This window comes from Myodes glareolus, chromosome 24, assembly GCF_982192425.1.
Source record: "Myodes glareolus chromosome 24, mMyoGla1.1, whole genome shotgun sequence".
NCBI lineage: Eukaryota > Metazoa > Chordata > Mammalia > Rodentia > Cricetidae > Myodes > Myodes glareolus.
In genome coordinates this window covers 9,364,083-9,508,261 of record NC_142049.1, presented here as the reverse complement: position 1 = coordinate 9,508,261, position 144,179 = coordinate 9,364,083, and the positions used below count along the sequence as shown (strand labels likewise).

The 144,179-nt window shown below is 41.5% G+C and overlaps 3 protein-coding genes across 6 annotated transcripts; 2 read left to right on the top strand and 1 right to left on the bottom strand.

Moving 5' to 3' along the window:
* Positions 1-45,805: 45,805 nt before the first annotated feature.
* On the top strand, positions 45,806-71,041 carry Pcf11 (PCF11 cleavage and polyadenylation factor subunit). 2 transcript variants are annotated; one of them, XM_087901397.1, is made up of 16 exons: positions 45,806-46,167; positions 49,730-49,855; positions 51,492-51,680; positions 51,985-52,179; positions 53,353-54,467; positions 55,258-55,438; positions 55,543-55,633; positions 56,521-58,079; positions 61,363-61,462; positions 65,066-65,185; positions 65,624-65,729; positions 66,845-67,028; positions 68,083-68,238; positions 68,708-68,800; positions 69,273-69,308; positions 70,517-71,041. In XM_087901397.1, exons 1-16 carry the CDS (start codon positions 45,976-45,978, stop codon positions 70,730-70,732), a joined length of 4,659 nt encoding a protein of 1,552 aa, XP_087757523.1. In that variant the 5' UTR covers positions 45,806-45,975; the 3' UTR covers positions 70,733-71,041. The 2 variants fall into 2 exon arrangements, with proteins under 2 accessions (XP_087757523.1, XP_087757522.1); XM_087901396.1 differs by having other exon boundaries at positions 55,543-56,026.
* A 6,011-nt stretch (positions 71,042-77,052) lies between these two features.
* Positions 77,053-122,628, top strand: Ankrd42 (ankyrin repeat domain 42). The gene is made up of 14 exons (XM_087901605.1): positions 77,053-77,109; positions 77,205-77,401; positions 77,536-78,464; positions 84,031-84,194; positions 88,644-88,751; positions 91,864-91,983; positions 93,404-93,539; positions 98,166-98,366; positions 103,244-103,369; positions 105,155-105,260; positions 110,265-110,440; positions 115,259-115,385; positions 118,426-118,570; positions 122,286-122,628. The coding sequence occupies exons 1-14, from the start codon at positions 77,053-77,055 to the stop codon at positions 122,358-122,360; spliced, it is 2,667 nt and encodes an 888-aa protein (XP_087757731.1). The 3' UTR covers positions 122,361-122,628.
* A 2,205-nt stretch (positions 122,629-124,833) lies between these two features.
* On the bottom strand, positions 124,834-139,266 carry Ccdc90b (coiled-coil domain containing 90B). Of its 3 annotated transcripts, XM_048435207.3 has the most exons (10): positions 139,192-139,266; positions 138,849-139,061; positions 134,415-134,534; positions 133,541-133,644; positions 131,949-132,050; positions 131,307-131,348; positions 131,155-131,226; positions 130,435-130,488; positions 128,471-128,585; positions 124,834-125,376 (listed from the first exon to the last, which is right to left on the bottom strand). In XM_048435207.3, exons 2-10 carry the CDS (start codon positions 138,946-138,948, stop codon positions 125,321-125,323), a joined length of 765 nt encoding a protein of 254 aa, XP_048291164.3. In that variant the 5' UTR covers positions 138,949-139,061; positions 139,192-139,266; the 3' UTR covers positions 124,834-125,320. The 3 variants fall into 3 exon arrangements, with proteins under 3 accessions (XP_048291164.3, XP_048291165.3, XP_085539156.2); XM_048435208.3 differs by lacking the exon at positions 134,415-134,534 and having other exon boundaries at positions 138,849-139,239; XM_085683030.2 differs by lacking the exons at positions 124,834-125,376; positions 128,471-128,585 and adding an exon at positions 130,090-130,350 and having other exon boundaries at positions 138,849-139,241.
* Positions 139,267-144,179: the final 4,913 nt, after the last annotated feature.

Here is a 144,179-nt window from a genome sequence, read left to right as displayed (position 1 = left end):
CTCTATGCGTGTATGTGTGTGTGTGTGTGTGTGTGTGTGTGTGTGAGAGAGAGAGAGAGAGAGAGAGAGAGAGAGAGAGAGAGAGAGAGAACACGTGCATGTATGTATAGTGCACATGGAGGCAGAAAGCAACCTCAGGTCCACCTTTTGGAGACAAAGTTCTCACTGTCCAACTAGTAACCAGTGAGCCCCACAGTTCTGCCTGTCTTCCTAGTGCTGGGATTATAAGCACATATCACCATGGCTGGCTTTCTTTATATGTGGGTTCTGGGGATCAGACTCAGCTCCTTAGAGTTACAAGGCAAGTACTTTACCAAATCAGCTATCTGTTCCACACCATCCACCCAATAGACATTTATTATGCAACCAGTATGTGCCAGGACTGTGCTAGATCCTAAGGGTTTGGAAGCAAGAAAGACACAATAAACCTTCCCTCATGAAGCTTACATTTTATGATAGTAGACAGATAAATACACATAGCAAACACAAAGTTCTTGAGAAATGGCAGAAATAAAGAAGAAAATATATAAAAGCGTAATTAGGCTGGGTATGGTGGCACACCTGTATAATTCTAGTGCTCAGGAGGCTGAGGAGCAGGAAAATAAGTTCAAAACCTGCCTGGGCTACAGATGATATCCTATATCAAAAGAAAGAAAGAAAGAAAGAAAGAAAGAAAGAAAGAAAGAAAGAAAGAAAGAAAGAAAGAAAGAGCCCTAAAGCCGAAAGGGTAAATAACTAAAGCGAGCCAGAGAGGTGAATATATAAGCAGCAAGGTCAGAGTAGATCTTTCCGCGGAAACATTTAGATTGAACCCCAAGGATAAGAATGAGTCATTAATAATAATAATAAGTTATATATTTATAATATAATATTTATTATTTTTTTGTTTTGTTTTTCAAGACAGGGTTTCTCTGTAGCTTTGGGGCTTGTCCTGGAACTAACTCTTGTAGACTAGGCTGGCCTTGAACTCTGTGGTAGTGGTTTTTCAGACAAGGCTTCTTCATGTAGTCTTGGCTGTAGATCAGACTCACCTCAAACTCAGAGATCCTCTGCCTCCTGAGTGCTGAGATTAAAGTTGTGCACCATCAGGCCTGGCCAAGAATGAGTCGTTTATAGAAAGAGTCCTTAAAAAACTTAGTAGAGAAAAAAGCAACTACAAATCCCTAAGCCAGAGCCTCTACACTGAAGCCCTTGCCAAAGCTTCTAAGCCTGTGAGTTGGAGAAGAGTTTGCTATGACCAGAGAATTAAAAGGAGTATGAGATGAGAACAGAGAGGCTAAAAGAAGACAACCTAAGCATGGACTGTTGATTTTACTCTATAAGTCATTAGTCACACAGCAAACGTGGATTGAAGGCTTCATGTGTGCAGGTGCCATTCTAACCACGTGCCATATGGCGATGACATACAAATACCTTCCTTCTGAAAGTTATATTCTAGGGATGGGTGTGGTGGTGAACATCTTTGATCCCAGTACTTGGGAGGCAGATGCAAGCAGATCTCTGTATTTTCTAGATTAGCTTGGTCTACATAGCACATTTCAAGCCAGCCAGAGCTATGTAGGGAAACCCTGTTATAAAATAAATAAAATGTTATATTTTAGAGAGAGTAATGGGCAACAAACCAAAATGTAAATAGAGACTATTTTAAATTAATGTTTGTATTAGGGTTCTCTAGAGAAACAGAACTGAAAGGATACACACACACACACATGTACACACGCATGCGTGCACACACATACACACACATATACACACAGATGGTTTATTAGAGTGGTATCTAGCTCTGTGGTCTAGCTAGTCCAATGATGGCTGTCAATCAACAACAAGACCAATATCCAGTAGTTGTTCAGTCCTCAAGGCTGGATGTCTCAACTGGTCAGCTTGTCTTTCTGAAGAAGCAGGCTCTAATAACAGTGAAGGAATTAATTTGTCATCAGAAGCAAGCAGGCAAAAAGCAAAAACTTCCTTCTTCCGTGTCCTTTATAAGCTAACACCAGAAGGTATGGTCCAGATTCAAGGTGGATCTTCTTACTCAAAAGATCTGAATTTAGTATGGTCTCTCCACTTCCAATGACTCAATGAAGAAAAATTCCTCACAGGTATGTCCAGCTGCTTGGTTTTTAGTTAATTCCAGATGTAGTCAAGTTGATGACCAAGAATAACCATCACAATGTTAAAGACAATGAAAACTAATTAAGAAGCTTAGGGTAGTGGTCAGGGGCTAAACAGATGGCTCAGCAGTTAAGAGTACAAGCTGTTCTTACAGAGACCCACGTATAGTTCCCAGCACCCATGCCATGTGGCTCACAGGTGCTTTTAACTCCAGCTCTAGTAGATATGATGTTTCTGGCCTTCAGTCATCCATAGAAAACATGAACATATCACACACACACACACACACACACACACACTCATTCACACAATTTATTTAAAATTTAGGGGGAAAAGGGTAGTCAGATAAAGCCTTACTGAAAAAAATACTTCTTTTTTTTTTTTCTGAGACAGGGTTTCTCTGTGTAGCCCTGGCTGTCCTAAATGGAACTCACTCTGTAGAGCAGGATGGACTTGAACTCACAGAGATCTGCTTGCCTCTGCCTCCCAAGTGCTGGAATTAAAAGAGTGTGCCACCACTGCCCAACTGAAAAAAAAAATACACTTATGTAAAATTTTGAGTTGCTCAGGAACAGAGCCTCAAGCCACCACTCCAACGTGGAGGAGTCAAGAAAAACCAGAGAAAAGAATTTTTCTGGTTAGTGGACAGTTCACATGCCCTGAGGCAGTGACGGAAATCAAACTCACAACCTTGTGCCTGTTGGGTAAGCTCTCCCTCCACTACTGAGCTACGAAATTCCCAGCCCCTAAGCACATGACCTGCATGATGAAAAAAGGGCCAGGGAAGAGAGGTGAGCAGAGCACGCTGTCACTAACTGAGGGCTGGGGTTTGAATCACTCATGTGATGTCACTGGAGACCCACAGTGTGCACAGCAGTGTCAACAGATTAGCTCGAAGGAACAGGATTTTAAAGGGGAAGTAGCTTCAGGACAAGTCAGCTCAACAGTTCATTCTGGAGGCAGAGGCAGACAGACTTCCATAAATTCAAGGCCAGCTGGGTCTACGTGGCAAGTTCTAGGGTGGCCAGCTCTACATAGTAAGACCTTGTCTATAATTTGTTAATTGAAAAAATAAACAAATGTTCAGACTTACAGGAAGGTTGACAAGTGAGGCAGTGCCAACACGCACTGCATTTGCATCAGTGTTGACCCTGACCTCCTTTGTCTTCTCTAGATAGGAGATACTCTTCTCAGTATCCTTCTTTTCCTTCCTCCTTTCCTTACTCCCTTCTGTCTTTTCTTTTCTATTCCTCTTTTCCTCCCTCCCTTCCTCCCTCCCCTTCTCTCTCCCTTCTTTCTTTTCTCCCCTCTTCCCGTCCTTCCTTTCTTTCTTCCATACTTTCACAGTGTCTCCCTGTAGCCCAGGTTAGCCATTAACTCTATGTAACTCTGAGTTGCCTCAAACTTATATTCTCCTGCCTCAGTCATCTTGTGCCTTCCATGCCCTACTTTAACCTTTCATCAGATTGAAAAGTAGAATACATGCACAGAAAAGTCCCAAACCCAGGAATATATAATCCACTGCATGATCGCCCAGTAAAAGTGCTCATTACTACCACCTCATCACCCTGCCGCCTTCGCCTCTCAGGGTGGGAGAGTGACTCATGGCTAGCTTATAGAACTCCCTGGGTTCTACCCCAGAACCACATGGAAAACAAAAATGGTGGGCTGGGGAAGTGCTTGAGAGGTATAAGAGTGTTCTTGAGTACTGTTCTTCCAGGACCCAAGCTTAGTTCCCAGCACCCACACTAGGCAGCTCACAACTGCCAGTAACTCCAGCTCCAGGGAATCCGATTTTTCCTTCCAGCCTCCAAAAGCTCTTCCACTCACATTTGCATAGCCACACAGACATTCACATCAACACACAACTTCAAAAATAAGTCTTTTACAAATGGTAGCTACCATACCGAATTTTATAATGGCTTCTTGTTTTTCTTCATTGTTTTACAATATGAAAGTGATCAAGTGCTTGGGAGACAGAAGCAGGTAGATCACTGTGAATTTGAGGACAGCCTGGTCTATGTAGAGAATTCAAGGCCAGCCAGGACTACACACACACACACACATACACACACACACACACACACACACACACACACACACACACACACACTAGTTTTTGCTTATCTGTATACTGTAACAGTGAAGTAATACATACATTACTTTGAATCTGATGTTGTTAGCATATACTGCTTATTTCTTCATTGTATAGAATTCTGTTATAAAATATGCTACAAGTTATTTCATTGTAGATGTTGGCAACAACAGGATATTCAAAAAGGAGTTTTGATGAGGACCCAGTGATGATGGTGTACCAGAAACCAGAGGCCTTGAAACCAGACCAATGACTCATTGCAATGAACATTTTGTGGACAGGGCTGATTGGACAAAAGGAGTATACTGCATGACATATCGCAGCACCCGATGCCACTAGGATGAATGACAAGGTATTGGAAAAATGGAGGATGGAGGTGGCTTTTTGTGTTTGTTTGTTTGCTTACTTGCTTTATTTTGTTTTTAATTTGAGGAGGGCATACTGCAGGGGTGAGGGGCAGATGTGGAGGGACTGGGAGGTGAGTGGGACTGGGGTGCATGATGTGAAATTTCCAAAGAATCAATAAAGAATTTTTTTTAAGTCATGTATTGCCACACAGGGTAGGACCTTCAGCTGTTGTTGGTATATAGAAGTACAAATGATTTTTATATTCATTCTTTTACCTACTAACCTCATTTATTAGAGAATTTGTGCTCCTACGGACTTAACCTAGGACCCTCACACATGCTAGGCAAGTCCTCTACCCCAGAGATACCTAACCTTAGCGCTCCCTCCTCCTCAAGAGGGAGAGGTTGCCAGACCTGGAACTAGGGACTTAACCTAGGACCCTCACACATGCTAGGCATTCTACCTCAGAGATACTTAACCTTAGTGCCCCTCCTCCTCAAGGGGGAGAGACTGCCTGCACTGGAACTGACCTTGAACTCACAGAGAACCACCTGCCTCCGCCTTCCAAACGTTAGGACCCCAAGGTGTGAGCCACCATGCCCAGTCCACTATCAAAATGTCTTAAGCTTACTTTTAAGTCCACTAACTGTGGATTCTTTTGTATTTTCTGTCTTAAAGTATATCATCTACAAATAACAACCTATTTCTTCCTCTTTTTCATTCTGAATGATAAAACTCCTACCTCTTTTGTTGATTTCTGAAGTGCTGGAGATCAAACCCAAAGTTTGCTAGGCAAGTGCTCTGCCCCTGAAACAGATGTCCAGCCCCTGTTTTTCTAGACAAGGTCTCACTACATGACTCACTTTGGTCTCCAACTGATGATCTGGTCCTCAATCTAGGATTCCAGACCTTCATTCTATATCTGGCCTGATTCTTTTTGCTAACATTAAAAAAACAAACAAACAAACAAAATGAAAAGATCTTTTACTTATCTGGAATTTATTTTTGGTGCAGTATAAGGATGTCTTCAAACCAAACTTTTCTTCAGATAAATCTGATTTAGATGGAACTGTTACTTTTTTTATATGATTTTTTTTATTTCATGTATGTCTGTGTGTGTGCATATAAGTATATGAATGCATAAGCACTTTGTTCATGTAGGTACTTTCAAAGTCTAGAAGATGAACTCTGAACTGGAACTGGACTTTGAGACAGTTGTAAGTCACCTAACATGAGTGCTGGGAACTAAAGCCGGGTCTTACACAAGAGCAACTAGTGATCTTAACCTTCGAGCCATCTTTCCAGCACTGGATACTACAGTTACTGAACATTGTTAATAACAGTTATTTCTATCCTCACTTTTGCTTACTGAATTTCAGACTCAGTTTATCTAATTCTAAACTAAGATTCAGTTAGAATTGTTATCAGTAGAGATCTAACCTATAGATTCTATTTCTTGGGTCTCTTTGCTGAGACCTCCTACCCACGAGCAGGGTCCATCTTCCCAACTGCTTCCATGGATTTGTTTTTGTTCATCGAGACAGGCTTTCTTCATGTATCCTTGGCTGTCCTGGAACTCACTCTGTAGACCAGGCTGGCCTCAAACTCAGGGATCTACCTGTCTTTGCCTCTCAAGTGCACCACTGCTCGGCTGTTTCAATCTTTTTTTTTTTAAAGAATTTATTTATTTTTAATACTTATTTATTATGTATACAATATTCTGTTGTGTGTATGACCACAGGCCAGAAGAGGGCACCAGACCCCATTACAGATGGTTGTGAGTCACCATGTGGTTGCTGGGAATTGAACTCGGGACCTTTGGAAGAGCAGGTAATGCTCTTAACCTCTGAGCCATCTCCCCAGTCCTGTTTCAATCTTTTGTATCCCTTGATATTTTCAAATAATTCTTGTGCATTTTGGAATAATGTATTCTCACACAATTATCCATTTCTTGCTATTTTTAACATTTCTGTTTCTCCATTTCTATATTCATCATCACTACTTCTTTGCTAGAGGGTTGAACATTAACTTTTCTGTGAGTTGATTTTGGATCACACCTACCAAATCAATTCTCTTTTTGTCTGTAATATATTTTGCATTATTTCTTGGATTGTTCCCCAGAAAGGCAATGATATCATTTGTAAACAAAATATAACTTGTATCTTCTTTTCTGTGTGTGTGTGTGTGTGTGTGTGTGTGTAAATGTGTATAGATGTGGGTGCTTGTGAATGTTGCAGGTTATCAGTGGTTTTGTTGTTGTTGTGTTTTTTGAAACAGGGTTTCTTTGTGTAACAGCCCTGGCTGTCCTGAAACTCACTCTGTAGACCAGGCTGGCCTTGAGCTCACAGAGATCTGCCTGCCTCTGCCTTCCAGTGCTGTGATTAAAGGTATGTGCCACCACAACCTGGCATCAGTGGGGTTCATGATAACTCTTCACCTTATATTTTTAAGTATATTTTCTCTTGAACCCAGAGCTCACCAATTTGGTCTAGCTAAACAACTTGCCCTTTGGGTCCCCTATTTCTGTGCTGGAGTGCTAGGATTCTAGGCAGGGTGCCACTCCTGCCTAAGATTTGTATATATGCTGGGGATCTGAACTCCAGGGCTCACAATTGCCCAGTAAGTGCTTTATCCATTGAGTCAGTTCCCTAGCCCTCCTTTCCTGTCTTTTTGTTCCTGTTATTTCTTTCCACTAAGATGTTTTAAGCAGGAGGGATAACTGAGCTAATTACACTATTAAACCGCTACATTGACTGCAAAGTAGAATGAAGACACCTTTTAGAAGATCAGTCATAATCCAGTTCACTTCAAGATGGTGGCTTGGGCTAGGAAATAGCAGCAGATGGTAGGAAAAGGGCAGACTGGAGCTATATTTTGGGGGGATGTGGTAAGACATGATTAGATATTATGCTGAAGATTCACAGATGTCTCAGGTGGGTCTCCTCCAACTGTGTCTGATCTCGGATTTGCTCCAACCCCAACCACTTCCAGTAGCAGAGAATGCCTGCCTCCCATAGAGCCTATTTGATTTATCCAGCCTATTGCCAAAACCTTGCTCTTTGTTCATAGCTGTGAGAGACCTTAAGAAAGAAATGTGGCTGATCAAGATGCACTCCCTTCTCTGGAGAAGCTGAGAGAAAGGGACAGCAATAGAGTCTCTTCCTGGAGACGCTGTCCTATAGTCTTTGAGTTCTCTTAGAGAGCACGGCTGTTCTCTCCTCAGGTATTTGCTGATGTGAGCAGAGTCTTGGGTGCATCCCCTCTTCTGCTTTGCTCTTTGGATCTAGCAGTGAATTCTTTCTCTCACTTAGCTAATCTGGCATAAAATTCTCTCTCTTTGTCTCCCTTCCTCTCTCCTGTTCTCACCCCACCTCTCTTTTTAAACTCAAGGGCTCCTCATAGTTCAAGCTCCCCTCAAACTCATGTTCCTCCTGGATCCACCTCCAGAATGCCAGCACCACTACACTGGGCTCAGTTTCCTTCTTTATTAGGGTCCATATTTGACAAACGTGAAGTGTGTATGTGTTTTTTGACAGTGCCTCCTTGTAGCCCAGGCTGGCTTCAGACTTGTTGTGTAGCAAAGACTGGCTTTCAATTCCTAATCCATATATTCCATTTATGGCTGTGAGCTACTACACCCAGTTTATTTTTCCAAAGATTTATTATGTCATTTCCACACTTTTACTTTGAAAGCCAACACCTGGGGAATAAGTGCTTGTTTATTTATAGTTAGCTATTCTTGCTAATATTTACATTTGGCACTAGTGATTTTTTTAAACTGTCTTCTTTAGGGATTTTGGTATATCAAGTGTCTAATTAGCTTTGGGAACAAAATACTAAGCAGCGATGCAACCAATTACCTTGTGGGATCAGCAAACACTAACTGGTTACAACGCAGGTATTTATTTAGCCACAGAAAATGCTAAGGATAAAACATAACAACACATATGGAAAGAAACTGTCTAGTTGATGACTGTTAAGAGTAAAATATAAACAAACAGTATTTCCTCGAGACAGATAACGAGACAGAGTCACACATACAACTGTAACATCAGTCACGAATAATCAGGCTGTTTTCTTTTAACAGTCCAGGACTCTGTCAGAGTTATTTAATTATGTGTCCACAGTCCCCATTCTATTTAACAGTCAATATATTTAAGGAAGATACTAGATTCTCAGAGAGGCATTTTGGAGTAGCATTTGAATATGTCTACTTTTACAGTGTTCAAAGTCTTAATGCAATTTGACATATTTTTCCCCCAATGAGCTGCAGGAAACAACAGGAAAAAGAGAAGAGCTTTTTGGGGTTGCTTTGTGTTCGTAAAGAGAGTGACTCCAGCCAGTCCCGAATGGGGACAGCTGTGAGTTATACTGGGTCCTCCTGAGAGTGATCAGACTCACACTAAACTGACAACACGGGGAGGGGTCCCTGGTGCCCTGCAAGTGCTGTGGGCCATTTGCTTCCCTGTGTGATGCAAGACAGTTTTTTTTCCCTCCTAAAACGTCTTAAGCTCAGATAGCTTAAACCAGGGCAAAGAACATTCATTTTGCTCTTGCATAAGTCAAACTTTGAATTCTGATATAAACGAGTCTGAGAAATCCAATACTTTTCTTATTTTGTCATCTTCTTAATAGGTTTTTCGATATTAAAATTGATTATAATAGTTTTCTAGTAAGACTGCTGTGAAATTAAGTACATTGAGCATATATTTATATATGTTCATTAGTTCAATGTTCATATGTATATAAATGTAAATGTATATATAACTAACATAAAACCCTTCCTAGTAGATGCTTAGTAATGTCAGAGACCAAATTCCCTGCCTGCATAAGATGTCTTTCTCTTCTTCAATCTGACATTTATTAGGTTATTATCAAGTTAGTTCAGACTAGTCTTGAACCGGCCTCACATGTACTATTTTTCAAAGTAACAGAACAATGATTAGGCAGAATCTAGCAGATAGATCTCCTTGATGGCATCTCAGTCTGGCATCTGAAAACAGTCCTACAGGATGGCAGACTCCTGCAGGACAGCAAACTCTCTTACAGAAGCAGAATGATGATGGATGAAATCAAGTATCTGGCCAAGATTTTTGTATCACTTCTTTAGAAGCCACAGGGACATGAGCCCAGGCAACTTGCCTTGAAAGTAACTTGGTAGTAAAGACGAGATGTGGCTTGGCAATAGAGCACTTGTCCAGCCTGTATGCTGTGAAACATACTTTGTGATAAATGTATAATTGTGTTGGTAACGTCTTTTTCTGTGATTCTTAGACAGGATTGGTGGCACATGCCTTTAATCCCCAGCACTCAGGAGGTGAAGGCAGGCAGACCTCTGTGAGTTTGAGGCCAGTCTGGTCTAATAAGTGAGTTCCAGGGCACCCAGGGCTACACAGAGAAACCCTGTCTTGAAAAAACAAAGCGAAACAGAAAGACAGGATCTCACTACTATCCCTGGATAGAACTTACTATCTAGACCAGGATAGCCTGGAAGTCATAGAAGTCTACCAGCCTCTGCCTCCTGAGGATTAAAGGGTACACCACCATGCCCAGCTTTCTTGCTTACTTAAATCTCTCTTTAAATCTTTTTTATTTTATTTTACATATGTGTTTTGCTTTCACATATGTATGTGTACCATATTGTTCCTGGTGAGTGGTGAAATCAGAAGAAGGCACAGGTTTCCCTGGTTGTGAGTCACTGTGTAGGTGCTAGGAACTAAACCTGAGACCTCTGCAAGAGCTGCAAGTGTCCTTAATTGCTCATCCATCTCTCCAGCCTCTTGGAACACTTCTGTAGAACACTTCTTGAAGGTGGCCACTCTTCACTCTTCTGTCAGCCCCAATGACCGGCACATGGTAAAGTCATGGCGAAAGTTTATTTTCCCAAAAGAAAAGAACGTAGTACGTAGTATGTTTTATAGCTGTTGAGTCATCTAAGTGTCCACATTAGCAAACTTTCCCTGGTTTTCATGAGATGGCTTCACTGGTAAAGGGCCTTGCTGCCAAGTCTAAGTCTCTGAGTTTGATCCCCAGTAGATGGTGAAAGGAGAGAGCTGAGTCCAACAAGTTGTCTTTTGACCTCCACTCGTAGGCCATGGCACACCTGTGCTGTCTCCTTCCCCAGATATGTAAATCAGCTTAATTAATTAAAAAACTACTCGGCATGATGAAGTCCGATGGTCTTTCCTTCTTCCTTTCGTACAGAAGGGAGAATTTGGATATGAAGACAGGTGACAGAGCACTAAGGTTGTAGGAAAACTGGTTAAGGAACTCACCCTTTATTTAGGCTAGCCAGGAAGAGAAGTTTGTTGAGTATCCCGCAAAAGGGCAAGAGACTGGGTAGGAACAAGAAGACTACCTGGAACTTACCTTATTTTCTTTAAGAAATCATATATTTGAAATGTAAATGCTACAACTGCCATCTTTTCTAAGACATAGACCATCTGATTTCATGAAGCCAAGTAATTTTTTAAATTTAATTTTTAATTAGCATAAAATAACAGGTTTCTTATGGCATTTTCATACATTCTCAGTTCTGTTGATTCTCCCACAACCTGTTCCTCTCCTGTTTCCCTGTACACCCACCCCCATTCCATGTCTCTCCTTATACCCCTCTGCCCTAGCATTCTCTCTTATCCTATGCATTCCATTGCTCTCCCTACCTCTCTACCCTTAAGGCATCTTTCCCTCCTCTCCAGGTCCTCTTTCCACCTCCCTGACCTCTGCTCATGGTTCACTCCCCGATAAAGAGTACTAAAGAGTACGTGAAAGTTGGGAGCTAGGATCTGCATATGAGAGAGAACATGCCAAGCAACCTAAGAAACAAAAATCAGGGCAGTGGTAATTTCCACAGAATTTAGTTCAATTTCTAGTGTCGTCTGGTTTTACAGTTACAAGAGAACAATTCTAAGCATTTTACAAACACCTGCCCCTGATACAGCTAGCACGGGTGAGTGTGGGACTGCCATACAGCCCACCCTGTGAAACTCTTCCTTCTTATTCTATTCAGATTGCTCAGAGTGGGAAGTGCTCAGCCTCCAACCTCTCAGCTGTGTTGCTTCTGGAAGACTCCCACAATGCTTCAGAAAAGTGCCTGTTCCCAGTTTCCCGTGAGAGGTGCAAACACTGCACTCACAAAGTCTCCAGCATTTGGGAAAACTGGAATTTAGCCCTCTCTAGAACAACCAGCATCTCCTAAGAGGCATGTGTTTGGTTAGTTTTTGTTTTTTCTTGAGAAAGAAGGCCCCTTATGTAATTGAGGATGACTTTGAATTCCTGGTTTTCTTGCCTCCATGTCCCGCCACATTTAGCCTTAAAAGCCATTTTAAAATTATGTATTATTAGGTAATTTCATATATGAATACAATGTATTTAGAGCATATTCTCCCTGACTCTACCCTCCTCTACCTCCTGGACCACATCCATCTTTCTCCCCACTTCGTGTCGTTTTACTTGTTTTTTTTTTTTTTTTTTAAAAATCTCACTGAGTGCAATTAATATTGCCTATATGTTCACTGGTGTTGGCCATCCACCAATGAGCCACTCCTATGGGCCATATGCTGATCAAAATGGACTCTCTTTCCCTCGGCAGTCACTTGTAATATCTCCTTGGTTAGATGTGCGGTCTCACGTGGCCCTCTCCCACAGGAGTTGGAAGTGTTGGCTGGCTTGACTGTTGGCAGGTGCTGGGAAGACAGCTTCAGCGGCTTTGAGTTCATGAGTGCACCGCCGGTGCTGTGTCCAGATAACTCTTCTTTTGACGTGGTCCTCTTTGACTTTGACTCTTACAATCCCCTGAGCCCTGGCGGGGTGTGTTGATGTAGGTATCACCTATTCTCAGAACTTTAAAAGGTATTTTTTGAAGGTAATAAGAGGTTTTAAAAGAAAGCCCTTAAAACAATATTTAAGCCTCAATCTTTTATACAGGTTGGCCTGGAATTCACTATAAGGTCCATGCTAGTCTCAAACTCAGGATTCTCCTGCTTCTGCCTCTAAGTGTTAGGATTAGAACTGTGCACCATGACAGGTGCCTATGTTCTTGAATCTATAAAAAAGAAAATATCCACTGCTAGGCACACCTTCAATTCTAGCATTTGGGAGGCAGCCACAAGTAGATCCCTTTGAGGCTAGCCTGGACTACATAGCAAGTTCCAGGAAGCTAGGGTTACTCAAGGAGACCTCATCTCCAGAAGAAAAGGAAAGATACCCAAGGGTTGAAACAGCTCACTTGGTAAAGTTCTTGCCTAACCTGCCTGGCGTGGCATTACAAATCAGGCACAGCGGGACAAGCTGTGATCGTCACAGAATTCTGGAGGTGGAGGCAAGAGGATCAGAAGTTCAAGGTCATTCTCAGTTCATAGTGGGTGTGCTGATAGCCTATTATACAAGAAACAGTGTCTCTAAAAGAAAAGTGGGAGAAAGGGAAGGAGGGAAGGAAGAAGGGAGAGAGGAATCTATGAGAGTTTCCATAATTTCTCCAAACACAAGAACAAGGGGAATGTGACGTCTGACAACTAGAATGTAAACCCTGGACTCAGCTGCTAACTTAGCATCATCCCTTCCTCAGCACCACTGAGCAGAGTAGAAAGATGCTACCTGGAAGCCACAGATGGGAAAGCAGACAAACTGGAGCTTGAAACCAGGCTGTGCCAACAATACTGGTCACATGACCTGGAGGAAATTACTCAACTTCTTTAAGGCTCTGTGTCCTCATTTTGCAACGCTGTGGTGAAAATCTGATAAGCAGCAACTGTGGCAGCTGCTCTGGGAAGCCAGCAGGCGCAAACGAATGCCGTCCACGCTGACTGTTCCACAGAGGGAGTTAACGGATATTCACTCCTTACTTCCCCCCACCCTCCTCACTTTCAGATCTAGCCAAAGGTTGCCTCCCTTTCTCTCCCTCAGTGTTGTTCCCAAAGGTGACTAAGGTCTATTTTTAGCCATAAAAATAAAAACAAAAACGAGTGAAAAGCCAAGAGGGAATATGCAGTGAAAATGGATTGAAATTTCAATTTCCTTCAAGGGCAAGTTTAATTGTTCTGTTAGATCAAATGTCCCATGTTGCTCAGTGAACAAAATTTCACGCTTTAACGTTGGAAAGGGTTTACTTAAGAGTATTGTGAAATGGTTTTTAAGACAAAATAGTAAAGGCCCAGAGAAATGGTGCAGTGGGTAAGGTTGCTTTTCACCAACCCTGACAGCCTGAGTTTGATCCTGTGAATTCATATGGTGGAAGAGAATCAATTTCTACAGGTTATCTTTTTATCTTCATGTGTGTGTGGAGAATGAATACATACAAATTTCCTTCTTTTGGTTTTTTTTGTTGTTGTTGTTGCTGGGTTTTGTTTCTTTCTTTCTTTCTTTCTTTTTTTTTTTTTTTTTTTTTTTTTTGGTTCAATGTAGTCCTGGCTGTCCTGGAACTCACTCTATAGAACAGGCTGGCATCAGATTCAGAAATCCTTCTGCCTCATCCTCTCAAGTGCTGGGATTAAAGGCTTGCTCCACCAAGCCTGGCTACATAAATGTTTTTAAAATTTTAAAAAAAAGCAACTATTATCAAACTGCTTCTCTAAATATTTTATATATATTCTTTATGAAGACACTACAGATCAATAGTTGAGCACACAGATATAACCCAGACCAACTAAGGTTAAAGTCCAAACTGTCACTTCTTTTCCCTGTGGGCATGGGCAATTTGCTAATCAGTCTAAGCTGTAGCGTACTCATCCGTATCACATTTTATAATCTCATGAGGCTGCTATTATTGCTATCATTTCACAGACAAGGGAAGAAGTCATACATGACAAAGGTAAGACTATTTAACACATTGCCAGGCACATATTAAAAGATGAAAATACTGAGCTTAAAGAAATTAGTAGCCCCCTGTTTGCAGAGCAAGAGTACTGACTGTCACACCTTGCAGGCATTGTGTGTGGAAAGATGAAGTCAGAATGACTTATTGTTTGTCTACTTCTGTGTGTCTGAAGAGCACAGCCAGAGTGCCCACACAACAGAATCGTCCCTGTAGGTGCCCAGTAGATATTTGTCAATCAAATGAGTAGAGGCTACGAAGAATACACAGGAATCCTGTCCTAGATCTTCCCAGTCAGATGCAGAGGTAGTTCCCATGTCTTCCCAGTCTCTAAATTCCTTGGTACTTCCTTCTTCATCTGAGAGCTTCAGGAAAGTCATTGCAGGGCCCGCCTTACTGAGGGGTGAGAAAAAAACAAAAACCTCTCTGCACCCCTTGAGCTGTTATCCCTGCAAATTTCAAAGTTCAAAAAACCAGGCCACTCACATATAGTTGAGAAATGGTGGTAGACTGTTCATGAAAAGTGTCAGTCACCAACACTGCTTGGGATGAGCAGTCTCACCACAACGTTAGAAGAGAACATGAAGTCAGAATGTATTAATAACTAAACTTAGGAAAATACCGTATTTTTAACAGTCATGTTTTGATTTTAAGCAGAAATAGAAACTTGGGTTTAAAAGTTAATTTTCAAGGTCTGGAGAGATGGCTCAACAGTTAAGAGGCTGTTCTTTCAGAGGACTTGGGTTTGATTCTCAGCACCCACATGGTGGCTTGCAACCATCTGTAACTCTAGTTCCGGGGCTCTAACACCCTCTTCTGGCCTCTGAGAGCACCAGACATAAAAAATGGTACACAATCATACATACAAGCAAAACATTCATACATAGAATAATAAAACATAGTACATTGTAGCATGAGAGGGCCTGCTGGTTGGGGTTTCTGTCCTGCCCAATACCCCACAGCTGGCAACTTCCAAGGAAAATCACACACAAGCCTCCATAAGATTATAAACTGATTGGCCCATTAGGTCAGGCTTCTTATTAGTCCTTGTAATTTATATTAATCCATTATCATTATCTATGTTAGCCATAATGGCTCAGTACCTTTTCCAGCTGGGCAGCTTACATGTTTCCTCTCCGGTGGTCTGGGCAGAACTGCGGAGGGAGCTTCCTGCTTGCCAGAATACTCCCAGTCTCTTTGCTCCACCTCTACTTCCTGTCTGGCTTTCCTGCCTATACTGCCTGCCTGGCCAATCAGCGTTTTATTAAAATATGACAGAATACAGACAATTCTCCCGCACCATTTCCCTCTTTATTTTTTTAAACAAAGGAAAATACCCATAGTCCATTTGTTGGGAATGTGGGCGTAGTATTCCAGACTACTTCCTGCTGGTTGGGGGCGCTGATGATCTTATGGGGACCTAAAGAAAATTTAGAGTTATAATCAAGCTCTGATTGGAGTATCCTGTGAGTCTTGATCATCTCAGGCAGCAGTCTTGAATCTGTTCTGGATGTAGAACTCTGTCATCTGGGCCATCTGTTCCTATCGGAGATTTCTCAGGTGGTCTTCCTTTTTCGAACCTGATTTTTCTTAACTCAGAATGAATCCACAGCCTCACATTTTCTATGGAAACAAAAGCAAAATCTCTTCTCCAAAGTAACATACCTTTTGACTTCAGTTTTGAAGCCAAGGTATTTTCAAAATACCTATCTTGGGTTAGTTCAGCAGCATTTATAAACAAAAGTCTTTTGGCAGCTGTTGCTTTTTCCTCAGCAATCAAACAATTCAAAGAGAGCATAATAACATACAGTGTCAAGATTCTCTGTGTATTTTCCATCTTTACGTGGCTTTATTTCAACATCTATTTCTTTTATTTTTACTTTTACTTTTTGAGACAGGTTCTCTGTATATCTTTGTCCTGGACTAACTCTGTGTACCAGGCTGTCCTTGAACTCACAGAGATCTACTGTCTCTGCCTCCCCAGTGCTGGGATTAAAGGCGTGTATTACCACACCTTGAAGTCACAGAGGTCAATTTACCTCTGCCTCCCAACTGTTGGGATTAAAGGTGTATACCACCACACCCAACTATTCTCTTTCTTTTACTTTAAGAACTTTAACTTTTATCCTGCATATATTTTTAACACACTGTAAACCATTTAGAGGTTTTCTTCATCTTTGAATCTATCTTTACTGTATATCTCTCTTTCTTTTTTTGACCACACGAGTCTTTAATGGGTAGGACTAAAGCCATAGCTTTGACAGTTAGATCCAGCTTATTCCTTAGCTTTCCAGTCTCATGGCTGAGATACCAGCCAGAGCTGTGTTCACTGCCACAACTCTATTGTATTTCAAGGTCCTTGCCAGCAAGCGGCAGCATTCTGCTCACAGACCCCACTCAGTCGGACTGCCTGCCTGAAAGAGTCAGAGTTTGCCCTGGCAGGATAGCCCAGAAAGCCAGCACTTTAAAACAGCATAGCTTTTTTCCTGCTACGACTGACAACCGAAAAGCATGCGTTCAGCTTTTCCTAAACACAGTTTAAGTGTTTAGTGGCAGGACCTCTTAAAAGAGCTGCAAAGTTTTGCAGCTAAAGCTGAGTCAGGAAGCCTCTCTTAGATGGGAGTGCTTGCTTGCCTCTAGCAAGCAGAGCAGACCCGAGAAATTGCTGCTACCAAGAAACCATGCTTTACTCTATTCTTTCCCAAGCTTTCTCAAGCTTTCTGTGGATTCAGTTATCCACGTGGGCGCCATATGTAACATGAAGGCCGGCTTGTCCCAGAGAAAATCTCACAGTGCCATTTGTAGCATGAGGGGGCCTGCTGGTTGGGGTTTCTGTCCTGCCCAATACCCCACAGCTGGCAACTTCCAAGGAAAATCACACACAAGCCTCCATAAGATTATAAACTGATTGGCCCATTAGGTCAGGCTTCTTATTAGTCCTTGTAACTTATATTAATCCATTATCATTATCTATATTAGCCATAATGGCTCAGTACCTTTTCCAGCTGGGCAGCTTACATGTTTCCTCTCCGGTGGTCTGGGCAGAACTGCGGAGGGAGCTTCCTGCTTGCCAGAATACTCCCAGTCTCTTTGCTCCACCTCTACTTCCTGTCTGGCTTTCCTGCCTATACTGCCTGCCTGGCCAATCAGCGTTTTATTAAAATATGATTGACAGAATACAGACAATTCTTCCACACCAGTACATCTTTTTTTGTAATGGTTAATTTAGATTGTTCATGGTCAAAAAGTAAAACCAATCCCAAATGTCAGAATTGTTTAGAGAGTTATAATGATGCTGCACCCATTTAAAACATTGCAAATAATCAATGAGAGAAAGGAGGAAAAAACAGCAAAAACAAATTTTACTTGAAATATGCTATGATGGGCCAGGTGGTGATGGCACACCCTTTTAGTGCCAACACTCAGGAAGCAGAGGCAGGTAGATCTCTGAGTTTAAGGCCAGCCTGATCTACAGAGTGAGTTCCAGGACTGCCAGGCTACACAGAGAAACCTTATATCAATAGAACAAACAAGAAGCTGGACAGTGGTGATGCATGCTTTTAATCCCAGCACTTGGAAGGCAGAGCAGGAGATTCTCTGTGAGTATGAGGCTAGCCTGGTCTACAAGAGCTAGTTCTAGGACAGGTTCCAAAGCCAGAGAGACACCCTGTCTCGAAAAACCAAAAGAAAAGAAAAGAAAACAAAAAAAGAAAGAGGAACAAAGGAAAGAAGGGGGAAGGGAGAGAGGGGAAAGGAAGGAAGGAAGGAAGGAAGGAAGGAAGGAAGGAAGGAAAGCTACAGGGTAACTTAACACTTGTATGCCAGTAATGAATATATTTTTTAGGTGAAAGTATATTTTGCATTCACTATGACTCTTGCAACAAGAGCAAATCATCTGAAGATTTAGGATTTGGTTTAGAGACAGACAGTTCAAGGCTAGAATTCTAACATTCTTTTAAGAATTATGTATAGTTTATGTGTATGTGTGTTTTACCTGCATATCTGTCTGTTCACCATGTCCATGCTTGGTGTGTGCATGCAGGGGGCTATGTGGGTGCTGGGAATCCAACCTAGGTCTTCTACAAGAACAGCCAGTGTTCTTAAGCAATGAGCTAACTCTTCAACCTTGAGAATGGTAACACTCTAATCTATTCCATTACTGGTATATGAGACTGAGCAGGTGACACACACACATTCCTATGGTTCTAGGGCTGATTAGATGGTTGCTATAAATTACTCGTCACAATGATGCATGTGTTCAGTAAATAATTTTTTTTTATTTTTTCATCTTTTTTTTTTTTTTTTTTTGCTGGAGAGACAGCCATGGGTGCTAGGAACCGAACTCTTATATTTTTGGTTGTGAGACCAGCCTTTAATGACTGAGGAGTAAATAATTTTTATGACCAGAAAAAGGTGGCAGAACTTAGAGGCCACACCTCTTGACAATAGTTTCTGGAATCCAAGAGTTCCCAGATGATCTGATAAAAGCAGAATGTTATTGGTGTGTTTTATTGTATGTTTAAAACAAATTGTTTAAAAGGCATAGTATTGAATTGGAGAACGAATAATTTAGGGTTAGGAAAACATAATTCCCAAGTCCTGCTCTGAACACTTTTAGGTATGTGAACTTGAACTAATAGTGATTTATTGTTTTTGAGACTTGGGCTTCCTGTCTGAAAATAATTCCTGAGATTTTTTTTTAAACAGTGCTCATAAATTATTGGCAAGCTCTTAAAAACAATAGTGGGTACTTTAGTCTCCAGCCTTGTAGCAATCCTGCACTGGTAAAAGAGCTCTAAGCTGAGGGGCCCAGCTTCCCGTCAGGTAGGCTGCAGAGGTCCCAACACCTCACCAGCACACATGCCGGATGCCCGCTGCTGTGCTCTGGGAGGTTCTTTCCAGGGTCCACCAGCAAGAACCTTCTACTGTCTTCCATCCTGATCCCCCATCTCGCTTGTGCTCTCTTGACTGACAGATGTCCCTCGAATATGGAATTTAGGAACTTGAAGAAGAGTGGGCGGAAGGAAACACAGTCCTGCCCAACACTTTGTTGTTGGAAGATACAGCACTTCCATCTCACCTCAAGCAGGTAATCGACTTGTTTCATGACAGCCACTCACAGCATCTCTGAGGTATCCAGGGAGAACTTTGGAGTTATTCGAGGATTTGGCCCAACCCCCTGGCATATAATTAATGTGTTGTAACATGAGGGCCGGCTTGTTGGGGTATCTGTTCCGCCTGGCACCCCACAGCCCACAAACCCCAAAGAAAATTACACACAGGACTCCATAAGATTATAAACTGATTGGCCCATTAGGTCAGGCTTCTTATTAGTCCTTGTAACTTATATTAATCCATTATCATTAGCTATGTTAGCCACACGGCTCAGTACCTTTCTCAGTGTGACAGCTCACATGTTGCCTCTTCAGTAGTCTGGGCAGGAATGGCAGAGGGAGCTTCCTGTTTCCCAGAATATTCCTGTTCTCATCGCCCCGCCTCTACTTCCTGTCTGGTTGACCCACCTATACTTCCTGCCTGGTCAATCAGCGTTTTATTAAAATACATGATTGACAGAATACAGATAATTCTCCCGCACCAATGTGTGGTCTTCCATTGGTTGCTACTTCCCTTGAACTATAGATGCTTCTTGAAGTTGACCAAAGTCATTAATACAGAAACGCTGTTTCTTTTACTTCTTTCCTTTCTTTTCCTCCCCCAAGCCTGAGTCCTCAATTTATTTCATTTTGTAATCTCAAGAGAAAGATGAATTAATATTGTGAGGGTGGGGGGAAAAGGTGTTTGGTGAAAAGTGAAGTTGTGAAAACCTATAAAGATGGAAATGTAAGCCCACAAGGAATGAGCAGTTCATATACCAATTCACAAAGCAACATGGGCTGCACTCAAGTTGGCTTCCACCCTTGTTGGACAGGCTGTATTTGACATCACGTATGCTATTGGTAGAAGCTCCATAATTACCCATAAGACGTCATGTAAAAAGGCCATTTTACTTCTCCCATAGAAAGCTCTATATGGAAGAGAAATGACCTTCAATATACTTTCAAGAATCTGCCAAGACCAATCAGTAATGCTGCAATGCCCTGAGGTGCCCCACAGTGCTAATCTGTCTGTGGTATTTGAGAGCCCTGGGTACCCTGTGATGATTTGCCTTTCTTTGAAACTCAGGGATGCAAACACCCATGGGTTAGCTGAGGCTGGGTCTCTATCCAGCCATTGTGCTCCGAACTTGGAGTGATGACATCATTCTACAGGGTTTCCTTATTCTTCTTATAGTTGTGATTTTTCTCTTGTACTTGAGGTTCCCATGGTCCAGTAAGTGGCCAAATTGCTGTAAGGAGATGTACAGGGTGGCCGTGGTATTGCTAATGCTGGGAGGGCCAGCTTATGGTGACAGCAGTGGTAGTTACCTCTCCACACCCAGTAGGAATGCTCTGTCAGGGCCTTTGTGGGCTGAATGACATTCTGAATGTTCCAGAGGTTTACCTTGGACTTATCTCTGTAGCTGAGTGATGCCTGAAATACTGCTGGCTGGCTTTGAAGTCAAGGTTGCACACACTGCCTGTGGGAAGTCTCTCTGGGCTGTGTCTGGCAGACTGTGCTGTGCTGGACCACACTATAAACATGGTACAGCAAACAGCTGCAGGGGCTGCGTTGTGCTGGTTCAGTTTTCAGGAGACTCTGGCTACTGGGCTCTAATTCCTCGGGTACACGCCACACTTCCACATACCCTAGGTCTAAATAGTCTATTGAAGTAATATTTGCCAATACAACATTGGCCAATCCTAACCAAGAAATGAATGGTATTGTGTCTGCACTTTTCAGTGTCAGAGAGCCTGGAATTCCAGCCCATGGTTCACCTGTGCATCATCTTCCCTGCTGTGAAAGGTGGCCTGCCTCATCATGTGGCTTTTCCTGGAGAGATTGAAAAGAGACCACAGACTGTTTCACCCAAGTCTCGCTTGGTGAACCCGTGAGTTTATGGGCTTCTTTACAGGGCCATGGCTGACTCACAGACAGCTACATCCCTGAAAAGCATCTTCCGGGGATGGGTGATGAACGCTCCAGCCTTGGAGCCTCCTCCCTAATTGGCAGACAGTTCAGCTGACCTGAGAGTCTGCACTGCCCAGTGATTGTTTACCACTAATATATAGCCTCAGGGGAGGGGCCTTGTGAGACCTGTAACTCTCTGAGCTTCCTGAGTCTTCGAAGTTTTGGGAGTCCTGTGGGCCTCCTTTGTCCCTCCAGGAAGAAATCTTTCAATTTGAAGGAAATCACTGCAGAGTAGCACTAACGTGTGTTCATGTGAGAGGTGACGCCTCCACTCGGAGCCTCTTTTCAGTGCCTGCTTACCTCCCCAGCTGTGGACAACATCTGCAGATGCTCTTTCTGAGCTTCAGAGCCACACTTGCAGCTCTTGATTGGGTTCCATGGCCTGAGTCAAGTCGCCCCTCCCCCCCCATCTCCAGAGGTCATCTAGTCCTCCTCTTTTGTGATTTCCAACACCGCCTTCTTCATGGGGCATCTAGTGCCAAGGCCTGAGTCCAGCACACAGTGGCTCCCACAGCACATTTAATAGCTGGCTTAGAGGAATTACGTTCAGACTCATTATAAGTTCCCAGCAGGACATCCCCAAAGTATCTAGTTGGGGCCAAGTGTTGTAACATTCACCATTGATTCTACTACCTGCAGAGCTGTGAACCTGAGGCCAGCCTGGTCTACATATTGAGTCCCAGGTCAACCAGGGCTACATAGTGAGACCCTGTCTGGAAAAACAAAACAAACAACCAAGTTGATTAATCTATTTATACCATGTTTCTCATCTCTTCTTCCTTTATTGGTAACTTGTCTTCTTTGGGAAGTTGACATTTCCTGCTGTTTTTTCCCTTCCCAACTATTGGCAATCCTGTACAGGAACAATATTACTTTTATGAAAAGCTGTTTTTAATAATAATTTAAAGTATCAACAGAGGCCTAATCATCCCTCTGACGCTTTTCCCAGTTGTAAACTTATAATTTTCTAGGAATCTCAGAAGAAATCCCATTTACAGAAAAAAAAGATTCACCCCCTTGCGAAGCCTTTATGGCACCATTTTTATCTCATCTGACTGAAATCCTTTCAGAGGCACTGCCACAGCCATCCCATAATCCATTGCTCAACAGACATTCCATAATCCATTGCTCCACAGTCATCCCATAATCCATTGCCTTTGAAGATGAGGAAAAAGCCTGGCAGTGGTGGTGCATGCCTTTAATGCCATCACTCGGGAGGCAGAGGTGGGCAGATCTCTTTGAGTTCAAGGCCAGCCTGGTCTACAAGAGCTAGTTCCAGGACTGGCTCCAAAGCAACACAGAGAAACCCTGTCTCAAACAAATAAATAAGTAAATAAATAAAGATGAGGAAAAGAGTCAGGTGATGGTGGTGCACACCTTTAGTCCCAGCACTCAGGAGACAGAGGCAGGAGGATCTCTGTGAGTTCAAGGTCAGCCTGGTCTACAAACAAAGTTCCATTACACCATCCTGCATCAAAAACAAAACAAAACAAAAAAGATGGGGGAAAGAGGAGAAATGTTTTTTATCTCTTTCATATATAATTCGAAAGCCACTAAAATTTTATACATGGATAATGCTAAGATACTCAAACATGGCTGTCTTTGAGAAGCCCACATCCTCTCTCTTTCTAATAATCTCCATGCTTAAATAGGCATTTAAAAATCTCTTCTCAGTAAACTTTAACTGTACTACACAGTGACTTACCCTGAAATCCTTCTCATGGCAGAGAAGATGCCTGGTTCTGGGGCTTGAGAGATGGCTCAGTAAGAGCTGGTACTGCCCTGGCAGGGCACCCAAGTTTGACACTCAGCACCTACATTGGGCAGCTCATGCTTGCTCCAGGGATCTGATGCTTCTGATCTCCTTGGGCACACAGACACAGGGACAGGCACATGTGCACATGCTTGTGTGCACGCGCGCACACACACATGCACACACAGAACAACTACTACTACTATTACTACTAATAATAATAGTAATAAATCTGAGAGAGAGGAGAGAGAGAGAGAGAGAGAGAGAGAGAGAGAGAGAGAGAGAGAGCATATGAGCACAAGTCCTGGTTTTCAGTAACTAGAGGTCACTGAATAGCATTCCTTAGGCCACTACCAGCGGTTGCCCAGGGCAGCAGTTCCGCTCACTGCTGCTGACCGCACCAAAGCTTTTTCATTGTTTATATGAAATTCAAATGCAGCTGAGCATCTGTGTTTGTTTTGGCAACTCCAGTCACAGGGTCTCACCCTAAGTACTAACTTGGACGTGGAGTTTGGAGGTTGTCATTTACCAGAATTATGCCTTTTAAGGCTCTGTGTTCATTAATTAATTCATCCCCAAGCATTCCTAAGGAGAAAGAAAGAAGCCTTTTCTCCCATCTGACACAAGCTTTGGCTCGGAGTCCTGTACTAGGGAAGAAGCACCACGGCCCCCGGGGTTGCAGCTTGATGTTCAGTGTCCTTCATCTGTCCAGCTCCAGGGTGTCGCTCTCTCCTCTTAACTCAGGGACAGATTGCGTACATCCCCTTGAAACCAGAGCATTGGACGCTATCCTTAGGTTTCCTCATTTCTGTCATGTCCTTCTTAATATCAGTCTGTCCTTAGAAGGCCTCTCCAGCCGCCACGGAAACAGAAGCCTTACATACTCTGCAAACAGCCTCTTTCTTTAGTCTGCCTCTTAGTGCAGAAGGCTGTAAAACCTGGATTTGTTCTTGCAGCAGGTCTTCTGTATTTTCCTTATAGGAACATCTCTTGGACCTGTCTCCTCCCATCCATTTCTCCAGCCAGCTGTGCCAATTAAATCTGTCATCATCTGGGGCCTGGATTGCAGCATCCTGGTCCTTTCAGGTTCTTGCATTTGTGCAATGCCAAGCAAACCTATCGTTATGCAGCATTCTTTCCCCAACTGGGATTTTTCTGTGAACCAGTTGCAATGAAGCTGTATTTCCTGTTGGACAAACCAATGCCAGCTCTGCGACCCCACTCTCAAGGCCCCAGAGCCCATCTTCTTTCTCCTGCCTGACTGCTTATCATAAACCCATGTTCTCAAATTTCCATGAAAGTCTCCGAACCTTCTTGCTGCTTCTATCTGCATAGGACTGTCATCACATCTGCCTTGAATACCCCAACCCCTTCCCTCTTCTGGGAACCCTCAGCCTTTCACTTCAAAATCCAGTCAGTAGATGAGATAATCGCCAATCTTGGGATGGAGCAGCTTTGTCCAAGGGAAAATCTCAAAAGAAAAGCAAAGGAAAATTCCAGGAGGTTGGCTTACGTAAGAGTGAAAAGTTTCGTATCAAGCTACAACATAAACAAAACAAATGGATGTAGAAAAGCACAGCATGGAATAGTTAATATTCTTTTTAAAATGTATTACACTTGCTTTATGTGTATGTGAGTATGTATGTATGTGTGAGAGAAAAAGACGAAGAGAGAGACACTGCGTGCATGCGTGTGTGTGTGTAGGTCAGAAGACAGCTCTCAGGGTGGCTGTCTCCTTTCACTGTGTACATTCCAGGGATTGAACTCAAGTCCCCAAGAGTGGTCACAAGCTTCCTTACCTGCTGAGCCATCTCTCTGGCACCAAACTCAAAATTCTTATTAATATAATTTGTAAATTAATAAAAAATATATCTCAAAAGAAAATGGTGATCAGAGGTACTTCTTAGAGAAGACTGTACCCATGCTCTGGGCTGTGTCTTTCTTTATCTTATTCCGTACATGTGAAGTGTATGTTAAAGTATCTTGAATGGTGGCTAGAGAAGGGCATCCGGGGTTGCTGCCTGGCACTCACACCAGACAGCTCGGAGCCTCTGGTAACTCCAGTTCTTAGGGTATCCGACACCCTCTGGCCTCTGTAGGCACCTGTACAAACATGACATGCATAAACTCATGCAGGAAAGCACATAGACATAAAAATAATAAGAAAAATAAAGTAAGAATAAAATAAATAAGAAGCCTTTTGAAAAGTCTTAAGCATGTATCTTTAATAAAACTCCAGTTCTGTCTCATACTGACTAGTCCTGAAATTATCTGAAAGAAGGAGGGAGGGAGGTTGGTAGACATCACCCTGTCACTATACACACTAGGCCTTAGCTGCCTGAGTACTGGAACTGTATGTGCCACTGGGCCCGGCTGCAAAGTGAATTTTATTATTCCGGTAGATCAGGCTTAGGGATCTCTAGCCGCCCCTAACTAAGCCGTGATTAACTTCTCAAGCGTGGAATCCTCCCCTCAGGAAGTTAAGACTAAAAAGGGAAAAAACTATACAGTGTGCTGCTACAGTACTCGACACGTTGTAAACACTCAAAAGATTGCTTCTTGTTATTCTGCTTTAGTCTCGGATGACATATGGTTTTGTTTTTCTGCCATAGTAGGTAAAATGTCTGATAGATAGTTTGACTTTTATAAAATCTATACATCAAATGTTCTTCACTCTTTCCTCCCCTTCCCACCTGTTTCCAATTTGTTTGACCTACCTGTTTGCTCCTGAGTTTACCCTGTTTCTTATGGACCAGCCATTTCTACATACTCCAGATTGATTTTTCCAAAAACCATCTTAGCAGCCTCCCTAAGGGTCACCAGCAGACGGTGCCTCCCACCTTCTCATGCCTGCATCCTGCTGACTCAGTATCAGGAAATGGCTGTCCTTGGGTCTAGCCTGCGCTCCACTGCTCAGCTGACCTGCTCTCTCCTCCAGGCAGAGGCGCATTCTGTTTCTCAGATCACTTCCTGCAGGCCTGTGCTCATCAGCGTTAGACAAAGTTTATGGTTTATCTTCTCTTCACTTCCTTCCCCCCCATTCCCTCCTTTTTTACCTCCCTTTATCTCCCCCTGAAAAAGAATTATTTTTCTTTTTCTCTGATATAATTTGTGTTTGCTTGGAAAAAGTAGACTCAGCGGCTCTTGTATACATGATCCAAAGGCACAATACTGAATATACGTCCTTTATTATCATAGAAACATACACTGAACACGTTATGATAGCTAAGAGGATAATAGAACAACAGCATGATGTAACTGTGAAACTAGAAGCCCTTCCCTCCCTGATCCCTGTGATTGCTAAGATACAATTATGGGGTTAGGGCAGGTTTGAATTCTGTCTCTAACACTATACGGCTTAAGTAATGTCCTTATCTGGGTCTTAGCACCAACGTCTGGGGTAAGATGATCACATCTGGATCACATGGTGGCAATAAAATGCCTGTAGTCTATAAGATGTAGAATGGGTAAATGGACATTATTTTCCATAGCAGAAAGCATCATTTTCCCCTTTTCCTTTTCCAAGGTACATATGTTTCTACTGTGCAACCCCCCACTATACTTATAAAACAGTAAAGAATTAAAAATTTATCAAATGTGTAGCACTTATATGGCATGTTCTGTGCTAATAGAACTTATTAGAGATCATCTTATTTAACTTTTATGAGACACCATTGTGACCTCAACAATGTAGACTCTCATGGTTATCTAGACCCCAGAGCATCTAGCACCAGCCTCTACACTCACACCTCTGTATTTCGCTGTTCTCGTTCATGCCTTTCATATAGTGGGAACTCAACTTCCAGTCACACCTTAGACTACTGAGTAACACTGCCCATTCCTGCCAAACTCCCTGTTCTGCTCTTCTGTAGGAGGGGGCCACGTGTGGGTTCCAGGCTGCTCAGCCCCAAAATGATCACACAGAAACTGTATTAATTAAATCACTGCTTGACCCATTTAGCTCTAGTTTCCTTTTTTTTTGTGTTTTTTTTGTTTGTTTGTTTGTTTGTTTTTCGAGACAGGGTTTCTCTGTAGCTTTCGAGCCTGTCCTGGAACTAGCTCTTGTAGATGAGGCTGGCCTTGAACTCACAGAGACTAATAATATTTATGAATATTATTCAAAAACCTAATTTATGATAGAGCTACTGGGACTCCTGAGTGCTCGATTTCCCAAGATTACACCGGAAGTGACTTAGGATTTGAGCTTTGGGTTGTTCAGCGTTGAGCGTTTCTATTGTACTAGCCTAGCCATGGCAGTTTCTGTGAGGCTGTGCTAGAAGCCTTCGCTTCACTGCTGAGTACAAGCTCCTCACCTGAACTCATGGCTGCTGTGAGGACCAGGTGTGCTGTAAGGGATTCTGAACTATCTTTAGAAGCATGCAGGAGCTCCGTGTTCCTAATAATGAGGAACAGCAAGTCGGGCAACCAGTTTCTCCTAGCACACTTAGAGGATGTCTTCAGAACACCAGGCGAGGAGCTCAGACTCAAAGTCAAGCAAGCTAAGAGGCAGAGAACAGTTGGTTCTAGCCGGTCTTTGGCTCTAGCCATCAAAATTCATGATGTCCAAGATATTTCAAAACTTGTCATGCCCAGGGCTTTAGTAACTTTTAGTTCCAGTTATTAAGATAAAGGGAGCATAGACCAGAGAGCGGAGGCAGGCGGGAAAGAAAGTCAGGATATTTATTCTCTTGCCTCCTCCCACAGGGCTGCATCCTAATGGTGTATGCAGTTCCTCAAAGTCATAGTCAAAGTCATAGTCTCACAGCCTTGATTCTCAACCCATTAAGCCCCGTGTTCCTCTAGACCTTAGCTTTTTGGCAACATCATGGCCACTAGCCTTAGATTATTGCCCTGCGCCTGTGGAATTCCAACTACAAAAGACAAGCTCATTTGAGCCAGGTGGTGGTGGCCCACGCCTTTACTCCCAGCTAGCATTTGAGGGGCAGAGGCAGGTGGATCTCTGAGTTTACAGAGCGAATTCCAGGACAGCCAGAACTACCCGGAGAAACCCCATCTTGACCACCCTCCCCCTCAAAGCTCCTATGTAGACCCTTTCCTTTGTTTCTCATTGGACTTTCGCCATTACAATTTCTACTAATCACTCTCCTTCTTTGAGAACAGTATGCTAATTATTTTCTGGGCTCTTTGCTGCCCACTTTGAAAAGAAACCAAACAATCCTCTCCACACCTGACAAAAGCCTTATTTCCACATGGCCTGATATGGAGGCACGGCCCAGATAACTAAAGATAGTAGTTGCTTTTTCTCCTGTCTGTTTAGTTTCATTTCATTTAATTTTATGGAGACCAGGTTTCTCAGAGCAGGCAAATTGGCTTTAAACCTGGGGTCCTCCTGCTTCGGTTTCTAAGTGTTGAGACTGCCAGCATGTTGCCATCACACCTGTGTCACCTTCTACAGGGCGTCCATCTCCGTCCAGTTATGTAGATGACGTTGTATCTCCTGGAGCTTAGCAAGTCCCTAGGAGAGGGAGGACGAAGGCCTCCGCCCAACAAGGGGGCTGGGGGGAAAGTTAGAAGGGGCTTGGCTGTAAACTTGCCACAGTTGCCTCTTCAAGACTTCTCTTTTGTTTTGTTTTGTTTTTATTTTTTGAGATAGGGTTTCTCTGTGTAACAGCCCTGGCTGTCCTAGAACTCTCTTTGGAGACCAGGCTGGCCCCAAACTCAGAGATCCACCTGCCTCCGCCTCCTGAGTTCTGGGATTAAAGTCGTGTGCAGCCAAGTCCGTCTAAGACTTCTTTTACATGGGAAATCAACTCTGTGCTATGTATTTCTCTGTTACAGTAGATTTTTCTCTTACTGACCCCAAATAAAGTATTTTCAGAATCGATTTTTTTTAATGTGGCACTAGATATCAACTTACACAGTTCTTATCACACTCTAATGTTTATGGCCTATTTCCGTCTGCTAGGCTCTTTCAGGGTAGGGATTTGCTAGTTTTATTGTATCTCCATCCCCTAGAGCAGAGGTCACCCCATATAATACAGCTCACTAATTCCTTGATAAATGAAGGGTTTCTGATCTACAAACTGTGGAAATGGACTTTTGTTACTGAAGGAGCTACACCAGGAAGTATAATTCTCACATTCATCGCTTGTGTGCACTGATCACACTGAAGCCGTCTTGAGTGTTCCACTTCACGCCTCCGCATGAGCTCTCCATTCAGCAGAAAGCAGTTTTTCTTAGGCTAGGGAGAAGGTTCGGTTGTTACAGTGTTTGCTGGGGAAGCAGAGGACCTGAGCTCAGACTTCCTGAACCCACATTTCAGAAGTTGGGCGGCAGTGAGATTTGTAAGCCTAGTGATGATGAGATGGTAGGGAGTGCCAGGGGGTCCCTAGAACCTGCTGGCCATGTAGCCTATGTGAGATGGCCTTTCCAAAATTGGGGAAGCTTTTAAAGTTTATAATCACTTGTCTGGACTCAGTCTGTCCTGTGATGCCGCTTCTAATAGGGACCTGCATGTTTCATTTAAAGTTGATAATATGACAAGATTTTTTCTTTTTTTTTTAAGATTTATTTATTTATTATGTGTACAGTATTCTCAATATTCTGTCTGCATGAATGCCTACAGGCCAGAAGAGGGCACCAGATCTCATTATAGATGGTTGTGAGCCACCATGTGGTTGCTGGGAATTGAACTCAGGACCTTTGGAAGAGCAGGCGGTGCTCTTAACTACTGAGCCATCTCTCCAGCCCCGACAAGGTTTTTTCTTATGCCCTGAAAAGTTAACAGTAAATTGCAGTCCAAGTCTGAGGTTTTCCTAGACTAGGAACCTGGGCTAAATGGTAACAGCATATAAAAATCTTGTCTTAGTTGGGCTGTGGTGGCGCACACCTTTAATCCCAGCACTCGGGAGGCAGAGGCAGGTAGATCTCTGTAAGTTCGAAGCCAGCCTGGTCTACAAGAGCTAGTTTTAGCCTTTCAAACTTGAGCCTTTAGTGTACAGGAAAGTGTGACAATTAGTCACTTGGTTTTTCTCTGCTTCTTTGCATCTTGTGCTAATTTACTCCAGCAAACTAGAGAATGCAGCACCTCAGCTGATGAAGAGAGCCACAGTTTTGTGAGAAAGTTGGAGAAAGGAGTTGGGGGAGACGGCAATGACTGGACACTCAGCAGCCTGAGTGTACTCTTGGGTCTTGCCTATACCTATACTTAGGATCACACCCAGTGGCATGTCAAGTCAGCCCTAGAATGCACTCAAGCAGGCCTACTGAGGCGGCGTTCAGTCTGGTTCTTCAGGGATGACTACACACAGTCCACACTGGTGTTGGGTAATGATGACAAATTTCCCATGGTTGTCCTGTGTTCCTTGTACTACTCCAGGTTTATAATGGCTGTGACTGCCTTTCTTTAATTCCCTAGGTGCCTATAAGCTCCAGGTAGGGTCCTGGATGGCAAAGGCTTCCTTTCCAGCTCAAAGGTGCTCATATCAACACAGGGTTGAACAGCTAGTTCATTCAGATACTTCCTCCACACCTACTGCCTTCAGTCTTACTTCCTCATCTTTGCCTCTTCTACTGCAGTCACCCAGAAATTCTTCTCTCTTGTTAACCTTGAATCAGATCTCAAAAGCCATCCCAATTTAGTTCAACTTCCCAAACAACTATGGGTATATAGTAGGGATTATGTTAGTTTTGGGGACAGATGGGTTCATGATATGCAAACATGGTTCCTCATTTTCTGGAGCTCACGATTTGGAGGGAAGGAAGGGAAGAGAATGAAATAGAATGCGATCAGACACACCACAGAGCATTGTGGGAAATCCTTACTGGGAACTTAAAGATGGTTTATACACTTCCTCTGATGATGCCTTGAATGATGCAGACTGACACTATGTATGCTTCCTAGAAATTCTTATTACATATGGAGTTGCAACATAGCTTTTTCATTTTTGTGGAACAAAATGTAAGTCTTTAAAAAAATTGTTTTTATGTGCATTTGTGTTTTGCATGCAGGTGTGTCTGCTTAAGGGTGTTGGTTACTTTGGAACGCGAGTTACAGATAGGTGTGAGTTGCCACATGGGTGCTGGGAACTGAACACAGGTCCTCTGGAAGAACAGTGACTTTCTTCTCTTTTCTTTTTGATATTTATTGAGCTCTACATTTCTCTCCGCTCCCCTTCCTGCCTTTCCCCTCTCCCCTTCAACCCTCCCCCAAGGTCCCCATGCTCCCAATTTACTCAGGAGATCTTGTCTTTCTCTACTTTCTATTTCACATGTAGATTAGATCTATGTGAGTCTTTCTCAGTGTCCGCATTGTTGTCTAAGTTCTCTAGGATTGTGGTTTGTAGGCTGGTTTTCTTTGCTTTATGTTTAAAAAACCCTTATGAGTAAATACATGTAATAATTGTCTTTCGGTGTCTGGGTTACCTCACTCAAAATAGTGTTTTCTGGCTCCATCCATTTTCCTGCAAAATTCAAGCTGTCGTTATTTTTGTCTGTTGTGTAGTACTCCATTGTGTAAGTGTACCACATTTTCCTTATCCATTCTTCAGTTGAGGGGCATTTAGGTTGTTTCCAGGTTCTGGCTAGGACAAACAAAGCTGCTATGAACATAGTTGAGCACATGTCCTTGTGGAACGATTGAGCATCCTTTGGGTATATACCCAAAAGTGGTATTACTGGGTCTTGAGGAAGGTTGTTTCCTAATTTTTCTGAGAAATCGCTACACTGACATCCAAAGGGGCTGTACCAGCTTGCATTCCTACCAGCAATGCAGAAGTGTTCCCTTTTCCCCACAACCTCTCCAGCATAAGTTGTCATCAGTGTTTTTGATTTTGGCCATTCTTACAGGTGTAAGATGGAATCTCAGAGTTGTTTTGATTTGCATTTCTCTGATGACTAAGGATGTTGAACATTTCCTTAAGTGTCTTTCAGCCATTTTAGATTCCTCTGTTGAGAGTTCTCTGTTTAGGTCTGTACTCCATTTTTTTTATTGGATTATGTGATCTTTTGGTGTCCAATTTCTTGAATTCTTTGTATATTTTGGAGATCAGACCTCTGTCTGATGTGGGGTTAGTAAAGATCTTTTCTCATTCTGTAGACTGTCGTTTTGTCTTGTTGACCATGTCCTTTGCTTTACAGAAGCTTTTCAGTTTCAGGAGGTCCCATTTATTAATTGTTTCTCTCAGTGTCTGTGCTGCTGGGGTTCTATTAAGGAAGTAGTTCCCTGTGTCAATGCGTTCAAGTGTACTTCCCACTTTCTCTTCTATAAGGTTCAGTGTGGCTGGCTTTATGTTGAGATCTTTCATCCATTTGGACTTGAGTTTTGTGCATGGTGATAGATATGGGTCTATTTTCATTCTTCTACATGTTGATATCCAGTTATGCCAGCACCACTTGTTAAATATGCTTTCTTTTTTTCATTTGATATTTTTTGCTTCTTTATCAAATATTAGGTGTTTGAAGATGTATATGTTGATATCCGGGTCTTCTATTTGGTTCCATTGGCCCTCCTGTCTGTTCTTATGCCAGTACCAGGCTGTTTTCAGTACTGTAGCTCTGTAGTAGAGTTTGAAGTCAGGGATTGTGATGCCTCCAGAAGTTCTTCTATTTCCCAGGATTGTTTTGGCTATCCTGGGTTTTTTGCTTTTCCAAATGAAGTTGAGTACCATTCTTCCAAGGTCTTTGAAGAATTTTGCTGGAATTTTGATGGACGTTGCTTTGAATCTGTAGATTGCTTTCGGTATGATTGCCATTTTTACTATATTAATTCTGCCTACTCCAAAGCATGGGATGTCTTTCCACTTTCTGGTGTCTTCTTTGATTTCTTTCTTCAAAGACTTAAAGTTCTTGTCATAGAAGTCTTCCACTTGTTTAGTTAGAGTTACTCCAAGATATTTTATGCTATTTGTGTCTATTGTGAAGGGTCTGTTTAATTTGCTTATCTGGTCTTGATTTAATTTTGCTACATGATATTTATTCAGAAAGTTGTCCATTTCTTTTAAGTTTTCCAATTTTGTGGAGTACAGGTTTTCAAAATATGACCTGATGATTCTCTGGATTTCCTCCATGTCTGTTGTTATGTCGCGCTTTTCATTTCTGATTTTGTTAATTTAGATATTCTCTCTCTGAATATCTTTGGTTAGTTTGGATAAAGGTTTGTCTATTTTGTTGATTTTCTCGAAGAACCAAATCTTTGTCTCGTTGATTCTTTGTATTGTTTTCTTTGTTTCTATTTTGTTGATTTCAGCTCTCAATTTGATTATTTTCTGCTGTCTAGTTCTCTTAGGTGAGTTTGCTTCTTTTTGTTCTAAAGTTTTCAAATGTTCTGTTAATTCACTAGTGTGGGATTTTTATTTTTTCCAGCTTCTTTATGTAGGCATTTAGTGCTATGAACGTGTCTCTTAACACTGCTTTCATTGTGTCCCATAAATTTCGGTATGTTGTATGGTCATTTTCATTGAATTTTAGGAAGTCTTTAATTTCCCCTTTTATTTCTTCCTTGACCCATTGATGATTCAGGTGAGCATTGTTTAATTTCCATGTGTTTGTGAGTTTTCTGGAATTAGTATTGCTGTTGACTTTTAGCTTTAAAGCATGGTGATCTGATAAGGTACATTGGATTATTCCATTTTTTTTGTATTTGTTGAGGTTTGTTTTGTTCCCAAGTATGTGATCAATTTTTGAGAAGGCTCCATAAGATGCTGAGAAGAAGCTATATTCTTTTCTGGTTGGAGAGAATATTCTATAGATGTCTGTTAAGTCCATTTGAGTCCTAACATCTGTTAGTTCTCTTATTTCTCTGTTCATTTTTTGTTTGATTGACTTGTCCAATGGTGAGAGGGGTTCTTCACGGCTTTCTGTTCCTCTTCCATTCTTTGGTTCAAGTAAACCAATTTAACCCGGGTTCTGCCAATATCTATGCCAAACCCTGTGAATGTTTGCTCTTTGCCATTTTTGCTCTTAATGGCAGAGCTGTCTCTCAGGCCCCTCAGTTACCTTTCTAACTTCTGAGTTTTCTTTTCTTTGCTACCCCCATCTCTCCCTGCCTCCCTTTCTTCTTTCCTTTCAGATTCTTCTCTGTTTAAATTCTTTCTTTCCATTGATTTGTTAATCTCTTCTCAGATTGCATTAGCCTATTTGTTATAGCTTTTTAATATCCTTGAATATTGCCAGGCGGTGGTGGCGCACGCCTTTAATCCCAGCAGTCGGGAGGCAGAGACAGGAGGCTCTCTGTGAGTTAGAGGCCAGCCTAGGCCTGGTCTACATAGTGAGTTCCAGGAAAGCTAGAGCTGTTACCCAGACAACCCTGTCTTGAAAAAAAAATCCTTGTATTTTAATATAACTTCTAAATTAATATCCTTATATATTCATTTAACTTATATCTACTATTATTGATTTCGTTTTTCTTTCAATTTTGGGTCACATTGCCTCCTTATGTCTTTTTTTCTTTTTTCTTTTTTTTTTTTTTTTGTTGATTTTTTTTTGCGACCGGGACTCTCTGCAACAGCTCTGGCTGTCCTGGAATTTGCTTCGTAGACCAGATTGGCCTCGAACTCACAGAGATTCACCTACCTCTGCTTCCTGAGTCCTGGGATTAAAGGTGTGAGCCACCACTGCCTGGCATGTCTTCTTTCTTAAAGATTTGTTTTTTATTTGTGTGTATTATGTGTCTATCTCTGTATGTATATGTGCACTGTGTGTTGGTCCTGGAGGAGGGCAGAAGAGGGTTTTGGATTCTCTCTGTAAGCTTCCTGACATGGGTCCTGAGAACCAAACTTGGGTCTTCTAGTTTAGCAGCAAGTGCTCTTAACTGCTGGGCCATCTCTCTAGTCCCTCATCATGTCTTTTAACATTTAATTGATGGCTTCTAGACCTGTCTTAAACAGCCAATGAGATTGGCAACTTCCAGCCTCACATGGTCTGTCCTGTGATGGAACTTACCATTTAATTCAATTAGTGAACTTAATTTGTCAAAGACAAGTGAATCTTAACCTTTGTTTCACCTGTGAACTCAAATGTTTTGAAGGATAGTTTCTTGTATAATAGGGGTCTCTTCTGTCATCATGTTGAGGGATAGGTACCTAAGATGCTGGCTTTGCCATGTGCCTAATCATCAGTATTATGCTTTGCTATAGCAAAAATACTACTGGATGGGGCTGGAGCTGCGGCTCAACTGGGAGAGCAATTGTTTAGCATGCATGAGACCCTGAGTTCCATCCCCAGCACCCCAGAAAAACAGAACCAACCTGGCTAGTGGATCTTTCCATCTCCCACGATGACTGGATGTGTGCTGGTAAAGGCATCTTAGGCTGTCACACTTAACAGGCTGATGCAGCCTGGAGTCCGGGACAAGGCCTAGCTCACCCTGTCACCAACCCCTTGCTGTTGCTAGTGTCTTGTGCCTTTCTCCTTCAAATACTGCCTTAAAGGTCAAATATATACATGTTTATCCAATATGAGGCTAATTTGTGACAATCTCTCTATTTTTACCAGTCCCATGAGACCACAGCTAATTCTCACTCCCTTCCCCTTCAGCTGAATGCTTTTGGACAAGAATTTATTTCGTGGGATGCAAATACCCACGGGCATAACTGTGAGAATGTTTAGATCTGTGGGAGATTAAATCACAAGTGCTTCGGGAACTCTCTTTAGTGGAATTCTGTATTTTGTCCTTATCATTTAATCTCCTAGTTAGTGGACCATTCTCTCCTCTTCCCAAATATTGACATGTTTGTCCTTGGACTTTGTTTTGGACAAAGATACGTGGATCAAAGTGACACAAATGTCAAGTCAAGACCTGGAGGGCCATCTTATACTTCCACTTACTTTTTGAACTCCCCTGACTCTTCATGAGAAGAACAAGTCCCACATAGCCACTGGTCCAAGGAGAATGAGGAAATCTGTGGAGCACACCTGAACCTAATCAGCAGTCTGGAGGAGAGCCCATCTGATTCTAGCCCAGCCCAGCAGAACCACTACAACCCACAAACCCAGAGAAGAAGAAACGTTGTTTTAAAGCCCTGAGAGTTTGAAGTGTATTGATAAGCAGCAAAACCTGTTTCAAGCCTATGGCTACCATGAAAGTTTCTTTAAAAAGTTGATGCTGATTTGACTCTATGAGTTCTGTAATTCTTCAGTGGACTGACTAGGTAGCTTGTCTCTCCACTGCCTGGTTGAAGTGGACATGTTCGAAGATTTACGTTTGCTTAGCTCCACAATTATCATTATTCCAATAAAAGGATCAAAAGTGATTCAGGAGCTGGTGGCACACACCTTTAATCCCTGCACCAGGGAGACAGGCAGGAAAATCTGACTTCAAGGCCAGCCTGGTCTACAGAGCTCACAGAGAAACCCTGTCTTGGAAAACAAAATACTTAAAGTGATCGCAATAATAAGGAGCTTTACATCTTGTGTACTTAACCCTAAGACAGTTTAATAAGAAAAGATTTTCCTTTGCCTTATATTTTCCTGATGGTTAAAATAGCTTCTAAAGTAGCAATTTTTTTCTCTGTGTAGAAAGGACCTATGTGAGCCAGGCAGTGATGGCGCAGGCCTTTAATCCCAGCACTTGGGAGGCAGAGGCAGGCAGATCCCTGTGAGTTCAAGGCCAGCCTGGTCTACAAGAGTTAGTTCCAGGGCAGGCTCCAAAGCCACAGAGAAACCCTGTCTTGAAAAACCAAAAAAAAAAAAAAAAAAAACCAAAAAAAACCTATGTGATTTTTTATTGAGCAACTGCCACACATATGGAAAGCATGTGTGTGTGTGCACACATGTAGTTGTGTATGTATGTACATGCACATGTGTTTATTCTGTCTTTAAAAATAAATTTAACTTTTTTTAGATTGCATACAGTTTTATTAATTTTGAATTTTCTAAATGCTAATGAGAAAGGAATAACAGCTGCCGAAAGACATTGGATAATAGGAAAAAAACCTACAGAATAAATCAGCTGCTATACTTTCAAGATGTGTTGACCTCAGAATGGAAACCAGGACATGTGTTACGATGGGCAAGGAGTTTTGTTTTTATTTTCACAGGAGAAGAAAAGCTATGGATACCATCAAAATTGATAAAGACTCAATTTGAACAAGAGAGACTTCTTAATTAGAAGAGATGATAGTTCATCAAACAGCATGGCCATTTAATCTAAACTAACCTATAAAACTAACAAGTGCTTTTCATTTGATCCAATATAACTTCAGGAAAATAAAAACAACCATCTTAAGGAATTTAAAGACCTTTGCACAAATAAGCATCCAAAGAAGAAGGGAGACCTACCTGGAAAAAAATACCAAGTAAAGGAATAATCTGACCTAATATGATCTCTGAAGTCTTCAAAAAGACAATGGAATCCCTCAGTGATGATTTTGGCTGTACTATGATAACACCACTAAGCTGAAAAACATCAACTAAAGATTGGCTTTGAACTACCAACTGCTCAGGACAATTTCAAGGTGGCTAACTGAGATGATCCAGTCTCATGAACTACTCTAGTCAGGGCTTGAGACAAGCCCTACACTTTCCCATTACTCAGAGACTGGACAAAAAAATGATACAGCCACCTCTCCCGGGACTTAACAATTAACCTCAATTTTTCTTTTCAGGATCCTCCTAAAGATGCCATTGCCCCTAGACAACAAAACAAATTTAACTTTTGATTGGTTAATACTTTTATAAGGTAGACCTTTCCAAGGCAAACAACAACATCAACAGCAATGAGGAAAAGGTAACAGGATTTTGTTCTCACTGCCTGGTCTAAAGGTAATTGTTACTAGTTTTGCTTTTTCTTTTTTCTTTTTAACTCTCTTAACATATTTTTTGATTAATTGAATGTGTCTGGGTACTCTACCTGCATGTATGCTTGGGCACCATGTATGTGTCTGGTATCCTCAGAGGTCAGGAGAGGGTGCTGAATTTCCTGGGGCTGGAGTGAAAAAAGGCGTGGGTGCTAAGAATCAAATCTGGTCCCCTGGAAGAGCAGCCAGTGCTTTTTATAGCTGAGTCATTTCTCCAGTTCCTACTGACTTTTTTGTTGGCTTGTTTGCTTTCTAAATATACTCTTACAATAATGTTACAACACATATTTATGTACAGTTTTTGGGTTTTTTTTGGTTTTTTTTTTTTTTTGGTTTTTCGAGACAGGGTTTCTCTGTGGCTTTGGAGCCTGTCCTGGAACTAGCTCTTGTAGACCAGGCTGGCCTTGAACTCACAGAGATCCGCCTGCCTCTGCCTCCCAAGTGCTGGGATTAAAGGCGTGCACCACCACCGCCCGGCTTTATGTACAGTTTTTGTGTATTATTTTAATGATATTATATGGATATTTTAAAATAATGTTATTTATATGTCCTTTGATTCTTTTTTTTTTTTTTTTTTTGAGACGGGTTTTCTCTACATAGCCCTAGCTGTCTTGGCAGTCACTACATAGATTAGGCTGGCCTCAGACTCACAGACAGCCATGCTTCTGCTCTCGGAGTGCTGGAACTGTCCCACTGCGCCCAACTCCTCCCCTGATTTTTGAAAGTGATACTAGGACTGTATCCAACACATGGGGTTGTATGCCCTTTCCCCCAGTTAGCAATGAGTCTTAGAAATTCTTCTAGAATAGCACACAAAGCGCTTCTTTTTATTTTATGCTTGTTTTGTTTGTTTGTTTTCAAGACAGGGTTTCTCTGTGTATCCTTGGCTGTCCTGGAACTCACTCTGTAGACCAGGCTGGCCTTAAACTCAGAGATCTGCCTGCCTCTGCCTCCTGAGCTCTGGGATTGAAGACATGCACCACCAAGAACTTCTTAAATCTTAAAAAAAAAGACACATAGCATTCCAATGTAATAGTTCTCAGAATGACAGGAGACCTGTAAGTCAGAATTATTTTCGCAAGAACTCTAAGTTATTTAACCTTTCTCTCTCCCTCACTGCTATGCACAGCTTGGCTGTGTTAACTGCAGTACAGTAAAAGCAGACGTGGCGCTGAGAACTCAACTGGCTTTTATTAAGCTAAACATGGAAGAGATTTGCAAAAAAACAAAACCTGGGCAGCGGTGGCATGCATGTCTAAGAGGCAGGCAGATGTCAGTTCCAGGATAACCAGTGCTACACTGAGAACCCTGCCCCATGTCCTTTGGAAGTGCAACAAGTGCTTTTAACTGCTGAGCCATCTCTCCAACCCGATTGTTTTAAGTTAACAAACATTTTCAAAATGGTAAATATTAGCAAAAGCAATCTATATAGCTTAACGCTATTTGGAGTTTTTAATAATGTTAAGTGTAACACTGTCCTGAAACCAAAGGGCTTGATAGCCGCTATTGACAGCCGCTATTCAGTTGCAAAATTTAAGTTGTCCTTTACCAGCTGATGGTTACCTGATGTCAACTTGGTTTTACCTTAAATCATACTGAATGAATGAGTTTATGTTTATGCGCATTTTATTTCTCATGTGTTTAATTAATCTTTTTTTTTTTAAGCTTGAGGACCAGTTTATTGAAGTGTGAGGGGAAAACTACCGAGACGGCAAGATGTAAATCCTGGCAGCACCTAGGAGGAGGGAGATGGAGAGGAAAAATAGATAGCATCACCATTGAATTAGGGTCTGAGAAAGCAAGCAAAACCAGTGGTGGAAGTCTTCAAGTGGCTGAGGAAAGTAGGGATGGAAAAACGGGGAGAAAGCCCACAATGTCAGGAAAGCAAGCTTAGGGCTTCAGCTGGTATTCAAAGAAGAGGTGGAATGGGGAAAATACATGTTAGGCTTTTGGAGTTAAAACTTGAAAACCAGCCAGACGGTGGTGGTGCACGCCTTTAATCCCAGCACTAGGGAGGCAGACACAGGCAGATCTCTGTGAGTTCGAGGCCAGCCTGGTCTACAAGAGCTAGTTCCAGGACAGGCTCCAAAGCTACAGAGAAACCTTGTCTCAAAATAAAAAAATAAAACAAAATAAAACTTGAAAACCAGGCAAGTTTACCAACATGCTAACAATGGCCACAGTCTGTGTTGCATTGTTGGAAGTGGAGTTGTGGGCTCAAATACACCATTTCATCCCATCTTTTTAACACGTTATGAAAGTTATTTTCTTTTCACATACTAGAAAACAAACCTGACAGAAGTCAAACAATGCTTTTTGATGAAGCTAGGAAGCTATGCCATGGAACTTGTGCTTTTATGGACAGTTCTGAGCTAAGTATTCTTCATGCATTCGTCTCATCAGTAGTTTAATTCACTAAGGGGATTTATTCTTGCCTGGATCTAGGTTATTTCTTGGGACTAGTCCAGGAAGGGGGTGAGTGAACTCAACCCCTCAAGCTAAGACTTGGTATTAGAAATAATAAGAGTGCCAACAAGTTGTTTTGTTGAGACTCATAATAATTTCAACCCTCCAAACAAATTGGGAGGTAAAAAGTAAATTTTACTTTTTAAAATTTATGATGTGTATGAGTATTTTTCTGCACGTATGTACACACACCATGACATGTTTGGTGTCCTCAGAGACCAAAAGAGGGCATCAGATCCCCCAAAACTGGAGTTGTATGCTGCCTGGTGGGTGTAAGGTACCTTGCGAGTGTTGGAAATTGAACTCTGGTTCTCTGGAAAAGCAGCCAGGGCTCTTAACCACCAAGCCACTATCTCTCCAGCCCCTGAATTTTAGAATCCACTAGAGTTAAAACCAAGTCACAAAATTTCTGGAATAAATGGTAACTGTCGTGTAACAGTTTCCTCTGAGATGGAAACATTCTACCTTGCAGGGAAGCTCCTGAAGCAAAGAGGTAAACAACTCAAAATAGTTTCAGGAAGTCCCTGAAACTGACAAGATCCACAAAATCCTTTCCTGACAGAGTAAGTAAAAACTGCAAAGATTCTCCCGTGAGCCAGGTTGTGAAGAAGACGAACCACTTGGAAGAAGCAGAAACCAGCTGAGCTGCCTGGAAGAAGTTTAGACCAACTGAGGCACCTGGAAATGACACTCTCCAATCTGTTGAGCTGTCTGCGGGCTGTGCAGGGTGCTCCAGGTTCCCAGCTTTTGTGAGTTTCTCACCTACACACCCTAGGGTGGGTATTGGTAATGTAGCTCTCTTAGAATTATTTCTACTCCTTCAAGTAACTAAGTCAGACTTTAGTGGTATATGTTCCTTGGTCTGTTGTGGGATTCCTATCTGGGGCAAGTAGCTTAGTGTGTTGAGTCTCCCCAGAAAAAGTTTTGTCATACAACAGTAATCAAATCATGTTGAAATATATTTGACAAAGAGCCCCCCCCCCAAAAAAAAGCACAAACCACATTTGAAACTATTTGAAAAACAAACAACAACCACACACAAATATATTTTGATATGTCACCTGCCTCTGTCTCCTGGGTACTGGGATTAAAAGCATACACCAACACTGCCCAGCCATATATATCTTTTTGTTAACTCATGAAGCTTACACTGTACTGCTGCTGCTTGTGATTTTTGCACACAAAAGGGATAACCATAAGAATATGTCAAAAACATAACCTGGACTTTTTAAAGATGTAGCTTGGCAGTACCATATTTGCTTAGCATGTTTGAAACCCTTGATTTGATGCCCAGCATTGGTGAGATAGAGAGAAGGAAATAGGAGGGAAGGAGAATGGGAGAAGAGAGAGAATATATTTCCCAAACCAAGGAATTATTTTATTCCTTCCTTCCTTCCTTCCTTCCTTCCTTCCTTCCTTCCTTCCTTCCTTCCTTTCTTCCTTCCCCTTCCTTCCCCCCTTCCCCCCTTCCTTCCTTCCTTCCTTCCTTCCTTCCTTCCTTCCTTCCTTCCTTCCTTCCTTCCTTCTTTCCTTCCTTCTTTTTAGGTTTTTGAGACAGGGTTTCTCTGTGTAGCTTTGGAGCCTGTCCTGGAATTAACTCTTGTAGACCAGTCTGGCCTCAAACTCACAGAGATCTGCCTGTGTCTGCCTCCCTAGTGCTGGGATTAAAGGCGTGTGCCACCACCACCAGTCCTGGAATTATTTTTAAAAATAAAATCCGGTATTGGCATAAGAACAGACAGAAGGACCAATGGAACTGAATAGAAGACCCGGATATCAATCCACACATCTTTGAACACCTGATCTTTGATAAAGAAGCAAAAAATACCAAATGGAAAAAAGAAAGCATATTTAACAAGTGATGCTGGTATAACTGGATATCAACATGTAGAAGAATGAAAATAGACCCATATCTATCACCATGCACAAAACTCAAGTCCAAATGGATCAAATACCTCAACATAAAGCCAGCCACACTGAACCTTATAGAAGAGAAAGTGGGAAGTACGCTTGAACGCATTGGCACAGAGAACCACTTCCTAAATAGAACCCCAGCAGCTCAGATACTGAGAGAAACAATTAATAAATGGGACCTCCTGAAACTGAAAAGCTTCTGTAAAGCAAAGGACATGGTCAACAAGACAAAACGACAGTCTACAGAATGGGAAAACATCTTTTAACCCCACATCAGACAGAGGTCTGATCTCCAAAATATACAAAGAATTCAAGAAATTGGACACCAAAAGATCACATAATCCAATAAAAAAAATGGAGTACAGACCTAAACAGAGAACTCTCAACAGAGGAATCTAAAATGGCTGAAAGACACTTAAGGAAATGTTCAACATCCTTAGTCATCAGAGAAATGCAAATCAAAACAACTCTGAGATTCCATCTTACACCTGTAAGAATGGCCAAAATCAAAAACACTGATGACAACTTATGCTGGAGAGGTTGTGGGGAAAAGGGAACACTTCTGCATTGCTGGTAGGAATGCAAGCTGGTACAGCCCCTTTGGATGTCAGTGTAGCGATTTCTCAGAAAATTAGGAAACAACCTTCCTCAAGACCCAGTAATACCACTTTTGGGTATATACCCAAAGGATGCTCAATCGTTCCACAAGGACATGTGCTCAACTATGTTCATAGCAGCTTTGTTTGTCCTAGCCAGAACCTGGAAACAACCTAAATGCCCCTCAACTGAAGAATGGATAAGGAAAATGTGGTACACTTACACAATGGAGTACTACACAACAGACAAAAATAACAACAGCTTGAATTTTGCAGGAAAATGGATGGAGCCAGAAAACACTATTTTGAGTGAGGTAACCCAGACACCGAAAGACAATTATTACATGTATTTACTCATAAGGGTTTTTTAAACATAAAGCAAAGAAAACCAGCCTACAAACCACAATCCTAGAGAACTTAGACAACAATGCGGACACTAAGAGACACAGAGTTACATAGATCTAATCTACGTGGGAAGTAGAGAGTAGCAAAAGACAAGATCTCCTGAGTAAATTGGGAGCATGGGTACCTTGGGGGAGGATTAAAAGAGGGGAGGGAAGAGGCACGGAGGGGAGCAGAGAAAAATGTAGAGCTCAATAAATATCAATAAAGAAGAAATAGAAAAAAAATAAAATCCAAAAGTAGTGTGGAACATGGTGTCATATGCCTTTAATCCCAGCAGAAGTATGCAAAGCTCTGTGAGTAGAGTATAGCCTGGTCTACCTGGAGTGTTCTAGGTTAGCCCGGAATACAGTGAAGCCCTGTCTCAAACAAAACAAAATTAAACAAAACACCCCAAACTGTTGAAGGAAACCCCAGCTCCTCAAACTCCAAAAGGCAGTCCAAATATCCAGAAATGGGCTCAATCTAGTCTAAAGAAGGATTTCTGGCTGTTAGCTAAAAGCCAGCATCCTGCAGGAACTTGTGAAGCCCATCCTTCTCTACCAAAATGAGTTATTTCCCTTGTCACCGGCAGAAGGGACCGGTGCCTACCTGAGGTACCTATCAGCATATCAAAGCGCATGCTGAGTACCACAAGTACCTGCTACACATTTCAAAGTCTACCCTAGCATCCTGCCCTTCTCACCTCCTCCCGCTACTCATTCTTTTATAACCCTGCTGTTCTTGCTGCAGACTTTTCCCTCTTCTCCCTCTCTGCTCTGTCGGCTTCTGCTTCTCTGTTTTCTCTGTCTATTCCCTGCTCCTCCCCCTTTCTCGCAGATACTACTGGTCATGTTTAGTCTGCTGGTCATTTTCCATCTCTCTTTCTTTGGACTGTACCAGATGCCTCTAAGCTGTTCTCTCTCTTATATCTACAATAAAAACCTTTCCCTCAACCATTCCAAGGAGCGGTCATGTCATCAGTTTATGCAAAAAGAACTGTGTGTGTGGTTTGCTTTGTGTATTTTGAAAACAGATCATAGAAACCTAAGATATTTCCCATATTTTTCAGAATCTGTATTTATTTGTTATTGGGTTTTTTTTTTTTTTTGATTTTCAAGATAGGGTTTCTCTGTGTAACCTTCAGTGTCCTGGACAATCTCTGTAGACCAGGCTGTCCTCGAATTCACAGACCCACCTGCTTCTGCCTCTCAAGAGCTGGGATTAAAGATTAAAATACAGTCAGTTACTGTATTTTTTGTTTACTTCTTTTGTTGTTGTTTTGAGGCCGGGTTTCTGCATACCGCTAGCTGTCTTGGAATTTACACTGTAGACTAATCTGACTTCGAACTCAGCGATCAGACTATTTCTACTTCGTGAGTGCGGACATTAAATGCACGCTTGGTTTTTGGGCTGGAACTTGGCTGGCCTCGAATTCATAAGAGTTCCACCTTGCTTTGCCTCCTGAGTGCTGGGATTAAACGATCAAGCCACCAAGAAAGGCTCAAGACACTGTATTCTAAGGCCATTTATAAATGCAGTCGATTAAGACATGAGAGTTATTAGGCTCAGGGCTGGGTGTTGGTTGCTATTATGAATACCGTTCCAGAAACGTGAGCGACTTCATCAAAAGATTTCTAACTCCTTAGCGAGCGCGTTGCTCACACAGCACCTCTAAATCAAAGCATTTTCCTGGGAGACTCAACTCCTGCAAGGCTTCCTAGGTGTTTTTACGAGTGAAGCTGCGTGCAAGAGTTTCTCCCTCCCGTCTGGGTTCCGGGTAGACCAGGCACCTCCTCCCTCGCCTCGAAGCCGGAGGGACAGCTGGCCGGGCGAGCCCCGCCCAGGCTCCCGGGAGCACCTGAGACTGGGGCGACGGGCCGGCCGGGACGGGAGGCCTGGGCTCCAGCAGCTCACTCCAGCCCCGCCCGGCAGCAGGCGAAGGATGATTGACGGGGCCGCCCTAGGGTGGGAGGAGTGCAGAGGCGGGACGGAAGGGGCCCGGTGGAGCTTGGTGCAACCGGTTGGGCCGGTCCTGGGGAACAGCCGTCCTCTATTGGCTTCCCTGGGCGGGTTGTTATGGTAACACATGACCGAACAGTCACTTACGAACTGGCCAATGAGAGCCGGCCGTCCTCGGCGCCACGCCTCCGAGCGGGAGGGGCGGCGACAGCCCGGTCGGGGCCGAGGAAGAAGGAGGCGCCAGGACGTCCTGCGGAAGAGCCGGGGGCGGGGCCCGTGACGCGAGCGCGGGCCAGCCAATCGCGTCGGGTGTTCCCAACGGCCCCGCCCCTTGACCGCATCTTCTCCCCGCCCCTAGCTCATTTCGCACGACGCAGCGGTTGGGCCCCCAGACATTTTCGGAGCTGGAGCCGTCGCCGCCGCCGCCATCTTGTGTGCGTGGAGAAAGAAGCCCCGGCGGCGGCTGGACGCGGACGGAGGTTCCCCCCCCCGTGAGGCGGCGGCGGCGTTTCTTCCCCGAGGTTCCCCCTGGGTCGTCCCCCATCCCCCTTCCCTCCGCGGTCAGCATGTGGTGAAACCGCAGCCGCCCGCCGGAGACCCGGGGAGCGAGGCCGAGGCGTCGCAGGCGAGCGAGGAAGGAAGGAAGGAAGGCAGGGAGGCGGGGTGTCGAGCGGCTGCGGCGGCGGCGGACCTCGGAGGGGGGCCGCGGCGCAATGTCAGAGCCGACGCCGGCCGAGGCCGGGGCTGCGGGGGCCCGGGAGGACGCCTGTCGGGATTATCAGTCGTCGCTGGAAGACCTGACCTTCAATAGCAAACCGCACATCAATATGCTGACCATTCTAGCCGAGGAGAACCTGCCCTTCGCCAAGGAGATCGTCTCTCTCATCGAGGCCCAAACCGCCAAGGTTTTTATACACCCCGCAGCCTCCTATTCTTCTCATACTCCTTGATTTTTAGGGTCAGCCTCATCCCAGGTCTCGCTTCCATCCGAAGTGGGGGGGACGGACGGAGTTTCCTCCTTTCCGACCTCCCCCCCCCACCCCCTACTCGGCTCGGTCTTTGGCCCCGGGCTGGGGAGCGTGGGCCTCTTTTTTTCGGGGAGGGAGCGGGGAGGATGCAGGGTGGAGCCCCGTTTCCGCTCACCAACTCCCTATTTAGGCCACCTCGGAGGACGTCCCCACGCTCGCACGCTTCGGGGACAGCCCTTTCGGATCGGGGAGGAGGACTTAGAGGCAGTTTTGTGGTCTTGGGAGCGTGAGAGTTAAAACCAGCCCTCTGAAGCCCCCGGGAAGGTGGGGAGGGGCCTCTCCCCCAGTGCCCTTTTGGGGAATTGTGCTCTGCGGGTTGGAAGGAGGTGAAGGGGGACCTGGGAGCGAGCTGTCTGGTGGGTTGGGTGTAGGGAATTGGCCCCGAGTGGAGCAGCGGCCTGTTAGCTCAACATGGCGCCTGCAAAGCACATGATGCGAAAGGGAAGAGCGGAGAACCCATTCCCTGCCAGCCAGGCAGCTGCTCACACCCGTCAGCCCCATTTTGGGGTGGGGGATGTTAGATCAAACTTTTATTCTTCTCTCGGAGGGTCTGATTCGCCCCAGTGGTAGGGAAATTGGGCCGAGGGTGGGGTTTGGGTGTGTGTGGGGGAGATCTTATCCAACCTGTAGGTTGAGAATTGTCCCAGTGGATAACAAATACTTGGAGGATTTTTTTGTTTTGTTTTTTAAATTTCAGCCCCTCCTTGTTCTTTTCTCTTTTTTCTCCCTTCCCTGCTAGTGAAGGCTTTCTTTTCTTCACCCCTTGACCCAAGTGGTCTTTGGCCACCTTCTGTTGCCCTCTTGTCTTCCTCTTCTGTGGATTCATGTGGGAGCGATATGTCATTTAAGCAAAGTTACTGTTAAACTTAGTTATAATGAGTCTTAGCCGCTTCCCAATTAATACGTTTTAAGTTACTTTTCAAGCTTGTACTTAAGGTTTAGGTTTTTTTTCCTAGTTGTTAGTGATTGAAGTTATCAGGATGAGCCTCCTCTTAGCAGAGTGAACCCCTTTTAAAAGGCCACTTTAACAACAACCACCAATACATTGTTTAGAGACGGTTTCTGTCTAGTGTAAAACTCAGTGGTCTGACTCTAATAAATGGTTTTGAAATGTGTGACTGGTATTATAAAATTTGTGAATAAAACATATAAAATATGTATTTGTCTTTTTTATTTACCTTTGTAAGGTGTAGAATCTGTTTCCAAGAATTTTTACTTACGTGGTTGTGTGTTTTAAACAAAAGTCTTTAAGTGACTTGGGTTCATTCTTCTTTAGGTCCATCCACTCTTTTGGGTAAATCAGTTCACAAGATGCACGGTTTCACGTGGTCCTTTCATACCTTAATTTAAAGAGGGGGAAAAGAGGTTTTTGTTTTTTAAGGGCTCAGCAGGTTTATCATGCGCATTTTGACAGTTAAACAACTCTCCATTCACCTTGCCCCGCTGAGGCTGTGAAGCAGCTGCTCTTAAAGGGTGGGCTGTAAGAAGGACGGGCTCAGCTCCCTGTTGACAACCACGCCTGTTGTCGGAGGAGAGGAGACTTAGCTCTGCCTTGTTGAAGACTTAAATACCTTTTTAAAGAGAACGGCACTTGGACTTCTGAGAACCAAAGTCTTCAAGCTATGTTTTGGGTATTGGTATTCACAGCACCTAATATTTAGCAGCTCAGATTGCCACTCAAAGGAGACAGCTTCCTTGCTGGTTTTTAATGGATCTACAAGACCTTGGAGAACTGAACTTTATGCAGAATATATTGACCACATAAAACTTGTATTTGTGTATTCGGTTACACAAAGTGTTGAAAATTGATGGAGTATTTGCTGGTAAAAGACAGCTCAAAGTTTTGGGCACATGCTTCCTGGTTATTTTTGTAAAACCAGACTAGAAGTCACTTTGGGGAAAGAACCTTAACCTGGGTTGGGGGGTGAGGGGAGGGTTTGCTGTCATTTGGTAGCAACTGGCTTGGTTTTTGTATTTCTGGAAGTGTATGCTTGTGTCCTTATTCTTTAGCAATACTAAACTAATGGACTCACAGTTTCACTCTTCCCATAAGATAGCAGTAACCAAAAAAGTCTTACATAGAAGGACTTCCCTTGTACAACAAAACTCTAGCCTATGGACAGATTGTGGTGTTCAAAGAGCCCGTTTATCTTCCTAAGGAACAATAATTACTTAAATGGTATAAGACAAGACATGATAAGGTGAAGACACAGCAGTAAAGCCTTTGATGAGTTGATAATAGTTTGCCCACACACAGTGGTCGTGTGACCCCTTTTAGTAGCACCTAAGTTTTTCATAGAGTTATTCAAACATTTCTTTAGTCAACTTTAGTTGTAAAGGTGTTATCAGAAGCAAGAGCATTTCCACACACTTGTCAGGGCAGTTGGTTTTGTGAAGTATGGCATTGCATACCCCAGGAATATGAGCCTGCTCTAGCCACAGGTAGCTGTGGGTAAGTGTCCAGTTAGGTTCATGTACACATGGGGTGGGTAGTTGGGGATTCACTTAAATCAGTTTTGCTTTCTGAAGTCGTGGGTACTCGTGTGGAGTCAGTTAACAGCTTATGGCATGTCTTAGTGCTCCTCAACAAGTCTGTGAACCTGCTGATGCTTTCTGGAAGCTTGCTGTGCCTTCTAAAAGCCAGTGGTGGGTAGGCTCTGCAGTTCACCCCGGGGCGACTTTGCCTTGGAAGGGCTGCTACCTTTATCAGCGGCAGCACACTGGCTCAGCGCAAACTTAGAATCCCTGGTTTGTGCATGTAAGAGGAGACATGTTTCGGCGACAGTCCATGCTGTGAAGAAAATCTTCAGGACATCCAGGTTTCCAGTCAAGTTGAACCTGACTTACATGACTCAGCGGCTCCTCTATCCTGTTTTTCTTGTATCAATAACAGGCTTGCACTTCTGCGTGTTCATGTGCAAGTTCTAAGCATCTTGCCATTGACTTTGTATGTGAAGTGTGTTTAATTTCATTCATTTGGATTATAGGAAAGTAACCAATGATTTTCTAGGTAACAGTTCCAAAGACTTGAACATATAAAATTACCCAGGGAAACCAGAGAGAGTACTTGAAGCTGAGGCACACCATAAGCACAGATCTTGAAGCTGACCCTTGGATTACAGAAACTATTTTCCCTCCCCTTTATTGTCACTTTGAACACAGGCCTTTTTATTACATGCACCTGAAATTAGGTTGAGTATTAAGTACTAGAGGTTATGGTTTTTCTTGATAACTGAGCTTTTTTTTAAGTGCACAACTTAAAACATTATAAGAAGCAAGTACTTGATTGAACACTTAGGCTTATAAAGTTAACATAATCAAAAGCATTTTGTACCAACAAAGCTAGAGGTCTGTATTGTAGGTTTAAAAACACCTTTTAAACTAATTTCTTGGTGGCAATTCCCTATACTAAACTTCTCAGTTTCTTTTCATACTTTAGGCTCCTTCCTCAGAGAAGCTTCCGGTTATGTACCTTATGGATTCTATCGTGAAAAATGTTGGAAGAGAGTATCTCACTGCCTTTACTAAAAATCTAGTTGCAACATTTATTTGTGTGTTTGAAAAGGTACATATATATATATATATATATATATACACATATATATTTAGAAACATTGAATTTTTATAATGTGTTCCAGATGAAATAAATACCTGTCTTGTGTTGGGTTTTCTTGGGTGGTAGAATGTTTCATTTTCCTGGACATTGATTGTCAAGTGCCTTTTCAAGGAAAGTGGCAAATGCTAGGTTTTTCTATTAGAACCTTAAAACAGATGCTGCTTAATCACTCAAGATGCGACTATACTTTGATTAGTTTTTAGAATTGTGTATTTTCAAAATGTGAGTATGGGTCTCGTGAAGTTGTTTGTAATGTGTGTGAAAAGTTGCAGCTTACAGAGCGTTTAGATTTTCTGTTGTTTAAACGCCTGGTGCTGGGGAGCTGGAAGCATATTCCTCCAGTGTGCCTCAGTCTCTAGTTCCTGTTGTTCCCCCAAATGCCCTTTGGACATTGGTACATTGTTGAAGTGTGAAAGTTAACAGGGATGTGTGCTTGGTGGACCAGTTCATTGCTTTAGGTTCTTATGGAAATCCTTTTATTCCTGTGTGGTGCTTGTGAGAAATGCTTGTTAGTGGCCATACCTAGAAATTGTATATACCGTTGTTACCATGTAATTGGTAGTTTGGTTAAACAGGAGGGGTTTTCTGAAGTAATCCCATCACACTGAGCAGAAGGGCCCTTGAAGGCATTTGGGTTTAAAGATTCTTTTCTGACAATCACTTGTAGTTTATGTTATGTTTTATTAGACACATTTCTTATAGGACATACTTTAACAGCTGTCTGAATGCTAGAATTAGGAAGCAGTTTTTCTTTTAATAAAAAGCCACATTAGATCTTGGGATAGAAATACATAGGAATAATTTGGAGAGCTGTATTTCGGATATTACTAAAAAGTGTCAGCCCACTGTGCAGTAAGTAATTTAGAGCAACTTAACCTGTTTTTAGTTTTGGTATGTTCCAATTATTTGGGGGTTTGGTATTTTACTGAACCTAATTTTAGTTTTATTATACTTGTAAAAATTATCTTGTAAATACATTCTCTAAAGACATGAATTATAAGTAGGAAGATTGAAATTAAAAACTTGTCTTATCAAGTCCTGGGCTTTTCTGTTTTCTAAAAATAATTTTATCCATTACAATATGAGTAGGCAAGTTATATAATGCCCATCCTTAGCTAGGATTTTGTGAATTAAAATAAGAGGGGGTTTTCTGTCCCAAAGTAGCATTTCATAGGTAATAGTCATAGTATGTTGTGTTAGACTGGTTAGATAATTTTATCTTTTTTGACTGTATGTTGCTAGCAGGTAACTCTAAAACTGGCCATCAGGTAAACCATTTTCTGGCTTTATGTTTTTGTCCAGTGAGTTTATTAGAAATATATTAAGCCCTACTATGTGGAGACTGTTTTTAAAAATGCAAAAAGTTGCTTGGGTTGCATGCTTGAAGTCTGTTAGATAAGTACTTTTTTGATTTTTCTTTTTGAGGAATAGCTTTATTAACTTTAATAATCAAATGTACTTTAATGAGTCTTTGTTACTCATGTACAAATGGATACTATGTGTGAATTGGCAGGTAGCTTTCTACTTAGTATATGTAACATTCTATAGTAACTTAACAAGCCAGAGAATTGTTCTCTTGTTCTAGGTGGATGAAAATACTAGAAAAAGTTTATTTAAATTACGTTCCACATGGGATGAAATATTCCCTTTGAAGAAGCTTTATGCCTTGGATGTCAGAGTCAATTCATTAGATCCTGCTTGGCCTATTAAACCTCTGCCCCCTAATGTGAATACATCTAGCATCCATGTGAATCCAAAATTTTTAAATAAATCGGTAAGTCTTTATATGAATGACTTATATGCTAATACAATTTGACTATCAAGTGCTAACCAACTTTTCAAAAAGTAAAACTAGAATCATTTTGATTTGAAAAAGTAATAAAAGTATATAGTAATAAATGACTATGTAACATTTGCCATTTTAAATGCCTAAGCATATTTGTGTGTGTGTGTACTTTTAAGTGTGATTGAAGATTTGTGACTTTGAATAATAGTAAGGTAAAGTTGATAATTTTCAGTTGACCTTTGGCAGTTTTAGCTATGATATGTTTTGCTTAAAAAGTATTTTTTTCTTATAGCCTGAGGAGTCTTCAACACCTGGCCCAGTGGTCAGTTCCCCCAGTATCTCCACTCCTCCGATTGTACCTGAGATACAAAAGAATCTTACCCAAGAACAACTAATAAGGCAGCAGTTACTCGCTAAACAAAAACAGTTGTTAGAGCTTCAGCAGAAAAAGCTGGAGCTTGAGCTAGAACAAGCTAAGGCACAGCTGGTAAGTAGGGGAGATTTGATGTTTAAATCTTTAAACATTCTAATAGGAAAGTAGTTTGTATATGAATATTTTATTGTTGTTTTTCCTACTCATTTTAAAAATTAAGCCAAAATTTTATAATCTAAGTATAAAACACTTGGTTACGAACTGTATTTTGTTTCTCAGTATTTTTCTACTAGATTGCTGTTTTAGGATGTGTGTGTATATATGTATATATATATATGTATCTTAGCTGGTATTGGGATCCCCCTTATCACAGCCAACCAGGTTTTATGGTACAAGTGTCTAATCTGTACTTGGGAACAAGAGGCAGGAGGATCAGAAGTTCAAGGTCATCATTAGTCACACTGCAAGTTTGAGGCCAGCCCGGCAGCAAGTCTCAAAACACTAGAGAAACAAACATTTATTCTTACTGAGATAGCTAGCACTGTAGTTTGTTTTTCTTTGTCTTCATGGGGATTTAATATTTTAGTCCTAAAATAGTAAGTATATTGTAGTGAATGTCTTTAACATTCATGAACAAATCATGTTTCTAAAAGTCTACAAAAGCTAGAAATATAGAGACCCGAGAGTGTATGTATCTGTACTCATCAAAGACTGTATTTTTTACTTAGCATCTAAGTTTGAGATTGAGGTATAGAAAGACAAAGTTTTTATGTTCATTAATGTTTTGAGAAACGCTTTTATAATGAAGTTTAATTAGAATCACCCTGTCTTTTGTACAGAGCATTTGGAGTTTAGTTATGAGCCAACAATATGATTTAAAATATTGGATAGTTTTGAAGAATTATTGTAGTAGAAATTATATTCTAAAATACAGGGTAAAGACCTGGTAAGAAGCAAGATCGTTTAGATGCTTGTACTCTGCTTGTATTTATTTTATCTAAGAAGTGTAGAGTATTGCCATGCTTGGCGATGATTGCCTTTAGTTCCAGCACTGGGGGCTAGAGATAGGCAAACGTCTGTGTGACAAGTCCAGTCTGGTCTGGGTTATATAGTTAAGACCCTTACCCTCTTTATTTTCCCTCCCCAAAAAAGTGTGTAGTGTTAATGCACTATCTAGCAAATAGATTTAGTGAAAATGTTCTAATTTTGACTCTAGTCTATATAATGTCAAGGAAATAAAATAGTGTTCATGGGTTATGTTATTAATATGAACATTTTGTATTTCAGGCAGTATCTCTTAGCGTTCAACAAGAGACAGCCAACTTGGGTCCTGGATCAGGATCATCTAAGTTACATGTTTCACAGATTCCCACTATGACTGTTAAAACTCCCCATCAGGTTCCTGTGCAGTCTGACAAGAGCCGACCAGGTTCATCCTTACAAATTCAAGACTTGAAAGGAACTAACAGGGATCCTCGTCTTAACAGGATGAGCCAACATTCATCCCATGGCAAAGAACAGTCTCATAGGAAAGAATTTGTAATGAACGCATTGAGTCAGTCTGATATTAAAACAAATAAAACTATACCCTCTGAAAAACTAAATTCTTCCAAGCAAGAAAAAAGTAAATCAAGTGAAAGAATAACCAAGAAGGAACTTGACCAGTTAGATTCTAAATCTAAATCTAAGTCTAAATCACCATCACCTTTGAAAAACAAATTATCACACCCAAAAGACTTGAAAAATCAAGACTCTGAAATGAGGTTGTCTGATATGAACAAGAGAGATCCACGATTAAAAAAGCACCTTCAGGATAAAACTGAAGGCAAAGATGAGGATGTAAAAGAAAAGAGAAAAACCGCAGAAAAGAAGGAGAAAGATGAGCACATGAAATCATCTGAACACAGACTGATGGGAAGTAGAAATAAAATCATAAATGGCATTGTCCAAAAACAGGACATGGTTACAGAAGAATTGGATAAACAGGGGACAAAACCAGGGAGATCAAGTACTCGAAAGAGATCCAGATCAAGGTCACCTAAGTCTCGGTCACCAATTATACATTCCCCAAAGAGAAGAGACAGACGGTCACCCAAACGAAGGCAAAGAAGTATGTCTCCAATTTTGGCCCCCAAAACTGGAAAGATGCGTCAGTCAGGACTTAAACAGTCACATATGGAAGAGTTCCCACCATCTTCCAGAGAAGAAAGAAATATTAAGAGAAGTACTAAGCAGGATGTTCGAGATCCCAGACGACTGAAAAAGATGGATGAGGAACGGCCGCAAGAAACTGCAAGTCAACATTCTATGAAGTCAGGTGCTGAGCCAAAGGAGAATATAGAGAATTGGCAAAGCTCCAAGTCTGCCAAAAGATGGAAATCCGGTTGGGAAGAAAATAAAAGGTATGTTGCTGATGTTTTTGGTAAAGTATGATTTTTATTTTAATGTTTTTACTTTATTAAGGTGAGGTTCTCACACTTTTATTCAGGCTAGCCTGAACTCACTGAGTAGCATAGGCTGGTCTCCACCTCATGGCAGTTTTCCTGCCTTCGCCTCCTGAATGCTGGGATTATAGGTAGGATCCATTATTTCTGACTTTAGAATATGCATTTTAAAGGTAATTTAAACATCAGAAGATAATAATTGAATATTGTAATTGTTTTTCTAGTTGTGAAAAACAACCCTGTGAGTTAGATACTTCTTATTTCATAGAGACATGAAAGCTTAGAAAGGTTTGCTAATCTTCTTGGTTGTATGTTTATATGTAAGAAGCAAAGTTACTTGGTTTTATTTTTGTTTTTAATTGATTTTCATAGGGTCTAGCTATGTAGTCCTACCTGGCCTGGAACGTGCTAGCCAGCCCATGTTGTTCTTGAATTCATCATTTTATCCCATCAGTTTTCCTTTTTGACAGGGTGAGGGTGGGATGGGGGTGGTGCTGCTCTTGCTGCTGCCAGGGGTCAAACGTGGGACTTTGCACATACCAAACAGCCAACCAGTCCACCCGAATCAAATCTTAAGCCTTTAAAAACCAGAATTCTTAACTATTTGACTTTTTCAAATTTTTCAAAAAAATTTTATGTACCTATTTTTTTTTTATATATCAGATCTTTAAAGCATCCTTAAGTACAGCCTGGAAGTTTTGTTTTTTTAAATAAATGCTTTGAAGTAACACTACTTTTGTGGTTTCAGTTTACAACAGGGTGATGAACATAGTAAACCTCCTCACCTAAGGCATAGGGAGAGCTGGTCAAACACTAAAGGAATCTTGTCACCTCGAACCCCAAAGCAGCAACATCGATTAAGTGTTGATGCCAATCTTCAGATTCCTAAAGAGTTAACCCTTGCAAGCAAAAGAGAATTACTTCAAAAGGTAGTGACTATGTTTAATCTCATCTAGTTATTATTTTCTTTTGCCCATGTTTTTGTATTTTTAATATTTAAAATATTTCATTTCATTTTATCATCCCTATGCAGACGAGTGAACGTTTAGCTTCTGGTGAAATTACACAGGATGAGTTCCTTGTTGTTGTACATCAAATTCGACAGCTATTTCAGTATCAAGAAGGTAAACATAGATGCAATGTACGGGATAGTCCTACAGAAGAAAATAAAGGTGGATTAAAAAAGAAACCTCTCTTATCTGATGCTGAATTAACCTACTATGAACATAAAGCAAAACTGAAAAGGACACAGGTTCAGCATTCATTTCCAAGACTTGATCTCTTAGATCCTGATCTTTTTGACTACCCTTTGACTGATGCCTTGTTGTCTGGAATAGAATGTGAGCCATCCAAAAGTAAACATGCAAGTAGGAATAGTGGAGCACAGTTTGACAGAAAAGAACAATTTAGTGAAAGAACAAGACGTCTTTCTCCTGTATCTGGGAGTCGTACTTATGCTGAGAATCTTTCACCCCATGAGGGCCGGAGAAGACATGACGAGCAAGTCTCTGCTAAAGGTAGAAAAAGTTAAATGAGATTATGCCTATTGAATCACACAGCAGTGAAGGGAAAATGAACAAGCTAAGTGGGGCTGAATCTTACCACTGTTGAGACTTCCTTGTGTGTGTGTGCGTGTGTATCTCTGTTTTGCCTTTCCTTCACCCTTCCATAGGAAGGAAAGGAAACTAATATTTTTTTATATATACATTTAATTTGATTAAACCCTTGCAAAACCCAAGCAAATATGTATTATCCTAATTTTACGAATAGGAAACAAAACTAGAGATGTTAAGTAACTTGCTCTCAAAGTCATGACAAGGATGGGAATTTTTTAACCCCACGTATATCTGAATCAGAAGGGCATCTTCTTAACGTACTGTTGCTGTTTGTCCCTTCCCTACCCACTAATGTACCCACATCTTTGGATAAGTTTTTAGATAACTATAAAAAGGAGTGAGTAATTTGATGTAAATTCAATTGTAGTGAAGATTTATATTTTTCTTTTTAAAAGGTGTACGAGAGGAGCAGAGATCTCCATTCAATGATCGTTTTCCACTTAAGCGACCTAGATATGAAGATTCAGATAAACCGTTTGTAGATGGCCCAACATCAAGATTTGCTGGCCTTGATACAAATCAGCGACTTACAGCTTTAGCTGAAGACCGACCATTATTTGATGGACCTGGTAGGCCATCTGTGACGAGAGATGGCCCGAGCAAGATGATTTTTGAAGGACCTAATAAATTAAGCCCTAGAATTGATGGACCTCCTGCACCAGGTTCTCTTCGGTTTGATGGGTCACCAGGACAAATCGGGGGAGGAGGCCCTATGAGGTTTGAAGGACCACAAGGTCAGTTAGGAGGTGGGTGCCCTTTGAGATTTGAAGGTCCTCCAGGACCAGTAGGAACACCTCTGCGGTTTGAAGGGCCAATTGGTCAAGGAGGAGGAGGTGGCTTTCGATTTGATGGTTCACCTAGTCTGAGGTTTGAGGGATCTGCAGGTGGTTTGCGATTTGAAGGGCCAGGGGGTCAGCCTGTGGGTGGTCTCAGGTTTGAAGGACATCGTGGTCAACCTGTGGGTGGTCTGAGGTTTGAGGGACCTCATGGACAGCCTGTGGGCAATCTTAGATTTGAAAATCCTCGAGGTCAACCTGTAGGTGGACTTAGATTTGAGGGGGGTCATGGTCCATCAGGGGCAGCAATTAGGTTTGATGGGCCTCATGGTCAGCCAGGTGGTGGTATCAGATTTGAGGGCCCTTTGCTGCAGCAAGGAGTTGGAATGAGGTTTGAGGGTCCCCATGGTCAGTCTGTAGCTGGGCTGAGATTTGAAGGACATAATCAACTAAGTGGGAACCTTAGGTTTGAGGGACCACATGGTCAGCCAGGGGTTGGCATCAGGTTTGAAGGACCTTTAGTTCAACAAGGAGGTGGAATGAGGTTTGAGGGTCCTGTACCAGGAGGTGGCATGAGAATTGAAGGGCCTCTGGGTCAAGGTGGTCCTAGATTCGAAGGTTGTCACTCTTTAAGGTTTGATGGACAGCCAGGTCAGCCATCCCTCTTACCAAGATTTGATGGATTACATGGCCAACCAGGTCCTAGATTTGAAAGAACTGGTCAGCCAGGTCCACAGAGATTTGATGGGCCACCTGGACAGCAGGTTCAACCAAGGTTTGATGGTGTACCTCAAAGATTTGATGGGCCACAACACCAGCAAGCATCAAGATTTGATATTCCTCTTGGTCTGCAAGGCACCCGTTTTGACAATCATCCTTCACAAAGGCTTGAGTCGGTATCTTTCAATCAGACTGGCCCATATAATGATCCACCTGGCAATGCTTTTAATGTTCCATCTCAAGGATTACAGTTCCCAAGACATGAGCAAATATTTGATACACCTCAAGGACCAAATTTTAATGGACCTCATGGTCCTGGAAACCAGAATTTCCCAAATCCCCTTAACAGAGCTTCGGGGCACTATTTTGAGGAAAAGAATCTTCAGAGTTCTCAGTTTGGAAACTTTGGCAATTTACCTACTCCAATGTCCGCAGGAAATATCCAGGCATCTCAACAGGTAAGCTATTTTAGTTATTCTAAAATTATGTGGTAATTATATGTAGGTAAATGAATTTATTTTTGAGACAAAGTTATGTAGTTCAGACTGCTCTCAAATTCTCTGTGTTAAGGTTGAGTTAACTTTTTTCTTTTTAATTATTTCTAGTATTTGGGAAAAACTAAGAGTGTAATTTATGGTGTATGTTCTTTTTTTTTTTCTCCCCGAGACAGGGTTTTCTTGTAGCTTTTGGTGCTTATCCTGGAACTAACTCTTGTAGACCAGGCTGACTTTGAACTCTCAGAGATCCGCCTGCCTCTGCCCTAGTGCTGGGATTAAAGGCATGTGCCACCACCGCCTGGCTAGTGTTCACATTCGTAATGTACTTCAACAGTGTGTATTAGGGAAGTGGGTGAGAGGTCTTCTGGGGGTTGACATTTGCCACTTTTCAAGACACTGGGCCATTGCAGTCTTCCTCTTTATTTCTTCCTTTCCTCTCAGTGTACATGTACACTCCATTTTAAAAAGATTGTGTTTTAATTTATGTGTTTGTATGTATGCATGCTTGCAAGTGTTTGTGGCTGCCTGCAAAGGCCAGGCACAGAACATTGGAGCACTGTGAGCTGCTGGGAACTGAAGTCAGATCCTCTGGAAGAGCAGAGCAGGAAGTACTTCAAACAACTAAACTATCTCTCCAGGCCTTATTTTATTTTATTTTATTTTATTTTTTGTGACAAGGTCTCATTTCGCCTTGGCTGGTGTTGAGCTCTGTACCAGGAGGAGACATTGAACTTGCTTCTCCTGTCTCCACTTGTGGGGTGCTGGGGTTATAGGCATGCTCATTGTTTTCAGTGCTGGGGATTCACACACAAGGGCTTTATGTGTGATAGGCAAGTGCTCTACCTGCTACTGAACTATTTTTTACTTTTTTTTTAAGTAAAAAATCATTTTTTTTAAAAAGTAAAAAATCATTTTTTTTTAAAAAGTAAAAAATCATTATTTTGTGTGTTTGTGTGTCTCTTGGTTTGCATGTGACTTGGCAAACTTGTGGAAGTCAGAGGGAAAGTTGTGGGGCTCACTTCTCTCCTACTCCTGTGGGCTCCCTGGCAAGCACCATTACCAGTGAGCCATCTTGCTGGCCTACTGCACTTTTGTAGAGTTATGTTTTGTTGTTTAATGTTAATAATGTTTTATAGACCTCTGTTACCTTGAACAGCATATTGAATCCTGAGATGCTTTGAAGAACCCAGTAGAACAGATTTTCTTAGACTGTTTCTTGACTGAAATTTTCCTTAGTGTGAGATAAGAAATAAAGTTGTCCATACTTTTATTGTTATTTTCTGTTTTCAGCACTCTATTTAGTAGCTGTGGTTGCATACAATGAGTGGCATGATATTAATGTAAACAGAGCCAGCTTGTTGCCTGCCTTCTAAATGTACTGTCACATCAGTGTCTCCAGTCAGCCACCCATGGACTGTGCAGTCTTCTTACTGCTCTGTGCAGTCTTCTTTGTAGGTTAGCCTAGCTGGAGCTTACTGTGGAGTAGCTCAGGTTTGCCTTGAATTCTGTTTTGTTTTTTTTTTTTTCCTTTCTAATTTGAGACAGGTTTCTCTGTGTAGTCCTGGCTCTCCTGGAATTTGCTCTATAGACCAGGCTGGCTTTGAACTCACAGAGATCTGCCTGCCTGCCTCTGCCTCACCAGTGCTGTAAATTCTGTAAATTAAGTGTGTGCCAGTACCGCCTAGCACACGCTTTGTTTTCGAGACCTGCAGCTCAACAAGACTGAGCTCATCTCAGATTCGCACGCTTCTGCCTCCCAGGAGCTGGGAGTCATGAGCCACCACACCCTGCTTCTGCACACATTTAAAAAAACGTGTATTAGTCTTAAAGTAGTGGGTTCATGGGATATTTTTAGTCTGTTGATTTCTGACTACTTGTATTTGCTTGTTGAACTTATCCTTGGTTAAATTTACTTCTTTTCCAGTCACTGATACTTTACTAGGATAGATTCATTTTACAGTAGTTGGATTACATTGAAAGAAATGGGAAATAAGAATTTTTAAAGCATATTCCAAATTTTATTGCAAGTCTTCTGTTCATTTCCAATAATTTGGTTAAAAACATTTGTTCTGCCTATTAAATTTGTACTTCCTTAAAAGAAATACTATTATTACCAGATTTTGTATAATTGTATTTTGTTTAATCTTTTTTTCTATGACATTACTTTATTTGTATGCGTGTGTGTTGTCTACACCATTGAGAAGTCACATGGATAGCGAACAAGATTTATTAATGAATATTTATTTACGTAACTAAATATCAAACACCAAGTTTGTATGTTAGTACAGTACTTATTTCATAATTTTATTGCAGTCTTTATCTTTTATGGTTCTGAAGCTTGAACTGAGGGATTCTCAGCAAATGATGTACCACTAAGCCATATTTAGTCCATTTAGCCTTATTTAGCCTTGCAGTTTTCCTTTTTTTTTTGTTCTTTGGTTTTGTTTGCTTGTTTATAATTCTCTTTAACTTTTGTAATCTACTTTGAACTCAGCTATAACCTTATCCAAAAATGATGGCAAAGCAGGATAACTTCAAGTTCACATTGCTTGCTACATAAAAGTTTTTCTTTACTTTTTTTCAAGAGTCTTGTTAGCATAGCTCAGGATGGCTTTAAGTTTTCAGTCCTCTTGCCTCAGCTCCCAGGTTGCTAGTAGTGGGATTATAGTTGTGTGTACCTGGTTGAAACACTTAAGACTGGAAAAAGGCCAAGGTGTTAGGAATTCTGTCTTCAACCTTGCCCTTGTGATTGTGTAAAGGTTTTATCCCTGGATGCCTATTCTATTTGTAAAATAAGGAAAAGCACCCTTAGGGTCAAGTGATTTGTATAGCATAGGTCAGTCACACAGCTCGTTTGTGGGTCTTATATTTTTGCATGGTTTCTTTATGCTTTTAAGGAAGTCTCTCTCCTGCCCCCCACAGGGTTTCTCCGAGTAGCTCTGACTGTCCTGGAACTCTCTTGTAGACCAGGCTGGCATTGAACTCAAGAGTCTTCGCTCTACCTCCTGAGTGCTGGGGACTATGCACTTTTAAAGGAAGTTTTAACCCGTTCTCTGATCCTTGACTCTGAAACAGATAGGAAAAGGCATTCTAGTTTGTGGAAGTAAACCAGTTGTTACTCTCTAAATCTTTATTATCACAGACCTTGGACCTTAAGACATTTGTGAAAATATGTATGTGATTAGAATGTTAAAATTGTACTTACAGAAAGGATGTTTTTAAAATTAACATTTTTATCTTAAAGGTTCTGACTGGTGTTGCTCAGCCAGTAGCGTTTGGCCAAGGCCAACAATTTTTACCAGTTCATCCACAGAATCCTGGAGCTTTTATTCAAAATCCTTCAGGTATGTCCTTCCTTCTGAATTGAATATTTTCAAAAAACATATAACTTTTGTTCAATAGGTGTTAGTGTAGAAAATGGCATTTTTGAGATTGTGTTCAAGTTGTAGAAATCTAATCGAAGAGTTTTTATCCTCCTTGTTTCTATTGTTTGGCAGGTGGTCCTGCCAACCTCAGTTTACGGCTAGAGAGGATGAGGCTGGCCGCCAGGGAAGGAAACCTATTGAATGGAGGTTGGAAGTGGCTAGAGGAATGATAATTTTGTTCTGATAAGCTGTTTATCATTTAGGAAGCAATAAATTGCAGAAATTTTGTAGCTTTTTTTTTGTTGTTTTGTTCCCCCCCCCCCCCCCACTCAAGAGTTTATTAGAGGAGACGAACAGGCCTGGGGAAGTCAGTGTGCAGGCAGAAAAAGCTTTTTTTTTTCTTTTTTTTTTTTTGGTTTTTCAAAATCTGCCTGCCTTGAACTCACAGAGATCTGTCTGCTTCTGCCTCCTGAGTGCTGGGATTAAAGGCGTGCGTCCCCTGAGAGGCACTTTTGTTACTTCAGAGTGAATTGTAACTAACATGGCTTTAAAATTGTGGTCAATGGGACATATATGTGTCATGGTGTATAATACTGTTGTGATACTTGTTTTAATTTCTAAATCATAAGGCCTAGGGATATAATATAGCTCAATGTTAGAGCACACCAGTTACCTAGCATGAATGAAGCCCTGGATTCAAGTCTGAGCACTGCCAAACAAACATTTCTAAGCTTCCTCAAATATGTACTTGTGGAGCCTGAATGTGGTTTTGGTGATAGCTCACTTGTATGGCATGTACAAAGCCAAGAGTTCCGTCCCAAGTACCCCTACCACACACAAAAACATCCCAAACTAAAACACAACTCCCCCAGGACAAAACAACAAACCCCCTCCAAACCAATGGCACTGACTTCACAAATTTTTAAAGAATTTTTCATAACTTACAAACTAGGGAGGTTTTAATGAAACTACATTTTATGAAGTTCTTAAAATTGTGTCAGTTTGAATTTATTACATATTCTTTTAATTTCTAGATGGACAATTAGGATTAGCTAGTTGGTGTCGTTCCCCCCGCCCCCCCAGGCATAAACAAGTGTTGTCCCAATTATTCGGGTTATTTTCCTTTATAAAAAAGAGATAGATAATATCAATATTTCTTGGAATTTTTCTTCAAAGAAAATAAAGTGAGATGTGCAAAAGTACTTTGTAACTTTTAAATACCATATGAATATATTTTCTTTAGAAACTAGTTTTTCTTGTTGAATAAAAAATTTGTTGTGAGGCAGGCGGTGGTGGCCCAGGCCTTTAATCCCAGCACTCGGAGAGGCAGAGGCAGGCAGATTTCTATGAGTTCAAGGTCAGCCTGGTCTACAAGAGCTAGTTGCAGGACAAGCTCCAAAGCTATAGAGAAACCCTATCTTGAAAAACAAAACCAAAAAAGAAATTTTTTTTTTGTGGATAGAAATTTGTTGTGAATAGAAAGATGGCTTAGAATTCACAAATGCATTCTGCCTTTGTGGAAGACCCAGGTTCAGTTCCCAGTATCCACAGTTAGGCAGCTCACAACCACCTGTAGTATAACTTCAGTTCAGCGATATCCAGTGCCTCTGGCCTCTGTGGACATTTGCACTCAAGTATACACACACACACACACACACACACACACTAAAATTCATTAGAAAAAGTTTGCTGTATTGAGGTTAAAAATGTTATAATGACGTGTAAAAACTACGGATTTTCTTCTGGCTTTCAGAGTGTTGGGGTATACATACAGTCAAGGGAGTGTTGCAGAGGAAATGATGCTTTGTCCCCCTGGGTTGGGAATACTGAGTGAGGCATTATGTGTATTCTTCTTAAGTTGTATTTGTTTTGTTCTTTCAAAGAGCATGAACTATTATTAGGAAGCTATCTTTCAGGTTCCCTTAATATTCTTTAATTGAAAGAAAAGTGCCCTTTCCCTTTAGTTCTCCTCTTACTTATTCACTGCAGAAAGGCACTATGAATGCTAGGAGGAAGTTGGTAAGGTTCATCCTTAAAAGAACTTTTAAGTGCGGCAGATATGCTGTATCCCCCATCCCCTGCCCCCACGCCCTTGAATACTGTATACTGTGCCAAATAGTAACTCATTGGCTTACAAATAGTATTTATTTTACCTTCATATCAACCTTAGGCAGGAACTATTCTTTTATAAGCAGTAGAAATTTAGGCAGCAGGAAGCTCACGTCTCACTAGTCCTAGGAGTTGGTATCAGAATGTTCTTCTGTCACTGCTGACCTCTGATACGACTGACCAAGTCCATAGCTAATTCTCTCTCTTAGACATAAATAGCTCCTTCTAATGAAATACAAATGTTGAACTAGTATGTAAATTCTATAGTAATTGATTAATTATTGAGATGGACTTATTCTTGCATTCCGGTATTTGAGTGGTCAGCTAAATGCATATATACTGTGACGGGCATATGTAACAGTTAAGCGTAGACTATATGCATTATGGATATGGATACAAATTGATTCCGTCATGAAGAAGACTGGAGGTATAGGCAGATGGGTAACAGTGGTAAACACTAAACATTTATTTATATAATTTTATTTTGAAATAGGGTCTCACTATGTAGCCGTGACTGACCTACAACTTGCTATGTAAGACCAGGCTGGCCTCAAACTAACAGATCTGCCTGACTCCGAGTACTGGGATGATTAAGGGGTGCGCCAACATGCCTGATGAATCTAGGGCTGTTGAGCATGCTAGGCAAGCACTCTGCTGCTGAGCTGCTGTCCTGTTTTTACGGTCGAGTTAAAGGATTTGTTTTTAAAATACTGCTAGCAAAATAATGGGGTGGTTTTAAGGAGGGGATTGCTGTCTTATTCAAATAAGAATAAAGCCTCGGTAAAGTTGACAGTACTTAGCGGTGGTTTGAATTCCTTTTCAAGTTCAATTCAAACAAGTATCAGAGGGGCAGGTGTTTTCTGGGCTGTAGGTCTCATACTCTTGTATCATCAGTTCCTATGGTTTATCATGCTTGGGAACAATGCGCTCGGCAGGAACAATGCGCTCAGCAGTACCACTGCTTTGACTTGAGTCTTTTTTGTTTGTTTTTCAAGACAGGGTTTCTCTGTGTAACAGTCCTGGCTGGCCTCAAACTCACTGACATCTGCCTGCCTCCCGAATGCTGGTGTAAAGAGGTGTTCTTGGAGAGTTCCTTTTTTGAGGTGGTTAGATCAGGACTAGCAGATTAGAAAGGTGGAAGTTGGAGTTAGGCATGATGTTGCATGCATAGAAGGGATCATAAGCTTATTGTCCTTTGTAGCCTGCTTTTATCTGGAGCAAAAGTAACTAGACAAGTAATTAAGTGACAATACCCTTTTCAGATAAATGTAAATACATATAAATATTAAATATTTATATTTTAGAAGTTTTTCAAGTAATGATTTGTTAAAAAGAAAATTTGAGCTTTTCAAATAATTAAGCCCATTATTAAAAAGATTTTTTGTTGGTGGAATATCTTAAAGAAAGCTTCAGCTTTGAAAAAATGCTTAATATGAATCTTTATGTTCCCTTAAAAAAATTTTTTTTTTAAAGGAGGTCTGCCTAAGGCATATCCTGATAATCATCTCAGTCAGGTGGATGTAAATGAATTGTTTTCAAAACTTCTAAAAACAGGAATTCTCAAATTGTCACAGCCTGATTCAGCTACAACACGTGAGTATGGTTGTATATTTCATATACAGCAAGCTTAATTTGAGACGTATTACGGGATATAATAAGTTATGGTTAATTTCCATAGTTGAAAACTTAGGCATGTGGTATTGTTTGAAAACCAAATGTAATTTGAGTTATAATGAAAATTTTAACGATTTCGGGTTGGACAGTTGTTATAGTTAAGTTTGCTGCAAATATTATGTGTACTGGTCCATCTTTATTAGCTTGGGGTTTGAAAATAATTTGAATGTTGAAGAAACAAAATTTTATTAAGTACTTTGGCCAATAAACTTCATATCAAATGAAGTTTACTTCATATCAAATGAAGTTTACTTCATTTACTATCAGATAGATTTCTCTGCATATGCTTGTAACCAGTCTTTTGCTATAAAGAACACACAGAATGTAGTACTGAGAAACTTATTTTGTCAACTGCAGAGGTAAATGAGGCTGTTGCTCAGCCTCCTCCTGAAGAAGAGGAGGATCAGAATGAAGATCAGGATGTTCCAGATCTTACTAATTTCACAATTGAGGAATTGAAACAGTATGTGATGTTTTTAAATTTTTATTATAAATGTGCATGTGTTTGTATAGATATATAATGTGTATGTGTAAGAGTGGAGGTACATGCATGCCACAGTGTTTGTGCAGGTTAGAAGGTGACTTTATGAGAGTTGGGTCTCCCTTCCACTGTGGGTTCTGGGAATTGAACTCAAACCGTCTATCTTGTGTGGTAAGGACCTCTTTATCTGTGAGCTGTCACACTGGTCTTCTCATCTAATATTAGAGTCAGTTATTTAGATAACAGTGGCTTGAATCCCACCTTTTAAATATATCTGCTGCTCAAGTTAAATGTTAGGCACTACTAATTATTCATATATTTTATGTTTTTAATCTTTATTTTCTGTTATCATTTTCTTCTTTGAGATATATCTAGCTTAAGCTGGCCTTGAACTCTTGAGTGTTGGGACTATGAGAGCCATTATGCTCTACTTTCAGAGAGCAAGGAAACAAATGTAAATAAATAAGAATGTAAACATTAGGGGCTGGAGAGATGACTCTCACTGTTTTAGAGCACATACTGCTTTTCCACAGTTGCTGAATTGATTCCAAGCATCCACATCAGGTGGTTCGTAACCTGCATCTCCATGGTATCTGATATCCATGGCACCTGCACCCATGTGCACATATATAAATATGTGCACATACACAGACACACATACACATTAAAAACAATAAACTTAAAAATTACAGTTTTCTACTTTTTGTGCATGTATTATTACTTAGGACTTTACATTATTATTTAAACTAGAGTGGAACATTTGAATTATTCAGAACATTGAAATTGTAGGGAGCTGAAATTTCTTGCCATAACACTACTTGTCATGTAGTGATAGTGACTCCACACTAAGCAGATGAATAGCTATTGCCTATAGTGCTATTCCATTTTTACCAAAATAAGGGGCCAGGTTTATAAGAAAGTAGGCTCTGTTTCTTCACCCTTAACCAGAGTTAAAGTCAAAAGGGTCAGGGACACATTAATCTCCACTTAAATCTTTCTGGTTTGATTCCTATTTAGATATGGAAAATTTAAGGATTTGTATTTATTTTTAACCATTGTCATGTTTCAAAATTGAAAGACTTTCTTTTTCAAAATAGACGTTATGATAGTGTTATAAACCGGCTGTACACTGGGATTCAGTGTTACTCGTGTGGAATGAGGTTTACGACGTCCCAGACAGATGTTTATGCAGATCACTTGGACTGGCATTATCGGCAAAATAGAACTGAGAAAGATGTTAGCAGAAAAGTTACTCACAGACGTTGGTACTACAGTTTAACAGTAAGTAACCCATGCTTCTGAGTTACCTAGATGTCAGCTATATTCTGAAGTAGATCAGTTTAAATAATTGCTGTAAAATTTGATGCGTAGTATATAGGTTTTTTTAAAATATAGATTATTATTTTGTATATGAGCATCTTGCCTGCATCTCCAGCTCCATGGGATCTGACACCTCTAGCTTCCTTGGGTACTGCACCCATGTGCACATACACATTAAAAACAATAAATCTTTATTTATTTGTTTGTTTATTTATTTATTTTGTATACAATATTCTGTCTGTGTGTATGCCTTCAGGTCAGAAGAGGGCACCAGACCTCATTACAGATGGTTGTGAGCCACCATGTGGTTGCCAGGAATTGAACTCAGGACTTTTGGAAGAGCAGGCAATGCTCTTAACCGCTGAGCCATCTCTCCAGCCCCCCAAAACAATAAATCTTTAAAAAATGTATTTTTCTAATTTTTCCTTGTTATGCATACTATTATTACTGAGAACTTTTAACTGTTTCTCCAACTGGAGTGGGACATGTTTACATGGTGTGCACTACATGCATGTAGTGCTTGAGGAGGCCAAAAGAGGGTGTTAGAACCCATGGAACTGGAGTTAACAGATGAACACGAGCTACCATGATGGTGCTGAGAACTGAATCCTAGTCCTGTAAGAACAACAAATGCTGAGTCATCTCTTACACATGAAGTTCTTACCTTAATTTAGTCATGCTATAGAGTTAATAGGACATTAACATTAAGATCTCAGTTCTATCCTGATTTGGTAGCACATGGCTGTAATCTTAGTACTTGGGAGGCTAAAGCAAGGGGAGAATTGCCAATAGGCCAAGCATTGCTATATGGTTGAAGGCCAGTTTAGGCTATACATTAAGACCCTGTCACCACAAAAAAAAAAAAAAAAAGTTACAGGGCTTATAAAAGCATAATAACATCAGAGCATATTTGTATGAAAGTGTACCCTTAACTTTTAGATGGATTACAGTGGAGACAAATTAGTAAAAGCTTGAACATTAGTGAGCATAATCTTTTATATTAATTCCTTTTAAGGACTGGATAGAATTTGAAGAAATAGCTGATCTGGAAGAACGTGCAAAAAGCCAGTTTTTTGAAAAGGTTCATGAAGAGGTTGTTCTTAAAACTCAGGAGGCAGCTAAAGAAAAGGAGTTCCAAAGTGTACCTGCTGGACCAGCTGGGGCAGTTGAGGTAATAGAATGGTATCTGAATTCCCTGACAGTGTTCCTTACTTCATTTACATACATTTATTAATTCGCCCATGGGAGCGCAGAGGATCAGGTGTTCAAGACCAGGCCCAGCATATGGAATTGGATGCCAGTCTGGGCTACGTGAAACATTGTTGTTAACAAATAAAAAGGGATTTCTTCTAAATATTTGTTTAAAACAGAAATTAAAAGAAAAAAAATAAAACAAAAGCAAAAAATCAGAAACAGTCGTGACTGTTTCAAGACCAATTTGGATTAGATACCATCGGCGACTAACAATGGTTAAGATGTTATTAACCTTTTATGTGGAAGGTTTGTACAATCCACAAAGCTCCATTAGCTATTGAACATTGCTTAAAATTCTCTTATTTTAAATTTCTTACTGAACTTAAAAGGTTTATTTTTATTTTAATGGACAAATGTACATTTCATTTTATATGATTTTATTTTAGAGTTGTGAAATTTGTCAAGAACAGTTTGAACAATACTGGGATGAAGAGGAGGAAGAATGGCACTTAAAAAATGCTATTAGAGTAGACGGAAAGGTAATTATTTTATACGGAAAGGTTAAGTTCATGTTTTGTTAGAGTAAACTCACCATTTTAAAGATAATTCATAATCCTTTCTGGGTTTTGGTCACTAAAAATGATACTTGACTTTAAAGTTAGAATGTTTCCTTTGGAGGTATCCTAGCAACCATATGCTTCTGTGCATACCCTTATTTAGCAAGCTGTGAGTCTGATGCTAGACTTAGTAGATTTCTGCCTAACTACACTGCATTTCACCATTAAAACCATTATTCTCTTGAATACAAGGCTAGACATTTTAAGTGCACAAAGCCAAGTTTAAAGAGAAATAATTTTTCATACTCGAGTTAGATAAGTTTAAAAGTTTGTTTTTATTTTTTGACCAAATGGTTTTTATCATCCTTCAATTTAGAATTTGAAGGAAAAAATCACTTCAGAATAATGTATTAGAATTGAACATGCATGTGAACAGCTGTTTTTTTTTCTTTAGATTTACCATCCATCGTGTTATGAAGATTATCAGAATGTAAGTTCTTTTTGGATATTGTGTATATTTATTTATATTAAGAAATTTTATTTTAATATATTTATCTTTTTAAGAACAGGGTGTTCATTAATTATTGTCATTAGATAGGTTCTGATGTACATTGATTTATCACTAATATAAATACAAATAATTAAAATTTATTTGCTGTTTACTTGAATCTTCATAATCTTTATTGGCTCATCAGAGAAGTAAAGATGAGAAGGATCACAATGGCAATAAATTTCTAGGGCTCTGGGAAGAATTTCCTGATTTTTTTTTTAATGTATTGTCTACTCACATTATAGAGGAATGATACTTCAAAATTTATTGAATTATTTGTTATGTTAGGTGTGGTGGCACATGCCTTTAATCCTAGCACTTGAGATGTAAGTAGGAGAATCTTTTGAATTTGAGGCCAGCCTGGTTTACATAATGAGTTCCATGATTGCCAGGACCATATAAACACCACCTCAAAATTTAAAAAACAAATTTATTCTGTCTACACATTCATGTATTTGAATGGTAGTTGCACATTATGTGGAGGTCAGAGGACAGCCTTGGGTGTTAAGTGTTAAGTCTCTGACCTTCCTTGAGTCTTTTGGGTTTTTTTTTTTGTGTGTGTGATTATACCAGGCTAGCTGGTCTACGGGTTCCCAAAAATTCTCTTGTGAATCCAAATTTTATGTGTTGTGGAGATTTGAACTCAGGTCCTTATATTTGAATAGCATCCATTGAGTCATCTCTCCCAAGCTCTACCTATCTAAATGATGACATATAAAATTGTAAACATAGCGGTCTAGTAGCCTTAGAAAGAAATTGAAATTGTTACATTTGTAAGTTGACTTTTCAAACCAGTGGGGCATGTTGCCTGCTGATACTGAGTTTGATAGATTAGAATATGCATTTAGATCACTAGAAGATCAGTGTTTCCTAGGGTATATTTCTGACTTGAAAATTTCTTAAAATCCCCATGAGTATTTAAAATTCATGTTGACACACAAAATCACAAAGTTCATCCAGGGTTGTCCTCTGTAGCAGTTCAATATTGAAGCCTAACCCTTTTTAGTATTGTTAATGTACTTCGTTGTTGAGTGCATACCGATCAGTGTTACTAGTCTGTAGTTGAATGTGGCATGTTTCTTTGTCTGAATTAAAACTTAATGTGATTTGAACCTTCATTAGTACTTATAGGGATTTTCATTTTGTAGACATCTTCTTTTGATTGTACACCATCTCCCAGCAAGACACCAGTTGAAAACCCTTTGAACATTATGTTGAACATTGTCAAAAATGAATTACAAGAACCCTGTGAAAGTCCCAAAGTTAAGGAAGAGCAAATTGATGCCCCACCAGCTTGCTCGGAAGAAAGTGTAGCAACACCCACTGAAATTAAAACAGAAAATGATACAGTTGAGTCAGTTTAAATAAAATGAGAAAGGTATGGTTTTCTTTTTTTAACACAAGCTGCTGTTGAATGTAGAAGGTGAAGTTTTTATGTATATAGAGACATATATCTATATAAATTGTCCAGCTGAGGCAGGGCCTTCAGCTGCCGTTGGTTAATAAATACATTTTAGTATTTGCATTTCCTACTGCCTGCACAGTTTCAGGTGCTTGTTGTGTGAAAGTTCTGTAGATGAGTGCAAATTTAACAAAATGAAATTGTATGTGTAAAAATGTACGATTTTTCACTTGTGAACTGTAAATTATAAATAAAAAATATTTTTGCTATCCATGGAGTGTAATATTTATGCACACCATCAAATAAAGACAGTGTTTCTATACTTTTATTGGGTGAGAATGGAACTGAAGAGCATCCTTAATGTGAGATGTTTTTTTTTTTTTTTCTAGTAGCTTCCCAGGACTTGAAACAAAGTTCAAACTTAGTTTTTCTCAAATAGAAAAGCTAGATTAAAAAGAAGGAAAAAAAAAGACACACGTGTTTACATATAGATATGTATCTCCAGCTAGAATCATCCACCTATCCATTTTTTGGAAAGTACATAATGAAACAGTAATACTTACTCTTGAACTCGGACACTGATGCCATCAAGCAGTTAATATATTCAAGTACTAAAAGTGATTTCTTTTTCTTTAGAAAATATTTTTCAGATTGTCAATTTAATGCAGATGAACATATTTTTAAGTTACAGGGATTCTGTGTAAGAATGTTCATATGAAAAACATGGTTAACTTTTTCCTTTGTTGGTTTTGATTGAATTAGATGGGATACCATGAGATGTTAATATTCATACATGTAATAAATTGAATAATGAAGAATCTTTGCTTGTATTTCTTGAGTGACTTTAGAATGTGACCCTTTCGTGTTTTAAAACATGAGTGCAGTGCTACCTATAAGTCACACTCCTAGATATATTTTACCATTTATAGAAGATAGGGACATAGGGGGTTGGAGAGATGTTTCAGAGGTTGAGAGCACTGGCTGTTCTTCTGAAGGATCTGGGTTCAGCTCCCAGTACCCACATGGCAGCTCACAATTGCCTGTGACTCTACCTTCAGGGGATCCTACACCCTCACACTGACAGGCAGGCAGGCAAGGTAACAATGCACATGAAATAAAGTCATTTAAAAAATTAAGACTTGTTTTGTGGTCAGAACTGGCAGGTGTTCGTGTGTTTTCTTTAGTTATAGCACCAAAGGCTACTCTAATTTATGACTATAATTTAGCTACTCCAAAAGTACAGTGTGAAACCTGATTCTGTCTTACTTTATAACCAAAGTAGATAAAACTACCAAACATTGTTAAGGAATAGAAGAGTCTGTAGAAGTGGCCTTAGAGGACAACTAAGGATGGAATGCACACAAATAGAGCCATCGCTGGAGAGTTCTGTTGGAAAATTACCTTTTCTTTTAATTAATAAATCTGTGAATGTAGTGTCCAAGCGGGCTAAACAAGGGCAGTAAATCCCTTGGAACTGGATCCCACAGTAGGTTTTCTGCAAGAGCAGCCTGTGCTCTTAAACTTTTGCACTCTGTCCAGCTCCTATTTTTTTCTCAAAATGTTATGTATGGCTAAAACAGTATTTTTTTTGAGACTAAAAAGGCATACATGGTGCATTTCCATGCAAGCAGACAAAACACCCATATACATTTAAATAACAACAAAAAGGCACAAAAACCCTCATCTCAAAATATAAATGCATTATCGGACAACACAAATGATGCTATACTTGAACTCTGCCATGAAAGAATTGTACTGTCCAATAATGAAGGCCATATTTCCTGCTGCATATTCCTTTTTCTTGTAAGGCCACTGATAGCTACTACCAAATACTTATAAATAGGTAAGAAAATATTGGTAGGTGGGAAGATGAAAATTACCAAAATGGAAAAATGCTAAGTTAAATTACAAAAATACAGTATGATTAAGACAGTACATGAGCCAGACATCATGTACACCCTTAATCCCAGTACTTAAGAGGTGCCTGGAGGATCTCTATGAATGCAGTCAGCCTGGTCTACAAGATAACTTCAAGGTCAGTAGGGACCACACAGTGAGACACAACTAGTATGTGGACAGAATAGCTAATATGGGTACTTCGGCTAGGTATAACTGGTAGTATGGAAGGTGGTAATATTAAAGGGCTGCCATTAGAATCAAACTGAGTGGACAAATGGGTTTAAAACAAATTGTCAGAGACATTACTGCTGAGATCTAGGTTTTTTTTTTTTTTTTTTTTTCTGGGACGACGAATGGTATTCACATTTTGAACTGTCAGTTTCTACTCACTTTTTCTTTGTAAGAGGCCAAACGTGACATAGTGGATCTTATTAAAGGCCACCTAATAAAAACCTCCAAGTAAGACTTCAGCTCCCACAGCTACCCACAGCTTTGGAGGAAAAAGTATCAACTACACTGCAAACAACCACAGTAAAACTAAAGCTTCAGAAGACTTTCTTAATTAAAAGTTAAAGATTTGGGGGCTAGAGATGGTTTAGCCTTTAAGACCACTTGTCCTGCAGAGAACCTGGGTTCATATCCCAGCACCTTCAAATGAGTGGATGACAGCTTCTGTAATCCAGTTCTTGGGGATGTGATTCTTATAGCCTCTGCAGACACCAGGCAGATGTGTGTACAGACATACATGGAGGCACTCACATAAGATCCTTAAAAAGTTGAAATTTTTGGGACCACAGAAAAATAGTTGATCTTCTAAAGTGAGATTTCAGGTTGATTTTACAATGTTAATTTTCCTATGTAAAATTTTTGAATTATGTTTTGGAAACTACAAAGCAATCACTAAATTCACTATCTATCTATCTATCTATCTATCTATCTATCTATCTATCTATCTATCCATCCATTCATACGTTTATAGTGAATGGCTCAAAGAGAATTATATTCTACTTAATTTCTCATTTGAGTAGCTGGCATTATCAAAAAAGTTCATTAAAAGAGGCTAATAAAAATTACTGAGGAATTCTAAGGAGGCTTCTAAGTATGCCTACAAAGAGATAAACTGACCAGGTGTGGTATAATCCCAGTCCTTCTAAGACAGAGTTGGGAAGATCAAAAGTTAAAGGCCAGTCTAGAGTACATAAGCTCTCTATCAGATAGGGGCTGAGACTATACAGTGGTGCAACACTTTTTATGTGTAAGGCCATGTTTGAGCACAAAAAGAGAAAATGGGCAGGGAGAGGAATAGAAAATTACCAGACCACTGTCAAGAATAGTTTCAGTTTGTGGGCCTGCGAGATGATCAGTACGAAAGGTGCTGTCAAGTCTTATGAGTTAGGTTTAATACTAAAAAAACCATGTAATGGAAGGACTCCCACCACAGCATGTATGATTCTCTACTCCATTCACAGAAATAATGTGAAACTGAGAAAAAAACAATGGTGGCCTCAATTCGGATGATGGTACCAGATCTCTAATTCAAAACAGGGTTATTTCCTAGAGGTAGAATGTTATTCAGCAAACAAAGAGTAAACCAAGAGCCAAAAATTATCCATGGTATGTCCAAGGCAAGGACATGGTAGAGGGCATGAAGGGAGAGGTGTGTCTAAGGGGGGTGCATAGGCAGAACAGGGTGCAATGGCATGGTCCTAGCTACTTGGGAGACCAAGACAAAAAAACCACCTGAGCCCAGGGACTTTGGGCAAAATAGTGAAACTTCCTTAATTTTAAAATAAACAAGTTTATGGAGTGCATGAGGACAAAGATATAGATAGTTGTCAAAACCAAATTGTCCTAACCAGGTCCCACTCTGGAATAATGCCTAGAGCTGACTTATGGGAGATTCGCTTGTCTCATCACCTCACCACACACACTGTGACACACAAAAATTCCACACAAATAAAAAGTTTTAAAAAGAAACCAATCAAAAACAAGCCAGGTGTGGACACTTAACAGTTATTAACTAGAACTACAGTTTCTATCTGAAGACAATTTCTATTCTCTGGAATGTTCATATGTCCATTCTAGTAGGAATTTGCCTTGCTTCAATTGAGAAACTGATTTTACTGTCAACTTACCTTGAAATCCCATGCAATCCGATTTGTATCTTGATGGTTTTATTAAAACTGCTGTTACCAATGACTATGCCAAAACCAGTGTACTTTTCCTTAGCTTAATTATGAACCATTACCTTTAAAGCTATTTTCTACTTTATGTGTATTGCGTGTTTTTATTTTTTATCCTAAAGATTCGAATAACAAGATCTTCCTTCCATGCCTCCTTTTTGTGGTCTATAATTAATCACCTGTTATAGGTTCTTTCCACACTTAAAATTCCCTTAAGATTAATTTTAAAAAGTGAAGTGAGATTACACGCGCTTGCTCTATTTGTTCTCCATTGCATCATAACATGAATTAATGCCTGGAGACCACATGTCTGCTACTAATTTTTTGTATTTTCTATCCCTTTAATTAAAAAAAGCATTGAGTGCGTGTGTTTACATCGTGTGTGAATGCGTGTGCACAGGGCAGAGGACAACTTGCAGCCATCAGCTCTTTCCCACCATTCTGTGGGTTTGCAGGGCTCCAACGCAGGTCACCAAACACTTTTTACATGCTGAGTCATCTTCTTGTCTCTGCATACTGTCTTATAAATGTAGAAAAATGTACTTAGTCATTCTTTTATGAACTTCTTTACTCTAACCGTGTTACAGTGACTGCAGTTATCTACTTGAGCAATGTATTTAGAAGACTTTACATAGTCACTGTAATTTATACTTAAATTTTGAATTATGGTTGTTAGCTTCATATCTGCCAAGGATAGATTAGTTTGAGATATTCTTTTATGATTATATAGTTCTTGACTCAAGTTTTGGATATTTGTATTTTCCTAAATTATCGAAATCAATTTGCCAAATTATTAGTATATATAATGTAAAATAATTCATTTTTTGATTTTTTTTTAAAAGAAGACCTCTATATCTATAACATGCTCGCTCCCCTTGTTTCCAAGACAGTTTTTTCTTCTTCTCTTTCTCAGATTTGCAGTGTCCACTGTGTAGGTTTATCTATTCTATATAGCATAGCCCGGAAATTCACCCTTTGATATTTGAAGTAGCTACAAGCACTTTGCTAGAGTTAGTTATAGTAGGTTCCACATCCCCAACTCCTACTAATGTCATCCTGATCATATGTGACCTGTTTCTTCATCTGTAAGAAATAAACACAATACAGGTTAGGGTTAAAATCATTTGCAACTCAGTTCTCACAGGTGCTGGTTTCTCAGTAAATACCTGTCCCACAAAAGGTTGCAACTGCCCCTGTTCTAAAAGGAAAAAGAAAAAAAAAATTAGACTGGAACGAATAATTCCAACAGTGAAAAAGTCTGTTTGCAGCCCATCAGTTCACTCACCCCACAGTCAGATCAACCCACACCTCAACAACACACTAGAGATCACGCAGCCCTTCTCTTGAAGTAAATGTTCTAGATACTGTTGCAGATACAACGCTTACCTTTCAGAGGTTCACCTCCTCGGGGAAGAGATGATAACCAAATGCTGACGTGGTTACAATGTCTGGTAGCGTCTAAGAAAGGCTTCGAGAAATCAGGTTTTGAGAGGAGTGTGCAAAAACAAACAAACCAAGGATGTGGTAGGAATCCTATCGCAGGTGTTTATTACTTACGGTGTATCCTCAAACAATTAACTTTGATGCTTCTTAAAATAAGCAGAATGTAAAAAACAAAAAACAAACAAAAAAACGGCCAAGGTTTAGTAACGGAACTATGAATACAAAGTTAGACTGGTCATAAAAGCTCGAGAAATGTCAGTTATTACTATTTAAAAAGCTATGTCAAAGAAGATCAGTTTACCTCAAGAGACAAGGTACATGATCAGCAATTTTCCAAACGTGTTTGGGAAACATAACCATGGAGAGGGCAGAATAGTTTCTGGAGGGCAAACGACATATTCAGAGACAGAGAAATGTTAAAGTTTGCTTAGAGGGCCCTAACTCATTACTCTTGACGGGAGAACGCATGTGCACACAAAAATCGAACTGAGAAGTGCAAACAATTTGGACGAAGCTTACAGTCTCAGTAGCTAGCACAAAACTCGCTGACATTCCTAAAGCTGGAGTGGAATACGTTGAGCAACGTTGTTGGAAAGGTTTGGATCAGTTCAACATAATATCACAGTGAAAGAAACGTTGCATTTAAAGTAGAAGGACCGGAGTCGTCTTTTGAGACACCACTGCTGTTTTTAGAACTTACCCGCTGTTTGGCTTGAAGAAACTACTGGCATCTTGAGTGTCGACCTGTAAACAGGGGATGCCACCTAACGAGCGAACATCAAAGAACCCGACACCAAGCATGCACTCAACAATGGCGGGCTGTCCCTGCTATCGCCCCGTGTACGAATTTTTCTCTCTGAGAAGCCAGAGGGTAAAAATGGGTTTTCCTGCAAACCAACACTGAAATAGTACAGCCGGCTTGCCAAGGACGAGGAGGCCCGGCAGGCGCGGCACCCAGGTAGGCTACGCAAACCGCAGTACAGAGACCTCCACGTGGGGGCGAGATCCACGATAGAAAGTTCCAGAGCCAGGTCCCGGAGGACTCTTGGGAGACCGAGCAAACCAAATCAAACCAAAGAATACAAAAACCCACCGAAAACGACTCGGTACTAGCGTCCCGCCACTTCCCGGAGGCTAAGCCTTGGAAAAAAAAAGGTGAAAGGAAGGAAGGAAGCAGGAAGTGACGACAGCATAAAGGATACGGAAGTGACCGCACGCCGGAAGTGTACTCGTTTCCAAGGCGACGGCTCCGCCAGCTCTCTCTCCGGGCTGCAGGAACAGAGACGCTGGCCAACGGCTCCGAGCCGAGAGTTCCCGCGGAGGGCGGCCGCCGCTACAGCCACCCGCGGCTCCCGGAGACCGAAGACGGCGGCCTCCGCGCCGCCCGCCGGGCGTGTGCGACCCGCGTCCCGCACGGCTCCGGGGAGAGGGTGGTGGAAGAGCAGGGATCCTGTTGCCTCCACCCCAGAGAAGGAAGCCTCGAAGAAGGTGACCGCCGCTCCAGGACCTCCTCGGGAAGAGTCGGCGAGGACGGCGGCTTTTCCTGCAGGGACTCGAGAAGAGTCGGTGAAGACCTAGGCCAGCCCCGCAGTGTGGCTCAGGAGAGAGTCCGGGGATACGATGGCCCCCGGCCGAGCAGCCCATGGCTGGCCGTGAGAGGCGACTCGAGGGGAGCTGTCAGCGAAGACGCTTGCGTCGGCGTCCCCGAAGCCCGAGGGCCCCGAACCAGCGACTCGGGGGACCGAGGCAGTGACGACCGCAGCGGTTCGAGCGAAGGAGCAAGCGTCGATGGCAGTCACTGCCCCAGTAGTTCTTGGGGAGGCGTAAGTGATGACCCGAGCTACGAGACCAGCGACTCTTCCAGGGTGAGCATCAGCGGAGACGCCAGCCGTCGCCTCAGTGGCTTCTGGGAGAGAGAAAGCGAAGAAGATTCTCGCTTCAGGGGCTCTTGGCAGAGAAGGGAGGATCGGGGGCCCCGCGCCAGCCACGAGGAATCCAGTTGCTGTAGCAGCAGTGACCCATGCGTGGGAGCAAGTGAAGACCGACGCAGCAGCAGGGGCCTGGGCTCCACTCCTCCCCAGAGCCCAAGTCCGACGGCGAAGGACCATACCATGCCTGGTGTGGTCAATTCAGGTCCCTCCAAGTCCTCTAGGGAGGCTGCAGACTCATGTGAGTCTTTTGTTGTCATCCCTTGTCTTGACCACAACACTTTTCCTACTTCAGAGACATCAACCTCAGCCCTTGCTGGCATGTTCACGCATCCTTTCCCCTTTATTTTCAACAGTTGCCTCTATTCCCTTATTTGAGCTTTCCTTATATCTATGTCAGGTGTCTGTCGGACATCTTACACAGATCAAACATCATTTGTGAAATATTACAGATTTTTGTAAGTTCTTTTCCGCGGCATTCGATACTGTGGAGATGACGAATTAGATCTACCTAGTTTTCTGATTTTCATTCTGTTGAAACTTCCTTTATGGCCGTTTCTTTTCCCTCCTCCTTTTTGCGAGGATGGGTGTTGTGTGGCAAAGCTTTTCCTGGGGATCCACAACACACATGTCTGCTCACTCCAGACAGGGCTCCCACAAGAGACCCAAGTGCTGGATAACACCAAACTCCAGCTTTGTGAACCAATGCGTTTTATTGGGGTTACATACAGGAATATGGGTGAGAAGTTACAGGAGCAGAAGGACTCCGAGACAGCTGCATCACCAAGGCTCCCCCAGAATGGGCGACTGTTCAGAAAAGCTGGGAAACTTGGAGAGCCCTGCACTTTCTGCAGGCAGCTCAGTAGGTTAGAGAGTATGGCTTCCCAGAGACTCTGGTCTGAACCCCTTCCAGGCTGCTGGTCCCAGAGTCTTGGCAGATTTTTCCTCTTAGAGTCTTTTTGCAGCTCAGATTGTCTGAGAATCTTCTTTGCGGCTCAGCTCCCTTCGATCTGAGAGGGACTCTCTGTTTAACAGGGAGAAGCCCAGTGAGTCTGGTCAGTTTTAGGGACTTCCTAAAATGATATAAAAAAAATTAAAGCTATTGTGAGTGGTGTACCTTCCTGCTTAAGGAGCTTCCTATAGGATGGAATCTTTCAATCTCTCACTCCTTTCTCCACTTCTTACATTTTTTCCGTACTCTCTTTCCCAGTGATCCCTGAACCTTGGGAGGGTGACTGTTAGATATCTACAGATTAAGAAAAAGGCTACTCTGCCAGAGTAACAGTTGCCTGTTCAGGAGCTTTACCAGCGGTTATGAGGCGAGGCTGACACCCACAATGATCTACGGGCACAAACATGTTTAGAGGACAATTTGGCAGGCACATCACATCCATCTAGAAAAACCAAAGATGTTGCTTCTCCTTTTGGACATGACCTGCCAAGCCACAGGTTTTGTCCTGGCTTACAGTACCAGACATGCACTCTCCCTTGGGGAATGGGCCTTCAATCCAGCTGGAAGGCTCTTGGTTTTGCCCATGATAACCGAACTGCTATTCCACAAGCAGGCGCACCTTGCCTTAGATATCAGTATTTTAACATACAGGATTCTTACCCAAGCAGGAAGACAGGTAGCAGGTCTCTGTCAACAGTCTGCCTGGCCGCCTCTGGCACTATGAAAGCCAGCATCAGGGTGGGAGTTTTCAGTTCAGCCCAAGCTTCATTTCTCCACACCCAACAGTCAAAGCATGCACATGCAGTGCCTTGAGCAACGGGGTCTTCTCGGCTAGTTCTGGCAAACAGCCAATAGCAGTAGCAATAACCTTTATGGTTTTTAGAACCTCAGGGGCTTCCCTGGACAACTCCCTAGGAGGTTCCCTACCCCTGGCACTGGGGGTTTTATTTAATAATTTTATTGCTTCTGGAAATGCCCTTTCTCACCCATGTAGGGCACACCTTTTGGATTTAAACTCTGCAGCTGTTGTTCTAACAACCTATTTTTCCTTTTAATTCACTCAGCCCCAGTAGGATGGTAAGGTGGGTGGAAGTGCCATTGTACTGGTTGTCTCTCCAGTGGCTTTGTAAAATGTGCAGAGTTAGCACTACGTCTGTATAACAAAATTTTTCCAAGGGATGGGCAGGGCAAGGCAACCTCTGCCTCATCCCAAAGATATGAAGCTCTGAAAGTCATGTGACCCCAGAAATTTGCAACTAAGAAGATATGTAAGTCAAACATAAACAAGGTCCATTACAGCATGGAAAGACCCCATCACTTGTACTAGTGTTCAATTGAACAATGTTTGGCACAACAGCATCAATAGGGAGAGCTACCTCACATAACTCTCTATAATAGGGAGAGCTACCTCACATAACTCTCTGTAATAGGGAGAGCTACCTCACATAACTCTCTGTAATAGGGAGAGCTACCTCACATAACTCTCTGTAATAGGGAGAGCTACCTCACATAACTCTCTGTAATAGGGAGAGCTACCTCACATAACTCTCTATAATTCTCAGTCATTCTCACGGAGCAGGCTAGCTTTTTTACAGACCACATTGGGCTCTTGAAATGCCTTGATCTCTACCCTCTCTAATTCTCTAATGATTTCTGTAACTTCATCATGGCCCCTGGGCAGTCCCCCTGGGTGTCTGGCCTCCACCACCCTCAAGAGTGGGCAAATTTCAGTGTTGCTGTCTGGCCTGACTACACATGACTGGCCTTCACTGTGTGCACTCTTAGGCAATACCCCCCCCCCCCACAGAGTGTTATACCTGGCAATGTATCCACCCCCAGAATGTTCTCTTGCAGGGGAGAAATACACTCTGTATACTCATGGGAGGAATAACTCCCCACCCAAGAACTAGTTCAGTCCCTTTTCTCTGTATTGTCTTATTATCATATCTGTCTACTGTTGACCAAATCTCCCTTATGCTTTTGGAGGTTTCTGTGCATTAAGGTAAACTGAACTCTAGTATCCAATAAATCCCCCAAGTAATATGAACTTTACTGAGGGACCAGTAGATCCATAGCTCCACGTGAGGCCTCTGGTCATTACTCATGGTCCTCACTTGTAGGTAACCTTGGCCTCTCCATCAGAGGAGTGGCTTGGGTGGCTCACATTCTGAGACACCTTTTTCATAAGAGGTATTTGGGGACCTTCTGTACTTCCCTGCCTTTTGTTTTAACTCTTTGGTGGGCTGCTTGTCAGGCTTTGTTTAAGGCAGTGGTTCTCGGCTGTCCTAGTGTTGTGCCCCTTTCACACAGTTCCTCATGTTGTAGTGACCCACAACCATAAAATTATTTTTGTTTCTACTTCATAAGCATAATTGTCATGTAAGTGTCTGTGTTTTCCAATGGTCTTAGGTGATCCCTGTGAAAGGGGCATTAGACCTTTAAAGGGGTTGCGACCCATAGGTTGAGAACCACTGCTGTAAGGCCCTTCAAAGACTCACAAGTGTAGCAAGTTGACTTGTTATCAGTATTTTCCCTAGGAACTCTGGCTTGACACATCTGTCTTTGGGTGATCCAGACAGGACCCTGCCTGTTCACTCTTCTCACCTCCTCCTACACAGTGGTCTAGGTCGCCAGGTGCCAAAGCCTCTCCTTCAGAGAGATTCTGTCCCACCATGGGGCTCAGCAAAGCCACTACGTTCCGTTAGGATAAACATAGTTCTGTCTGGCCTAGAACTGAGGTCCATGCACGGCTTCTCTCATCACTGCTTTCCTCAGTAGTGCCTGTGCGGACATTTCTGGGGACTTGAGATGGAGATAACCAAATGTTCCTAATGGCTCTGATAAGCCAGTCCGTTAGGGGTGATTTCCCTCGTACAGTCTCAGGCTATGCAGCCTTTTCCTTAGGGAGGGATAGGGAGTTATAGCTTTCAGGTTTTCTGCCTCCACAGTGGTCAGACTGATGGGTTCATGCCCATGTCCCACAATTCAGGCTCTTTCATTGCTTAAGCGTTTTCCCCAATTCCAGCATCTCAGGCACAGAATAAGTCCCGGTTACCATAGTTTCTTGCGCTGGACCATTATTAATGCCTCTATCTTCATGCTAGACTATAGATTTTCCCTTTTATTCTATTAGAGATTGAGCCCATGCATTATCTTCTATTGCTTTTACCATCTTTTCCTCACTCTTGGAATGTCCCTGTGGGTTCCAAGTTCACAGAGCCCACGAAGGGCCTTTGAGCACAGATCTAGCTGGTACTCTTTTACTTACGGCTCCCAAACCTGAAGAGGCAAGCCAGCAGTTCTATCGCATCCTCTTGTGTATTTCTCTTACGTGCCAAATCAGAGCCCAACATGGAGGGTACTAGCTGCATCCCCTTTATCATTACAGTCACTCCTTTACACAAACAAGTCCCTGCTTGGCCACCACCTCACAGAGGCCAGGCAACCTCTGCTGCTGCTGCTGCTGGCAATCTTGACCCTTGTGCTTGTGAGCTAATCTCAAACATTGCAAAATTCCCTCTAAACCTTTAGCTGTTATTTAGAGCATCTCCACATCCCTCATCAAGCAGCTTTGCTGCCCCATAGCACATAGACAAAGACTACAGCCCTCGGATTTCTCCCATAGATGCTCTCAATCCTGATGGCTCAGCCATAACTGCATGTCTCACTACCTATTGCAAGAACCATGTAACTGCTCTCATGGCATAAAGGCATACTGATACACATGTACAGGAAAGGACAACTCTCGGAATTTCCTCCAAGATGCTCACCTGCCCAGGCTTCTCAGCCTTAGTTGCATCCCTTGGTGCCCATAGCCAGGATCATGCACTCTCTTTTCTTCAACTCACCTTTGGTTCTCTTGTGTCCCTGTTCCGGTGCCGGTTCTTTGTAACTTGGCTTTTTGTTGTTGTTGTTGGAGAGGGACTTCCCTTCATGGTGGGTTGTGACTGGGACATGTAAACTGAAATAAATCCTTTCCTTCCCAAGTTGCTTTAGCTTACAGTATTTTATCACAGTAATGGGAACCCTAACTATGATACTGAGCCTGGGCAAGTCGTCAGAATTATCATTCAAGTATAAGCTGAACTCAGTTCTATTTCTCTGTATATGCTCATTTCTCTAGATTGAGAATGCCAGTTTTTCCTGAGATTTTAGTTGTCTGTTAGGATCAAGAAAGGCTAATCCCTCCCTCTCTGCCTCCCTCTCTGCCTCCCTCTCTGCTTCCCTCCCTCCCTCCTTCCCTCCCTCCCTCCCTCCCTCTCAGACAGAGTCTTATTAGCCTTGGCTGGTTTGGAACTCACTGTATAGACCAAACTGACTTCAAACTTGTAGAGATCTGCCTGCCTCTGTCTCCCAAGTGTTGGGATTAAAGGAACTCACCACCGTGACTGTGTTTAATTTTGATATAACCAACTCCTTTGTTGGAAGGATGGTGGGTCAGTATCCATGCTGTATGTCTCAGAACTAGCACCTGAAGTCTGATTAAGATATACTTAGTTGGTTTCAATTTTTATTTTATGCAAACAGTGCTTAGTAAATAGGTCTTATTCTTGAGATGTGTACCAGGGCAACTGGGATTTCTCATGTTTCAAGGTTATATACTTATATTGGCTATGATCTTTCCCTAGTAACAAAGCTGTCTGTCTTATCTAGCTCTAATACACATGCATATAGACATTTTTCTGTGAGCATGGCTGCTTGTATGATTTGGTTTTTCTTTAGTCTAGATTAATCTAAATTTTGTAGTAAATTATTCAGAACGCTAAAGTGATATGCTTTCTTTAGGTTCATTGCTGTAGTCTTTTTTTTTTTTGCAGTTCTGTACAGTATGTAAAGAAATGTGAATTTTCCGTAGGTTCCAGGAAGAAGGTGCATTTTGGTAGCATACACGATGCAGTGCGGGCTGGGGATGTTAAGCAGCTTTCAGACATAGTGGAGCGCGGCGCCAACCTTAATGAAGCAGACGTTCTCCATCAGTTCACCCCTCTACATTGGGCAGCACATTTTGGGAGTTTGGAGGTAAGAAACTCTTAAAGTGAAATAGTTGACAATGGTAGTTTTATAAGTTTAGTAGACAGGGGTGAGACTTCAAGGTGACACTCAAAGTAATCTTTTCAGTTCCATCTGTTACTTGAGTGCTTTTTAGGAGGGCTTCCTAACAAATTATCCCAAAATGTAGTGTTGTAAAGAAACCGTTTTTAATGCTCATGAGTGAACTAAATCGCTGAATGGCAGTGGCAGCTTGTCTTTGCTCCATGGTGCTTGGGGCTTTTGTTAGAAGACTTGAAGACTTCACGGGGGATGTAGCTCAGTGGTAGAGTCCCTGCCCCGTGTTCGTGAGACCCTGTGTTCAGTCTCCAGTGCTGAGCTAGCGTGCTGAGGTTAGACTCCCCTGAGGTCTCGTTCACCCGGATTGCTAATGGTCCATGCTAGATGTTGACTGAGTGCTTTATTTCCAAGTGGATGCTTTGCTGACTTCTCTCTGCTGGGGCTAGTTTGTGCTTCTTTACAATATGGTGGCTAGGTTCTAAAGACAAGCAGAGATGCTAACCTGTAGAGCATAATAATGACCCCATGTTCATGTTTTGCATACAATTTAAAGTTCCACAGAACACTTCTTAGGCATCATTCCTCTCCAGAAAGTTAAATATTGTACAGGTTTGGCATTTATTAAGCTCATCAATGTTTTAGGGAATTATTGTACATCGTATGCATTTGTTTTTGCCGCTGTACAGATACCACATTCTGTGTGTATCATCTCTCCATTTTGCTCCAACAATTCGCTAATCATGTGCTTTCATATATGTATTCTAGCCCATTTGTTTCAGTCTTATGGTAATGGCTCACTCTTAGAGTAATAGAATTTATTTACTTTCCATAATTTTTTGTTGATTTCAATTTTTAGTTTGTACAAACAATGCTAAGTGAGCGTCTTCTACAGGACTTATTCTTGGGATCTGTTCAGGGGCAGCTGGAGTGTCTCATGTTTCAAGGTTGCATTGTCACTTAGCTCTGATCTTTCGCTGTCTGTGGCTCTAGTAGGTCCAGTTATAAATCTCTCTGCCTTATCTATCCCTAACGCATGCACACTTTTTTATATAACACATACAGACTTATTTTCCTTTTGAACATAACAGTTTGTGTGGTTTGTTCGTTGTTTTAGACTGTTCTGCTTCATGTAAACAAATCTGAATAACTAATCTCCCTGTGTCAGCGTGGGCCTCGGCTGAAGTGACCAGGAGTTTCCCTTTGGTGTGTCAGTGGACCCCTCTCACGGGAGAGACGGGCGGAGAGACGGGCGCCTTGATTAGTCTCTGTGAGCTCTGTGTAACTGCAGGGGGCGGTGGGCCCTGCTCTTCCCTTTTGCAGTCTGGCAGATTTTTCATTTGTTTTGTGTTTGAGTTATAGATAGTTCATCAAAAGTAGAATTTAATTTCCCTTCCTTTAATTTAATTTAATTGTCTTTAAAGTTAAAACAATAGTTTATTTACTTGTATTTTAAACAGGGTCTCACTGTGTAGCCCTGCCTTGCCCAAAACTTCCTACGTAGACCAAGCTGGCCTCAGACTCACAAGATCTACCTGCTCCTGCATCCTGAGGGGTGGGGATAAGGGGTTAAAGTCCTGACATCAGACTGTTTTTGATGTTGACTTTCCTGGGTTGTTGGCTACTGAGGCTGGAAGTTTTCTCTACAATGTGCCTGAGCCTAGTGTTCACCTTGCTCCTCTCCTAATAAAATGTCTCTCTGGCAGGAAAATGCAGCTATATAACCAAGTAGATCTGTCCTATGAAGCTAGGGGTGGGGAAAGTTACACCCCCAGGCCACATCAGAAGCCATGTCCTTTTACTGGGATCCAGCAGTTTCTCTTTCTGTTTCCTTTAAAAATATTTTTATTTATCTGTGTGTATGCACGTGTGTGATAATGTGCACATGTGTGCATGTGCCTGCAGAGACCAGAAGAGGATGCCCGGTCTCCTGGAGTTGCAGGCTAGGCAGCTGTGAGCCACCCGACATGGGTACTGAGAATTGAGCTCAGGCCCTCTGAAAGAGCAGCCACTGCTCTTAAATGCTGAGCTGTCTCACCAGTGACTCCTTTAAAGATTTTATTGTACTTTCCCTTTCTTTTAAAGAGATAGGTTGTATCATAGCCCAGGCTGAGCTGTGTAGTAGAAGGCCTTGAACCTGCAATCTTCCTGCCTCCACCTGCTAAGAGCTGGGATTATAAATATAAAACTTGTAAGACTTATGTAAAAACAGGACAGAGGCCAGGCAGTGGTGGTGCACACCTTTAATCCCAGCACTCCGGGAGCAGAGGCAGGTGGATCTTTGTGAGTTCGAGGCCAGACTGGTCTACAAGAGTGAGTTCCAGGACAGGCCCCAAAACTACAGAGAAACCCTATCTCAAAAAATCAAAAACCAAAACCAAAATTAAAAAACCAAACAAACAAAAACCAAAAAACAAAATGAAAAACAAAAAACAAAAATGAGCAAATAAAAAAACCAAACAGGACAGAACCTTTGCAAATCATATACTTTGCAAATCATATACTTGACTAAAAATTATATCCAGTTTAAATAAAGAACACTTAGAACCGAAGAGTGAGAAAATAACTGTGCTAATGGGCGAACGTTAATAGACATTTTCTTAGAATGTGCGAATGGATGGCAATTGAGCCTTGTGAAAAGTTCAGCGTCATTAGCTGTTAGAGAAATCCAAATTAGAATTACAGTGAGAAGCTACCGGTGCATGAATGAGAAAGTAAGAAAGTCTCCAGATGACAGTACCTTGGCTAAGAATGCGGAGAACCAGAGACACTCATGCATTGCTGGGGAGAAGGTAAAATAAAATAGACACTCCAGCAGACTTTGGGTACTTTGTGATAATGTAAAACATGCGTTCTTCATATGCAACAGCAGTTTCATTACATATTTATCCAGAGAAGTGCTAAAGCAGCATCTGAGTGTGTGTGGGGGCTCTAATTTCGAGGTGCTAAGCATGCTAACACAGAGGGGTCTCTTCACACATATTTGTTGAGTGAATGAATGATGTGATGGTTAATCAGGTTGAGCTGCTTGAAAGAAATGGGCCAGCAAGAGGGTTCAGCAAGTAAAGGTACCTGTTGCCAAATGTGGCAGGCAGAGATGGAGCCCTGAAGCCCACGTGGTGGCAGGAAAGAGCTAGCTCCCACGCTTGTCCTTTGACTTCCGTATGGGGGCATATGAGAACCAGGCAGACAAAATAATGAATAAATGGAATAAAAAAAAAAACCAAAAAAGAGAGTGGTGACCAAAACACCCACACTTTTCTAAATAAACATTTAAAAGATGACAAACATTTTTGCTGGTCATTAATTTTGGTGGTAGACAAATGATACCTAAATGATACTAACTCTTTTAGCAAATTACAGGTTATGAGTGGTGTAGAAATGAGACATGGACAGTCAATTCTGTTAAGAAAGACGTTTCTTAGACGTAAAGGTGCAAAGATCAGTCTTTAAATATTAAACACCAGATGCCGCATAGACCTCCATGTGCAGTAGGAAAGCGAGATTTTGGTTAGTTTAAAAATGCTCAGGTTTCATTTCACTGGCTGCCCTTCCTTTTTAAAAGTCCCTATTATCTGTATTTTAGAGGTACTATCATAATAACAGTGTTTGTTTCCATACAGAAGTTTCTGGATCCATTTAAAGATTTGTAGTAGAAGTTAGGCATAGTGTTAGGGGCTAGCATTTCCTCCCAGCTACTCAGAAGAACGAGACAGGGAATCATTTGAATCCAGGAGTTCAAGTCTGTCTTGGAGAACATCGCAAGATCACAACTCTTAAAAAAAGGTTTATTTTAATTAGATGTGTGTGTGTGTGTGTGTACATGTGTGTGCAAGTGCATGTGAATGTAGTTGCTGTCTGAGGCCAGAAGAGAATCTTGGATTCTTCTGGAGATGCAGATAGAGGTGGTTGTGAGATACTGGACATTGGTGGTGGGAACTGAACTCCTGTCTCTAGGAAGAGCAACAAGTTCTCTTAACTGCTGAGCCATTTCTAGCTCTAGAAGAGAAGAAGAGAAAAGATAATAGCAATGGCAGACCGGCAGCTCTTGAGGAAACTCGGCTCACAGATTGGTTTTGCTTGACATGTACAATATTAGCCAAGTGGTATATTTATTGGGCTAGCATTTATTTCACTCACAGCAAGAAATGCCTATAATTTAGTATTAAGTGTACCTTGTAGGCGAGGAACGCGGCTCCCGTTTTGCAATAGTTTCTATTACTTTCTCGTACTCGACAGTGAAGCCAGATGTTGGTTGCCATGCCACTGTGTTTGTTCTTTTGATTCTCCTCCTGGCCTTGGACTCATCTATGCTGTTTTTCATGCTACAGTGGGAGTCTCACGACAACAAACTAAATTTAGAAATTATGAAAACACTAAACGTGTCTACTGTACTATCCATTAATGCTATTATCCTCTTAGTGCCTTCACTGGCTACTCTGGCATGGCGCTGATACCACACAGGAAACTCCAAGAGGATGGACCCCGGCTCACATAGCTGCAATCCGGGGTCAGGATGCCTGCATGCAGGTAATAATTTTGGTTACTGTTTTTTCTTTTTAATTGAGTTCAGTTACTTTATCATAATTCTGTTGGAGTCTTGCCATTATTCTATCTGATCCAACATATGCGGTTATACATTGTAAAGGAATGACAGATACCAGCTAACCACATGAATATGTGGCTGGAGACTGTTTAGTCTCTGAAGTAGTTGGGTTGTCTTGAGTGAAGTCACAGTCATGCCCAGAGTGTCTTCTTTGTAGTTCACGCTGTGGTGCAGATGTCTGTATTGGGCTAATATAAGTCTTTTCAAAGCTTAACTCTCAAAGTGATGGGTGCTGCCTTGAGAAAGTAGGCAATAAAAGGAAAGAGAAAATACAGTAGTAACTTTTGGGGAAGTTGGGTCAAGTGAAGCTTTACCCATTGTTCCTTTCAACAAGCATTAGCTCAAGCCGCTCCTCCCACCTTGATTCTCTTCTCTGCCCCACAGTGGCCTCTTCCTTCTTAGAGTTTTTATGGTGCATATTTTGGTACTATGCTGTGTGCTTGCTCTTCATCAAGGTCGTCTTTGTGTAGATGATTACCTGTCTCTACAAATGTCCCGATTCCCTAGGTTGATAAGTTTTATTATTATTGTTATGATCCTTAAAGCACAGTAAGTACTCAGCATATCATTTATGACTGTTATTGACTGGTTAGATTAGACAAGGTCATGAAGATTATTCTTTTTAAAGCCCTAGATAGGTATTATGACTGAGTAATCCTTTGCTAAGGTACCGATGAAGACTGGCTAATGCTGAGTGAGAAATAGCAATTAAAAACATTGACTAGGAGGGAGTGGTGTAGGTGCATGACACACTGCAGGGGTAGCATGGTCAAGGTTCCGTCTGGGTTCAATCCTCAGTGCCAAGAAAGAAAAAGGTACAAGATCATTTGTAAAAACAGATTTTAACTTGTGGAACTGTTGTAGGTTCAGCAACATTGAGCAGAAGGTACACATATTTCAAATTGTTAGATTGTTTTCCCAGCCAGTGAGTCTCTGATGGTACAGCATAATCCCCTGACAGCCAGTTTGTACTGGGGTTCATGCCTGGTATTGTACAGACTGCGTTTGAGCAGATATATAACCACACAGTGCTTGACTTGTTTGCTTATTTTAGAGATGATGTCTTGATGTATAAGACAGGCTGGGCTTGAACTTGTGATCCTCCTGCCTCAGCCCCCCAAGTTCTAGGATTCTAGTCCCTAGCGTACCTGAATATCACTGCCTTTTTCATTCTTCTCTCATGTATTACACCCTGACTGCAGTTTCCCCTCCTCCCCACCCCAGTCTCTCCCCTACCACACCCCCCCTTCTCCAGATTGCCCCTACTCCCACTGTTAGGAGTCCCACAAGAACATGGAGCTACTTAGCCGTGATATATATGCAGAGGACCTAGGTCAGACTGCTAAAGCTCCCTGATCTCTTCAAGCCCCCCTGAGGCCTGGTCCGTTGATTCTGGATCATTATCTCCTTGTGTGAATGTTTGTCAGTCTCACCCATTCAAGGGCATCACTGTTTTCAGTCCCGGCGGTGCCAGGGAAGCTCGCAAAGGTCCACAGTTAGATTTTCATTGAACACAAGTTTTCACTTTTGCTAGGTGTCTACCTCATACCAAGGGGCGTATGATTGTTGCTTAGGGTAAGATATGCTTTAGCCTCATAGGAGGTGCTGCCCTCCTGTCTTCCCAAGTACTCTGGTTCCTCGCCTTTGCTGGCTTTTGTGTAGTTAGTGTTCTGGATTTTGACCATTCTATTTGGTAGATGGTGGTATTTTACTGTTGTTTAAACTTGCATTTTTCTGGTGGCCTTTGATACATAGTGGCTTTTCATATGGTTATCTTCTCTGGTCAGTGTCTGCTCTGAGCACTCTTTGTTAGTAGAGGAGACTGGTCTCAGGGTCTGCTGCAAGTTAAGAAATTTACCATCAAGTTACATAGCTCTGACCAATGTTAAAATTGATTTTTTTTCTTATTGTTTAGGAAATTTGTTTTGTATCTTGGGTAATAGTCCCTTATCGAATATGTCTTTAACAAATATTTTCTCTATGTGTGAACTGTCTTTTTTATTCTCTTCCTAGTGTCTCTTTAGAGTAGTGGTGTTTAATTCCAGCGAAGCCTGCTTTATCAGCTTTTTCTTTCACGGTCTTTCACATTTGGTATCTAAAAAACCATAGCCCATCCCGCAGCCCCTCGTCATCTAGATTTTTCCTCTAGGGTTTTGTAGTTTTGTATTTCCGATGTGTGATTCGGTTAATTTCTTTCTTTCCTTTTTTGAGACAAGGTCTCTCTACAGAGCCCTGGCTGTCCTGGAACTCACTATGTAGACCAGGCTGGCCTCAGACTCACGGAGCTCCTCTGCTCCGGCTTCCCAAATGCTGGGGTTAGAGGTGTGTGCCACCATACCTGGACAAGTTAATGTTTTTTCAATGTTTGTAAGGTTTGTGCTTAGTTCAGTATTTTTACATGTGAATACTCCATTGTTTGAGCACGTGTTGAAAAGACAATCTTCATTGTACTGCCTTTTCTCCTTTGTTAGTGGTGACTGTGTTTATGCGGATCTAGTTTCACGTGCTCTCTTCAGTTTCATTGCAATGTCTGTTTGTTCTTTGGTCAATGTCAATTTGTTTTGCTTTTTGAAGTGAGTCCTGAAGTTGGATAGTGTCGGTCCTCCAACTTGGTTCTTCTCTTTTAATATTGTCTTGGTTATTCTGGTTCTTTTGCCTCTCTGTAAACTTTGAAATCTGTTTGTTGATATCCAGAAAGCACATCACTGGGCTTTGAATGGGACCGATAGGTTTGTGAAATTAATTCTCTGTCTGTTATGTAGGAAGAAATCCTATAGCCCATGACCTGTATGGTCATTGGCTCAGTTGCCCATTGGACGAAACCGTCTTAGAAGATTGACCAGGAATTAAGGTCTCACAGGCAATGCTAGAGACCTCAGCCCTATTTAGGGTCACCTAAGGAATGTACATATTTTGCCTGTAGGTCATACATAGTAGTTTTGTCATAGGTTAATTAATTGCTTACCTTTACTCTGTATCGGAATTTATCATTTAGCATGTGTACTCATGCACGCTCATTCCCATTTCTCTTTCTAGGCTCTTATAGTCAATGGCGCCAACCTGGCCGCTCGAGATGATCGCGGATGCACCCCTATGCACCTCGCTGCCACTCATGGACACTCTTTTACTTTACAGATAATGCTGCGAAGTGGAGTGGTGAGGAACTCTCTTACCTAGTGGTGGTGTGTGATCATGTAGGTGGACTAGAATTTGGTAGTCTGGTCGTCTCGTCCTGACTCTTAAAATCCTTCCTATGACTTGGGGAAGTATTTTTTTTCCTTTACCTTTCCCGTTTTTAAACATGGATGCAGTAATTGATACTCATCTCCCAAATGAACAGTAATCCAAACTATTTCAGAGGTTTTGTGTTTGGTTGCTGGCTCAGAGCTTAATGGGAAAACTCTGAAGCTCTTAAACAGATCTTCACCAGGTAACTATGTCTTTATGAATTTGTATATATCTATAAAATGCTTTTTTTAAAAAAAACCTTTATTTTGTACATCAGTTTAGGAAGTGATTGACTTTTCCAGGTTTTAATTTATTTATCCTCTGGTTATCATTTTTAAAAAATGTTTTTAAACTATGTGTATGTGTATATGACTACAGGAGCCGGCAGAGGCCAGAGACCTCAGATTCTCACAGATATCTCCCCGCCTATACTTCCTGCTTGGCCACTGACCAATTAGCATTTTATTAAACCAATACAAATGACAAGTCTTTGCAGGGTACAAGACCATTGTCCCACAGCAAGGTCCTCTCTGTGTTTAACTGCTGAGCCACCCCTCCAGTTCCATAATGTTTATTTTTGATAGTGCTCACTGGTTGTTTAACTTTGTGAAGAGCAGAGCTCCTACTGAGTATGATAGCTCCTGCCTGTAATCTCAGCATTTGGGAGGTTGAGACAAGAACAAACCTGAGGCTAGCCTGGGCTACAATGTTTCAACATCTCTCCAAAGAGAGGACTGAGGGAAGAAACACACTGTCAGTAAGGAAAATATTATAGTAAGATTGTTTTCTAGGAAATAGAAACATGAAACACTTTTTCTTTTGGTTAATTCTTTATGTGGGCAGTGATGAGACGTCATTTAAAGCCATCTCTGTCCTTTTGATTTTTGTAGAGAGGGACTGTGAGATAGTTCCTTTAGTTTCTTTGAAAGCATTGCTTCAGCCAGGCCGTGGTGGTGCATGCCTTTAATCCCAGCACTCGGGAGGCAGAGGCACGCAAATCTCTGGGAGTTCGAGGCCAGCCTGGTCTACAAGAGCTAGTTCCAGGACAGGCACTAAAGCTACAGAGAAACCCTGTCTTGAAAAAACCAATAAATAAATAAATAAATAAAAGCATTGCTTCTTGAGATTGTAGTTTTCTTTTTAAAATGCTGTTTTATCATAGTTCATTGAAACCTTCATTGCTTCTGTGTTCAGGTCAGTGGGTGCAGCCAAGGTTTTGTTAGATTGAATGTTTGCTGTTTAATTTTAAGAATAGCTTCTAATTTCCAGTTGCAGAATCAAGCTTCTAGACTTACTGCTTTTCTTACAAAATGGCAAGAAACTGAGCTCTTGCGAATTTCACCTCTAGGATCCCAGTGTGGCTGACAAGAGAGAGTGGAGACCCGTGCATTATGCAGCTTTTCACGGGCGCCTGGGTTGTCTGCAGCTTCTGGTCAAATGGGGGTGTGGCATAGAAGATGTGGACTACAATGGGAACCTTCCAGGTATTGAGCTAAAGTGAACATTCTAGTTTTTCAGTGATAAAAATTTTAATATATTTAAATGCTTGATCATATTTAAGAAATTTAAACTGTAGCTTCCGCACGAAGTTAAAATAGTGATCAACTGATACTCTTTACTGCTGTGCCTGTTTATACACCCATCATGATTTCTTTTCTAGAGCCATTCAAGCAGTAGAGAAACTGGCTCCTTCTCTTTTGCCTCTCTCTCTCCTTTCCTTCTTCAGTATTCGTGTGGGATCCAGCAGAGGACCTTATGTGTAAGTTAAGCAGGTGCCTGGTCACTGGGCTGTATCCCTAGGGTTTGTGCTTCCAACTATGTTACTATTTAGGTAGCAGAGAGGGCACGCATATGCATGAGCTGGTTTGTTAAAGTGCAGTTTAGGTTGAACTTGGAACACACTGGCCAGCTGACACATAGATTCTAACCCCCTTCTTCTTTATGAGGTGGTATTGGAATTCAGGTCACAGGTCACACTGAGAGAGGAGTAAACGTGAGTCTTGAGGGTTGTAGAGATGACTCAGCACTTAAAATCACTTTCTGTTCTTCCAGAGGTCTTAGTTTAATTCCCAGCATCTACCTCAGGTGGTTGACAACCGCTTGTACGTTCATCTCCAGGGGATCTGATACCCTGGACTCTGTGAGGTCACCTGCACTTAGCTGTGCATATATCCACACATACACTTACAGGCATACACATGATTTTAAGTAAAGATTCTTGAATTATATCTTAAAGGAATTGGAAACACTCCTGCGAAGGGGAAATCTAGGCAGGTAATAGGAACAAGCCTGATCCAATTGCTTTGCTGTTTAAAACATGTCTGAATGCCTGTGGATCCGTGACTTTTTTTTTTTTTTTTTTTTTTTTTTTTTGCCTTGGTATGCTGGATGCTGTCTTCTCCCTCCTCTCTTGTCTGTCTTCAGACGTTTACACTACTACTTGGGATAGATGGCTTTCTTTATGAAGTATACTTTTAGCATTCTTTTTGTGAAGACTTGTTGGTTGGTATGAATGTATTTTTTGTTTGTTTGTTTTTTTCGAGACAGGGTTTCTCTGTAGCTTTGGAGCCTGTCCTGGAACTTACTCTTGTAGACCAGATTGACCTCAAACTCAGAGATTTGCTTGCCTCTGCCTCCCAAGCTGAATGTATTTTTTTATATATGAAAGTAATCATACTTTTCTCTTATCCTTTTTATTTGTTTTTCTCTTTAATATATTTTTATTGTTTTTATTGAGCTATATATTTTTCTCTGCTTCCCTCCCTTCCTCTTCTTCTCTCCTTCTACCCTCTCCCATAGTCCCTATGCTTCCAATGTACGCAGGAGATCTTGTCTTTTTCTACTTCCCATATACATTAGATTCCACGTATGTCTCTCTTAGGGTCCTCTTTTTTGTCTCTCATCCTTTTTAAACTTACTCTTTTACTCACATCTCTGTCTTTGTTTCTCTCTGCCTCTCGTCCTCTCTCTCTCTCTCTCTCTCTCTCTCTCTCTCTCTCTCCCTTTCTCTCTCTCTCTCTCTCTCTCTCTCTCTCTCTCTCTCTCTCTCTCTATCTGTGTGTGTGTTCTGCTTGGGACTGAGTTCAGAACCTAGCATGTAATCTCTACCACTGAGATACATTCCAACTCCCCCCAATTTATTTTATGTGTATGAATGGATCATCTGTATGTATGCCTACTTACCAGAAGAGGACATCAGATTCCATTCCAGATGGTTGTGAGCCACCATGTGGTTGCTGGGAATTGGACTCAGAACCTCTGGAAGATGGCTCAACAGTAAGAACACTTACTACTCTTGTGGAGGACCTGAGTTTAGGTCCTAGCTCATATGTTGGGCAGACATAATTGCCTGAAACTCCAGCTAGATATTACTACACAGAGACATGCACACATACAAATAATTTTTAAAATCTTAAACATATAGAAATGTAGCATGAATAATAAAAACCCGGAGACAGATATTGGGGTTCAACCTGAAGATCACAAAAGCAAAGCTGCCAGCCACTGGTTCTTACCTCTTTCTCAGACTAAAAATGGGCGATCCTGCCTCCATGAGCTGAGACTGAACTGAGACCTATCTCCTTTCATTTTATATTCCTCTCTCTCTCTCTCTCTTTGTTTTTTTTTTTTTTCGAGACAGGGTTTCTCTGTATCTTTTTTGTAGACCAGGCTGGTCTCGAACTCACAGAGATCCGCCTGCCTCTACCTCCCGAGTGCTGGGATTAAAGGCGTGCACCACCACCGCCCAGCCTATATTCCTCTCTTGTGCTGGGATTAAAGGTGTATGCCACCACCACCTGGCCTGTATGGCTGACTAGTGTGGCTTCTAGGATTAAAGGTGTGTGCCACCACTGCCTGGCCTCTAGGGCTAACTAGTGTAGCTGCTGGGATTAGAGGTGTGTGCCACCTTTAATCTGTATGGCTAGATGGCTAACAAGTCTGACTTGCACTGACCTTCAAGCAAGCTTTATTTATTAAAACACAAATACTATACCATTATATAGAAATACATGAATATAATTTAAATCAATATAATTAAGGCATTATAAATATGTATAAAGCTATGAACTCAGAAGGCAGAAGGACAACTGTTGGGGATTGGGCAACAAGACAGGGAAATGGGAGTGAGTGTATCAGCAGTTTACAGTAATCCTCATGAAAATGCTTCTGTGACCTCCGCTATTTTAATGATCAAAAAGTGATAATGAAGGCCGTATGCAAATGTGGAAGAAAACATTTTAGTAGCTCACTTTGTTAACACTGGCCATACCAGTGTTTTAATTTTGGTCATTCTGTTGGATTATTTATTGGCTCTCTTACGGGTTTTGTGTTTCCTCATGACTGACAGTTCGCATGATTTTATATCTGTGTTCAATGACTACAGATCACATTCTGATGTGAAGTAGCAGTCCAGACATCTTCCTATGTTCACGTCACATCTGTGTTCCATGTCTGCAGGTTATCATTGGTTGTGAAGTACCAGTCCAGACATCTTCCTATGTTCTGGTTCTTCTTGTTCTTCCTGAGATGCACAGGTTCTTTGTAGAGTCCAGATGGAAGCCTTTCTCAGCTTCCTACACTTCACATTCCTCTTCCAGGCTCTGAACTGCCGTTTTGCTCTCCTGAGACATCCTTTAGGGAGCAGTCATTTACTCTCACTGTTGCCTGGTTTAATAATATCTTCTCTTTGTAGTTTTTGTATTTGCACTTTTTATATTTGCTTCAAAAATGCTCAGCATATTCTATATCATAGAGATATTCTTTACATTTGAGAAATTTCATTATTTTACTTTTATTTTTTTTCTTTTTAATAATGACTTTTAGAAAGGCTTTTCCCTCTGGAATTTTAAAAAATTTATTTAGTTTTATGTGCATTGGTGTGAAGGTGTTAGATCCCCTGGAACTGGAGTTACAGACAATTGTGAGCTGCCATGTGGTTGCTGGGAATTGAACACCAGTGCACATAAAAGACAAATAAATAATTTAAAAAAGATGTAGACAACAATGTCAGGAAAGTGTGAGGGAAGAGCTTTGAAAACATATGTGGTGTGTAAGTGGTCAGCAGGGTTATTTTCAGAAGGGACCTTTTGGTAGGGCTGCAGGATGACCCAGGATGGCATGGTGTGAGCCTACAAGCTAATGTCTGGACGTAAGGGCTTCTCTTTGCAACACAATGGCCACTTGAACACTGCCTTGCTTTCCTTTAGGCATAGTTTGCCCAAATACTACGCTTTTCCTTGGTCTCTGGAGTCCCTTTGTAACTGTTTTGGTTTTTTTGTCTCTCTTCCCAAAAGGTTTGGTTATGACTGCTTTTCAATCTGATCCAGTACTTTTAATAATTCTTTGAATTTTCTTGTCTGTTCATACCTTTCTTTTATAGCATTTAGAAATGATTTGTGTTGTTTTATTATCAAGGAGTTAGTGTGGAAACAGTGAATTCGCTAATGTGTGCTTAGTATGCAGCCTTTTCTCTTTTTGTGACAGGGTCTTATTGTCTCAAAGTCATGCTGGCTTTGAACTTGGACTCTTGAAATCCTTCTCAACGCTGGGATTGCAGTCCTGTGCCTCCATGACTGGCTAGTGTGGAGTTTTAACTTAAGTTTCTGTATTAATTAATTAATTATAAAGATTAATTAATTATCAGAAGGTGACAAATATAGCTCTTTTTTTGCTTTTCTTCCTTCCTTCTTTCCTTCCTTCCTTCCTTCCATTCATCCATCCTTCCTTTCTTTCTTTTTCTGCCTTTCAGAGTCAGGGTCTTTGTTCTCATACAGAGACGTGAGACTTGGGTCTTATGCAGCTATGGCTGTCCTGTGTAGACCAGGCTGGCCTCCAGCTCACAGAGATCCAACTGCCTCTGCTTCTCAATTTCTGTGCAAAATTACCACTGACTAAAGTTACTTCCAAAATATTTTTAGACAGTGTCTCTCTGTGCAGTCACAGGCTGGCCTGGAACTCACTACATAGCCCAAGATGGCCTGGAAATTAGCAACCTTTTTGCCTTTCCCATTAGGAGTTTCCATTTCCCATTGGGAGCCCCGACACCCAGCTTTTTGAGGTATCATATTGTGATTTTGGGTTTAATGCCACTTGTTTTGGCCTCTCTACAGTTCACTTAGCTGCCATGGAAGGCCACCTTCATTGTTTTAAATTCCTACTGAGTCGAATGACCCGTGGAACAGAAGCTTTAAAAGCCTTCAACGACAATGGAGAAAACGTATTGGACCTAGCCCAGCGCTTCTTGAAGCAGAACATTTTACAATTTATCCAGGGGGCTGAGTATGAAGGAAGCAATCCAGATGATCAGGACAGTAAGTAATTAACCCCATGTTTTAGCAGAGAATGATAGTATTAAATGGAACCCAAAGACAAAGAATTTGTATGCAAATATTACATCAAAATCTATAGATTGCTATGCAAATGCATCCAGACAGTAGCATAAAGAACCCTACATGATTGTGATGGCTAGTTTTATGTCAGCTTGACATAAGCATGAGTCATTAGACAGGAGGGAGCCTCCACTGAGAAAATGCCTCCATCAAATCTGACTGTAGGTAAGCCTGCAAGGCATTTTATTTTAAATTAGTGATCCACCCAGCCATATGGCTTCTTGTTAGTACGACCTCCAGGCCTCCAGGAGAGGAAGTGATGAAGCAGGAGGAGACAAGAACTCCTCTCTGTGGCTGGAAAGGTGAGTAGGTAGAGTGACTGTGGTTTGCTCCTCTGTCTCTCTGATCTCTCAGCATTTCCCCTTATATTCGACCCTTGGCTGTAGTGAAGAGCTGCAGGCAGGCCTGCTTTTCATCCTGCCTGGCTCCCGCATGGCTAGCTTAGCCCCAGAAATAACAACATACAACTTGTATTCATTTAAACACTGCTTGGCCCATTATCTCTAGAGAGTTAGTTACTGGCTAACTCTCACATCTTGATTAACCCATTTCTAATAATCTGTGTAGCACCATGAGGTGGTGGCTTACCGGGAAAGATTCAGCATGTCTGACCTGGTGGCTGGCTCCATGGCGTCTGCCCCATTGCCCTCTTCCCGGCATTCTGTTCTGTTTACTCTGCCTACCTAATTTTCTGTCCTATCAGAGGGCCAAGGCAGTCTCTTTATTAACCAATGAAAATAACACATAACAGAAGGCCCATCTACATCATTTCCCCTTTTTCTATTTAAACAAAAACGAAAGGCTTTCACTTTAATATAGTAAAATTACATATAACAAAACAGTTATCAAGTAAGAATTACAGTTACAATATTTATATCTATTGTATCTTTATCATAATAACGGAAAAGTATAACTATAACTAACCATTCTTCAACTCCATCAAAGACTCCAGAAGGATATAATATTACCTAAGTAAACAAGAAGTAAGCAACTTCCAAAACTCTAGAAATGACAGAGACATCTTGCTGCCTGGACAGTCACCCAAAGTTCCTCTGTATCGTTGGGGCATCCATCTTTGGCCTTCAGGCCCATAATAACCAGGGACATTTCCATGAAGCAGGAAATTTCAAAGGCAGTTCAGTCACTATCTGCTGTGTCCTGCAGAATGTCTCGCAGACTCTTTCATGAATCAGGAACCCTGAAAGATCATCTCACCTTTAGGCAAGTTCAGCAGTCCTCTCTCTGCTGGTTCTCTGTGTCCAGTTTATACAACAGTCCAGGCAAGAGCAGTTTCTTGCCCAAATGGCTAACCAACTCCAAAAGGAGCCTCTTCGATGCCCATCTTCCTCTTGAAGTAGATTGGTACTGCCAGGAGCAGACGTGTCTCATTGTCATGAAAAGTCCTAAGTTATTAAAACATTAAATGCCATGTTCTGTCGTCTTTGAAAGATATGAAAAATGCATATCTGAAATATATCTATGCACCTCTAGAAAACCAAACTAACATTACTACAAGCTTGACTATTATCGATAATTATCCATTAACAACCTATATTTTCTAATTATACATTACATTTTTAAAATGAACTACACAATCACAATACATCAATCAAGATCAGAAATATATATACATATAACAAAATTGACCTTAAAATCCATAACAAAGCAAATTATTCATATCTATATCATATCCCCCTTTAAATGTAAAAGAACATTTATAAACAATATCTGGGAATATGGATGTAGTTATTTCTCTTCAAACTTCTTCCTGCTGTATAGGGGCGCTGTTAATCAGGTCTTTCACAGTAAACCTGTTTGCTAGCTTCATCTCAATTGACAGTTGAATGAAGTAATTTTTTTGAGGGTGTTCACAGCAACCTTTCAGGAGGGCATGGTCTATCATACCATATTGGGATAGAAGCAATCCACAGGGTCTCATCCTCTTTGTAAACAAAAGAAGAACTTCCTTTCCAAAGTATCATATCCTTAGATCCAAATTCTGAAGTCAAGGTATTTTCAAAATATCTATCTTGGATTAGTTCAGCAGCATTTATAAACAAATATCTTTTAGCATCTGTTGCTCCTTCCTCAGCATTCAAACAATTCAAAGAGAGCATAATAACATACAGTATCAAGATTCTCTGTGTATTTTCCATCTTTCCATGTGGCTTTATTTTAACCTCTATTTCTTTTACTTTTACTTTTGCTTTTTGAGACAGGTTCTCTGTATATCTTTGTCCTGGAATAACTCTGTAGACCAGGCTGTCCTTGAACTCACAGAGATCTGTCTGTCTCTGCATCCCCAGTGCTGGGATTAAAGGTGTGTGCTACCACACCTTGAACTCAGAGATCTGTATGTCTCTGCCTCCCAGGCATTGAGATTAAAGGTGTGTACCACCACACCCTGAAGTCACAGAGGTCAATCTACCTCTGCCTCCCAAGTGTTGGGATTAAAGGTGTGTACTACCACACCCAACTACTTTCTTTCTTCCTTTTTTACTTTAAGAACTTTAACTTTTATCCTGCATATATTTTTAACACACTGTAAAACATTTAGAGGTTTTCTTCATCTTTGAATCTTTCTTTACCATATATCTCTCTTTTTCTGACCACATGAGCCTTTAATTTACAAAGCAATACAGAAAGCCATGGCTTTGACGGCTAGATCCAGCCCATTCCTTAGCTTTCCAGCCTCATGGCAGAGATACTGCTGGAGCCATATTTATTGCCACAACTCTATGACGTTTCAAGGTCCCTGCCAGCAAGCAAGCTGCAGCATTCTGCTCACAGACCACATTCAAATCCTCCATAGTCGGACTGCCTGCCTGAAAGAGGCAGAGTTTGCCCTGGCAGGATGGCCCAGAAAGCCAGCATTTTAAAACGGCGCAGCTTTTTACTGCTACGGCTGAAAACCGAAAAGCATGCCTTCAGCTTTTCCTCAACACTGTTTAAGTGTTTTGTGGCAGGACCTCTTAAAGGAGCTACAAAGTTTTGCAGCTAATGCTGAGTCAGGAAGCCTCTCTTAGATGAAAGCATTTACTTGCCTATAACAAGCAGAGCAGACCTGAGAAATTGCTGCTACCAAGAAAACATGCTTTACTCTATTCTTTCCCAAACTTTCTCAGGCTTTCTGTGGATTCAGTTATCCACGTGGGTGCCATTTGTAGTGAAGAGCTGCGGGCAGGCCTGCTTTTCATCCTGCCTGGCTCCCGCATGGCTAGCTTAGCCCCGGAAATAACAACATAAAAATTGTATTCATTTAAACACTGCTTGGTCCATTATCTCTAGAGAGTTAGTTACTGGCTAACTCTCACATCTTGATTAACCCATTTCTAATAATCTGTGTAGCACCACGAGGTGGTGGCTTACCGGGAAAGATTCATCATGTCTGACCTGGTGGCTGGCTCCATGGCGTCTGCCCCATTGCCCTCTTCCCAGCATTCTGTTCTGTTTACTCTGCCTACCTAATTTTCTGTTCTATCAGAGGGCCAAGGCAGTCTCTTTATTAACCAATGAAAATAACACATAACAGAAGGCCCATCTATATCACTTGGCTTTTAGACCTATTAGAGCTCGTGCTACAAGTAACCCTCACTAAGACAGTGGCATCGAACATTGAAAGATCCTCAGAGAGGAGTCTATCGGGGAGTTCTCCACCCAAGAACCAGAACCAATCCACTAGATGCAAAAGCATGAGGTAGTTTATTGGGTACACAGGCACCTGTGGATGCTACAGCAACCAAGTTACTGAGCATGCCAGGGGGTGGGGTACTCCCTCTCCTCGTGTACTGAGTCATTTTGAGAATCTGTACATGTTATGTGTATTTGTAGTTTATTTCTTTTTATTGCTATGTCGGATTCTGTGAAGAATTGAGTGGAGGTGAGCATTTGGATTGCTTTCAGTTTGGGATTTATCTATCAATAAGAGTAGCTATTATGTTTACATAGACTGTGATTCTTAACCTTTCTGGTGCTGCAACCCTTTGTTACAGTTCCTCCTGTTATGACTAGGTGACCCCTAGCCATAAAATTATTTTTATTGCTACTTCATAACTGTAATTTTGCTACTGTTATGAATCATAATGTAAACATTGGATATGCAGGGTATCTAATATGCGACCTCAAAGAGGTCAGAATCCACAGGTTGAGAACCACTGGCATAGATATCTATTTCTATCCCTCTTTGGTAAGTACTTAGGAGTACTTAGATGTACTTAGGAGTACATCATATGTACCAAAGTACATATGATGGGCACATATCTAACTTTAGATATTATCTTAGGAGCTACTTTTCAAACTCTTTTCCAAAGTGTTCTAGATCCTTGTCAACACAGGTCATCATCAGTCTGTTCTGTTGTAGCCATTTTAATGGTGTGTGATGTTTATTTGAGCATTTTCTGGGTTGGCCATTCATATCACTCCAGTAGTGAAATGTCTTTTTAGTTTCTGACATCTTAATGATAAGACTTTTCTAATTTTTGGATGCTTGAGATGTTTTGCAGATTCTGGACATTACCTGTTGGGTGTGAATTGCATACATCCCCCCCACACACAGCCGTTTTGCTTTCAAAGAGCAAAAACTTTAAATTTTATTTAGTTATAATTTGTAATTTTCTATTTTAGTTAGTGAAGTACATTTAGTAGTATTGTATTCTATAATTCTTTTTGTCAGTATGTCAGTTGAACTCAGCTGAGTAGCGTCATACTTAAGATAATATTGAAATCTGAATTATATAACAGCTTGAGGTAGGGAAAAGAACAAATCCCTGTGTTTACTAAAATGCTAACTTCTTGTGTAGATTTAGCGTTTCCAGGTCATGTGGCTGCCTTTAAGGGTGATTTAGAAGTGCTTAAGAAATTGATCGGGGATGGAGTAATCAACTTGAATGAGCGTGATGATAATGGATCGACCCCTATGCACAAAGGTGAGCTTGCTCCGTCTTTACAGTTTCTCGTGAGTTATTCAGTGTTTAAAGCAGTTACCGATCAGAATTCTTCCCTAGTGGATATTAGCGAGTGGTATGTGAATGTACAGTGCCTGATTCCTAATTCAAGTGCCCTTTATGAGGCCAGATTGTATACCTGTGAGGGTAATGCCAGTCAGGTTTCTTGGTGACATTGCTCTTATGGTAACGCATTAAATACACTGCCAAGGAAACTTTTTACAACAATATTTTTTAAAGATTTATATTATTTATTTTTTTTGGTTTTTCAAGACCAAATGCCCTGCTCTTTTTTCTTTCTTTAAAAAATACTCATTTTATTTATTTAATGTCTATGAGTGTTTGCCTGCTTGTATGGATATACACCATGTGCAGGCCTGGTACCTGAACAAACTCGAAGAGGGCATCAGATCCTGATACTGGAGTTACAGACGGTTGTGAGCTGCCATGTGGTGCTGGGAGCCGCACTCAGGTCTCCTGTTAGAGCAAGTGCTCCTAATGGCCGAGCTCTCCTTCTGGCTCAGAATATTTGCCTTATATTCTATTTTAGATAAATTATTTATCCTTCCTCTTTCCTGTGTATTGCCTGTGATAGAAGTGTCAGGCTAAGCTAATTATTTTCAACCATACCATTATTCATGATCATAAATAATATTTTTTAATATATTTATTTATTTATTATGTATACAATATTCTGCAGGCCAGAAGAAGGCACCTCATTACAGATGGTTGTGAGCCACCATGTGGTTGCCGGGAATTGAACTCAGGACCTTTGGAAGAGCAGGCAATGCTCTTAACCACTGAGCCATCTCTCCAGCCCCCCATAAATAATATTTTTGATCACACTTAAGAAAGAATATGTTACTGTATTTGTCTAACGGGTATCATAGAGCTTTAGCAAATTCTGTAACATTTTTTTTTGTCAGCTGGTTCTGGGTAGAAGAGAGAGAAAGGAGGAAAAGGAGTAGAAATTGGGGGGAACAGAACAAGTTGCTAAAGACCAAAGTGGTGCTGTGTTTATGGGCCTTAGTAACTATCATATATTTATGACACTTAATAGTACCTATCTCCCAGCAAATTCATTGAGTATTGAGACCCCGTCTGTCTGTCTGTCTACCTACGCTACAGTATGATTGTGTGTGTGTGGGGGGGGGGTGTCAGTGATACTGTTCAGTGGGTAAAGGTGCTTGCTGCCAAACCTGCTGATGTGAATTTGACCCCAGAATCTACATGATGGATGCACCTGGAAGTTGTTCTTTGCCCTCCACTTTGGCACTGTTCATGCATAAATGTGTGCAGGTACAGACACAAAGTAAATAAAAAGATGTAAAATTTTTGAGAAAAGATTTGTTTTGTGTGTGATTTTCATGTGCGGTAAGTAGGCATAGAACAAGATTTTGATGTGCCTGAGGCCCTTGTGGTTGGAATGTACAATGTTGTTTGGTGTGTGGCACGAGACTTCTTAGGAGTTATGCAGTTTGACATAGCACTTGGGTAGGGGTAGAAAGACTGGATCCTAGTTTTAAATCTGTGACTTGCTTGTTTGAACTTTGAGCTCCTATTTTTATAACTGTACCCAAAATTACTTGGATAGGACCTGAACACAATAGATATTTGATATTGTCTAATAAATGTACAAGTGAAAAAGAAAATATTTGCAAGCCTACTTTTATTAGTTACTACGATATCAAAAATTCAGAAAGCTGTTTCCAATAACCTCTTTCTCTATATGTGTTACGTGTTTTCTTGTTTTTTATTTTTAAAAAGCTGCTGGACAAGGCCACCTAGAGTGTTTGCAGTGGTTAATTGAGATGGGAGCCAACAGTAATATTACCAACAAGGCAGGAGAGAGACCCAGCGATGTGGCTAAGAGGTATAAACTCCTGTCTGCTGTGCTCCTGACTTGTACTTTAAAGCTGTGCATTTGCTTTCCTGTGTTTTGAAATTTCTGATATTTTAATACAAGGTTGGGGTACTCAGTAAGATGCTGATGGAATCACAGTTTTTAAGTTGATCTGCGTTCCTTAAAGCAATTATTATCAGTTGTATGGTCATGTTAGTTCTCTCTCCTCTGGGAAGGGGACATTTAGAAATAAGTGCAAAAAGTCATGAATGTCGACCACATAAGGAGGTCAGGTTCAGGAATCCTAAGCATTCTGCAGTACTCTAATAGTGTGCACAATGCATTCTTTCATCCAGATATCCTTGATACCTTGTTGAGAAACACTGGCAAAAAGCAAAACTCACAGTGATAATAGAGAAGTAATTCTAAGGGGTTTAAACCATATTTCGAAATTTACATGAGAAATGAATGTAGCCTTATCATGAAACTCTGTGAGCTCCTTCAGGTCAGGCCCTCGAGGAATAGTTAGTGCCGATCTGTGTTCTCATTTGGTTGTTTATTCAGTGGGTCTTGTCTAGTTACTATGGTCCAGGCACTGTGACCAGAAGTCAGACTGTAAATATAGGAATACACAGTATCTGCCAACCAGGAGCTTGTGGTCGTGGGAGCCCTAGAAGCTTATAATTCAAAGAAAATGAATATACAAGCAAAAGTCCTTAATAATTATAATCATTGCCCCACCCATATTACATGGTATCTATAAATAGGGAAAACTCCCAACTCTTTCTGTTCGGCAATGGTGTGGGTTTGGAAATGGTACGGATGACAGTAAAAGATGTAAAAGAAATCACAGCCGATAGAATTTGGATGGTTGTCAAGAACATTTTCTGAAGAAGCAGTGTTTATATTGATATTTGGAGAAGACGCTGTAACATAGCCTTTTGCATTTTAGTTGTTAAGAACTGCTTGAACTTATATCATGAGTATGGGCTACAATGATCCATGAGGCTTGATTTGATGTTTGGCTGGGCCCAGTCACTCACTTAACTTCATAGGTAGCTCAGGATTCCCATCAACTTGCATTCCTGTCTTAGCCTTCCTGGTACTGGCATTAGAGGTTTATGCCACACTATCCTTAGTTTGGATTGTTTTCTTTTTGTTAGTTTAAAGGACTCTTTATATATTCTAGATACTAGTTCTTTCTCAGAAAATATCCTTTGTAAGATTTTTGTCTCACTTGTAAGATGTTTTTCATACCCTTAAAATATCTTTGGAAGTAAGTCTCATCAAAATTTTCCTTTTTTGAATTGTGCTTTTAGTGTTAGATCTTGAAAAAAAAATTTTGACTCTATATTTTCTTCTAGAAGTTGTATAGTTTTAGGTTGTGATGTCCATGGTTCGCTGTGATTTCCTTTTCTGTGTTATATTAGGTGTAAATCCAAGTTCATCCTTTTGCATATGGATATCAATTATAATATTATTTGTTGAAAATGTTATATTTTCTTCATTCTTTTGTGACTTTGTCAAAAACAACTTTATTTGCTTGTTTGAGACAGGGTCTTTCTCCCATATTCCAGGCTGGCTTTAAGTTGCCATATACCCCAAACTGGTCTGTAGTCTTCCTGTATCAAGTTCCTATGTGCTGGGATTGTGGACATGTGCCATCATATACCTAAGCTAATACTTAAACATAGTAAAATACAAAAAATAAAATAAGAAATATATCCCCAAGAAGAATAAAAAGGGACAAATAAAGTAATTTATAGGGTAAATTAGGATATTAAAATTTAATTCAGGTAAAATATTAATAAAATATTAATAAAATGAGGAATAAGAATAAGGGAAAAGCAGCAGGAAGATAGGCAAGAGAGGAAAGGTGTGTGTAATTGAGGTTTGGGAAGTAACAGGGAAAAGAAAATAAAGCAATTAAAAAAACAAAGACGGGCACAGCAGACACGCCCACTGTTCTAAAGGCAAGCGTGGGGAGCGTGTATAGAGCTCGGGCCCAGCTGCTCTGTTCTATGTGGTGAGCTCCAGGTCAGCCAGGGCTGCACAGTGGGACTCTGTCTGTAGTTTTTTTTCTTCCCCCACTCTTTGGGAGCCCATCACCCAGCTCCCAAATAAACACAGAGACTTTTTCTTGCTTATGAATGCCTGGTCTTAGCTTGGCTTGTTTCTAGCCAGCTTTTCTAATTTAAATGATCCCGTTTCTCTTCTCCATTTTGCTTCTGGGAATTTTACCTTTATTTATTCTGTATGTCTGTCTTTCCTTATTACTCCATGGCTGGTTGTGTAGCTGGATGGCTGGCACCTGGTGTTTTCTCTTCTCCTTTTCTTGCTCCTCCCTCTCCTGTTCCCCAGAGTCTAGATTTCTCCTCCTCTTTATTCTCTCTGCCTGGCAGCCTCACTTACCTGTTGTTCTCTCTTGCCTTGCTATTCGATGTTCACCTGTTTGTTAGACCAATCAGGTATTTTAGACAGTTTTATGGGGGTTTTAAAATGCAACATAAAAGAATGCAACACATCTTTGCATCATTAAACAAATATTCCACAGTATAAACGAATGTAACACTTCTTAAACTGATATTCCACAACACCTGTCTCTAAACAGAAAGGAAGACGAAAAGAAACCAAACCAAACCCAAGTGGCTATCCTTAGTTCCTTCTTGTAAGCAGATGGGAGAAACTTGCCATTTTTCTGCGCTCCCCCCACCCCCACCCCTCCTGCCCAAGCTGCATCTTTTGACATGTACTGGGTTTGGGGAGGTGGGCAGCAAGTAGTTTTTCTCTCTATTCCAAACAGGTTGAACCTGAAAGAAACGTATGGAGCCCTTCTGAGCCTTTCTGAGCAGGGCAAGAGCTAGGACAGTGACCGCCACTGACAGTGTTTGCACTATTTGTCCCTGGAGCTCTGAGAGTGGAGACGGTGATCAGACCCACACAGTCTGCACCAAGGGTGTGATGTGTGGGCACCGAGTAAGCCTGTCTGCTCTGGCAGTGCCAGCCTGTGGTCTAATCCCTGCTTAGAGCCACCGACTGCTCGTTTCACTCCACTTCTCCGAGGTCGGGCCCCCTTTTCCCAGTAGAAGTGCCCTGTTTCCCTCAGCGTGTATTTCCCAGCCTTAGAGATCTCTGTCAATAACTGTGCGCCCAGGTCGCAGCCAGTCCTCGGGACCACACTGTCTCCTGCAGCGAGCACCTGTGGAGTCAGTAAGGAAGAGGTGCAGGGCCTCTGGTTCCCCAAGCCTTAGCCTTGTTTTTGTGTTTGTTTTGTTTGGCCCTGACTGTCCTGGAACTTGCTCTGTAGACCAGGCTGGCCTTGACCTGCCTCTGCCTCCCAAGTGCTGAGATCAAAGGCGTGTGCCACCACCACCCAGCTCAAGCCTTAGGTTTGTTTGATGGTGGCACCTCTCTTAAGATGGTTGCTCATAGCACACTAACAAATGCAGGGGCCCTCTGCTGTGCCTGCCTGTACTATATGGACCCAGATTTGCTGTCTTAAATGAGTTCTGTGCAGTGCCAGATTATGTGCCCATGGAGCTTGCCTGGGTTCTCTTCTCTCCTTTTCTTAAAGCCCTGAGGGGAATTTTATTTTCTTCCTTGTCCCGGCTGTGCTGCTGAGCAGCCAGTGCTACAGTCCTTTGCCTCTTTCGCAGTTTAAGGTACAACGCGTCTGGATCTGACCTGGTCACTAACTGTTGCACACACCTGCAGCCACACCCCGTGTTCAGTCTGGTACAGATACAGGAGTGTTCTGGCTGTCTCCAGTCTCCCATAGCACCTTGCCCTCTCCTTTGGTCAGCTGCACAACTGTATTTAAATTCATCACCTGGGTACTTGTACACGCTAGGCAAGTGCTGTGCCACCAAACTGCACACCCAGCCATATTGATATGGTGTTAATATGTGCTTGCTGTACCTGATAAAAAGTAAGAATGTAATATGCATAAATGTGTAGTTTAAAAATATGAATATATTATTATTATTATTTTATTTTTTGCATTGCTGTAATCAAAATACATAACCAACAACTTGAGAGGAGAAAAGTTTATTTGGCTCATGGTTTCAGAGAATTTCAGCTGATCCCAGGAAGGCTTGGCAGCCAAGGCATGGTAGTGAGGGTATGTGGTAGTTATATATATGTTGGAAAGCCGGAAGCAGACAGTTCTGCCTCTCAGGGGTGGATATAGTCTATAAAGCCTTATCCCTAGCAGCCTATTTCTGTCAGCCAGACTTCATCTCCTCAAGGCCTTCCACCCAACACCACAAGCTGGGGACCTGACCTGGTGTTCAAAATACGAGTGGATGGAAACATTGGAAATCTTGCTCATTCAAACTATAACAATGTGGGAAATAGTTTTTGGTGATTCTTCATGTCCTAGAAGAAAGTGGTACATAGTTCCACAATAGTATTGTGGAAAAGTATGCTTGTTTCATTTATTCACAACAGAAAAGTCTCTAAGAGAAACAATTTATTAGTAGAGGCTTCATGAAATGTGAGAAAGAGCAAAGAGAATAGAAAACAGAAGGAAAGGTCATTAATTGTTTCTTTAAATTTTGAAACCGAACTAGGTGTTTTGGGTTGAAGGACAAAGAGTAAGTATGGTGAGAAGTATAGTTAACCGTAAAACTGGAACCACAATCAATTCTGTCACCTGTCTCGGGATAACAAAAGGCAGTAGAACAGGGAATCGAGGAGGGTGGTTCTAGGCTCTGTATTCAATAGAGTAGTTCTGTTTGGAGGCACAGTAAATTTTCTTCTACTATGCTATCTCCTCTCCCAGTGTAGTTTTAGCAGCAACCCTTATGGGATCAACTCTCAGTCCGAGTCCTTCATAGCAGCCAGTAATGGAGTTTCCCACAGAGCTGAGCGCGTGTCAGGTTTCCCTGCCCTTCAGCGACAGGTTCACATCCTTGCATGCTAGTGGTTACTAGAAGTGCATATATGGCGAAGTTTTCTAAATTCAGTATGAAACTTCAGTTTAAATGTATGGAAGTTTGTGGAGCTGGTTAATTATTAATTCCTTTTTTGCAGATTTGCCCATTTGGCAGCAGTGAAGCTGCTAGAGGGGCTGCAGAAATACGAGATAGATGACGAGGCTGGAATTGATGACAGTCACACACAGTTCTTCATAAGGCATGGTGTTGAGGGCAGCACCGATGCCAAGGATGACGTGTGTCTTAGTGACGCAGACAAAGCAAACGCCAGAAGTGAGTGTGCTGTCCCTATCATGAACAAACGCCAGAAGTGAGTGTGCTGTCCCTATCATGAACAAACGCCAGAAGTGAGTGTGTTGTCCCTATCATGAACAAACGCCAGAAGTGAGTGTGCTGTCCCTATCATGAACAAACGCCAGAAGTGAGTGTGCTGTCCCTATCATGAACTGGCCATTCAGAAGCGCTGTGTCCGTGGCCGGGGAGATGGCTCGGTGAGGGAAAGCGCTTGCTGCGCACCGGTGAGGACCTGAGTTTAATCCCTAGAACTCATATGAAGGTGGCATAGCGGCACACTTCAGTAATCACAGTGCTCTCAGTGCATGATGGGAGGAAAGTCAGGAGAAATCCTTGAAGCTCGAGGACCAGGTAACCTGGAGTGTGCATCCATGCGCAACGAAGAGATCATGTCTCAAGTAAGGTGAAAGCAAGGACCAATGCCAGAGATTGTCCTTTGAACTCCAAACATCTGTTGTAGCATATGCTTGCCTGAGTGCACATAAAAGATCACGCACACATATGATTGTGTGCACACAGACAACACATATCATACTCACACACTGCCAAAAAAGAAAGAAAAGAAATTCACTGGGGCTGGTGAGATGGCTCTTGTTGCTCATTTAGAGGCTGATTTCCCAGCACTGCTTCTAGTGTAACCCCAGCTCCAGGGGGACACCTCTCCCCACAGATACAGAAATAGAAATGAACAGGAAGGCCTACGCTTTGCAAGTTTGGAAATTATTCAAATGACACTCTCTACAGAGAAAAGTAATTTGGTATTTTTGTCCTAAGAGTTATTGAAAATATAACCAAGTACATGATGTGGTCTTTGGAATGGAAAAATGTAACATGGAAACTCAAGAGGTTAAGTGAGACAAACATGCTTAAGTGGAGCACAAACATGGAAAAGGACAACTCAGGAGTGCTAATCCTAGTGCTTGGGGGCTGGGTAGGAGGACGACAAATTGGAGGCTAGTCCAGGCTATAGAATGAGCTCAGAGCAAGCATGGACTACATAGAAAGGCTTCAACTATCTCCTGCTCCAGCGCGCACACACACACACACGTGCACGCGCACACACACACATGCATGCACACACACCTCTCAGTGATTTCTAAGGTTTATTGATAATGATCTTTTTGGTAAAGATTTATTATTTTAGTATGCATGGGAGTTTTGCTTGTATACATGTTTGTGCACCGCATGCATGCCTGGTGCTCACAGAGTCCAGAACGAGGCAGCAGATTCTCAGGAGCTATAGTTACAGATGGCTGTTAGGCACCACGTGGTACTGGGAATCAAAGCTCAAGAACTACTCTTAACCACTGAGCCATTTCTCCAGCACCAGTAATCATTTTATTTTTGAGATTATAATTACAACATTTCTCCCTTTCTTTCCTCCCTCCAAACCCTCCCATATACCCCTTCCTACTCTCTTTTAAATTCATGGCAGATTCTTTTTTTCACTAATTGTTTTTGCATATATTCTCAAAGTTTACTGATAGTCTACTGTGCTGTCCATTGTTGTTATTGGAGAAAATGGGTCAATTCAAAGGAACTTCTGTTTGGTGATGGCAGTCAAGGGGAGCATAATACACAATTGGTAAGAAAATAGGAGTGTAAAGAAAATGAAGTGGTGGTATAGGTAATGGTTAGGACGTTCCAGAAGAGACTTGAGTGTGATGAGAAGGAACTATACCGAGATCTTAGGAGAAAATCCTGAACAGATTGTGCAAAGGCTGAGAGGACTCACTAGGGAGAAGTTAACAGAGACGGTTAGTGGAGAGCTGAGTGGGCCCAGTAGGAGTAAGGCATACAGTGTCTAGAGGTTGGCTGTGGAGAAAACCAGTATCTGACCAGTTCTGCTTGTTGTGCGTCTAGATTTCCAGAGAGCAGAAAGACCATTTCCTTTTACGGGGCGAGAATGGGAGTGGGAAGGTCAGTTAGGGGGGGCGCGGCCTTAATTTGGAAGAGAGTTGGTGATAGCTTAGGTCGGAATGGAGGTGTGAGAATTGGATGTTCTTTCCAAAGGGCTCATGGATTTGCCGATTGATCTGGGTGTGGGGAGTTCGAAGATGAAGGCAGGGAAGGCTGACTCTTTGGTACCTCACTTACCTAGGTGAGTGGTAATGAGTCTTACAGGATCATTTGCTCAGGAGAGAGGAGAAAGGAAGGCTTTGCAGAAGTGGGATTTGTGCTTTGCCTCGAATGGCTAGGAATCAGGTGAAATGGTTGAGGAAGGCATGCCATTTACCCAACACTTGTGTGGTCTCTACTGTGTTCACAGCCTTGGCTAAGGACTATGGTCGTATACTGGATAGAGTTTGGAACATTTCTAGAATTTAACATTTCTAGCCTCTCAGTTATTTTTCATGATGACCACCTGGAGGATAATCTGATTCCATTTAATGATGTCTTAATGTGCTCAGGCCGTTGTAATTAAACACTAGAAAGTTAAACAATAGAAATTTATCTCTTACCATTAGGGACTGGAAGTCCTAGATCAAAGTCTAACATGACTGTTTTATGGAGCAGGGTCCGCTTTCAACTTTGATGTGACTGTGTACTCAAAATGGAAGAGTGAGGCTCTTCTAGAGAGCATGGATGCGATTGAAGCCCTAAAGTGTTTTCCTCTAGTGATATCAATCTCATGAGAACAGTACCCTTGCTTGTAGTAGTAGTGTGATGGTTTTGCTCTTCTAGGCTCTTGTGGGCCACCACCCAGCTTCCAAATGAATCACACAGAGGCCCATTACTTAGAAACGCCCGGCCTTAGCCTGGCTTGTGTCCAGCCGGCTTTCTTTCATTACCCCGCTCTGGGCTTTCCCCGTTCTCTTCCCTCTGTAAATCCTACTCTGTGGATTGCTGTGTAGCTGGAGGGCTGGCGCATGATGTCCTCTTCCTTTCCTCGCTACTTCTCCTTTTCTCCCAGATTTTTCTTCTATATATTCTTTCTACCTGCCAGTCTGCCTCTCCTTTCTCCTGCCTTGCTATTGGTTGTTCAGATATTTATTATACCATCAGGTGTTCTAGACAGGCAAAGAATCACAGCTTCACAGAGTTAAACAAACGCAACAATCCTTAACCTTATATTCCCTAACACTTGCTGTCGTGCCCTTTAACCCGTCACCTTCTAAAACCCCATCTGCACATAACATCACTGGAGTACAGAGCTGGAACATGAGTTTGAGAGAGACTCAGTCTATAGCAAATGGATAACTACCCAAACATTCTACGTTAGTTAGGTTAGAGTGCTTCTCCCTGCCCCAGAATACATGTTGGTACAAATAGACACTCAGAAGCCAATAGGGCTGTGGTTTCTATTGGTGTTATGCTTTAAAAAAAATGAATTAAACTGAAGTCTGGTAATTAGAGCAAATTTTGTTTCTGTAGCATTTCTGCTGATGGTATAGGACTCTTCTGCCAGAAATTTGACTCTAGTGAAAGGTTTGCATTTCTGTAGAACTTTAGCTATTGATCACAGTACGTGTATGGGAATGATAATATCTGTGTTCTCTCTTAAGAAACACTAATAGACTATTATATTATCTGATTTATAAGATGCCCTGGGTTTAGAGATGCTAAGTTACCTATCTAAAGCCACCTGGTAAGTGGACGTAAGGCCTTAGACTTCTTTATATAATGCCCTTGTCACCACACCCATTGATTCCTGTAGAGAGTATTTCATGCCATTGTAACCTTGATAGGGAGCCGTCGTTTGTTCTAGTGAATGAGATGGATGCTGTCTGTAGCTCTCTGCATGTGTTTGAGTTGAGAGCAATCGAAGCACAAGCAGCTGTGGAGTGAGTGAACAGTGGGTCTTAGGCAGCGAGTTCAGACTCCAGAGCTTCACCACCTTTTGCTCTCTCTATTGCTCTCAGAACCTTGGTTTCCTCATCTAGGAAAATCAACAGTGTTGCTATTGCTACCCCTACAGAACTGTTATAAGGCTTAATTTCATACACTAAAGAATAGGAACTGCCTAGCTGTGGCAGAGGCTCAGAAAAATGTCAGTTCTCCTTTCTTTTGATCTTTGGAGGGCGCTTTTGTTATTTTGGTTGGACTATATAATTGTGCTTAAACTATTTTCTAAGAAAAACTTGAAATTCATGTCTAGATTTATTTTTTCCTTTAAAAAGATTTAAAACCTTTCAGTACAGTCTTAGGCTTATTTTCCAGGGACCTGTGAAGTTCTTCCATTGTGAATTCAACTAAGAGAGGCTGAAGATCCTGGCATTGGATTTGTCTAATTTTCTAACATGCAGTAGATAATGCATGGTCTGGTACTTCTCATCTTAAAACACTGCTAAACTTCTTTAAGCCATCCTGCCTATAGCATCATCATCATCATCTGAGGCGTGTTCCAGTGGCAGATAAAGAGTCCTCCCACTAGGCACTTCGTTGCTTGCGTCACTGATTTTTACCCTTGTACATATATAACACATTCCCATCAATTCCTTCCATAAACAGCAGAAGTAAATAGGGCTGAAGAGATGGAGAAGGCTCAATGGTTAAGAGCACTTTTTGCTCTTGAGAAGGACCTGGGTTTGGTTCCCAGCATCCACATAGCGGCTCTCAACCATCTGTTCTCCAGTTCTGGGGTGTCCAGTGTCCTCTTCTGACCTCCACAGGTACCAGGCACAAATGTGGTCCATAGACATACATGCAGGCAACACATTCATATACATAAAAAATTAATAAATATTTTTAAAAGACTGCTGCGCACAAAAAGGAAGCAGATGTTGGGAGGGAGTCACCATCCTGTAAGCATATATCCTGTCATCTAAACTCAGTTCCTACTCAACTGTCTTTCAGTGAGAGCCTACAAGAAAATTGTGGAATTGAGACAACTTCTGGAGATTGCGGAGAGCAACTTCAAACACTTGGGTGGGATAACAGAGGAGGATCTCCAGAAGAGGAAAGAACAGCTGGAGTCTGAGAAGTAATGTCCTTAACCCGGTGCTTTGTATTTCAGTACCTGTGAATTCCACGTGAGGCTTTCTTCCCAGAAACGCGCCCTCCCATCCTGCCATAGAGTCAGGTCCCGTTCTTTCCCCTCCTAAACCCTTTGAGATGTTTTTAAAGTCATGAAATCATAGCCTTCACATAACATCAGCCATCTCAGCAGTTTAAGGGTGTAGTTCAGCAGTGTTAAACACACTCGGGCCATTGTGATCCAGTCTTCTAGACTATTTTCATCCTGTAAAGTTGACATTATTTCTGGAGTTTTTGACACTACAGCTATTTTAAATCGTTCAGCCAGCACAGGTGACATGACCTGTAAATATTCCTATTAGACTGAACTTCCCACTCAGAAAGTGATGAAATCCATTTCTTTGTTCACTAAATTATAGGCCCAGCATGGCTAGCACTGTGCTGTCCTCACCAGTGAGTTACAGAGACAGCAGCCCTGGCTCTAGCTGCAGCACCTGTTATCAGGATGACTGTCGTGTTTTCTTCATAGCTCTCTCAGCCACTGACCCTGCTCCTACCCATACTCCTTACCCCGTAGTTTGATCTTAACTCAGCATCCGGAAAAATCAAATGGAAGCTTAAACAAGACCATGGTGTTGCAGTGTCATGGCGTGTCCTGGCTTCCTGATTTACTCCTAAAAGCCATCTTCCCTGTGACTGTTGGGGCTGTCTCTGTTCTGGCTCTCCTTTACCGCTAATGTACGTTACTGTCTTACTCAACTGTTCCAGTCATGCTGGCCTTTAGCCTTCTTGTACTCACTTAGGCATAATCCTTTCTTAGGACCTTTTCCCCACTGTCTGGAAGGATCTCTCCACACGTCTGAATAATTCTCTTTCATTCCTTTCAAAGCTTGGCTCAAATCTCTTCTCAGTAAAGTCTCCCTAGCCACTGTCTATGAAGTTGCCCTAGCATGATTTCTGTGCTGTGTGAAACACTCCCCACTCCAGTGTGGAGGAGGAAAGGGCTTATTTGTCCCTCTTTCCAGATGAGCCTTAGTCACATGGACAAAACCTGACCAGCACAACTGACCCTGGTCAGTTTGACACAAATTGTAATTATTAAACCAACCTTTCTTGTTTGTCCCTAAGATATCATGTTAATATCACACTATAGAATATAGTATAACTTTTAAAAGTCCTAATGTCCTTTAAAAATTAAAGCATTTTAAGAGTTAAAGGTTTTTGTTTTGGCGTGGTGGCACTCAGTGCATGGGAGGCAGAGGCAGACAGAGCTGTGTTTGAGGTCAGTCTGTCTACGTAGTGAGCTCCATGACAGCCAGGACTGAACAGAGTGATCCCTGATTTAAAATAAAACAACAACAACAAAATTTCTTTAAATAAAGACAGGATCTTACTATGTAGCTTTGGTGGTCTCGAATTCACTATACAGTCCAGACTGGCCCCAAGTCCACAGACATTTGCCTACCTCTACCTCCTATGTGCTGGAATTAAAGCCCCTTGACCCCCTACTGGACCACAGCCTTCATGTTCTGACCCTGAGGACAAACTTGCCAGAAAAATTTACCTCAATGATTCTGATCTCTTGTTAAGCACAGCTGATTCCCCTTGAGGAGTACTGATTAGCTTGGCAAAACAAATTCTCTCCAGTGGTACTGGTCTCTTGTTAACCACAGCTGCCCCTTCAGCGTAGCTGACCCTTCTGCGGTTGCCGGGAAGTACAGGTTTAGCTTCCTCAGGTGTCACAGGAATGGGCCCAGGAGAGTCTCTGCTTCTTTCGGAAACTTTACAGATCACCCTACAACTCTCAGAATTCTTCCTTCTGAACTCCCACAACAGCTCACAAAGCTTTTAGTACTTAGAGCCTAAAGTTCCAGAAACTTCCACAATCCTCCCCAGAACAACATGGCCAGGTCTGTCACAGTGCTGTGGGTCCAAGGCTCTGAGTCAACTCAAGCAGACACAGGTTCCGCAGAGCAAGATTTACTGTGAGCAGTACTAGATCTACTGTGTTCCCCATGGTCATTTCAGCAAGTACGTAAGAGACATCTGTGCCAAAATACAGTTCATTTTCCCCTCCAATCGGGATTCAAAGATTAGGGGTTTTTCCTTCATGTTCCATCATTGGCAAGCAATGTAGAATGTAAGCTTTTCAGTCCAAGCAATCAGATTCATTTGTTCCTTCTGTTAGGAACAGCTGTAATGTGTCTAGAGAACTGAAGATGCATAGCAGACTGTTTCTATTGTTTCAGGAGGGGATGGGTCATCTATTGGAAGGTCCCCAGCTCCCCTAGGGGTGGGGAAGGTGAACTTTGTTTTACCCTGCAGGTAAAATGGAATCTGAAACCAAAATGGCAGTACTGGGGACAAGGCACTTTTGCCTGTTCCCAACAGCAGCGATATCACTGTCTGGTACCATTTTCTGTCCTAATTGGCCTTTCTGTTGCTGTGGGGGAGGAAAGGGTGGGACTTACACTTCCAGGCACACCTGCCTTTATGTCAGGGCAAGAATTCACGGCAAGAACCCAGAGCAGGAACTGAAGCTGCTTCCTTACTTGCTTTTCATAGCTCGCTCAATCTGTTTTCTTATTCCCTAAGGACCACCTGTCCTGGTGGCTCTGTCTGGGCCTTCCCATATCATTCATTTTAATCAGGAAAAATGTCCCATAGGTATGCCCCCAGGTCAGTCTGGTAGGAGGAATTTCTCACTTGGGACTCCCTTCTCCCACACTACTCCGGCTTGTGTCAAGTTGATAAAAACTAACCAGCACGGACATGTTAATCACCTGCTTCACATTTTATATTACTGTTTCCTGCTTTATTTTATTTCCCTCTTAGTACTTGTTACCTTCCTGCATACCATGTGTTTTGCTTATTTATTTGTTGGTCACTATTTATCCCTAGTACTTAAATCACTGCTGATGCTTCTAAGACCCTAAATACAGTTTACAAATAAATGATTTTATTTCTTTCAAGTACAGATGCTTCCCACAGTTAACAAAAATAGTTCTTAGGTATATGGGAATTGACTGAAGAAACATTTTTGATAGAACCATCAAAGAGCTGCAGGACCAGCTGGCCTATGAGCGACTCCGCAGAGAAAAGTTAGAGTGTCAGCTGGACGAATACCGAGCAGAGGTGGATCAACTCAAGGAAACACTGGAGAAAATCCAGGTCCCCACTATCGTGGTTACGGTTGGTGTTCTTAACACATTTATTCTTGTTGATAAATAGTGTTATCATTTATTAAGATATGGTGGGGGACCCATGTGTCACCTGGCGGGTAGCCTGAGGCCTCTGCGGGAGATGGACAGATACCCGTGCAGAGGGAAAGTTTGGGTATAGAGTTTATTTAGTGGGTAATGGAGGGGAAAGGGAAGGAGAAGGAGAGAAGAGGGAAAAGGGGAAGGGAGAGAGGATAGAGGCAGAAGTTGCCTCTCCAAAACAAGGGGAGGGAGGAAGGACTGGAGAGAGATCTGCTTGCCTGGGGGTGGGGAAGGTGGGAAGGTTGGGAGTGGGCAGAGCTTGTCTATTAAAGGGGACAGGGTACCCAGGTGACAGACCAGGCCAGGAGAGTACAACAAATAGTATATAGAAAAGGCTAAGATTGTCAGCTTCGGATTGGGGCTGAATTTGAATCTTGTTTATAATCTTTTTTGATGTGGGTAAGCTTTTGGTGCATTAGAGCTTGCGTTGCAAACTAGAACTAATAATACTTTCTAGAACTCCCATCAAGATTGTGAATTTGACATTCTTTGCCACTGTGAATAAGCATTATTTTTTACTTTCTGGAGCTGTATTTTGAGTTTCAAATATATACATTTTTGTTATGAAAAAAAGCCAAAATCAAAAGACCAAGAATCGAAATAGTGATTCCACCCAGTGTTAGTTTTTCTAGTAGAAGAAACAACCTCCCAAAAAAACCCATATCAGCAACACAGGAAACATAGGATGAGGACAATAGTTTCTCTGTCAGCAGGGGACTTACAGCCCTTCAGTCTCATTAGTCTAGACTTGGACTCCCAGTCTTCCGTGAGAAAAGACTCTGTGACCTGGGGGAGGTGGCACATGTCTTTAATCCTAGCACTTGGGAAGCAGAGGCAGGCAGATCTATAGGTTTGAGGCCAGGCCGGTCTACAGAGTGAGTTCCAGAACAGCCAAGGCTACATGTAGAAACCCTGTCTCAAAAACCACTGTGATGTGGCCCTGGGGCCAGCTTATCCTGACATCATGTGGACTGAGAAGTATTAACATTTTCATCCTTTAGAGTTTCTGTCTTCAGTCATCATGAATAAATTATTTCAGACTTCTGCCACCTTGTCTGATCTAGAACAAAACTCCCTGGCTTTTTATTTTATCCAAACTAATCATTAGGTCCTTATCACTTCAGAGATCATGACATAATAGATTTGCTTGCAAAATGTTGAAACCAGATAAATGTTCTCCAAACGCAGCCTACCAGCATGAGCTAAACTACCAGCAGTTTAGTTCGTGAGACTAGAAACGCTTTCCACTTATCTGTGAACATGTCTACGTATGTGTCTTCCTTCCTCTTCTCCCCTTTATTCTTTCCTTGAGACATGGTCTTACGAGACCACAAACCTGAAGTGCACTAGGTAGCCTAGGCTGGTGTCATTCACAGTTTCCCACCTCAGTCTTCCGTGTGCTGTGCCCACAGGTCTGTGCCACTGTCAGGCCAGGTTGGGTGTCGTGTTGGTCACACGGCTAGAGTGAAGCGGGGACGAACTCAGACCCACCTTGTGGCCGCACCTCTAGTTCTGTAGACAAAGACTAACTGGTACTTTAGTATAATGCTCTCCCTAGGGCTCCCTTCCTTTGTTCTGATAGATGAGTATTTCCACCTGAAATTCCCAGCAGTGTCTAGCTTCAAACTGAATGAAACCAAAATTAACATCAAGACCAGATTTTCATCCCCAGATCTAGTACTTAACTGCCTAGTTTTGGGTTCTTTTCTTTTTCTTCTTTTGCAACAGGGTCTCTCTGTAGCAATGGCAGGCCCAGGACTCATTATGTAGATCAGACTAGTCCCTGCCTCCCAGGTGCTGGGATAAAGGTGTACCTTATGCCTGGCCAGTTTTGGATTCTTGAGGCTTTTCCTACATTACTTTCCCTCCATCCATGGACTTGGCTCACCAGCGTGGTCTACCTTTTGCTGCTGCCCTGAATTAGCACAGAACTTAGGTGTCTAGTCCAGTCCGTTTGAGTGATCAGTCAGCTCGGTTTCCTGTCATTTCTTCTTCTGAAAATCTTTGCCTGGACAAAGTGGATTCTTCAGTGTGGATTCAGTTCTAACTTTCCTACCAGCCCTGCATCTGTCAGTGCTTATGTAGGCGAGCCTTCTCAAACCTCGCGCACTTTCCCGCACCGAGCCTTTGTTCATTTCCTTTATATCGCAGGGTCTCCTATCAAATCTGTCCCCATAAGAGTCCCTAGGAGTCACCTGTTCCTCCTGCTCCAGGACATTAGGCCCTTCGTTCTGCTTTGAGGGAGTCTTACTTCCTGAGTGAGGTTGAATGCTTTACCCACAGTACTGAAGTCTGAATTTCATGAGATCATTTAACACACTTTGAGATCTTGGGCATCATCAATATTAGGTATTATTACTTAAATATTAGGCTTAATGTCAAGGCTTTTTGTTTAGCATACACTGTTTCATAATTGAGAACCATAGTGCCAGATAAAAGTTTATAGTTACATCTGTTTGTTAGAGGTGTGATATTAATTTGCCCAGCTCCAAATCCACCACGCATGCTTCTCACATCACTGTTATTGCCTTTAGAAGCCATTTGCTTTCATTATTGTACTTGTGAAAAATTCTGACAAACTTTACCTTTAAGAACTTGTATGATTCCAAGTTGTTTCAGAAACAGAGCAGAGGGAAGGGTGGGGGGGGCATGGTTTTGTTTTTCCAGGCTGTATTAGATAGTAGCAACTTCCATTTCACGTGCTGGGTATTAGAGTTAACTCTCGAGCACATGAGCAATGGCAGGGCAGGAATGCCTTTCGAAGTAACTCTGGCCGTGAGCTCTCCCCAAGGACACGTGCCGGAAGGCTGTTTTAGTAACACCTGTGTTCATATCTGTCTCACCTAAATAAGGCATTTTCTCTTTTAAACTTCATTTAAAAGTTTTTGTGCATTTTGGTCATATTCCTCCCCACGCCCCAACTCTTTCCAGACTGCCCCCCACTTCATATGAACCAAATGTTACACATATGTACACACACCCAAAACCAAACAAACAAAAAATAAGACAAAAAAAAGAGACAAAACCAAAACATGGAGTCTGTTTAGCGCTGGCCAACTATTCCTAAGCATGCAGCCTGCCCGTAGGGTAAATGGCACGCACATTTATTTACTAGAATGATTCCGCAATGATTAACATCTAGTGAACACCTGTTGTGCTCTTGTCTCCTCCTTTGCTCCTTCCTAGCTCGCTTGTTGATTCTTCTGTCTTAGGTCTTGTGAATACCAAGATGATGAGAAAGTCAGGAAGAGTGGAGAAAAATGTTGTAAAGAATACTGTACACACAAAAAACTCAGGAATGGAGAAGTCAACATAGAAATCCTAGCTCTGTGGGGCTCCCTAAAGATTACAAATGACGTCATATTAGCACACTCTACCCTGCAGTGATGTATGGAAGGTTAGCTAAGATAGAGGCAGGAGTGACAAGTTGTTCCCTTTGAGGTTGTATCAAGCAGATGGCACTGAATGGCTTTCCAAGGTGTCTCCCAGCCTTAGGATCTGGCACAACATGAAGCACACATACTTTGGATCTGGGGATGTGGTTATACAAAATCCTAAAGAAATTTAATCAGAGAGGAAGTACTTAGCATGGACACTGTAGAAGAATGTTAGCAGGCTTTGACTCTTCTCCTCTGTGTTTATAGGAAGACACCTGCAGAGAGCAGAGAAGAGCAAGAAAGAAAGGGTCTCCTGGGGGCGCGTTTGTGAGAAGATGCTAGTCCGTGCAGGAAGGTCAGATAAATTGATTTCCCTTCAGTTAAACATGATATAAATGTAAATCTATAGAGATCCTTCCATTCTGAAGGTGAAAATATTGTCTATCAAAGGGATTTAAAAAATTCCATGGACTCAGGATACATATACATGCAAGTCAACATTTATGAGTAATAATTTCACAAGTATTCACGTAAACTGTTAAATTTAAGATGGTATAATCTAATAGTCAAAGGAAATCCAATTCTAGATAATAAAATTATCAAAATGACACTATGGCTTCACAATAAAGTTGTATTTCTTCTCTTTTTATCTCTCTCTCTCTCTCTCTCTCTCTCTCTCTCTCTCTCTCTCTCTCCGGTTTTTCAAGACAGGGTTCTTTATTTACCAGTCCTGACTGTTCTGGAACTTTCTTTGTAGACCAGGCTGGCCTCACACTCATAGAGAGCCACCTGCCTCTGTGTCCCAAGTGCTGGGATTAAAGGCGTGCGCCACCAAGCCCAGCTCAAATTGTGTTTCTCACTCTCTAGAAAGCGCTATGAACTACTACGAATACGAATGTGCATATGATTTTCAGAGTTGTTCTTTGTCAGGTGTTACAGAGCACACCTCTAATCCCAGCATTTAGGAGTCTGGGAAGGAGTATCATGAATCTGGGCAGCCGGGCTCTCTAGTGACTGTCTGTCTCAAGATGCACAAACATGCGTATGCGCACAGAAACTCACTTGCCCATCCTGACAAAACGTTTTTATTCAAACGACTTAACTTTTACAAAACATCTATACTTGGAAGGAAATTTTTTATAAAGCAGTCAGTTTTTACTCAGAACAGCTTTACTACAACTACCATGTCACTCAGCAGCTTGACATGACTGACAACCTACTCTCACAAAAAATCCTGGGCTACACCTTTGCTAAGAAAGCGCCCTTATATACTCTTGTTCAGAATTCCATCTTCGCTCTGTGCTGCAAGCTTTATGGGAATATAGCTAAGAGGCACTCAGCAGGACAAAGCACACGGCTTCTTTTCTCCTTTCCCCCATAATCTCTTGAGTTTAGAGACTTTTTTGTTGTTGTTGTTGACGAAAGAGCAGCTGTGGTTCTGATGTAGTTCCTAAGCATTTCCATTCTATCCTCCTTTCTTCCTACGGTGGGTGAGCCAGCAGGGTATGTGATGGCTCTTTGAACCTGGGGTCATTGGGATCACAGAGATCAGCTCAGGCTAATCCAGTCTGTAAACCAATGTTAACAGCGGCCATGGCTGGGGTGGGAGGTTCAAGGTCATTCTTGGTTTATGTAGCCCATCTGAGGCCAGCCAGGACTACATGAGACCTCTTTCAAAGACACTGAGATACCTTTCATCTCCGGTATAGTTTGTGTCTTAAAAATTGGCAGGATTATTTTGAATTAAACTTGTTTTCCTTTAAAAAAGCTTCTGCTAAGACATTATGAAATCTTGTGAAATGCTTAGCTCTTTCAATCTGGATAGAGAACTAAGATGTTAGAAAAATATAGAGTGGTTGGAGCACCTGAGCTTGCATGCATAGCAGCCTTGTAAAACCTGGGCGTCCAGTTGGTCTGTGATCCTAGCACTGGGGGCAGGGACAGATGGATTCCTAAGGTTTGACAGTTTAGCAGAAATGGAAAATCCCAAGTTTGGAGGGTGAACAGGGGAGGGGAAGAGACGGGGGGAGGAAGAGTGGAGAAGGGGAGAGAGAGAGAGGGAAAGGGGGGGGAGGGAAGTGGTGGCAGGGGAGATCCTGTTTCACAAAGAGTAAGATACAGAATGAATAAGGAAGATACTCATTGATGAGCACACACACACACTAACTCTCTTTTAGATGGATATTCATATACCTACATGTATAGTTCTCTCTCTCTCTCTCTCTCTCTCTCTCTCTCTCTCTCTCTCTCTTGCCGAATTTAAGTGGGTGATTGAGACAGCCTGTTTCTGAGAGGTGAGAGTAGCGCTGGGGAACGGAGGTGGCAGGCAAACATCTGATCAGCCGGTTTGCATTAAGGCTTAGGCTCAGTCCCTGGGAGCAGCAAACAAACAGAATTGTTGCAGACTATTCCTTTATACTGTGAAGATGTGTCACTCTGATTGGGTTAATAAAGAGCTGAATGGCCATAAGTTGGACAGGAAGAGGTTAGGAGGGACTTCTGGGCTCAGAGAGGACTCGGAGAGGAAGAGAGCAGGGTCGCCAGCCAGATGGAGAGGAAGCAGGGTGGGCAGTACAGAGTCAAGGTTAACTGAGCCACTTAAAAGAGTGTACATTCAAAGATAGGGCTTAATTTAAGTTCTAAGAACTAGTTAGGGACAAGTGTAAGCTAAGGCCAAGCTTTCATAATTAATAATAAGTCTGTGTCATTTTTTGTGAGCTGGAGGCCCAAAGAAAAATATGTCTACGCAAAACAAAACACAAAAACCCACCCCTCAAACTGCTGTATATGTTGAAAAATTAAAAAGGCATATACATAAAATCAGAGTATCTCTATGTATTTCATATTAAATATAACACATTTGTAATGGGCTACACATTTTAAAATTTATTATTCACTACAAAAAAACTCCACTTACATAGGAAGTTACTTAGAAAATCCAACCAACTTCACTGTAGACTTTTATATAAAAAAATCTAACTGCAGTAATCAGCAGGGACATAAAATCCAGTAAGTATGTAGAATACAGAATTGTTTTCAAGTATGCAATCTGATAACAAATCCTACTTCATTTGCAAAGCTGCAAAACTCAAATGTAAAAATGGTTTCTGTTGCTGTAGTTACCAAACGGACAAAATGCTCTTCTATCTCAAACCAGGCTTTGGGAGAGAGCTTTTCAATACAATAACGTCATACAACACAAAAGTAAAACACCAAAACACTTGTATTTAGTCCACAGGTGCTCTGAAGAACTGTGGTAGCGCACTCCAAGGAGTGATGGGCAGCAACAGCAGGGGTCAGCTTTACTTCCAGAACCTATAAAACCCCAATGCTATTGCCAAGCAAGTGAACACCGAGGCTGTGGAAGAAAAGAAGCTATGTTACAAGTTATAGTTTAATTAATTTCGGGTCGTAAAATAATAATTAAATAAATAGAAACAAAGAAAATCAGATTTATAGCCCATGTTCTTTATTCCCTAAAAAACTAAACTAAGGATAAAAGGCATTTGTAAAGCAAGATTTATATTAATAGCTTCCTCTATTTCAGAGAGTAAAAATGAAAATAGTTTAAAAATATAGGTATCATGTCAGAAAATGTGAGTAGTACTTCAAAGTTGCTAGCATTGTGTCTTAGGTTTCTATTGCTGTGATAAACACTGTAGCTAAAGCAGCCTGGGGGAGGAAAGGGTCTATTTATCTTACACTCCGAGGTCACTCTCCATCACTGAGGGAGGTCAGGACATGCAGGCAGGAACTGAAGCGGAAACCAGCTTACTCACTGGCATACTGGGCCTGCCTTCAACCTGCCAGAGGTCAGTGGCACCACCCACCGTGGGCTGAGCCCTCTCACATCAAACATCAAAATATGCAAACAGATTTATTGGTCAATTCTTAGCTTAGCTCATCTTCATGAGTCTGATTACATATTCAGGGTTTCTATTAACCCTGAATTAACCCTGGATTCCATAGAATCCAGCTCCAGAAGTGTACACGATGAGGCTATTCCACACAACATATCTTAAGGAATTCACCCATACTGTTGCTAGCCTGCCCAAGACTTCCCTTCAAGGACTGCCACTTTAAATTTACATAGGGAACATGAATGTCCTGGATCAGTCCTCACACTGCCATCATGCCATATCTTCCTACTTATTTAAAAATACGTAATTGTGGCTTCCTAAAATGCTTACCACTAACAACAGTATTAAAACATATTTAAAGAAGGAAGGAGAAAATGACTCAGTATTACTGATTTCAAATCCTCAGTGAAGAAAACAGAAGAATGACTCAGGAAAGTCTTTATTTTTGTGTGTATGTGTATTTTACATGTATGGCTGTGAACCATGTGTGTGACTTGTGTCTATAGAGACCAGAAAAGAACATAGCATCCCCCGGGACTGGAGTTACAGAAGGCTGTGAGCCATGTGGTGCTGGGAATCAAACCCTGGTCCTTGAAAAGAACAACCAGTGCCCTGAACCACTGAGCTTTCTCTCTAGACCCAGGGAAATCTTCTTTAAAACAATTACTAATTTGCTTTTCTCTTTTGCTACCACTAAGCCTATTAGATTTACCCTGGATATCTAAACTGCGGAATGAAGGCTTTTTGGAAAATGTCACCATCTTCAACTTGCAGGGTAAAAGGGGATTTGTTTTTAACTATGGTGTTCTGTAGGTAAATATGCAAGAGAATACTGGAAAATGCCAGCTCTAATTCGAAACCATCCCTTTGTTGCTTGGGACTGATTTTAGAAGAGGATGGGTATTCCAAATGGCTGTTTGGAATTAGATAGCATTACAGTTAAGCTCAAGGCCTTTGGTTTTACAGATTTTTCTAGAGTAGGGGTCTTCACAGCCTAGCTTTAGAATTATTATTATTATTATTATTGGTTTTTGGAGATAAGGTTTCTCTGCGTAACAGCCCTGGCTGTCCTGGAACTCAATTTTTTTAGGCCAGGCTGGCCTCGTACTCACAGAGATCCGCCTGCCTCTGTCTCCCGAGTGCCACCACTGCTGTCTTAGAACTGTTTTTTAATCTGAATTTTAAGAAGGAAACTAATGTTAAGGAGATAAAAAAAAAAAAAAGCAGAGCTTTCATAGTTAAGAAAGAAGGTGCTGGGCTGGACAGATGACTCAGTGGTTAGGAGCACTGACTGCTCTTCCAGAGGACCCGGATTCAATTCCCAACACCCACGTGGCAGCTCAAAATTGTCTGTAACTCCAGTTCCTGGGGACCCGACACCCATGGCAAAACAACAGTGCACATAAAAAAAAAAAAAACAAAATTAAAAAAAATTAAGGAAGGAGGTGCTTTTTAAAATTTTAAATTTTTTTTTAATTTTAAAAACTTAGAAAGAAAGAAAGAAAGAAAGAAAGAAAGAAAGAAAGAAAGAAAGAAAGAAGCATGAGCTGAGGGCTGACTCCATCTTCTAACTGGTGACATCACCACAGACAGGGGCTGCCTAGAGAACCACTATCATCAGGTTTTTTTCTCTTTTTTTAAATAGTATTTTGTTAATGCACACATTTAAAACAGGTGTATCTTCTGACCCCAAGTTTTTAGGCGTATAGCAACAAGGGTATTGCAGTATGTGCCCTCAGAAAAGCACGCCTGTATATGGATGTGCAGACTAGTGCTGCTCTTAAGGACGAAGAATTGAAAGCAACGTTGTTGGGGAAATTATAACATTTTGATACAACAGAATACTATCTTTTGTAATAAAAAGATGTGTGTTAATGTTAAAATATACTTAAGACATTTAGTTACATTTGAACACACAGAGTTAATTAAAATGTGTAATTCCTTTTTATAAGTAGATATATAACTTGTATATAGCAGACAAGATATAAACTGCAAATAGTAAAGAAGGTGAGGGAATTTTCATTGCTCTTGAATTATATGGATAATTTAAATAAAAACACACTGCTTTTATGAAAAAGGAGAAAGACAAGTAATACGTAACCAGTGCATTCTCCTATTACACGGGGCCGTGAAATCTTAGGTCAGATTGAAGCTGTGGAGCTCAAAAGGAGACAGTCTAATTTTGGGATGGTATCTGTGTGCTCAGTCGGTTTGGGGTAAGATGTTTCCGGACCCTCCACTCCTCTCTGCTGTGTTTCTTAACAGTCTACATCTACTTCAGTGATCTTCCTAATGCCACTCAAACTATAAAATGATTTTTTTCCCCACGGTGGAATTTACCCAATTAATTTTACCACTTTGTTCTTGGGTTTATTTTCGCAATAGCCAGACACCCTTTTCTCTAACTGAATTGCCCAGTTGCCCGATAAACTTCAATCTTGAAACTGAAACCTTCTTCAAGCAAAGCGGGGTATCAATCAGTAAAGAGTATTTTGGCTCCTTTTTCTCTCTTCTGGAATGGTTATCCTGACACATAGGAACCAACAGATCCAAAACCTGTCAGCAGCAGGTTCCTTTCTCTGACAGACTTACCTGCAAGATAACGAATGGTCTCAAGTTTGTTCGACTCCATCAGTGTTTTTAAGGAAGCAATTTCAGTGTCAATTTTATTACTGGTCTCTGAAATAATACTTTTGGTTTGGGTATCCTATAGCAAATCAGAATAAACAGAATTTTATTTTTGTCCCTATGTAATATGAACAAAACATTCATATTAAAACCTTCAATTGTAAAAAAAAAAAACACCTTCAATTGTGTGCTAATAGTGCATCTAATAAAGTCTTAATAGTAAATGAATACTGCCAAGTGACAAAAAAATTCCTCTAATTTCGTATCTGGAGGTAATTTCCTCGAATTATTCAATACTGGGCATAGCCTACTAAAAATCTCCTAAGATATTTGAGACCTAAAAATATATGATAAACTAAGAAGTAAACACCTATCGTTTTATAGGTAAAGTCCTTGGAATATTATTAATACTTTAAACATAAGGACATTTTAAATACATTTTGCCAAAAACATCATCCAAGTTTATAATATGAACGGAGATGAATATACAAGGACCTGGCATACACCTGGTGGGTAACTTTGCGGTATAGGGCACAGCGCTCAGAAATTAGCTGAATTTGCTCATTTTCTTAATTATCTACTTTCTCTGGCTAGGAAGTGCAAGAAAACAGATTCTTGAAAGAGCACAGGTGATCTTTCCTTCTCCCAAGTTCCGAGCAAAAGAACTTTTTAAGAAAAGTATGAGGCTAAATCAGAAATCTAGCATTTACTTATTGTTTAATTAATATATTCAGGATCACTGAGAATGTAAACAGACCTCTAAGTACAGGGTTCAGAGCCTGGATTCTTTATTTGAGACAGGATATTGCATAGTAATCCAGCCTGGCTTCAAACTCATGAGTTCTGAGATTACATATCACACCTGGATTAGAATCTGAGTTCTTTTTTTAAAAAAAAATTATTTGTATTTCATGTGCATTAGTGTTTTGCCTGTATATGTCTGTACGAGGGTGTCAGGTCCCCTGGAACTGGAGTTACAGACAGTTGTAAGTTGCCACGTGGGTACTTGGAATTGAACTTGGATTCTGAAAGAGAAGCCAGTGCTCTTAACTGCTGAGCCATCTCTCCAGCCCCTAGAATCTATGTTCTTTTCTCAACTCTATCAACTACTGGCTGTGGGCTGTGTGATTTTAACTTTTTTGTGTATCATTTTCCAAACTGTAAAGTAGAAATAATACTCATTATCGAGGCTGGCCTGAAGATTAAATGCCTAGCAGACACAAGTATATGTATAATGGTATCTGGTATATAATAAATAGAAAATATTTACTACGATTTAAAAATTTTAAAGATAATTGTTTATTTAAATCTAGACATTTACTTAAACAATAGTGAATTTTTGTGTTTTTTTTAATAAAAGTAGCTATTGTGTATATAAAAATAAGTTAAAACTTGAAAAGTATGTCATGAAAAAGTTAATTCTTTGAGAGGGGGCATTATTTTCAGGACAGAGTTATATTGTGTAGCTCTGGTTGATCTTGACTTGACTATGTAGAGCTCAGGCTAGCCTTGAACTCACAGAGATCCACCTCTGTCTCCCAAGCGTTGAGATTAAAAGCAGTGCTACCATGCCCAATCCTTACTTCAGTTTTTCAAAGTAATTGTTTTATTTTAGATGTGTGCTGGAGGCCTCAGGCATGTGATCCCCTGGAACAGGAGGGACAGGTGGTTGTGAGTGCTGGGGACCAAACTCTAGTCCTCTGTGAGTGTAGCATGCTGAGTGGCCTCTGTAGCCCTGGGAGGCTTTCATTCTTACTCCAAGGGTGCAGCCTCCCCAGAGTGCCGGCGAACTGAAACACCTGCGATGAAGCCGGATCCTACAGGCCCGGTATCTGAAGTCCAAGCTTACAAACGGATGCACACAAAAGGGTCACACAAGCAAGGAACATGAGATAAGGGGAGGGAAAACTCCTACATATTAACCTTACCTTTTTGGTAAATTCATTGGTTGCTTCCATAAGTTGCTTTTCTTGATCTGTGAACTAAAGGATATAGAGCCAGAAGGTTAAAAGAAAGAGGGGCAGCAAGATGATGCAGTGGGGAAAGACACTTGCCACACAGGCCTGCAACCTGAGGTTCCTGGGAGCCCACAGGCGGGTGAAGGACAGACTGACTCTGTGACGTCATCTCTCACCTCACATGCGTCACAACGACAACAAAACAGGTTATACATAATTTAAAAGGGAAATAAATAAAAAGTTCATTTAAAAGCACATTGTTGGATGTGCCGGGAAGATGGCTCAGTCATCAAGAGTGCTTGCTGCTTCTCCTGAGGACTTCAGTTTGATCTCTGCACCCACATCGTGCAGTTCACAACAGTATATAACAGCAGCTCCGGGGACCTGACACTTCTGGCCTCCTAGGGTATCTGCGCTCACACAGACAGCCACACGTGGACACACAACATCCTTATATCCATAAAGGATATATATATATATAAAACTTTTTTAGTTTTATGCATAACTAAAAAAAATATTTAAAAAAACCAAAAGCACATTACTGGGCTGGTGAGATGGTGGCTCAGTATCTAAAGACACTTGCCACCAAGCCTGACAACCTGAGTTCTATCCCTAGGATCCACATGGTGGATCTTCTGACCTTCACCAGTGTGCCCACACAGATGCACATACACAAAACAAGTGTGTTACCATGTCTGTCACTCTGCTCCTCTCCAGGTTGATGTCCAGCCTATTATCTGCTCTGATCCGGCTGGTTTCATGCTTTAAAGAAAATCAGTATTTTTAGCAATTATCTTGTAGTGGGTATTTGTTATAAAATCGGTGGAATAAATTTCACTTACGGTCAGCTGCTGCTTAACTTGATCTAATTCAATTTTCATTTTCTAGGTGTAAAAGAGGTGACAATTAGCATCAATCCAAAAGTCCCGAGTGTTACTTTAAAAATTTGAAAACTAATATAAAGGAATACATATTACATTTGTATTTTGGGGTCTGAGTTACCTCACTCGGGATTATTTTCTCTGGCTTAAATAAAACGGAGAATATCACAGTACTTTTAAGAACAATATATGATAAGCTATACTAGAAAATTTATATTGGAGCTCAAATTTTTCTTTTTTTATATAAACAACTTACAATATGTACTCAGTATGCAAGAAACTGGTTTACAGGTAAAGATGAGCTAAGGTTAAACAGTGAATTTTGATTTTGGTTTCTGTGACAGGGTCTCACTTTGTAGCCCTAGCTGGCCTAGAATGTGCTATGTAGACCAGGCTGGCCTAATCCACACGGAGGTCCGCCTGCCTCTGCCTCCTAAGTGCTGGAATTAAAGGTGTGCACCACCATGGCCAGCTTTAAACAGTGAATTTTTAATCTAAAAACTTGTAGTATATAATATTTTGGGGTCTTACTATTTAGTAAAGTAGCATAATTGTGAGATCAGTTACTTTTTATCACTAGTAATAAGTTAAAAGTTCTATCACCTCATTCTCTGCTCTCAGATTTGCGAATTCACTCTTCTCTAGGATGACCATGTCTTTCCTGATGGAATCCAAGTGAGCCATTAGCTGCTGGACTGTTATTTCCTAGAACATAAAATGGAAACAATGTATGGCATGTGATGTATGGAATGGCAGCATCCTTCTATTTTTGAAAGGTGTTATGGAACTGTAAGAGTATGCCGACATGCAAACAGTGTAATTACTAAACATGAAACCCACCTTTCTGAAATAGCAAAGAAAAACTGAGGAAATTCAAGGAAGGAAACTCTCACTTTCTCACAGTGAAGAGCAGTATCTAGGTCTTTTCACAAAGAGGATCCTAACAAAAGTGCTTATGTTCCTCAACAAATGGTGTTCACGGATGTTTTAGGTTAACTTATGTGTTTTATGTATATGAGCGCTCCGCCTCCATGCAGGCACAGGCAGAACTCAGACCCCATTACAGATGTTTGTGAGCCACCATGTGGTTGCTGGGAATTGAACTCAGGTCTTCTGGAGGAGCTGCCAGTGCTCTTAACTGCTGAGCCATCTCTCCAGCCCCTTGGTTCTGTTTTTTTAATATTTGCTGTTTTGATTTTGAGAGATTTTTCTACCACATGAAAATAGGAGTGGACATCAATAGGAGTCAGGGGTGTGGTTCTAGAGAAAGTAAGCTTCACAACTACAATACCTGCCTTTATCAGGACAGCATATTCTGTTCTGTTTACATTTCCTGGTCTCTCCTATATTTAACACTACAGAGAAAATATGAAAGAAAAGGTAACTCCTATGGGACAGAATCATATGCATTTGCTTTATAAAGAACTTTAAACGTGATTTTTGCAGAAAAGGTCCTGCTCTACATAACTTTAAAAAATACTTAGAGAATACTTTATTAGTTTATGTAATAAACCCTGTACAAATGGGTAAAATTAAGTTTAACGTTTTCAGATTACAATAAAAAAACCCAAAATATTAACATATCCTGATCACTTGCTTAAATGGCATCAGGATTACTATCAAAAGGCTAGGCGGCCACCTTCTGTGTGACAGGTGCAAATTGTGCCTTTTAGGTTCACAATTCTGACTGCCAGACAATATAAAAATATGGGCCTCTATAATTCAGCCCCTACAAGCTAGGTCCAGATAGGCACCAAAACTACACAGAGAAACCCTGTCTGGAAAAACAAACAAATCCAACTTCATATCCACTTAGATTTAAACATTTTAGCCAGTTAAGTTACAAAGTCTTTTCTAGCAATGTTAGTCCCTTCTAGCTTTCAAAGTTTGTGAGGATTAACCATGCATACATAAAAACAGTAAATATGTCATGTAGAAAGGATAGCTCTTCTATTTTGGAGGGTTTTCCAAAGGAAAAGGTGTTTGACCAAAGCCTACCACCATCTGATTGAAATACTACATTAATTTTGCACAAGGGAAGATGGCCAGAGTCCACACTTGGTACACCGTACTCTGTTGAGGGACACCGTACACTCCAATCCTGTTTCTAAACTTTTCCAATTCCTCCTTTCCTCCTTCCCTGGAAAAGATTATCTACGGAAACGACAGGAGTGCTAAGACAAAGAACGTATTACCTGCTGGGCTTTAGTCACCATCTCCTTATAGATGGTGTCCAGGCTGACATTCGACAGCGTACTCAGGACCGACACAATCGTCTGTGCCTGCGTCTTGTCAAACCCTGTATACAACAAGGAAGCCTACAGTTTAAACATGTCATGACTAGCAGAAGAGACAGCTAACACCCTTTCAGCACCCCAACTGTTATACTTAAGACAGGTATAGTGGAAATATGACAGACGATGCCATCTTATTCTAAGAGCGCTCTAGTTCCCAACAGAATCCAGGATGTCTAATCTCTTTTGATAGATTACATAATTGGCAATACAGTGGTATGACTTTCATTTGTACTTTGTGGATGGTGAGGCTAAGCACCTTCATGTACATTTTTAGTTATTTTTCGGTGTACTGCTTTTTTACATAGCCTTTGCCTAGTTGTCTATGAAATTACTAATCTTTCTTTTGTTGATTCCTAAGAAATCCCTACCATTTAGGCTTATCTAGAATTTCAGTAAGCAGATTTAATGGTTTTGAATACCATTCTGCAGTGTTAATCAGTTGTTCACTTGTAATATATTACCATATCTGGAAATATTGTATTCCTCAATTTTTTATTCTTCAACATTTATACTTCCATCCAGACTTGAGTATTAGCCTTTAAAAGTTTTTTCCTTCAATGAACTTATTTTGTGCATACAATATCATACAGAGCCTCTCGTCACAGTATGTCTTTTCCCAACATTGTGATTCTAAGTGACTATAAAACACTGTGTGTACAGTGGGCACCTCTCTTTCACAAATCCCCCTCACTGTTGGTAACAGTGCCCCTGTCTTGACTTGGGAATTTATTATATGAGTGCTGCTTTCTTTTTTTGAGTACTCATTTCTCACCGTGAGTTTCTAAGTCCTGCACCAGCGCGTGGGTATCAAAAGTTAATTTTCTTTGTTCTAGAGGAGTTATGTCCACTGGCCTCCTGTCATAACTTGCCTTAGTTATGGTCGTCAAGAAACCTGAAAAGAGGAGACAGTGTCATCCTGAAATAATGTATAGTGGTATCATACTTAGGCTTCTAAAGAGCTCTCTTCGACCTACATAAATACAGTTCTAGCTTCCTAATTAGGAATTCTGTAATATCACCCAGATTAACTGGTTCTTCTGTGGTATGGGACAATGGTCTGTATGCTGTCAATTTTATTTTAAATAAACGCTGATTGGCCAGTAGCCAGGCAGGAAGTAGAGGTGGGCCAATGAGAACAGAATTCTGGGAAGAAGGAAGTCCTAGTATGCAGTCCTGACCCGGCCACAGAGCAAGCAAGATGTAACTGCCTCAGCACAAAAGATACCAAGCCACGTGACTAACATAGACAAGAATAATGGACTAATTAAGTTATAAGAGTTAATAAGAAGCCTGAGCTAATGGGCCAATCAGTTTATAGTTAATGTAGACCTCTGTGTGATTTCTTTGGGACTTAACAACTGTGGGAACCAGGCAGGACAGAAAACTCAGTCAACACTTCTGAACCCTTTTCATCTGAAAAGTCTCTGATGTGTTCTGTGCATAGCAAACATGTAACATGTTGAATTTTCTCCTTTCATCATTCAGAAGTGTTTTCAGAGTTGATCTAGATCCTAACATGACATATTCTAATTACCAGAAGTGTCCCCTCTTTCTGCAGTGCCTGCAAGTTTCTTAGTGCTACAAAACTTTTCTATGTGTATGTTCTTATCTAACGTAACCTCTGTTCTCTTATGGTCCCATATCACTTATTTCCTAAAGTGTTCAGCTCAGATACAGTTAGTATGTTGGCTGTTTTCTTTCTAACCTAGACTATGAGCCCTGTGCTGCTGTGGGCTGTACTTTTTGTTACTGTCTTTAGGACCCTTAAGGATACTTGTGCAGCAGTTTCCTCTGAGGCTGGAACATTCCATCTTGTAGAGAAGCTCCTTAAACAGGAAGGTAAAATAACTCAAAATAGCTTCAGGAAGTCCCTGAAAATGACCAGGTTCACTAGGCCCTGCTTCCTGCCAGGGTAAATGATACAAGCTGAAAGTCCTTCTGGAATGGAAGGAAGTTGTGTAGACGATTCTAGGAGAAGTCAAATTGCCAAGAAGACTCAGACAAATGGAACTGAAAGAGGAGAAAAGCTCCAAAGACAATGCAGGCCAGAACAGCTGCCCCAAAGAAGCAGAGACCAGCGGATGCCTGGAGGAGTTTTAGACCAACCAACTGAGGCACTGGGAAAGAACACTCTCCAACCTGTTGAGCTGCCTGCAGGCTGGGCAGTGTGCTCTAAGTCCCCAGCTTTGTCTGCTGTCACCCAGGCTGGGGTGGGGGTGGGACAGCTGCTGATACAGTTGTCTTTGAGTCATTTCTGCTCCTACAAATAAGCCCTCACCCATCCTGTAAGTAACCACAATAAAACTCATGGTTCATCAAGTTGGACTTCGGTATTATCTGTACTTTGGTCTCTCATGGGCTGTTTAACTGGGGTGAGTAGATGTGTGTGTTGTGTCTCCCCAGGAAAAGTTATGTCATACAACAGCACTTTGATACACAGGTGAGTCATGATCAATGAATCTGATTTTAAGTCCTGAAGCATTTACTGGTCAGTTCTGAAGTCTTCTGGTCCTGTTCCATTCAATTCCCAAAGCTTCACTCAAACACAGTGTAGTCTTTTTCTCAGTTACTGATTAATTTTATTATAAAGTATTTCCTCTGAAGATGAATTCTACACATATAAAACTATTATGATACATTAAGATAATAAATGTCAGTGTAATAGTCAAATACAAGGTATTATACCAGATAACTTACATGCTGCCAAGGCAAGGTAGTATTATTCACATCTTTAAATTAAAACAAAACACTAATTAGAGTTGGATATGGTACCTCACACTGGACACGGTGATTCTAGCACACAGGAGACTGAGGCAGAAGGATCATGAATTCAGTGCTATCCTGGGCTACATAATGGAACCAGATCAAACTAGACCAAACAATACCACGCTTAGGGAAGGCAAAGGAATTTGCTTAGGTTACAGACCCGGTAGCAGGCAATAGGATTTCAATTTGGGCTCTTTTGACTACAAAGCTCACATTCCATCACCTTGTGTGGTCTGCCTCATTTATCCCAAGGTACTTATATATCCAGGTACTTAAATGACAGCCTTAATTTCAGGCATTACTTTATGCTAGTGATTTATAGGGCATATGTGATTTCTTCATAAATATCTTTATAGTCAACAAATGGAGACTAAGTACTGGGTCTGTGTCAGGCACAGGGCAATACACACTGAAGCCAGACATTCCTGCTGTCTTCACTGATTTTATCAACTGGAAGGCAGGAAACAGGCGTTATTAAGAAGAATGAAAGCCTCACCTCTGAATTCTGTTTAACCAAAGAGATAAAAGCAGCAGCTGGAAAAGGTGGACCAATGCTTTAAAAATAGACGAGCACAGTCAGCCTCCTTTTGGCTGAGTGCCAGCTAGGAAAGGGTTAAAAATGTGCTTTTTGTGTGTCACACCCAAAGTAGAGAAAAATAAAAATCAGACCTGTAGATTTCAGTAGCTGCCCTATACAGCTACGTTAGGAGTAACGCTTGCTACCGTTAATTACCACTTCCTCATTGGAAGTTCATCCTAGTTTAGAAAAGAATCGGGAATACTTACATAACACTTTAATGTTTTCATGCTTACTACCAAATTCTTAAAATTCTCATTTTATTGATGGAGAAAAGTGATGCTCAGAGGCAAGTATGATATCTTAGATCTTAGGTCTCATGGTAGTCAAATTAGTAAAGATCCTGATTTCAGTCAACAAATAATGAATGCTCATACAAACATTAGCTCCTTGGGATAGAGACCAAATACCTTAACATTGCCAACAACTCTCTGCAGGGTACAGTTAATCTCACATCCTATTATGCACTCTGGCTCCTAGACTAAAACTCTACAAGGATGCCATCTGCTTGCTTTCCCTTCTTGGGGCCTTTGCCCAGCCTGTGTCCTGAAAGCTCTCATTTGCCTGTTCCTATTCGTTCTTCAGATCTCTGCACAAATGTCTGTTCTGGTGGAACCTGTGCAAGGATTCCTGAGGTCAGATATCTCCTAATGGATTTAAAAGTACCTTGTAATATTCTCTTATAACGCCATTCACAATTTTCATATTACGAGACTATTGATTTGTAAGCTCCCCATTCAATCAGGCATTAGTCAGCTGCTGCCACCAGGCTACCAACACCCAGTCTTCAAAGTTGTCTCCATAAATAAAACTTTACTGGAACTATTATCTATGACTGCTTTCATGCTTCAACCACAGAGAAGTTGTATTCAACCATATTAGCCACATAGCCTAAAATATTTATTATTTGCCCCTTTTACAGAAAGTAAGCCAACCACTGAAGTAAACCCTGAGAGCAGGGGATACATCTGTTCTTGATCTCTACTGAGTTCCCAGTGCCCGACAATTTTAGGTGCCCTAAAGCTATGTGCTGGATGAAAGGGACTGTGTTTGCATTTTATGCGCAATGATGAATAATGCTGTGGGGCCAGAGACTTGTTCACATTGCCTCAGATTGCTGGGTGTTGATCACACTGTGAACCTGGAGACTGTGATATGTACTGGGAAAACCTGTCTCTAGCTGTGGTGTGGCTCAGCCCTAGCACACACCTTTCATTCAAGAGCTTTCTGCTTGAATGTTGTAAACAGGATTAAAGTCAGTCAGTCATAGGTCAAGAGTGGAGCAAGCAACCGGCAGACAGGAAGTGAGCAGAGGATTATTAAGGAAAAGAAAAGAGAATACGAGGGAGTCAGGATGACGGATAGAGAGATGCATAGGAAGTAGAAGGGAGGGACACTGGAGTTTGAGGAGGTTTTGTTTGAGGAGGTTTTGTTTGAGGAGGTAGGAGAGAGAAAAAGGTTTCTGGGACATCAGAGGAGGAGGAAGGCCATTTCTGCCTCTCTGAACTAGCAGGCTTTCACCCCAGCATTGGCTCCTGAGTCTTTACTGGTAAAATCGACCGATTGAGATTTTGTTAAAAACAACAGCTGGGCTCAGATGATCCCATTTCAGCCTTGTGTACTTCTGCTCTGGACTTTTGAGGTTGTTTTTTATGATGTGATTTCAAAATATATCCACCGGGGAAGAGAGACATTTGATCCTTTGTGGGAATAAAGATTAGCTGGAAATAACACGAGAGTTACAAAAAATCTTAAAGAAACCAGATAAACCCTGTGGGCGGGGCCCGGCAGGGGGCGTGTCACTCTCGAGTACGCCCGAGCCGCCCCGCCAGAATCGTTTCCCTGAGCGATTCTTCGTCTCACCTCTCCGCAGGGCGGGCGACAGACGCCCGCGGGGCGTTGAAGTCCAGCCATCTCGACTGCCGTCAGGGCGTAGGAGCCGCCAAAGCCAGCGGCTTCTCATATTCCCGGAGATCCGCACCAGCCAGCGGAAGCGGAATACAGATGAATCTCGCCGAGGCTTTCGGACAATGTAGTTCTCTCACCATAAGAATGCTGGGAAATGTAGATTCCGTCCTGTTAATAAAAACATCTGTTTGCGGGGTCTCCAACGTGAGTCTGGGCCTCGTCACAGAGCCACACTTCACGAACGACTCAGAGTGTACCCCTTTAGCCTGTTGCCCCCTCCCCAGCCCTCTCCGGGCACCCATTTGCCGGCGCTGAGCTCCAATTCCACAGCAAGCTCTCCAGAGACTGTGTAGCCGCAGAGCATCCTGGGATTTGCAGTCCTCGCTGCTCAGCCTTGGAGGGCGGGACCGCGCAGTAACCTCTTCCAGGAGACTTGTGCAAGTCCATCCCGCGCCACCGTTTTGCAGTTTCCCGTCTTTCTACTTGGCCCTCTGGTGCCTTGGAGGACCAACTGTGTTAGGGAAACGAAAATTCTCCTCTTACAGGGTCGGTAGGTTCACCATTTACGCCTCTTCCACTTCAATTACCATAGTCATGGCTCCACTTGGTAAAAATCTTGAAAATAACGTTATCAGCGGCTTTCTTAGATTTCAACTTTGTGAGACTCAGTTACCTACCAGTCACCATTCCAAGCACTGAAGCTCATTAAAAACAGAACTTGTTTTCCATCAGCAAGCGCTTTAGTAGACCACACATAGAAAACAAACGGTTCTCTCGGCGGTTATAGGGAACAGAGGTAGGAGGCACATCTGCCGTCTGCTGCACAGTAGCACACCCCTAATACTTGAGGGACTTAAAGGCAAGCGCTTCGGACTTTAAATTTTAATTTTTCAATTTCATTCTCAGAAATATGCGAATGCCAGCTAGGTTAAGGATCAATATTGTGAAGAGCATAAAGAAAAATAAATCAGCTCAACAATTCAAGTTCTTATTGTACAGGAATTTTTGCTAGGCTGCGTGGGGGTTACCAGGGTTTCTGCACCCTCAGAGTTTGTAATGGAGAGACTAGAACAGGAGAATGGAGAGAACAGGCTTCCATAGAAAACAGTAATATATTAGCATCCTGGGCGTTTGAACAACAGCTTCTCTCGTCCCGCCCAGAGCAAGATATTGGCAGTATCTGCAACAGCCAAGCTATGGAAGAAGCCCAGGAGTCCATCAACGAATGGACAGACAGCAAGAATGTATCATATGCACAATGTAGTTTTATTCAGCCACCAAGAAAATCAAACTCATCACATCTGTGGGAAAATGAGATAACAGCATAATAAACAAAGTGAGCCAGACCCACAAACACAAAACTCCTGTGCTTTTCCTTATATATGCAATCTAGGGGGTGCGTATATGTATGGCACAAAATTGAAGGGGGGTATTTGGAAAGAGTAAGGGGAGAGGAAAAGGAACAGTTATTGGGGGAATAAAGAAGCACAAAGTACATTATCCTCTTGAATAAGAATGCTATTATTAGATTCACCACGTGTAGAGTGAATACACACTAATAGAATGGCTTAGAAAAGAGAGACGAGGTAGGATTTAGACTTGTTTTTTAAGGATTTTTATTAAGTAGAGATTGTGGGGCACGGGGAGAGGGCCGGAGTGAGCAAACACACTTTATTAATCTCGCCTCTTACTCATGGCCTTTGCGTTTGATGCTTTCTCAACCTGGAGAACGTTCTCTGGTGAATTACACCACTGCCTTCATGGTCTTCGGATCCCAGCTGAACTGCTACCTCGCAAATTATCGCCACACACACACACACCATGTGCACATTTGGTGCTTTAGTTAAGAACCCAACCTTTTCATGAGCTTATCTATGTCCTTCACAGTGGTGATGGCCACAGCTATTGCTCCACAGTTATTGCTCCGTTCCCTAGCATTGTGGCTGGCTTATAGCGAGCCTTGATAAATAGATGCAAAATGAACGTGTGAGCTTTCAAAACATAGTCATAATTTGGTAAGGAAACCTTAGATGTGAGCAAAAAAAAATTTACATGGGTCTTGGGTAGAATGAGGACAAATCAAGGTACAAACTGACTAAAAATGAGTAAAGAATGGGAGTTTCATTCAGTGGACTCACAAGACATTTTTCATGTTTTCAAGCCGGAGTAAGTTACAAGTCCATTTAAGTTCCTTTCCAGGAAGGAACAACTTGCTATTCTCCAGTTCAGGCAAATGAGTCTTTTCTCGTGTACTGGTGTGGGGTAGCTTGGGTATGAGCGCTGCAGCTACTGAGAAGTAACCCAGTTGGTCCATTACTCTAAGGCGGGCGAGAGAGCAGAGGTAGTGAGTCCCCGTTTCTCATTATGGAGGACAACTTTTACTATTTGCTATTCTTATGCACCCCAGATTTAGATAAGCATTACTGTTCGCCAGCCACTGTTTGCCGTTACTTTTTTTCCAGTTTGCAAGTAGTTTGTGCTAAATTACCCAATTGGCGAGTGGGAGGAAAGGAGTGCTGGCTCAGCCCCAAAGTGATAAATTCCCAGCAGAAGGCAAAGAGACTTGCCGGTTCCTTCGGTGGGCTTCTGGTTTCATCTCTAGTGAGGATACGACATCTTTAAGCATTTAAAATGCACACGGTCTCTGAAATACCCAGACGCTTTAGGACCAGAGCCAAGGCTGGCATAATTGGCCGGGGTGACCAGAGGCTCCAGGCACTGGAAGTGCAGTTTGGGTGACGGAGATGAAAGAGAATGCACCATGATGCACGCACACAGCCGCTCTTTTTCTCTACCCTAGCCATACCAGTGCATTTTTAAAAAGGTCAATGAAGTAACTTTGGTTCTGGATTTAATTTTCTACCTTAGCGTACTTGTTCGTTCATGACACTAGGGGGCGTATGAGAGCCAGGACAGAGGACAGTCCTTTGTTCTTTCTGAAGTCTGTTTTACAGACTCTTTTGTAATTCCAGAGAGAGATGAGCCCACTGTCACTAAAGCATGGGGGAACTATGATAACGTCACATTGCTTTCCTTCATGGTTTAAATGTGGCAGTCGCTCCTTACCTTTTGCAAATCAAGGAACTTTTTTTTTTCCTGAGTGTATCAGGAAGTCAACAATGACTCTCAGTTACGGAGTCTGCCAGTTACAGTAAATCAGAATAAAATAACAATGAAATAAAATTAAAATAAAATAACAAAAAAGGAACATGTCCAAGAATTGTATACTTTACAGTGGTATATCATCTCCTGGTGTCTCTCACGAATTTTTCATTCATTCTTTCAAAAAGGTCATGGCTGATGGTGCTAAGTACTGTGATAGCCCATGGAAAGACATACACAGAGCACAGTACTGGCCTCAGCTTGGCTGTGAGTTTAAGAACTGCCAGACTGAAGGGAAGCGTGGCTGCCAAGGAAACACATGAGAGAAGTGTCTACTACTGGGCATGAAGCTCTGAGGAGCTCCCTTTGGAAGAACAGGTAGAGGCGAACTTGGCAGATGGTAGTGTAGGCATGGCATGTGTAGAAGGCCATGGCACATGCAAAAACTGGGATGTATGTGTGAGGCAGCCTCAGTCTTTCAGGAGCAGGGACAAAGGCTGTAGCCGTGAATTGAGCAAAGGTTTAGAAGATGAGGTCGGAAAACGTGGGGCTGACCCTCAGTGAGTAAGATGTACCCTGGGCCAGAAGACAATGATGCACACCTTTAATCCCAGCACTCAGGAGGCAAAGCCAGGCAAATCTTTGAGTTCAAGGCCAGCCTGGTCTACAGATGGAATTCCAGGACAGCCAGGACTACGAAGAAACTTGTCTTAAGACAACCTGCTCTCCTCCAAACAATAAAGGAAGCACCATTGGTAGCTTGGGGCGTGGCACTGAGAAAGTCTTTGGCCAGTTTTCATAACTGGGCTTCTCTGTTAGCATGCAGGGCTTACTTTTTTCAGAAAGGGTCCCTGCTGTGCACACTGACTTTAGAAGCCTTAGTGATTCCTCCTTTTCTGGGCAAGGATAAACCCTTCCTCTGTAGAGACTGAGCTCCAACTCAGGAAGGATAACACCCTCATTGTACGGCTTGATTGCCTCAGACGATTAGTGGGATTTAGTTTCTACAGCTACTGCCTCTATCAAGTTCCATCCCCGTAGCATACTTTTCTTCAGGCAGTCAGCTTACAAATAGTGACAGGGAGACTTATTATTAATTATGAAAGCTTGGCCTTAGCTTAGGCTTGTTCCTAACTAGCCCTCATAACAAATTAACCCATATTTTTAAATCTACATTCTGTCACATGACTTGTTACATCATCTCTCCACACTACCCATCCTGCTTCCTCTCCATCTGGCTGGCCACTCTGTCTTTCTTCTTCCTAGAGTCCTCTCTGTCCACCTCTCTGTTCCACCTAATCTTTTCCTGCCTAGCTATTGGCTACTCAGCTCTTCATTAAACCAATGAGAAGGTGCCTTGGCAAAGGCACATCTTCACAGTGTGAACAAATATTCCATAACATAATTATAACTCTAAAACCTCTTACCTATTAAGTAAGTTTCTCCTTTTCCAACCTCTGGCTAAGCCAATCTGCATTCTGTCCCTAGGAATTTATCTATTCTGTATATACCATATGAGTGGAACTGTAGTGAGGGGCTGCGGGCAGGCCTGTTTTTCATCCCGCCCGGTTCCTGCACCACTAGCTTAGCCCCGGAAATAACAACACACAAATTGTATTCATTTAAACACTGCCTGGCCCATTATCTCTAGAGAGTTAGTTAATGGCTAACTCTCACATCTTGATTAACCCATTTCTAATAATCTGTGTAGCACCACGAGGTGGTGGCTTACCGGAAAAGATTCAGCATGTCTGACCTGGTGGCTGGCTCCATGGCATCTGCCCCATTGCCCTCTTCCCAGCATTCTGTTCTGTTTACTCCGCCTACCTAACTTTCTGTCCTATCAAAGGGCCAAGGCAGTCTCTTTATTGACCAATGAAAATAACACAATAGACAGATAACCCTCCTCCATCATGGAACCACCGATAGGTGACATTTTTGGTATACCTTTTTCATTTTACAAAAATGTTTCAGGTGTTAATCCGTGTTTCAGCATGTATCAGTATTTCATGCCAAATATTTCTTTGCATGCATATTCTATTATATGGTTTCCCTTTCATTTATTGATGAATGCTTGCTAGATTTTCATTTTGGCTGTTGTATAGGGCCTGATATGAATATGTATGCACACACCACTCCTTTATCTTTCTTCAGTCTTTTGGGTACGTGTACACTTAAGAGTGT

Bases quoted from the DNA above. Each gene is read 5' to 3' on its own strand.
- Ccdc90b (XM_048435207.3), bottom strand. From the start codon at position 138,948: ATGAGAAGCCGCTGGCTTTGGCGGCTCCTACGCCCTGACGGCAGTCGA. The intron at 134,535-138,848 runs GTGAGACGAAGA...TCCTCTTTTCAG, and splicing joins GTCGCCCGCCCTGCGGAGAG to GTTTCTTGACGACCATAACT. The intron at 131,227-131,306 runs GTAAGTGAAATT...TTTTCTTTAAAG, and splicing joins AAGTTAAGCAGCAGCTGACC to CATGAAACCAGCCGGATCAG.
- Ankrd42 (XM_087901605.1), top strand. From the start codon at position 77,053: ATGCCACCTAACGAGCGAACATCAAAGAACCCGACACCAAGCATGCAC. The intron at 77,110-77,204 runs GCGGGCTGTCCC...ACACTGAAATAG, and splicing joins CAAGCATGCACTCAACAATG to TACAGCCGGCTTGCCAAGGA. The intron at 78,465-84,030 runs GTGAGTCTTTTG...AATTTTCCGTAG, and splicing joins TAGGGAGGCTGCAGACTCAT to GTTCCAGGAAGAAGGTGCAT.
- Pcf11 (XM_087901396.1), top strand. From the start codon at position 45,976: ATGTCAGAGCCGACGCCGGCCGAGGCCGGGGCTGCGGGGGCCCGGGAG. The intron at 46,168-49,729 runs GTTTTTATACAC...TTCATACTTTAG, and splicing joins TCGAGGCCCAAACCGCCAAG to GCTCCTTCCTCAGAGAAGCT. The intron at 54,468-55,257 runs GTATGTTGCTGA...TTGTGGTTTCAG, and splicing joins GGTTGGGAAGAAAATAAAAG to TTTACAACAGGGTGATGAAC.